The 131,058-nt window shown below is 42.9% G+C and overlaps 2 protein-coding genes across 4 annotated transcripts; one reads left to right on the top strand and one right to left on the bottom strand.

Annotated features, from left to right (window-relative positions):
* Positions 1 to 21,326: 21,326 nt before the first annotated feature.
* On the bottom strand, positions 21,327 to 81,461 carry KLHDC10 (kelch domain containing 10). 2 transcript variants are annotated; one of them, XM_047095212.1, is made up of 10 exons: positions 81,204 to 81,461; positions 52,025 to 52,111; positions 36,202 to 36,423; positions 34,092 to 34,246; positions 32,770 to 32,918; positions 30,991 to 31,075; positions 29,861 to 29,927; positions 29,282 to 29,329; positions 27,086 to 27,225; positions 21,327 to 26,449 (listed from the first exon to the last, which is right to left on the bottom strand). In XM_047095212.1, the coding sequence occupies exons 1-10, from the start codon at positions 81,373 to 81,375 to the stop codon at positions 26,240 to 26,242; spliced, it is 1,335 nt and encodes a 444-aa protein (XP_046951168.1). In that variant the 5' UTR covers positions 81,376 to 81,461; the 3' UTR covers positions 21,327 to 26,239. The 2 variants fall into 2 exon arrangements, with proteins under 2 accessions (XP_046951168.1, XP_046951169.1); XM_047095213.1 differs by lacking the exon at positions 52,025 to 52,111.
* Positions 81,462 to 94,909: 13,448 nt separating this feature from the next.
* On the top strand, positions 94,910 to 114,377 carry ZC3HC1 (zinc finger C3HC-type containing 1). Of its 2 annotated transcripts, none has more exons than XM_047096704.1 (10): positions 94,910 to 95,067; positions 96,570 to 96,681; positions 100,652 to 100,667; positions 101,342 to 101,425; positions 106,974 to 107,101; positions 108,490 to 108,644; positions 109,679 to 109,922; positions 110,736 to 110,948; positions 111,616 to 111,822; positions 113,948 to 114,377. In XM_047096704.1, exons 1-10 carry the CDS (start codon positions 94,922 to 94,924, stop codon positions 114,014 to 114,016), a joined length of 1,374 nt encoding a protein of 457 aa, XP_046952660.1. In that variant the 5' UTR covers positions 94,910 to 94,921; the 3' UTR covers positions 114,017 to 114,377. The 2 variants fall into 2 exon arrangements, with proteins under 2 accessions (XP_046952660.1, XP_046952659.1); XM_047096703.1 differs by having other exon boundaries at positions 100,652 to 100,802.
* The last annotated feature ends 16,681 nt before the right edge of the window (positions 114,378 to 131,058 follow it).

The following is a 131,058-nucleotide window of genomic DNA, read 5'->3' as shown; positions in this document are numbered from 1 at the left end:
TTTCCTTCTGTGTTAGGCCTGAGGAGAAGGAAGCAGCCCCGGGACCGGACAGCAACAGGGGGGCTGCCCGAGCGAGGTGTGAGGAAAATGCCACAACCGGGTCCCTGCACCCCAAAGGTCTTCCTCAGTGAGCTGGGTGAGGCCCTGCGCCTTAGCATGCTGTTCCAAATGCCACAGCGTCCACGGGAAGGGGCGCGGGGTGCACCCATCCCTCGGTGACTCCGGTCCCGGCCGCCTCCAGACCGTGGGTAGTGGCCGAAGGCAAAAACGCGTGACTATGAGCAACAGGGGGCTGGGCTCTCTGGCGGGAAAGCTGCTGAGAAGGATCTGGGGGGGCCTTGTCTGCACACTTAAAATGAGAGGGGTTTGCACAACGAGCACCTGTGCTTCCTGGTCCCTGGTGACCAGGTTGCCACATCTCGGTGGGTGTGCCAGTGGCTTTCTGCTGAGTCTAGAGGTTGTTAGGTGTTGCTTCTGAGCCACATCTTTCATTCGAGCCCTGGAAGGTCATCCAGGATTCCATTTCCACACTGACTGAGCTGTACTCACCTCGGGGACAGGTCGTGGGTTCCACAGGCAGGGTTAGGAAGAGGAGTCGGTACAGCAGAATGGGGCTGCAGAGCAAGCAGGACCCCGTCCACCCAGGGATATTTCACCACAATGTCCCCTGCAGGCAGTCCCCAGCTGCGGCCGTGGGTGCCGTAATGACAGTTCAGAGCCTGGAGCCTGCTTTGGATTCTGTGTCTCCCTCTCTGCCCCTCTCCCGCTCCATCTCTCTTTCAAAAATAAATAATAAACATTAAAAAAAATTTTTAATAAAATAAAGCTATAGTTACATCCTTTCATGTCCCCAAAGCAAAATGAATACTCCAAAACCAGTCTGGCTGGAAGAGCCACTGGCCTGAATGGGCTGAGGCTTGGGAGGACTGAGCTCTTTTCCCTAACTGGGGCAGGGTGATCACCGTTTACGCTGATTCTGACTCAGAGATCACCGAGAAGCTACAAGCTAAAATAACGGATGACAGTGCTTTTAGGTAGGGAAAAAACTGGCTTTGCAAAGTCCCCAAACAGACTATTAGCATAAACGTAAGAAATGGCCCCTTTGGCATTGTGAAGCCACTATCTCGGACCAGGAGACCTTCATGGCCTTGACACGCCCTTGCCCCACCCCAACTGCTCTTGCCCAGCCGGATCTGCCCCCTGCTCCCTCCTTCCTCCCCCCACCCCAGATCTGGCCCTCCCCCAGCATAGACAGTGCTACCTTTGTACCTTGAAGGCTGGGCTTTCTGGTCTACCAAGAAAACCCCGTCTCCTTCCTTTCCCATTTCTAAACTAGAAGGAAAAAATAACAACCCTGAATCAGACTCTGCTTTCATGAACTGCATCCCATAGGGGGAAAGGCAGAAGGTGGTGATCTGCTCCGTTGGGGGCAAGACTTGTTTTCTCAGGCAGCGGCCGGGCACGATTCTTCCTCAGACACACGGTGTGGAGACTGGAACCGGGCAGCTCTGTGATAGTTTTGGCCCAGACTACAGGCATCAGCGTCCTGAGCTCCAGCCCACAGAAAGGCCCCTTGTGCTCCTAATGGGGAGGGTCATCATCCACTGGACAGCCTGCGGGGCAGAGCAGTCCGGCTAACTCGTGAAAGTAAGACTTGGCAGAAGAAAGATCGAAAGCCATCAGCCCCCAAACCTGGTAGTTTGAAAAGGTGTTAACGTGGCATCCGTCTCAAGTTAGTTAACCACTCTTAAAAGTAAATTCAGTAAGGGGCGCCTGGGTGGCTCAGTCGGTTGAGCGTTCGGCTCAGGTCATGATGTCGCGGTTTGTGGGTTCGAGCCCCACGTCGGGCTCTGTGCTGACAGTTCAGAGCCTGGAGCCTGCTTCGGATTCTGTGTCTCCTTCTCTCTCTGCCCCTCCCCCACTTGTGCTCTGTCTCTCAAAAATAAATAAATGTAAAAAAATTTTTTTTGAAAAAAAAAAAAGTAAATTCGGTACGATGTTCTGCTTCCAGTTCAAGGTCCTGCATGAGTTCTTTAAAGTCTTTTTTAGGCCATCTTGAAAATTCCTGGAGCTAACTACCTTAAAGTTGTGGTTAGACTGTACTTAGGACTCGGAGCTAACGTCCACATCCCAGAATTATGGATTCTCTTAAATGAGACACAACGTATTTTCTATGCAGCCAGAGAAATGATCTTTCATTGAAACTACTCTATCTCTGAGTCAGTTGCTACTTTTTCCCACCTCAAGACTCTTGTTTCCCCGCACAGACGCCTTCCCCTCTCACCTACCCGCAGTAGTTTTCTGCTGGTGACGGATCTGCAGCTCTCACTGGCTTGCCCTTCTGACCCTGTCCCGGCAGGTCAACAATGGGGCAGTGCTAGAACAGATACCAAGGAAAACCAGAGGCCCTGCAGACAGTGGAACTCCTGTAAATGTTGGAGCTTCCGTTAGACTCTGGCTTCCTTCAGGTCCTTGAGGGCAGGTGCATGTGAGATACTCAGGAACTATTTGTTGGATTAACAAGCGGATTGAGTAGAAATTCACTTGAAAAGCAATCCTTTTCTTGTTCTGGACTGGAATTTTCAATGTGCTTTCCATGCTGAAGACCGTAGAGAGCTCTCTGGCTGGTGAGCAGAAGGGCGGCAGAGAGGAAAAAAAGCTAGGGATTGGCAGTTGGCTCTAAACTTATAGAGAGGAAGGTCAGAGGACCCACTCTACGTTTCCATGCATCCTTCTTCATTGGGCTCTGGAAATTAATCCAATAGTAAGGAGTACGTATACGCCTGGGAGTGGGTGGGGCCATCTAGATGCACATCTGCCAGCAGTTTCTCAGTTGGGTGCAAAATTGGTAGCATCCTGCAAGCTGACACAGCCGGAGCTGTGTTAGGATAGATGCGAGGTGGGAGAGCTGGGAACCCCGTGATCCGGTCCCGGGATACCATCATCCCGTTCCCTGGCACACTGCAGAGTTTTCTCCAAGTATGTGTCTCATTGGACCAGAAGATGTATTTCCTGAGCTGCTTCTCTGGAACATGCTTTCTCTGAGGATAGCCTCCGTCTGTTCCACAGTTAGAGTCTGTGCCCCCCGGCCACACCAGGATCGGCCACACTCCTCCACTGCTGGTGGCCCTGGAAATTAGTACAGCCTTTTCGGAACATAGCACGGGGCTACACGTATATCTCCGTCACTCCTGCTGCATAACAAACTATTCCCCCAAAGCATCATTCGGTATCACTTTTCCCCGGGGAGCTGGAAGACTGACTCGTCTTTAAGGCTCGTTCATTCACATGGCTCGTGGTCGATGCTGGCTATTGGCCGGGGACCTAACTGGGAATGTGGGCGGAATGCCCACACGGCTCCCACGTGTGGCCTGAGCCACCTCTTAATTCCAAGAGCAAGTATCTTGAGAAAGGAGGGGGGAGATGGGGACAGAAGCCTATTACTTTTTATAACCTAGACTCGAAAGTTGCACGTTTCTTCCACTGCATCCCGTTGATCGAGGCGGCTACAAAGAACAGACCATTTTCAAAGGGAGGGAGCCTAGACTCCACCTCTCAATGGAGAGAGTGTGTGGGTGGGGTCATATGTTGATGTGGCCGTTTTTGAAAAATACGATCTACCACAAAGTGCAATGCCCACCTCCTGCAATATTAATACTCTTTGGCTCATCGATCCCAGGACAATGTATCCTAGGAAAATATTCAACAGGAAAAAAATAAGTTATGCCTAAAGATATTCATTGTGAGCATTTGCTCATTGATTTATCCATCCCCCCAGTAAATATTGTTTAAATTCTTTTGCTAGGTGCTAGGAATACGGAGGAGACTTAATATACCCGTTTTCCCCTCACATGGTTTCTAGTCTATAATAGCTAAAAACAAAATCCATCCAAATGTCTAGTGATAGAACGGTTTAATCAATTATTGTACCTCAATTCTGTGAGATCTATCCTTGAATGAGATACTTACAGACTTAGTTTGACCTCTTTCTAAAATTCCTACAACTCTAACAAGACTATGTAAAAAGATGGGGGAAATGTCGGGTAGAAGTGAAAGCAAATCAAAGTTGTACGTCTACTGTGGTTACAATTATGTAAAAATATGCATGTGGATCGCCAACTACAACAGAATATCCAAATGTGAACTCACTTGTTGAAACGGGAACGTGGATGATTGTTTTTCCATTTTCAATTCCCTCTCAATGGTATGTCGCTTTTACAATAAAAAAAAAAAAAAAAAGTCCAGAAAGGGGGGTGGGGTGGGGGAAAGTGGTGCAAAACAGAATTTTACAGGTCAAAGGAAGAGAAGGCTCTGCTGAGTGAGAAGGTGAGGTGGGACAGGTGGCAAATGAGCTTCAGCAGGAGGAGGAAGCAGCAGCGATCCAGCCATGAAGACAGGAGCGGGGGAGCTGACTTTGGAAAACTGCAAAGCATCCCACCGGAGCCGTGTTTACCGGAGCCTGGGAAGTTGGGGCTCGAAGGAAAGGTTCACCTAAGGCTGCAGAGTTGACCGTAGAGACTCCGCCACTTTTTGAGCAGAGATTGAAGTCAAAGGTGTGCCCGAGGAAGATGCCCCTGCCCGCTGTCCCGAGGATGACAGAAGCAGGCAGGGAGGCCTGGGAGGAGGCTGCTGCCGAAGGCCAGGCGGGGCAGGAAAGCTCGGAGAGCGTTTGTGAAAGCAGAAACGGTCACAACGTGGTACCTTGGTAGACACAGCCCCCGAGACTTCGGTCTGCGTGGTTATGACGATTGCAGAGCTATTCGCGGAAATTGGAGGAAGAAGAACCGGTTGGCAGAAGAGAGATTTTCAACACGCTGAGTTCGAGCTGTTAACTGGGACATCCACACGGAATGACAACAGATAGCTGGAAACATAAAGTCTGAATCTTAGGGAAGAGATCCCCTTTTTGGCAAAATAGTCTGAACCTCCCACTCGGCCTAGAAGGCTCTTCCCCCAGCTGTGTGTAACATCTGCTTCCTGTCTTCAGGAAGAGCTCTGCTCAAATGCCACCTCCTTGGACGCTTTCTTGCCACCCTAAAATGGCACTGCTGTCACCATCTCCCTTACCCCGCTCAGCTCTTCTTCGTTGCACATACGTGAGACTTTACTTACCCCCACCAGCGCCCCCCTTTAGAGATGGGACGCCTGCGTCATCGTCCTGTGTTAAGAACTGCACGTTGGGGCGCCTGGGTGGCTCAGTCAGTTAAGCGTCCGACTTCGGCTCAGTTCATGATCTCACGGTTGGTGAGTTCGAGCCCCGCGTCAGGCTCTGTGCGGACAGCTCGGAGCCTGGAGCCTGTTTCAGATTCTGTGTCTCCATCTCTCTCTGCCCCCCTCCCCCACTCACCCTCTGTCTCTCTCTCTCTCCTTCAAAAATAAATAAACATTAAAAAAAAAAAAACTGCACGTTAATGGGCAACGGGACGCCGATTCGCTCTTACGTGAATTTCCATTATGAAATGATAATAACAAATGGCATATATTCTTCTGACTCCCAAGCTCAGTCTAAAGATTGAAAACTCCTCTGCTCAAAAATACAACTTAGAAGAAAGGACACCCACCAACTGGTTTTTAAGAACGTCTCCTGCATAGCGGCAGGTACTTCCAGGCATATCCCATTGGCCAGCCCTTAATCACAGGGACACATCAAGCTGCAGGGGAATCTGAGGAAAGTAGGTTTTGTCTGCCATGATCATGGCCACGGCCAGCTAATAATCCTAGCACTACAGACGAAGGGGAGGGGTTGGATGTTGGACAGCAGCAGCAGTCACTGAGGAGATGTCTATACAAACCCACAGAGCCTTGGCTGTGCCTGCCTCCAAGGGCTGTGAACACGCTACAGAGTCCATTGTCCCCTGGAACGGTGTAACTCACCAAGGGTTTCCTAACCCTCTCCCTGGTCCCCAGGCACTGAAGATAAGGAAATGTTCAACATTTCTGTGTTCCAGATGCCAAGATCTGTAGAGCAAAACATTGCAGGGACATCTACAATGCTTCTGCTTAACATTCTAAGTATTTTTAGCCAGCACCAGCTACATAATTTGTGGGACCCAGTGCAAAATTAAAATTGGGGAGGCGGGGGGACACGCCTGAGTGGATCAGTTGGCCTGACTCTTGATTTTGGCGTGGGTCATGATCTCAAGGTTCACAGGTTCAAGCCCCGCGATGGGCTCTGCGCTGACATCGTGGAGCCTGCTTGGGATTCTCTCTCTCTGCCCCTCCCCTGCCCAAGTGCTCTCTGTCTCTGTCTCTCTCAAAATAAATTAAAAAAAAAAAGAAAATGTGGGGTCTCTTGTTAAAAATTACCAAGAATTTCAAGACAGCCACAACAGAGCATTAAAGCAATCACAAGGCCCTTCTAAGTGTGGGGTCCTGGGTGGCTGTCCAGGTGGCAGTCCCGTGACACCAGTTCTGTGTTTAGCCTAAAAAGAAAGGATGTGTGTATCTTTTTTAAGTTTGCTTATGTTGAAAGAGAGTGTGTGAGTGGGGAGGGAGAGAGAATCCCAAGCAGAGGCTGCACTGTCGGCAAAGAGCCCGATGTGGGGCTCAATCCCATGAACCGTGAGATCGTGACCTGAGGCGAAATCAAGAGTCAGATCAACTGACTGAGCCCCCCGGGCGCCCCAAGGAGCTCTTTAGATTGTGTGAAACACCACATGCAAGCAGTGTTGGCTTTGGGGGCCGCTTCAGTTTTGGGGTGAGATGTTTTTCCTTGTCATAGCTTAGAAAGCCTGGAAGTGGCCTTGGGGATCAAGCAGCTGGACCGCCTCATTGTACAGAAGACCCAGAAGCCCAAAGAGGGCCTGCCCCTGCCCAGGGTCCTGCTTGGGCCACTCTAGAAGTCCGGCCTTCAGACTCCGCGGTGCCGCAGGAGGTAGTCGTTTGTCCCCATCAGGCCGGCTCTGTGGTGCCAGGCCACAAGGCATCGTTGACACTCCTGGGACCTCCCAGCGCCTACTTGGGCTAGATTCTTCCTCCAGCCTGTATGGTCAAAGCAGACAAAACCAGGAGGCTCTCCGTCCTTGGTTCCTTGTAGGGGATGTGCCACGAGTCCTCGGGAGCTGAATGGTGGCTTGAAGAGCTTGGCCAGTGCGCTCTGATACTTACTTCTTCTCCACAGATGCCTCCAGGCTGGGCATCCGCGGCCTTGGTGCGGAGGTGGGCAGAGAGGTAAGGGCGGGACGCGGCGCACCTGCCAGGTAGGTGCTGAGGGCTCGCCCCGAGGGCACTGGCCGGGGTGGAGGCCAGGCACGCCCTCCTGGTGGAAGCGGGAGCGGGAGGCCGCGGGCCCGGGGAGGATCGGCCGGGTGGGAGTCGCGCTGAGCCGGGGCAGGCGCAAGGGCAGATGAATGTGTCACGGGGAGCGGGGCGGGCGGGGTGTCAGATGGGCACGCTTGTCTCCGGGGGAAAGAAGGTTGTGCGAGACGCGAGGCGGAGGAGAGGGGAGCGATTAGCGAGCGGGCGTGAGTCACGCATCCAGTCCCCGGGCAGCGGCGCGCGCCGCGGGCTCCCCTGGGTGCGGACTCGGTGCCAGGCGGCGCAGCTGGCGCCGGGAAAGGTGCCAGCTTTCCTGCGGGGGCCTCGCGGGGCGGGGGCCGGAGCCGGGGATCTGATGGCCACCTGCTCCTGGCGTGAATCCAGAGGGCGCTGGTATCTGTGCCTGCGGGGCCCTGCCGGTCCCGGCGCCGCCACCACCCCCATCCCCCCGCCCCCCGCACGTCGCGCCCCCCACCCCCCGCGGCGGGAGGACAAAGCGGGGCCGCCCGACCGTCGCACGCGGCGGGCCCCGCACCGCAGGAGGGAAGGGCGGCCTGCCTGTGTCGGCGGAGGCCCTCCCGGCCAGGACAGATGCTGTCCCTGCCTCCCTGCCAGGCCGGGACGCCCAGGCCGGTGCCCACCAGCTTCCCTGTGCGTGCGGGGCCGAGGGCCAAAGAAATCAAGTGGTTTTCATCCCCGCCGTAGGCCGCAGGGCTGCCAGTGGCTCAGGCCTTCATCCTGAAGGCACCTGGGTCCCCACTGTGGCCCGAGTTTCTAGAAGGCTCTGTTCAGAGTCGACCGCTTCTCCCTCCCCGACGTGGGCCCTGAGAGGGGTGGCCGTGGGTACGAGGGAGCCTGCCTCAGAAAAGGCGCTAGGAAGGGAGGCCTGGGTGGCTCAGTCAGTTAAGCTTCCGGCTTCCGGCTTCCCCTCAGGTCATGATGTGGCCGTCGGTGAGTTCGAGCCCCGCGTCGGGCTCTGTGCTGACAGCTCAGAGCCTGGAGCCTGCTTCAGATTCTGTGTCTCCCTCTCCCTCAAAAATAAATAAACATTAAGCAAGAAAGGGCACTAGGAAGCCCCCCTTCTCCAGGAAGCTGCAGCAGCCCCAGCTGCAGGCCTGGAAGGAGCTTCTGTTCCTAACCTCTGCCCTCTAACTAGGCTGCTGCCCGGAGAGGGAGGCAGGGAAACAACGGCCTCTCCTCCTGAAGGCCCCTGTGGCTATTCAGGCACCAGCTCCACTGGCTTCTCTCTGTATCCACGGGGTTCCTCGGGGGTGTCACAGGCCGGATGCTGGCCTTCCCGAAACTGTACCTGTGGCTGCTGAGGAGGAGGGGGTCTCTTACACCCGCGTGGTCACTTGCGTTGGCTCCTCTCCTGAGAAGCTCCTCTGCCCTGGTTGGGGAGAAGGGTGGGGGGCACTGACGCGTGTCCGGAAAGCTGAAGGTCGCTGCCCTGCTTGGCCAGACCTAAGAGAGGGAAGGGCCAGGCCGGTCTCGCCCTGGCCTCTGTCGCCACTGCCTGGCCGCCACACAAGGCCTCAGAAGAAGGGATCTGGCTACAAGACTTCGGTGTCATTTCCCCGCCTTCAACATCAGTCAGCAAATTTATTGAACTCTTAATATGCTCAGGGCCTCGCCGCTCTCACCTGCGGCTGATCGCTGCCCTTCCCTGTATCCATCTTCTCTGCAAAAATGAGATCGATACATCTCAGCTGAGACGTAAGAGGTTCTCCCACGGCAGAGCTGGTAAAGGAACAATAGCCACAGGCCTTCACCTTCCCGCGCAGCCCGACCAGCGTGAGGCAATGACTGAGGAGTGCACAGGAATCCCCCACCTGGAGGGAGCGCGGTGTGGGCAGGCTTCCTTCACACCCGCTGAGGCGCGAGGACGTGTGAAGGTTGGCCCATCTTCACACTTGGCAGCAGATGCCTCCCTGGGTCACAGTCATCCCCTGCATGCGCGTGTTTTTGAACTTAAAAATTTTTTAATTTTACTTTTTAAAAGTTTATTTATGGATTTTGAGAGAGTGGGAGGGGCAGAGAGAGAGGGAGAGAGAGCATCCCGAACAGGCCCCGCGCTGTCAGCACAGAGCCCGATGCGGGGCTCGAACTCACAAACCGTGAGATCGTAACCTGAGCCAAAACCAGGAGCCAGACGCTTAACCAACTGAGCCGCCCGGGTGCCCCGAGTGGTATCGAACTTTTCACGTCACCTCTGATTTGCCCCCTCTGCCTCAGCGTTTGAAACCTCATGGTTTATGTACCATAAATACGTATGCACAGCCGCTGGGGTGGTTTAGCCCTCGGGCCATTTTGTCGGTATATTTGTGTTTCCTGACCTTTTTAGAATACCCTTGAGAAACAGAACACAGTTCCTGTTTCTTTTGTTTCCTTTTTGCTCACCAGGGTCTACCGTGGGGTTCTGTACACAGCCGGTGCTGAACTGCTTGCTAAATAAAATGGTGACAGCTTAGAGAGGGTCCAGAGAGACTCTTAAGAGGCCCGTGGCGGTTACTGGAGATGTGGTGTGGCCCTCTCTGCAAGGCCCTGTCTCCTCAGCACCCACACCTGGCTGAGGTGACCTGCCTGGGCCGCCTGCCCTCCCTCACCCCCTTCACGACATGAATGTGAGGGTGGGCCAGCTCCTGGCAGACCCAGAGCTGAGCTGGGTGCAGCTGAGGCAGCCCAGCCGGTGGCCATCTTGCATCCGCGTGGTTGAGAGCTAGGTTGGATGGGCTCAGGCCCTTCCATCCCCACAGAACGGGGAGCACTGCTGTTGGGCTGCTCAAAGCTTATCCAGAGGACGCCAGACCTGAGTCTGCACCTTAGCTCCCAGGCAGCAGGATCGAGGGGAGGGAGCAGCACATCCTCAGAGCCCCCACCATACTCATAGGCCAAGCGACCCCCAACCCCCCATGGAGCAAGAGTTTTTGGGGGCTTTAAGGGTCCAAAGTCTTGGCAGGCTTCTTAGTCTCCCCACCTCCCAAGCTGAGTCAAATTTTAATTGAAGCCTGTGAAGCACAAAGTCCTACAGAAACCATTAGGAGAGTCTTCTGGAAAATAGAGACTGACAAGAATCCCTGCAGGGAAGAGGATGAAAGAAATCACAGCTCACCAAGCCCTCTGGGCAACCAGTCCCAGGGCACCCAGCAGACGGCTTCTCCATCTCTGTCGCGCCCAAGTCCTCTCCCAACCCTGGTCTCATTAAAAGGAAACCAAAAGAGCTATATTATTTGGCTTCCATCTGGTCTCTTGAGATTCAAGGACTTTAATCAGTAAAATGTTAAAGAATAAAATAACTCTACAATAACAAGAAAGCCGCCAGCTGGCCCTTCCAGTGACCTTGCCAGAGTGCCTGGGAAATGGATCACACCATCTGGGCTTGACTTCCCTCCTGGGGAAGAGTGAGCAATTATGCCATTTTAGGATCCAAGTTTACAAAAAATTTATTTCCCCAAATAAGAAAATCTGTGCCCCCCAAACAGCTTGTATCTAATATATCATCTGCTTCCTGCATCCCACTGCCCCCACCCCAAACCAGCCCTCCTCTCTTCCCTATTCCAGGCCCACAATTCCAACATGGCATCTTCGGGAAGGGTTGACAGTTCAAGGCACCACAGAGGGCTCCCTGTGAAGAAACGTGGAACAGCCTAAGAGCAGGAAATAAATCACACTGGTTGAAAAGATAAGAAAATTGGTTGAATTCCTCCTCCAGGTCCAAGTGTAGGACTTACCAGACCTCTTCCTGGGGCTATCTTGCTCTCATGGGGAGAACCTAAACTCAAATCTATGAAGGAAAGACAGAGTGGGCAAGGTGCCCAGCAGGTGACAGTTGAGAGAGAAGAGTGCTGGTGGTTCAGGCTGGGTCTCCCTTTTTCAAGGAGCCACTGAGAGGGAGCTTCAGGGTGTAGACCTGGGAGGCAGCCCTTAAATTCCCACATAGCGTCCTCTGGCAATGGCCGACTAGCCCTTACCCCATCTGGTGTGTCCCTGGGAAAAAGAGGCAAAGGGGAGCGGGGAAGGACTCCACCACAGTAGGCAGGGTTGAACCTGGAGCCCGGGGCTCAGGCTCTGTGCTCTGAAGTGCCGTGAGGAAGGGGCTCAGGCTCTTCCTCCCCAAGAGGGACAAGGAAGAGGAAGCAGTCTGAGGTAAACCTCCCCATCGAAGGATATATTTTCAGCCTTGAGCCACTTGGCTGGCTCCCCCTCTCACCCCACTCCCCTCCTCAGACTCCTTTTCCACAGCCTGTGGAAGCCCATAGAAGCTTCTTTCATAGCCGTGGAAGCTTTGCCCGGTTCAAAGGGTTAGGCACCACAAGCAGGCCCCGGGGGTCATTGTCATGTTGGTCTTCAGTCCCCTTTCTGAAAGAACTGGCCATCATCCTCCCAGGAGCAGCCCAGACCGCAAAGGTTGGTGTGGCCCGAGTGCAGTGGGAAGAAGCTACCTCCCTGAAGGGTGACCTCTGAAGTCGGACCCCAGAGAGACACCCTCGTAAGGTCGACGAGGGGCTTTCGGGGTGAACAGGGCCAGTGAGTGGCACCTGGGTGGGGGTGGGGGGATCCTGAGTCTGGGACCAGAGCTTCTTCCAGGCTGTTACGTGTGGTGTCAGTTGCTCAGGAAGTATCTAACCATGGAGCTGTGGATATTCTGGCACTTTCCAGGTCACCCTGAGTTTCTTCTTATGTCTCATCTTCACAACTTTTGAGGGCAGGTTTTCTCATTTAAAAAAAATTTTTTAATGTTTATTTTTGAGAGAGAGAGAGAGAGAGACAGAGAGACAGAGTGTGAGCGGGGGAGGGACAGAGAGAGAGGGAGGCACAGAATCGGAAGCAGGCTCCAGGCTCCGAGCTGTCAGCACAGAGCCCGATGCTGGGCTCGAACTTACAAACCGTGAGATCATGACCTGAGCTGAAGCCCGGTGCTTAACCGACTGGGCCACCCAGGCGCCCTAGATTTCCTCATTTGAGAAAGGAGGAAGGCAAGGCCCAGAAGATCACATTCTAAGTAGAATCACTGAGACCCAAAGCCACGTACTGTTTAAAGCTCATGTAACTAAAGTGCCCCGGCCAGTGCCCCGGTCCAGGCGCACCCGCGGCATCAGGGCCCCCCCGGGCCTGCCGGCTTGTTCTCTTCAGGGCAGGCTCTCCTCCAACAGAGGCCGCTGGCCCCCACGGCTTTAGGCTCGCAGCCTATCTGGTCAGCAACCCCAAGAGAAAGGCCCCGAGTCTCTAATTCTTTAAGAGAAAGTATTGAGAATACTCTTATACGTACTACCTGGATTTGTCATATCTTTATATTCTGTCCTGAGCTGGTGTTTTAAAAATGATCTTTTAAAAAAGAAAATACAGGGGCGCCTGGGTGGCGCAGTCGGTTAAGCGTCCGACTTCAGCCAGGTCACGATCTCGCGGTCCGTGTGTTCGAGCCCCGCGTCGGGCTCTGGGCTGACGGCTCAGAGCCTGGAGCCTGTTTCCGATTCTGTGTCTCCCTCTCTCTCACCCTCCCCCGTTCATGCTCTGTCTCTCTCTGTCTCAAAAATGAATAAACGTTAAAAAAAATTAAAAAAAAAATTAAAATAAGAAAATACAGGAAAGGGACCAATCGTGGTACCTTCAGACAATGGACTATTATTCAGCACTAAAAAGAAGTGAGCTCTCAAACCATCAAAAGACATGGAAGAAACCTGAATGCATATCATTAAGTGAAAGAAGCCAAGCTGATTCCAACTATGTGACGCTCCGGAAAAGGCAAAACTACAGAGACAGTAAAAAAGATCAGGTGTTGCCAGGGGTTGGCGGGGGCGGATAGGTGGAACATTTTTAGGGCGGTGAGAACACCGTGTATGAGACCGTACGATGGTGGATACGTGTCATTACTCATCATCAGTCCAAACCCACAGAATGGGCCCCACCGAGAGTGGACCCCGAGGTAAACCACGGACTCTGGGTGATAACCACGTGTCCATGTGGGTTCATCAGTCGCCACCAAGGTACAGCTCTGATGCTGGATGTTGTTGGAGGGGAAGGCCGGGGTGGGGGAGGGGAGGCACATGGGAAAATCTCTGGACCTTCGCGGTTTTGCTATGAACCTAAAACTGCTAAAAAAAAAAAAAAAAAAAAAGATGAAGTCTCTTAAAAACACACAGAAATACAATTATTAAGAACGATGACACCCAAGTCTCCACGATGCCCCCCCACCCCCACCCCCCGAGCTAGTTTCCCAATTCAGCCTCAGCAAAGTACCACAAACTGAGACGCTTCAACCACGGGGAACGTACTCGCACACAGTGGTGGAGGCTCGAAGTCCAAGGTCAAGGCGTCCGCAGTACCGGTTCCTTCTGGGGCTGGCCGGGGTGGGGGGCGGGGAGGGGGGGGTCCATTCCCTGCTTCTCCCCCAGCTCTGGTGGTTGGCTGGCAATCTCTGGTCTTACAGACGCATCACCCCATTCTCCGTCTTCGTGCTCGCGTGCTGTCCTCCCTACACGTGTGTCTGTTCTCAGATACCCTCTTGTTATAGGGACACCAGTCACACTGGATGGGGACCCGTCCTAATGACCTCATTTTAACTCGATTACCTCTGAAAAGACCCCGTCTCTGAATATGATCACATTCTGAGATACCAGGAGGTTAGGACTCCAACCTATGTTTTAGGAGGTGGTGGTGGGGGGGACCCGTTAACACCCACTGAAGACACAGCCTTGCCCTGACCTGTGGCGGCCGACTGAGCGCCACATGGCTATGTCGCTGTTCTGACTGCGTGTGTCCCTGGCGGTATTCCGGCTCGGAATTCTCACGGGTGATTTCACAAGCAGGCTGCAACTCACACCTGGCTCTCCCCATCTAGAGCAGCCTGTCAACGCACGGCGGGGTTAGACACATTTTCCAGGTGTCACGGGACGATGCAACACGTGGCGGGGTGGCCTTCCCTCGGCAGGTGCAGCCAAGCCTCAGCCCGGCACATCCAAAAGGTCTCCCGGAGACTTGGGCGCTCCCAGCGCTCTTCTTCTCTTACGACGTCTCTGAGCCGCAGAACCCATATGCCAGACATTCCGCGGAGGCAATTCCGAGGCGAAGTGTCTCAAGATCTGTCGCCCAAAACACACTTACTGTCTGACACAGCCATTTCTATTCCTCTTAGAGTCCCTTTTTGCATTGCTGACTCCCGAGAAAGCTAATTAATTATTGGAGACACCACTATTAAATTGACACGGTGATTAATCTGATAATCCCTTTTATGAAATTACCTCTGAAATGCTAACTTTTCATCTTTTGAAACTCACTGTGTAAATTACTCTGAAGATTACATTGTACCGGCTTTTGGCTCCGTAAATCTTAACGGCAGTTTTTTGCCAAAAGCAATAAAAGCTGTCCCGAATTTTATCAGGTCAATCAGGAAAGAGGCAGGCAGGCAGGAAATTGAAGGTGACACACTGCAAGTGGGGGGTTTGCCTGACGGATTGTTAGAACCTGCTGTTGCCAGTTGGCTACAGGAGACTTTGCGCCGAGGAGAGGCACAGGGGTAGCCTCCTGAGGCAGAGGGACAGGAGCCCCTGGTCGCAGGTGTCGAGGCTCCTTGACACAAGAGCCAGTGTGGTTCTAAGCGGTGGTCCCTTCCCCCCTTCTCTGCACCACCGTACCTACGTCCCCTCCCAATGCACCTCCTGCAGTGGTGGAGACCTCTTGGTGCGTGACAGAGACAATGCCTGCCCTCCTGGCACTTCCATTCTAACAGAGGCAGTCAGACAATAAACAAGATAAATGACAAGTGACAGGGTGTGAAGGGGATAAGGGAGATCTAGCGGGGGTGGAAATACACAATTTTTAAAATATTTTTTTTAATGTTTTATTTATTTTTGAGAGCGAGAGACACAGGGTGAGCAGGGGAGAGGCAGAGAGAGAGAGGGAGACACAGAATCTGAAGCAGGCTCCAGGCTCTGAACTGTCAGCACAGAGCCCGACGCGGGACTCGAACCCATGAACTGCGAGATCATGACCTGAGCTGAAGTTGGACGTTTAAGTGACTGAGCCACTCAGGAGCCCCTGGAAACATACAATTTAAACCAAGGGTCAGGGAAGACCGTGTTGCCTTGTTTACCTCACCCTGGCCCTGCCTCGTTGAGATGACATTTGAATAAAGAACTGAAGGCGAGAGATTGGCCATGTGGATGCTGGAGAAAGAGCTTTCCAGGGCACAGCCAGTGCCATGGACCTGGCATGGAAACCTGACTGGTCAAGGAACAGCAAAGGGGAGCTGGAATAGAATGAGCAAAGGGGCAGCGGCAGGAGTTAAGGTCAGAAATTTGGAATCCATGAGCCATGGAAAGAGCTGAGTAAACCTGGCACTTTGGGGTGTTTTGCAAGGGAAAAGCAAGTCTGTCGATCCTGTTCTCTGCAGGTGTTCCCTCCCAGCCCTGGGTCCTGTCCTGAAGGCGTCTTCCAGGCAGACCACAGCGTCTAAGGGCCCACTCAAGGAGAAGGGTGTGGACTGCACGACGTGCAGGTGAGCACTTCCCAGGCCTGTAGTCCCGCTGCCAGGGTTCTCGATGCATCTGCCCCGGGAAACTGAGGCACCTCCCTCCAGCTTCCCACAAAGCATCCACGTTCTTTCTGCTTTGCGGGGGGGCAGGAAGCTTACTGCCTCCCACCTCCTTCTGTCCCAGGTTTTCTCCCATTTCTGCCTACAAAGGTGAGAGCCGAACAGTGAACCCCCCCACCCCCACCCCGCCCCCGCCCCCGCCCCCAGCCAGGAAGGCCCATGCCTGAGGTGGAGCCAGTTTCTGACGAATCTCTTATGAAGCCTGGAAACCAGAAGAGGTTTCTGATGCCCTCAGCGTGCAGGAGTTGTGGTCAGCAGCTGGAGTGACGTGGCGACAAATGGAAAGCACCTGTCCCCTGGAGGGGGGAGGGTGGGCACCTCCAGCTCACTCTGCAGCAGGAGAACGGTGGGTTTCTCTGTTTCAGACAAAACCTATCTATGGCCTTGAGGCTCTGGATCCAGCCTCTGTGGCTGCCCTCCGGCTGAGCTGCCCCACGGAAGGACTTTTCTGGAAAGGGACAGCCAGGTGCACACTTGGGGAGGCTCTGAGATCTCCGCCATCCCTGTTTTCTGCCCCCTAGGTGTGGGGATGGAGCCACTGACCGACAGCTGTCACAACAGCATGTGTGGTTGCTTTTTTGGTGTGTCCCTGGCCCTCCCCGCTCATCTGCCACTGCACGGATGGTGCCTGACTCCTCTCCCCCGCTCCTCCCTCCATCCAGGCCCACACCGCGTTCCAGAACAATCCCCCACCGTGCGTCTGTGGAAGGGGCCGGTCTCCCCGTTGCTTTTCCAGTGAGCCTTTTCTTCCCCTGAAGCACATCCAAGAGCGCCGCACCGACTGCCCTCTGGGTTGCCATGGAAACGGAGCATTCTTCCCACTTCCCTCTTCTGTTTACCTTGGTCAGGGACTGCGGCAAAAACCAGCCAGTCGCTGAAGGGGAGGGCGGGCGGCTGGGGGAGAGGGAGGGAGGAGGGGAAGGCAGCCGCTCTAAACCAGATCATTCCGGTTCGGAGCGGTTCCCCGCTCTACCCCCGAGAGGCTCTCCAGCTAGGCGTGGGCCGCGGACGGCGGCTCCGCGCCCTGAGATTAGTGGAGAGGGGTCTGGAGGCTACTCCGCACCCCCCGCCCCGGGCTCCACGTCCGCCTGCGCTCTGCCTGCCCGGGCTTCCTCCCCGCCGGTGCGGGGTGTTGGCGGAGCCTTTGTCGTGCCGCCCGGGCTCGCCGGCCTCTGCTCGGCGGTGGTCGGTCGGTCACGACACCAGGGCGCCCGGCGGAAGGTGGGGGAGCGATGGGAGCCGACGTCCAGCCCCGCTCTGTGACCTGGCCCAAAGCACCCTCACCCTGCCCGCACCGCTGCCGTGGCCTCCCAACCGAGGGCCCCGCTTCCTCTGGCACCCTCCCTCGGCAGCGGGGGGGATCGGTTCGTCCTCTCTCTGCCTTCCAGCTTCCAGTTGATCTTAGAATGAAAACCAGACGCTTTGCCCGGCTCTTCCATCATCTGCCCAGCCTGCCTCTCCTTGCTTCCCTGGCCTCCCCTCCCGGGTTCCCGTCCTCCCGCTGCGCGGCTTCTTCCCCTTCCAGAAGACGCCAGGGGCCGGGTTTTTGTCTTTGGAATGCTCTGGCCCCTTGATGTAGTGGCATTCTCCCTCATGTGCTTTCTGGCTCCTGGCGCGCAGTCATTGCATCCTCGGGGAGGCTCTCCCTAACTTGTCCGTGTCCGGCCGCTCGTGCTTCTTCACAGCAGCTGTCTCCCCGCTCCCCGCCTCCCATGGAAGCTCCCTGAAGGCAGGCGTGCTCCCCGCCGCCTGGCCCGGCCGGCTCCCGGCCCCGCGCGGGCGCGTACTAGGTGCTCAGTTAGTGAGCGGTCCGAGCGGGCGCCGACCCCGGCCTGAGCACCGCGCGCTCCCGCCTTCGGGCCGGGGGTCGGGCGCCCCCTCCCGGCCGAGCTCCGCCGGCTGCCGCTGCCCGCCAGGGGGAGGCAGAGAAGCCCCGGGACGCGAGGTCGCGGGCCCGAGGCCGGCGCGCCGCAGGGGGAGAAACCGGCTGCGGGCCTCGCTCGCGCGGGGGAGGCGGCGGCGGCCGCCGGGCCGCCCTCGCCGCCAGCCCAGGGCTCCAGGGCCCCGGAGGGCGACCGTTCTGGGGCGGGGGATTGCAGGCAAGGCCACCCCTTCTCCGGGCTTTGCGGATCTGGGTAACTCTGTCTGCAGGCACGTCACTGCGCTTGGCTTGCCACCAAGTGGGGGTCATCCCTCCAGGCTTAACATTCCAGTACCGCTTTGGCGGGGAGAAACGAAGCAGGGAAAGGCGCGTCTGGCGCTTGAAGGAGGCACAGGCTGGGTGGGCTCCGAGGTGGTGAGGTTGGCGGTGGGGGGAGCAGGGCTGGAGTTCCAGTCCTGGACGCCGCCGGTGCACCCCTAGGCACATGTCACTCCCCGCAACGGCCGAGTTACCGTTCTTACGGATCACCTCTCTGTGGGTGGCAAGTGGGCCTCTTCCTTTGGGGGGGGGGGCAAGGGCAGATGCCAGCATCCTGAGCCACGATCTGATCTTGGCTGTTGCAGTGCACGCTCTCTACCTTTTCCTCCAGGGTGAGGCTCAGGGAGTAAATGAGACCCCAGATGCCCGGCGGAGGCCGGAGCAAGTAAGTTCGCTCACTTCAAGTGGAGGAGCTCTTGTAGACATCCTTGGCGGTCGCAGGGAGAGCCACCTCGGCTCCAGCAGCCGGGCAGCTTTCGGTGGAAGGTGCAAGAGGGACGAACTGACCGGTGTGGTCTAAGGTGACGCGGACTGAGTAACAGCGGCTTTCTCTTTGCACAGCTGCCATGGGCACAGCCACCCTACAGCTCCAGGCCGGGTGCGGGCTCCTGAAATAGCAAGTGGCCGGAGCTCCCAGCTGTCTCTGTCCTTCTCTCCTTCGCAGCCCTGGGCTGGGCTGGGCTGGGCTGGGCTGGTCACTGCCCGGTCTGCCTGAGCTGAGCTCCGCGCCTTCCTTCCTAGGAGAGCTGCGGAGGCCCTCCTGTTAGGCGGACCATTGGAAAGGAACTCAGACACACTCGTGTGTTTGAGGATTTGAGAAAAGTGTCTCCCTCTTCCACCGGAGACTTCGAGGCCAGACCCCAAGGCCTGTGCAGGATGGGTGGGTTTGCCGGGTCTGCTTTGTGTATCGCTCAGAAGCCTTCCACCTCCCCTCCTCTCACCGTGGAGTGGATGACAGAAAAAGCCTCTAAAATAATGTATTATCTTGCTTGATTTTATGAAGGGACAGGATGGTGAGGAATGGTCTTTGGGCAACAATTAAATCTTGAGACTTTTTTTTTTTTTTTTTCTTTCCCTCTCCTGGATTTTTTTTTCTCCTACCGGCTTCCAAGATTGGCTTTTAAATCGAAGATTTCCAAATACCAGTCAGGCTACCTCTTAATCAATCAAGAACTTAAAAATACTAATACTCCAGCCCTGCCCTTTGAACCACCCAATTTTTTACAGCCTGATTTGGTCAGAACGGACCCAGATTCACAGTATCCTGAAAAAGGGCTAAATCGAAAGAGTCATGAAGGGTTCTGGTTTATAAAGGAGAGAAAAGGGGGAAAAAAAACGAACAAAAACCGTGAACATACTTGAAAAAGCCAGCAGTCCCTGCTGTGGCCCTCTACATCTCCCGGGCCACCTCACCACTGTTAGCTCTCTTGGCTGTTTTTGTTTGTGTTTTCTGATACCTTCCTTTATGCCTCTAGTCAATATGCTTTCCTGGTTAGTGCTTAATTTGAGACATTCTGTATATTACCTTCCTGCCATGGAACATGAGGATTTAGCTCTCACCTATGTCACCCCACTTCCCTTGTCTCGTCCTCTTTCTTTATTGGTTAATTTTGTAACTTTTAGCAAATACTTCGTCTTCATTTCCTGTACCATCAACTATAGAGAGCGAGAATGGTAAATACCCCAGGCATGCTTCAAAGCACCTCACACATTATTGCAGCCACACAGTAACAAGGACTGAGCCGAGAGCCAAGAGCTAACCAAGCCTTGGTTCTCCAGCTCTCCAGGCCATCTCCTTCCAGCACTGTACTGAGGTAGCCGCTAGCTACGCGTAACAGCTTATACTTACAGAAATGAAAATTAAATGGAATGAAAATTGTAGTTCTTCGGTCACACTAACCACATCTGAAGTGCTGAATAGCCAGTGGCTACCACATACTGGACAGCGCAAATATAGAACATTTCCATCACCGCAGGAAACCATTGGTTTTGCGCTGGTCTGGAAGCTGGGCCTTTTATCTGAAGGTAAGTATGGAAACTGGATGGTTTTGCCAGTGTCGTCTCCCATCAAGCAATTACTACCAAAGATTAACTGCAAGAGAATTGTGGTCCTACTGTTCAGTTATAAGAGCTTCGTAACAGCATTTTGACAAACTAGAATCTTACACGTGTAATTGGAAGAACAAAACCACCCAAACCAACTAAGCCACTGAAACCTCTTCCCACCCAAGCTAAGACGGGGCTTAACTAAGAACCGAATTAGGTACCAACAAGAGTTCATTTCAAAGCTCTGGCTGGTCTAAAGTCTAAAAGGCACAGGGTCCATTTCTTGCCCCTGATGGGCCTCAGGGGAGTATACTTCAGAAGACGTAGGAGAAATAAAGCAAAGGAAACGAGAATGCTCTGTGTAATGAATGTGCTCTGTGGATTAACTGTAACGTGGGCTGGGAAGCCCTATAAATTAGGGGGTAGAAATTGTTATGTTTTCCTCTGGTCGATTTATGGCAGAATATCGAAGATTACTTGTCCCAGGAAGGCATATTTGATCCAACAGTTTGTCGATGGAAACACTGAAAACTAAGAGGCATATGTGCGATTCTGGACGAGAGACCTTAAAAGTGACCAGACTTGGGAGTGTCCACACCTACACCGGACTTCAGAGCCTGAAGAAAAGCACTGCTGGGAGAGGGATCCTAGCAGAAGGTGAAGCGATACAAAGCAGAGGTTTTGGAGAAAGAAGCATCTGGAAGACCGAGGCAAGAACCAGGAACTGTGGTTTCATCCCCAAAGGACCCCCTGGGAAGGGCTCAGCTCCTCCTGGGGTTTTTTCCTTGACTCAGAGACAGTTGTGACTCTGTATGTAAAGATTCACATCTTCCCTCTGAATTCCCTGTAGCTCCTCCAACTCTTCAGAAAAGCCTTGAGACATCCGTACAGACTTGGCTAGTGGGAGTTTGGGGGAATACACAGAACGGGACAGGAAAAGGGAGTGTGGTCTGCCCCACAGTCACTCGCTCCCTTGCTGGTGTCCTGAGGGGAAGAGCGTTCTGTTGAGGGGACGGTTGTAGGTCCAGGAGTCCCAGATGGTGAGCAGAGAGAGGGACCCACAGCAGGCGGCGGTGGAAGGCAGATGACTCACAGATATTAATTACAGAGAAAAGTGCACCCTGGTGGGTGGGAAAGGGGTGGCGGAGGCGGGCAGACTGATGCTTACGTCACAGAGGTGAGCTCGCATACACGCAAATCACCGTCCCACAATCAAGGTAGCCTTGAGCCAAATAGATTTGGATAAGATTTATTGATCAGATTGTTTTAGAAAACCAACAGCAAAACACTGACAAGGTACATAAATACAGATTGGACATTTTAGGGTAAATTCACTATTTTCCCTACGTGCTCGTAGGAGACCAAATAAGGTGGAAAAGCTGTCCTGATCATATGGCATGCACACCAGACTGCAAAAGGACTTCCACACTATTTAACAGGACTGTGGCAAATAGCTTTACAGTAAGGCAAGCATCGTGTGTGGCCTAAGCACACCCTGTACAAAGAGCCAAGCCCAGGCCTGCCCTCAGAGACTGCGTGAGGGGTTCCCCTTTCTTGCCTAGGTTCTTCCAGTCAAATCCTCATCGGCAGGTGCCTTTACAGGGAAATGCCTGGCGCTGTCCCTGCTCAGACTCTGTGTACAAGGAAGCGGCTTCAGAGAAAGTCAGTGTGTTTCTGATGCCTCCTTTGTATTCTAAATGTGCAACTAGTAAAACAGCAATCACTACAGCTCGGTGAGACTGCCTCGGACTCACCCTGCGCACTGACTAAGCAGGGCCTTTCAAAAACTTCTATAAAGTGAAAAAAAATAAAATCATGAAAATTACAACTAAAAAGATGGTACCACTTTTGAAGCACAACTCAGAACTTCTTTTTGTAACACCAGGTAAGAGAAGAGGTCGCTTCCCACCAAACCCAGTGACCTCAGAAGGGAAGCAGCATCACTGGGCACGACCCGCGGCGGCACACACGGGAGGTACAGAGCTCTACGAAGCCGGCCTCAGGCCCTGCCAACGCCCCTAGAGTCCCGAGGAATTTGGGGAACCAAAGCACTTTAAGCTAACAGTGACCAGTTTTTGGAGCTCGCGATCACGGGACCGTAAGCCCTCATCCGTCCTGGAGCTCAACGCCAGAACAATGAAGGATAAGGAAAACGGCTTCTTGTGCTACATCAGAGTGCTGGCAGGTAGACGATTTATAGTAACGGTGCCACCTGCTAAACATCTGTAAGACCACATAAAAACAAACTGGTTTTACAAAATTAAGACCAACACAGACTTACAGGGTAATTCAACCTTTTCCCACACGCCAAGCTATATGGCTGGAAAAGGAATTCCCAAAGGAAAAAATAAGGCTCCTGCAAGAACAGAGGAAAAGCAAGTATTTGTCAAGAGCCAAAGAAATGTGTTCAAATGATGGGATTCCCTCTGCATCACACACAGCAGCTTTTTCTTCCTCTAGGTGCTAAGAGTTCTTTGGTGGTTACAGGAGAGACAGCCTAGAACTCAGGGCAGGAAAACCGTGCCGAAGCAGAGGAGTGAAGAGTTAACATCTCAACTCAGGATTACCACCCGTGGGTCCTAATTTCAGCATTCAACAGCTGTCATCAAATTGACAATTACAGCTAATAGGGCTGCCTATATGCTTGCTGGTTTCTAGCCCTCCGTGACTCTTCGTTTTCATTTCTAACTACTTATTAGCCCTACTCCACTGAGAAGGAGGTGCTTGTGGGAAAGGGGTAAGGAGGAGGAAGAATATAAATGGATCAATTGTTTGATAGAAAAGTTGAAACACTGATTATCTATGAGTTTCAATTATCTGTGCTTTACTCTTGCTACTCTGGGTAACCAAAGGTCACTGTTAATAAACCTTTTGCTTAGAAATGTTAATGTTTATCATCATATGTTTAAATCTAGCTATGTGATGGACATGAATAATTTAGAGCAAATTTTTACACCATGTCACGAGGGCCCTGAAAAGAGATTCTGCCAGTGGAAAGGATTTCAGTTTGGCCCCTGAAGAACAGTGAAAATTTCATTCTATTCTATATTGGTTAATAAGATTTTCCAGAATGTGGAAAATATTTTATTAAATGAAGAAAGCCTCATTTTCTTCGTTTAATAAAGTCTTATATTCACAGATAAATTAGTATGTACATGGGAAAGCTGACAGTATTAAATATTAGATTTTAATTCTCCATTTAGAAATTCCTTACAGGTAGACTTCCTTTTCTCGTGGGCAAGAAATGTAGTAAGATATGCAAACATGAGATAGTACAAAAGATGACTGGGGGAAAGTCTCAACTCTAACAAACCCAAGGAATAAGAAGTCTTTAAGAACTGGAGTAAGAAAACAAGGACTTGAAAATCCAGATCGACCAAGAGTTGGCTTACGCTAGCTGGTCACATCTCAAATTCTTGGTATAAGTCGACTCTAAAGGAATGAGCTGGCTTTCCCCAAGGCGGATTCAAAAAAAAGAAAAAAAAAAAAAGTAGTCTACCTGCTTTATAGTTACACCCTATATATAATCTGTATATATCCATATGTGTTTCTATATATTGCACTTAAATTTACAGGACTGCAGTAAGATGGCAGGGAGTACCTCAAAGAGGCAGAGAAGCAGCAGGCATAAACTTTCCTAAACCAAGTAACAGTGTCAGGAATTCAGGGTGCTGGTTATAGGGATACTAAATGGTCGGGGACCCCCTATATAAAATTCTGCTCATCTATATTTAAGTCATCATACACACAGTCTCATTTGGCATCCAGAACATGTGCATATGTGTGGTTCTATAGCACTCAGAGCTGGTCATACTACATCGCTTTCACTAGTGTTATATGAAAAGAAGACACTTTAGACCAAGGGTATGTACTTTTATAAAAATGTCACACACAAGGTCTTGGATGTCAGGCCTCCAAAGTCTACCTCAAAGAAGACCGCCCTCAGAAGGCTTAAATCCTTTTTGCTAGCAAGTGTGGACTGAACTAGACTCTCTTTCTAGCTCTCCAGTGTAGCAAAGCTAGAGACCTGCTTATTTCCCAAGGAGCACGGAAGGGTAAGCACAGAGGCTGAGCACTGAGGCTTTGGTCCCTACGTAAATCCACGACAAACACCCTTTCGCCACCCCAGACCGCACAGCTTATTTAACTGGATATAGTCCACCGAACGTCCAGAGACCAGGCTGGAGTCGTGCGGTAAAGCTTTGTTTTGAACTCATGGGGCTGTTCAACCTGACTGGCTCCGGAGAGAGCTCCTCACTGGAGTAAGCTTAGCCGTGGGCGGTAAGAGGTTGAATGCCAAACAGACTTGGTCGTGGCAAGATGGGGGTGGGACCTCTAGAGGAGTTGCTCCTTGTCCTGCCTCTGCCCCACACCCATCATTCCCCCAAAAGGACCCAAACTCACAGGTGAGTGGTGTCATAAGACCTTGCAGAATTTGGGCTCCATGAACTCAACCCAACATGGACGGGATGTTCTAATAAGGCATGGAAGTTAAGAGTCCAAGTCTAGAGACCACAGTTTTCTCTTCCCCAGAACTCAACACTGGAGGGTGACTTTTTAGCCATAACTCAAAGGTGATTTTAAACCCACACATGAGCTAAAGAGATCCCTTCTGGGATGAAGGAAAAAAGAAGAGTAACTTTAAAAGCTAAGTGAAAAAGAGGCACTTAAAGGAAAAATGTGTCCCAAATCTCCCGTCTGAGTCTCCTGTTGTGAGGTGACCAACGGGATGATCAGCACTGTGCCTTCTTGTATGCCTTCCGCACCTTTCGTACACCTGAGGACTTCCAAATGTTCACGTCTCAGTGACTTGCTCAACTACTCTAGCAGCCTGATGGCAAAGAAGTGAAAATTCAGGTCACTCCTTTTTTTAGAGTTAAAATACAAAACAAACCAGAACTAAAATGTCACACCAAAAAGCTAATGATCTTCAGCTTCATTCCTTCCTCATGCTAGTTTTGAAAACAATAGTTCTTTGGGAAGGATGGCCTGTGGCTTTTCCCCCAAGACCTTTTATCCAATAACTAGACAATTACTCACAGCACCATGCACATTAAAGCAGACAAAAAAGAGGCAATAAGCTAAGGGAAAAATCAAGGGCCAGTTGGCTTTCTAGAGATAAAACCCACTGCCTGAGAAAATGGCAGGTGCATGGCCCAGTGTTCAAGTTCTGAAAAGGAAACGGCCAATATGATGGTCAAAGCTCACAGCCTGGAGCTGAAGCTCTCCCCGCCTTGCTCTTTTCTGGCCTCTCACAAGCTTACTTTTACGCCCCATGGCATTTATGCCACATATTTAGGGTCTACAAGTCCCCCCACGAAGAAGTCAGAGATACTTGAAACCAGTTATAAGCACAAGGGAATTTCAAAACTGCCCAGAACAAAGAACTTTGACCACCATCAATTCCTTGATTTGAAACGTTCTTGGTGCCATAATTTCTAAGAGCAACAATAAACAGCACAACTACAACACACACACACACAAGCCTTTTGACAGCCAAATCTAACCATTGCTGGCACCAGAAGAATGTGGAAAGAAATCACTGATCAAGAGTTGCTGAGCCGCCTGACTTTCCTCCAAAGTCAAAGGATGGGTTTGGGTATCGATGCAGCAAGATGTCAACCGGTGCTGCCATCAGATCCAGCCACGCAATTAGAGGCGTCTTGGAAAACAGTAAGGTTGACGTCTAGGTTGGCATGTAACCTGCACAATTCTCAAGGTCAGCCTTCTTGTTGTTGTTGTTGCTGGATTTACATTTTTTAAAATTTTATTTGTTTTTGTCAATGATGCTGCTTTAATTTGTGGAGCACTGGCTGACATGGTCATAGTTTCAGAGATCCTTTAAAAAATTCTTTACCTGATCATGATTCATAACATTGTTAAGGTACTTTCAGACTTTCCCTCAAGTCCATCCAGGAAGAGGGAGTATGTGAGTATGTGTGTGTGCTGAGGCAGGAGGGAGAGAAGCAAAGAAAGAAGCACGAGGGAAAGTGAGATTGCCATAAACTTAAAACCAATTTACAGAAAGGCATCTGATGTATTTTCTGAATAAGGCCTTGATCAGGGTAACCAATTCTACACTGCCCATAAATAAAGGAGTCTCTTTAAATTAACATTTCCAGTATCAATGAACAGTCCAGAAATCCTCATTTCAAGCGCTCGATGAGTCCCTGTGTGAGTCCAAGGTGCAGAAGCTGTGTGCGGGAGAGGTTTGCTAGGTTGGGGAAGGCTGCAAGCAGCTTCTCCCATGCCAGTTCCAGCAGGCTCGGCACCACCAGCCAGATCTTAAACAGTGACCCAGTCCGTTTGTTTTCATGGATGTTCACCACTCCTCCATGAATGTACATGCAACCAGCCTATGAACAGACGGCAGTCAAAAGAGGACAAATTCAAATGGGAGAGAAGCAGGTAACTTAGGCTGAAGAGTCAGCGACAAAATGCACAGTAGGCCAAATGGAGACGGGGCAAAACAAAAAGAATTTCTCACTGATCCCAACATAGTGCAGAGATCAAGAGGCGTTTAAATAATAAATGAGTTTACTAGGGGAAAACTGTAGCTTTTTTCTTTTTTTTTTTTTTTTACTTCAACGAACATTAAAGTGACATTATATTAAGTATTCATTGTGCCAAACACTAGGAACACAAAGATGAAAATAAAGGTCTTTGCCTTGAGAAACTGGTGGGATCTTTAAGAACAAGGCATCGGGGGGATAGAGCTATCCTGCCCTCCCAGAAAACACCTTTTATGTCACTGCAGGGGCCTAAATGCCACGCACAGCATTTCTTTTATATTTCTGCTGCTCTTTTAAACTGTGTATGATGGTTTTCCTCCCCTCTTCTCAGAAGAAGGGCTGGCTTTGTCTTGAAGAAAGTTTTAGAAACACCTTCTTTATCCAAGGTTGGTAATATCAGAACCTTTTTTTCTCGCTAATATCACTGTAAAGATTTATCATCTGCAACTATGTAAGGAAGATATGAAAACAAAGACTTACTGGTGTAACAGCTGCACAGTGAAAATAAACTGGCTCTGGCATGGTAGCTGGGAGCTTCACCCATTGAAAAGTCTGCAGATTCAGCTTCCAGATGTCTCCCAGGATCACTTCTCCATTATAGCCCCCACAAATAAACACATCTATCAAGAAGAGAGAGGCCCATGATCACACCAAAGAAAAGAGCCACAGCCACAGCGTGTTTTGTAGATCACCTGGCAGGCTGACAGGGGACAAGTTCAGAGGATTCCCCCCTACTACAGACGGCTCTAGCCGGGTGGTCCTCCCCTGCTGCTGCTTGTCCCTTGCTAAAGTATGGATACTATGCTGGGATCTTTGCCACTAAGACTAAGGATGCAGCAAGCCTCTAAGCAGGCCTCATGTCTGGGCCCTCAAATTCAAATACCTGTAGGCACAGGAAGTGAATGAATGAGAAGGTCCAGGGAAAATAAACAACCAGGAGATCCAGGGAAACAAATAAGAAGAGCGCACATGCCCTGCACCAGCTGACTGATACCATGTAGAGTGTAAGGTCAGCAACTGCCAGATCTGTTTTTATGAGAGAAGCTGGAAATCTGGATTTTTTTTTTAAGTAAAACACTTCGATTCTAATCCAAAAAAATTTCATACACACGTGAGCCAGACAAAACATAACTGCCGGTCACCAGTTTACAAATTGTTCTTTTAAATAATGCTCTAGAAAGGATGGACACTATCTGCCCATAGAGACAAATGTCTTCTATGTAGACATTTAACCTGAGGAGAAACATTCACTGCAATGCTCAATTTGGGGGCAGAAAAAGTAGTTCTTACAAATTTTCTTTAGTCAAAAGAGGATAGTTTGAAGCCCCATTGCATCTAAACAGTTTTTTAAGTTCTTTAAACCTTCTCCAAAATCAAAGGTGTTTCTTTTTTTTTCTTTTTTTTTTTTTTTTTTTTTTTTTTACCGTTGTCATTGCTTTGTTTTTGTAAAATTAGACAGTTATAACTGGACGACTTGTAACAAAGTCTACATAAACATTCATACTAAATGCCCCAAACTAAGGCTGAACTCCACTAGTATACTGCCTGGCCTCAACGAATCAAATGAATAGATGTCTTAATTCAGGTCTAGATCAGGGTTAAGCCAATACTTCATTAAACTACAAAATACACTGGAAACTTTTTGGCCTAAGATCCAAGAAAAGTTCAGCTCCAAAGCAAGGTACAGCTTTGCTTCTTCCAGAGGCAAAGCTGAACAACGCCACTATCCATAAATCCTACCGAGAAAGCAGGAGCCTAATAAAATGTACCTCTGTGAGATGGCAGCATAATCCTAGTGAAATCCAAACAAAACTGCCGAAAGGATACAGGCTATCAAATTCATTTACACACACCTTCCTCCCAGGAAAAATGGAAGGGGGTATACCAAACGATCAAATAAGTTGTAAATTAAAAGACAGGAGGGTTGTCCAAAGAGAAGTCATTCATCACACTCGGATGAAGTAGCCTCAGCTGCTTTCTGAAGCCACACAATGCCTCTGTTGTAATACGGCCAAAGAATGAGCCAAGAGTCCTATTTGGCATCTGACAGAACACAGAATAAACTTTAGAAAATACCACTCTGAAGGACTTATTGTAATTTTAATACTTTGTCCACCAAGGTGTCCATTTTATATGTCAAGATTATTAGTGTTACCCACCACGGCCACAGACATTGGTTGGGGTGAGGTGCTGAAAGGTCAGGTGGTGTAATAAAAGCTTATTTATCACCAATTTTTGAGTTCTCTGGTAACTGAGGGAACCCAAACACCCCACTAGGTTACTGGATGAAAACTGCTGAGAGAACCATAATTTTATGGGTTTCCCTTTAAGTTTACACTATAAGAAATAGACTCTTCTCAAAGTTATGCCCCCTTTAAGGAGCTATTATTAAGAAATAAAGCCACCTGGGTGGCTCAGTCAGTTGAGCATATTGAATCTGGCTGGGGTCACGATCTCACGGTTCATGAGATTGAGCCCCACATCGGGCTCTGTGCTGACAGCATGGAGCTTGCTTGGGATTCTTCTCTCTCTCTCTCATCATTTCTCTCTGCCCCTCCCCCACTCACGCACTCTCACTCACCCTCTCAAAATAAATAAATAAACATAAAAAAAAGAAGACATTCTTGGCATATATGATTACAAAAATGAAACTAGAATGTTCTTTAGAATACTTACCATTTTTTATTTGAACGCAACTGTGACATCTTCGGGCTGCAGGAAAACCTGCCAAACACATGAACACAAATATCCCATTATCCACAGAAAGAATAGAATAACGGTGATGGGCCACGGTGAAAGACATCCTATGAGTAACTTACTTAAAACAATCCCTTTGTTGCATTAAGCAACCATTGATTAGTCCTTCCAACCCTTCCTTTTTTTCACATTAAATTAAAGCCATCGGAGTCCCATTATAACTACAATGCTCAGGTGCCAGGGCAACAAAACGGGGTTACTAATGGCCTTCCCAAGCCCTTATGCCCACAAAAAACAGGTGGACCTTGATTCAAAGTGCCTACTTCCTAACCCACCCACATTTCCCTATTTCCACAGAACTCAACAATCCCCATTAAAAGTCTCTGCACAATTGCGGAGGAAGCATAATTGGGCTAAGGAATAAAATAAGTTATAATACTAGTACAACAGATATTATACTTGTCATATAACTCAAAAAAAGCACTTTTTCTCTTCTAAAATAAGTAAAAATATAAAGCATAGTTATTAAAGAAAAATGAATCAATAATTTAAATTTACCTATTTTTTCGTGGGGTTTTGTGGCAATTTCCTCCCATGCATTCGTTTCAAGGTTGTATGCATGGATCTTGGGGAGAAAAAGAGAAGATACACACACATAAATAACTTTAGCTTATTTTTTTAGAGAAAGAGTGCGTAAGCGGAGGAGAGGGGCAAAGGGAGAGAGAGAGAATCTTGAGAAGGCTCTGTGCTAAGTGCAGAGCCTGAGGTGGGGCTCGTTCCCACAACCCTGGGATCATGACCTGAGCTGAAATGAAGAGTCAGACACTTAACTGACTGAGCCACCCAGGCACCCCTGAAAACTGAATTTTTAACAACAACCTGTATAAACATGTATTCTTGGTTGAAAAGTCTTCGTTTCTTTTGCTTTTCTCTGATTTTCCCTAATACTAATATTAAGGCAAAAAACATTAAATGAAGCAGTTGAAAACTAGCAGATATAGGACTCCAATTTTTTAAAATCACAGAAAAAAAACGAAGTAAGAAAGTTGGAATTCTACAACTACCACATTTTTCGCAATGAACATGTGTATCATTTTTTTATACCAGAAAAAAGCAACTGTTCATAAGAAAATATGAGAATGCAGTTTTGACAAAACTTGAAAAAGATCAATAAGGCTCCAAAGCAGACCAGGAGCTCTGTAGCCTAATCTAGATTTTCCCTGGGAGATGTGCATTTAGAAATGTCATAGGAATGGATGAATAAAAACCTTCAGAGTACAGCTTTCTAAAGTGAGTGACGCAGAGCCCTAAAAATACTGTTCTTTTTAGACATCTCACTGATGATGAGAGACATTCTGTGGGACATTCTGAGCAACGTGGCTCCAGTTCTCATCGGTTTCTCCATTTAAGCTACTGTGTCCTCCTTTTGGTCTCTTTCCTCATCCAGTTTGTGCCAGGATTCATTTTCATGTGTTTTTAGTGTGTGATCACTACAACTGTCAACTGGAAAGTGTAACAGAGGCATAGTTCAGCCTTCTGTTACGAAGAGCAGGTAACACACAACAGGTGTTAATGAAGAACCTGTCCAGAAATCTAAATATCTACAGTCACAGAATTATCTTGCTTGGTATGAAACATGCCTCTTCCTATCCTTCTCTCTCTCTCATTATTATTATTTTTAAATATACCTTGTTTAAGGAATAAGCTGTCCAGGAAGTACCACCTCCCAAGATGTAAATCCTCTGCCCATCATGTGCAATTTCATGTCTGTATCTGAAAATACACAATAAAATCCATTTATAATAAAGTGAAAAATTATCTACCTAAGATTTAGCTACAGGATATTTTTATTGGATAATTATTCACAGTAATAAGTTATTAGAAATAACCTAAGTGGTCAACAAGAGTGAATTGATTCAACAAATTATAGAATATATATAAAATGGATTGGTATGCATCCAATAAGAAAGTAGGTGTAGAGGATGGTTAATATATTGGAAACTTCTTTTCGTGTCATTAACTAAAAAAAAAAATGCTCTCATGTAAGAGCAGATAGGCTATAACCTCATTAAAAATTTATAGTTACACAAATACGCACAGAAAATGACTACAGAGATACATCCAAAATGTTAACCCTGGTTATCCCTAGATTTAGGTTTTGTTTTTTTATTTTCTTCATTTTGCTTATCTGTATTTTCCAGATTTTCTAAAAAGTGATCTGTCTACATTTCATTAGAAACCCTAGACTATGTGCTTTTAAATGAAGATACTTATTTAATAGATACAAAGATATCAGAAAAATTATGCTACTCAAAACTGTGAATATAATGTGAAACACCTACCAGAACTTTCATCCAAGCAGTCTAGCTAGAAGCTGAAACAATTTATAATATGTCCATAAAATGATTCAAGAAGGCAACCATGTGAAAATGCTTTGAAAACTTAATCTATTTCCTCCTTTCCCTGAAGGCCCTGGTGCTGATAAAATAAATTACATCAAAATTATTCCAGCAGCGGTCCACCTCCCAAGTCCTCACACGGTAGTTCTACAATCATCAGCCCACTGACATACTGCAAAAAAGATAAAGTCTTCCTTAGCACCTCTATGCTATTTTGTTTAAAGGAAACAAAGAGTTAACTGCATTCATCTGAACAGAGTGAATAAAAAAATGTTTACTGTCTTTGCATTTAATGTGTATTTTTTTAAGTTTATTCATGTAAGTAATCACTACACCCAACATGGGGCTTGTACGCACAGCCCTAAGACCAAGACTTGTGTGCTCTTCTGAGCCAGCCACGTGCCCCCACTGTCTTTACTTTTAAACAGGAGGGGAAGAAATTAAGTTTTTCATAGAGCTCACTGCTAAAAGGCAACTCCTATCAGGAAACAAAAGTGAAAGGCCTACACCTGTTCCTAGAAGGCAACTAGGAGCACCATGTGATGTCTGCGTGCTTAACAGGGCACTTAAAATCAGTGGCCTCCCTCCCTCCTTTCCATCCATCCATCCGATCAATATTCATTGAGTACTACTATGGGAACTGATGCCACGGGCACTGCGCCTTCTTCTGGGTATACAGCTGTGAGCAAATGAGCCAAAGACTCCTAATATGCAAGTTAAGAAGGGAAATCAAAAAAGTAACTAGAAAGTAATTGTTTTGTCTGTAACATGATATTTAATTACAATTGCTACCATTGGTTTCTTCTCCAAAGTGTTACTATCTTCTTAGTGCAGAAAAACTGAGGTATAAAAGAAAATAACATGAGGAAAAAATCTATAGTTAATGGAGAAATAGCACTCCTTAACCAGAAGACCTTTCTTTAATGCTGAACTGGCATCTACCAGCCAGTTAGCTATTTTAACCAGGCTGTAAGAATTTTCTTTAAACCATATTACCAATATTCTGAATAAAGTCAAATCTTAGCAAGAATGAATAAATACGCTTTAATCCTCTTGCCAGAACCTTACCTCTCTTCTGGCAGATCACAGGATAGGTTGTTTGGTTTCAGTTGTGTCCACTCTCTGGTATTGAGATCTAATTTGTGCAGATCTGTGCTATAAATATAGCCAGTTGTCCCTCCAAAAACATAAAGGGAGCCATTGATGATCGCCATGGCCTGGAAAACAAGGAAACGTGAACACCACTGACTCATGAACACTTTGGTAAAGAATGTAAACTTACTAAATACCCCCAAATCAGACTTTATGAAATTCTTTTGTACTTTTTAACCTTCTAGAATATCAGACGTTTAAAGGATTAAAGATTTTAGAGAACCCAGAGATTACTTTTAGAAAGGTAGAGCTTTGCTCAACTGGAAAGCAGTCCTACCTAGAAAGGCAAGAGGACTGGATGTTCCTTACGGGTCTTAGCCAACCCAAGAATGTATACATCGGGGGCATTAGCATTTCCATGCAAAGCTGCTTCTCTTTCTAAGCAGTATGAAGAAAACTGCTCTAAGAAGAACAAGCAGATATGAAAATAAGCCACCAGAACTCCTTAAGTAAAATGTCTAGAGTTAGCAGTCATAAAACTTCACATTTTCCACCAGCTTCTTCTTTAGCATAAGCTCAGCTTTTGTTATGATCATGTCATCAGAGTTTAAATGCCTCCTGTGGCGGGATAGAGTTATCTAGTGTGTGCCTCTACACATAGCTCAGAAGGAAGGTATTTACCAGTACGAAAGCTGGCCAGCTGAACAAGAAGCCAAAGCTTAGCTGTTTTAAGCTTAGTCCATTACTTTCAAAGGGTCTCTGATGCTGGTAGGTCACACCCTATCTTTTTGGATATAACTTTTCAAACCTATGATTTGAAGCACGGCAATGTAACTAGAAACTCATCTCCACATAATCTGTGTTTTAGCTCAGATCAGTCTTATAAAAGTCTTGTACCAAAGTGTGGAGATCACCTCCTCTACTACTTAGGTTAGAAAGCTCTCCACAGAATCGCATTGTTCTAAAGGTGGCAGCGTGCAGACCATACGTAGAGCCCAATCTCTCACTGGAGGTGGGGGTGGGGATGTGGTGGGTCCTGACACTGAAAAATACTTCTGTATAGATCTAGATCACGATGCCCAATTGGACTAGAAACAAAGAGTGAGGGAAAAAAAGGAAGAGAGAAGGCGAGCAACCAGATTTATAAATTACAACTTCGTATCAGAACTGAAAATCAAATATTAACCCCAGTGAATTTATTCTCTGTTAAAAACATGGAAATAATTATTCTGACATTGTCCCCCAAACTAGAAAAATCTGCAGAAATACATCCACCGTGACTGGCCACAGATTGGTACCTGTCCATATATACGACTGGGTTTCTTCCCACGACAGCTAAGTAAAGCCCATCTCTTATACTTCACGTTACACACGTGGACATCATTGCCGTTGCTCTCGCCAAAAGGGATGCCTGTACCTCCGAATACCAACAGGTTGTTTCCATGCAGCACAACTGGGGAAGGAGAAGCACAAATTCCATTTACGTACTGGCTACCTGTAATATGTTCCCATAAACCCAGAATCACTGAGAAACTGGGGGGAAAAAAAAAAGCCTGCTTTAATGCTCTCGGAAGATAGCCCAAATCACTGACATCTAACTACTAAAAAGTACTGCAGAAAAAGGTTTAATTCACACTCTATGGACTGTGTCATGTAGCCAGCTCATTGTTAGGTGTGTGACATGTATTCAATGTGTATTTGTGGAGTTCATGAAATACTGTGGATAATAATACTAAATGACATGAACCACTGCCGCTCAAGGCGGTTCAAGTACGCAGCAAGGGGGAGGAACATGAAGTATTATCTTTGTCTTAGCAAAGGCCCAGCAGGGCTCTGGATGAAGGGATAAAATGATCATTCTGTTTTTGCCAGGGGAATGAATGATCTCTACATTTTAAATTATGGTTTCTGTCACCTTAATCCTCCACCAGATAAAAAGAAACACCAATATCCTGCTGGTAACTTTGGTGTTCTTCTCTAGATCTCTTCTGTTCTGCCACCACACACACACACACACACACACACACACACACACACACACACACACATTCTTTCTCTCTGATGACAAATGCTCCCAAAATAGTGCTACTGTATTATTTCAATGGCATTTCTTTTCTAAAATCAATTATTCAGTTAATATAGAATAAGAATCAGCATGGGCTCTGAAGCCAGCTAGAGCTAGGTTTCAATTCTCATGTGACCTCAGGAAAGTTATTTAATCTCCAAATTAATCCTCACAACAGCCCTATGAGGTGGGAACTAATCTTATCTTCTCCATTTTTATAGCTGATGAAACAAGTGGAGAGTGGTTTAACCTCGTTGAACGTTTCCCAAAAAGAATCTTGCCAAGCTAGGATTCAATTCCAGGCAATCTAACTCCAGAGCCTGCACTCTTAGCCATTTCCTTAGGGCATCTCTGTAGCCTCAGTTTCTCTTTTTTTTTCCCTTCCAAATTTTGATTTAAATTCTAGTTAGTTAACATATAGTGTAATACTGGTTTTGGAATAGGATTTAGTGATTCATTACTCACATATAACACCCAGTGCTCATCTCAACAAGTGCCCTCCTTAGTACCCATCACCCATCTAGTCCACCCCCCCACTCACCTCCCTCCATCAACCCTGTTTGTTTTCTATCATTCGGAGTCTCTTGTGATTTGCTTCCCTCTTTTCTCCGCTTCCCATACGTTCATCTGTTTTGCTTCCTAAATTCTACATGAGTGAAATCATATGGTATCTTTCTCTGACTTATTTCATTTAGTATAATATACTCTAGCTCCATCCATGTCATTGCAAATGACAAGATTTCATTCTTTTTGATGGCTGAGTGATATTCCATTGTGTGTGTGTGTGTGTGTGTGTGTGTGTGTGTGTGTACCACATCTTGTTTACCCATTTATCAGTTGATGGACATACTTGGGCTCTTTCCACTCAGTTTCTCATTTGTACAATGGCAGTAATTCTAGTTTGTGCATTATACAGACGTCGTTAGGTAAACAGATACTACACGGGAAGTACTTTGTTCAGAAGCTATCATTGCCATTGTAAGCCCCATCTGTTGATCTTCTACTACATTGTGCTTCGCATACATACATATATATGAAACTTTATACTGAACCCACTGAGATATCACTAATCCCAGTTTACAGGTAAGGAACTTGACGCTAAAACTCATCAAGCAAGCAAATGGTACACAGCTAGATTTAAACTCAGGACTATCCAACTGCCAAGTGATTCTGAATCACCATGCTATATTATTACCATAGTGAAAAGTCTACCCATTAACAGGGTTTAATCATATTACAGTATTATTATGAATTATGAACAAAAAACACACGGCACTAAACCTGTTCTCACAGACATTGCTTAATTATGAAAGAGTCAAAAGTTCAGGACGGCTTGCACTCACGTGACATAGATGCCAATTCCCGGGGCATGTAGCCATCTGTGCCCATCTGGTGCCATACTCCTGTAGCAAAATGATACCTCCAAAGCTCCCTGAAGAGAGGATAGTCTTCATTATCTGGCCCTCCAGATTCATCGTAATCTGGGTTATAACCTCCAAACACATAGAGGTTGGTATTATCTGCCACACAACGATGTCCACTTCGTGCTGGTGGAGGTCTGTGGCCTAGGAAAGAAGAGGACAGTCTTCCACAGATGGCCAAGCAGATTAAAAACACAAACAAAATTTGGTCATAATCATTTTAGCTTTAAAAGGGGATGGGGAAGATTTATAACGTGGATTTACTTTTTATTTGCTTAGGTTATTTTATACATTCGCACATACTACTTAAGATAATTTTAAGGAGCTAGTCTCCATTTCTATTTCATACAACTACTTTCAGATTTTGGAAACTGTAAAAAAATTTTTTTCCAAGGGAGGAAAAATAGCATTATAAACTCAAGAAAATGGCTGACAACTTGAAATTTGCAAGAGAAGGAGGAGGGGTTTAATAATCCAAAAGCTAACAGGACAAATTTTCTTATTTCCTTAGAGGAGAACAAAAACACAGGCCAACTAAATTAAACTGAAAATATTAGAGAACTACATAAATATAATCACAAATGTGAATGAGTCATGTATAAATAAAAATACACACACATAAAACCTATGATTTGTCCACAGTATATAATTACACACTTAAAAAGAAAACTGGCTTTCAAAGAGTTATAGCAAAATTTAGAATTTAAATCCCACTCCAGACATTATGGCAGTCAACAAAAAATATCCTTATACTTATCTCAAAGAGCATCTCTCACCCTATTGAGAGCTTCACTAAGGAAAGCTATTTCTACAATTGATATTTGAAAGCTTTCTGAAGCTTTCTGTAATTTCTGAAATTATATCACCTAGTTCACTAAAAACGACTTCAAGATTATTTTAGAGTAAAAAAAAACTAAAATTTTATATTGTTTCTATTATCCTTACAATTGTTTATACCAGTCTACACAAACCCTTACATAGCTATAGAACCAAAGATGCTTAAATAACATATTGGATAGAATAAGAAGCTACTATAGTTGTCTGTTACCTTAAAGACTTATCTAATTTCTTATATTAGGAATAGGTACTAATACAATGTTAATTAATATTTAGGACGATGCTGGGCACCTAACAAACTTCTGTAATATAAATAAACATTTATTATCAACCTAACATAAGCCTTATACATATATATTCTTGATCAAAATCCCACTTCCTAAGGTATAGTTTTCAATAAGAACTGAAAAGAAATTGCACAGATCTAAGAGAAACTAAAAAACTAATGAACCATGAATCACCGAATCACTCAACTCCGACCTGTTAGTCCTGCTTGAGAATCTTTGACGGTTCCTTCCTGTTCAAGTACGGAGTGTTCAACTAGTGATTTAGGGCCTCTGATGACCTAACTTTGTCCTGATCTCTCACACTCCTGCCTGTTTAAGTTTGTCTCGCTGCTTGGAAAGGCGAGTACTTCCCTTAGACCTTGGCCTGGCCTCCTACCCTTCAATGCCTACTTGTGGAAATGCCTCCAAGTCCAGCCCTTACAGCTTTCTCACCAATAAAACCCTAGGGCCCTTACAGTTCAGCACCCTACAATTCAAATGATAGGATATGCACTTTCTATAAGATTATGTAAACACATGAATATATTAGGCAATCTAGAATCAGTTAGAAAATTGACTCATGAGCCGTGATTTACCTCAAGTGAATAACTCAATTTCTCTTTCTAGGAATCTTGAAATACAGAAAGTGTGGTGTGGAAGAAAGAGCAAAGGCTCCCACAAATATCCAGATTTGAATCCAGGTTTTTTTCTAACTGCTACCTTGAGCAAGTCACTGACCCTCACTGAGTCTCAGCTTCCTCATCTGCATAAGGGGATATTATTCTTGTACCTCACAGATTTTTCATACTGCTATTAAAATGTTTATTAATAAAGTTTTATTTTAATGTTTATTTATTTTTGAGAGAGAGAGACAGAACGCGCCCGAGCAGGGGAGGGGCAGAGAGAGAGGGAGACACAGAAACTGAAGCAGGCTCCAGGCTCCGAGCTGTCAGCACAGAGCTTGACGTGGGGCTCGAACTCATGAACTGTGAAATCATGACCTGAAGTCAGGCACAACTGACTGAGCCATCCCAGCGCCCCTAAAATGTTTATTGGTTTATATATGAATCTTCAACGTACCTGCAAGCTATTTGAAGAGAGAGAAATGTACTTGTATTCATCTTTCTAGCACCAAGCCTAAGGCACACAGAAAACACTAAACAAAAACTTACAAATTTAATTCTTCTCTACTCATTTTGTTAATGTTTTTCTCCTCCAAATAGGTTATAAGCTCCTCAATGGGAAAGGTCATGTATAACAATTATTCTGTACTACCTCTAACACCTAAAACAGCTGGAGATATTTAAGGCACTAGAAGTTTCACTGATTTTAAGTCAGAGTAAACAATGACAGGGACGCTCAAAACAGTACAGCTCTCAGTGGACTTTGATATAATTATACTTAAGAGATATACGATTTGGGGGGCAGGAGTTGGGTTATACAACGGTCTTCTCAAAATATAAATGTTTCTAAAAATTAGTGACACAAATTTAGGGGCACCTGGGTGGCTCAGTCGCCCGAAGTCCGACTTCGGCTCAGATCGTGATCTCACAGTTCATGAGTTCAAGCCCCACACTGGGCTCACAGCTGTCGGCACAGAGCCAGCCTCAGGTCCTCTGTTCCCTTCTGTCTCTGCCCCTCCCCTGCTTGTTCTCTCTGTCTCAAAAATAAATAGTATTTATTAAAAATAAATATTTATTGAAAATATGTATATTTTTAAAATGTATAAATAAATAAAAATTAGTGAGGCAAATTTAAAGAAAAAACAGAATTGCTGTGGTCAGCAGATGGGAACTCTAAGAATCTCTATAACGTCACTCACTTTATTACCTACAGTCAACAGACAATTTTTTAAAACTGCTTTTGGACAGAAAGGACATACAGTCTATTCTAGGATTTTGTCTAAATGGCTGTACAGCAGATACTCCATTATAAGTTTATTGACAACTATTTTTGTGACAACTATAACTCAAATGTATTAAAGGTTGAGGAGTTAGTGAAAAGACAGTTTTAGATTTATCCACTCGTTCATTAAGCCAAAAATCTTATCAGATACTTGCTATGTACCAGGTACTGTGTAAGATGCTGGGGATACAGTGATAGAGAATGGAGATACCATAACCATTTCTGTCCTTTAGAGCTTGTAAAGGCTAGTCCTACACTGTCCAATGCAGTAGCCACTAGTCATATATTAATGTTGAGCATTAATTAAATCAATCAATTAATTAATCAACATTAATGTTGAAATGAGGATGGTCCAAACTGAGATATGTTCTAAATGTAAAATGCCCACTGGATTTCAAAGACTTAATATCCAAAAATGAATGTAAAATTACAAATTTTCGTATTGAATACATGTTGAAAAATTTTTTATATCCTGAGTTAAATAAAAGTATTATTAAAATTAATGTTACCTGCCTTTTACATTTTTATTTGTTTTTTGCTTTGAAATTTAGAAACAAATTTTATTTAAGATCTGAAATACAATTCCTAAAATATCAACTTCTCCAGAAAACCGTGGCTACACAATAATGCATTGCCTCTATCATGTTAGAAAGTGCATTAGACTCAAATACAAAAACCATGAAACAAACCACCATCCTTCAACAATTTGAGCAGAGAGAGAATGCCTAAGGAACAACATAGGTGGACTTGCAGAGGATGGGCTGTTTTACTTCAAGCACCATTAAAAAAAAAAAAAAAAAAGAGCGCAAATGGCCTTTTACAGTTTTAATGTGGCTACTAGAAATTTTTAAATGTTGTGGTTCACGTAACATTTCTATTGAACAGGGTTGGTCTAACTCAATTGCTGGCTTTTGTAAGTAATTTCATTATCTATGCAAATTAAACTGCTGGGTAAAGAGCATCTGATCAATTTTTGATAAATATTAAACATCCTGTCAAGAGGTCTGATAGCCGGGAGTGAAGAGGTTACTGTTCTTTCTCTTTGGTCAGTAACTAGAGATTTCTTTGTACATATTTATAGCCCAAGAGTGACTAACATATCAGAAAGTCAAATTTTATTTTGAATAAATCATGGGAGTTTGTCAGGGATAATGTCATGGAGACTAAGCATTGATTTTCATTATGTGGGATACAGCATAGGCTCATCAACTTGACCGAAATAAAATCAGGTTTTAGATTGTTAAATAGTTCTCTGAATCCTCCCCCAAATTCTCCACGTGTAAATCCCACCTTCCTAAAAATGACTTGCTACTATTAAAATCACCCAGGGAACTAGGTTACCTGATTCAGGAACTTCCACTAGAAAATGTAAAAAACTCCAATGTGAACTTGTATGCAGAGGTGAACTTCTAATATCCAGAAGGCAACCTCCAGCTAAGGCAGTGTGCACCTACTACGTCCGAGCCATCTTCTCTTCTGTGTGCTCACCCTGTCACAACAACTTGCTGTTTACCCCAGGGAGTAAGCAGGAGCTTATGGTAACCAGGGAAATGGGCTTTAGTTTCCAGCCTAAAGGAAGGAAGAAGCTAGCTGTCCCCCATCAGGGGATAGATGTTTAGGTTGCTGCTGTTTTCACCATTACAATATTGTAACAAAGCTTCCGTTATGTATATTGAGATGCAAATGTCCGAGTATTTCTGGGTCAAAGGAATATACGCTTTGACCTGTTACAGATGCAATGTTGTCACAGAGCCATACTGCTCTCCAAAAAGACTGGAACAATTTACACTCCAGCAATGCTTTCTGGAAGTGCCTATTCATGCTGTCTTCAAGCTCTTTCATTTGTGCCCATCAGAATGGTGCAAATTGGTGTCAGGTAATTTGTATTTCCCTGATTTTTACTAGTTCACATGTTTATCAGCCCGTTTTATTTATTCTTTGGGGAACTGCCTGATCACATCCCTTGCCTACTTTTCCATCTACTGAGTTTTCTTCTCACAGGTTTATAGAGATTATTATATTTCTTTCTTCCAGCCTGCTACTTGTCTCAATTTTGTTTATGGTATCTTTTAACAGATGGAAGTTTTCGTCTGAATCTTTCAGTCTTTTCTTCTAAGGTTTCTTTGCAAAAAGAAAAAGAAACAAGGCTGCTCTGTATCTCATTTATTTCTAAATCATTATAAAATTATAAAAAATTCCCCACTTACTTCTAGTAATTTTACAGTTTTGACTTTTTATATTCAGAACCTGAATACATCCAGAACTTATTTTTGTGTATTATAGGAGGTAGGGCTCTAACTGTTCCTCTCAAATGGATAGGCTGTTGCCCCCAAACCATTTATGGAAAGCCACCTCTTCTATACTGAATCGAAATATCACCTTTATCAGACACGAAATTGACATGTTCTAGAGTAGAATCAGGAAAATCCCAATTATCCAGGTCTAATCACAAATTTAGACACAAAATCTATTACTCTTTAAGAATGCACACAATCAACACAAAGCAAAACCACAAAATCTTAATGGCAAAAGCTTGCAAATAAAATAGCATATTAACATTTATTGCTTAATAAGTCTATTACTTACAAGATGTAGCCACCTCTAAATGTTCTATCAAATATGTGTGGGGAGGCCATTAAAAAAATAAGAACTTTCACCGCTAAAAGTATTAGCTGGTTATAAATATCAAATAGCTAAAGGATAAATTGTTTAACTGGTCACTTTTTTCCAAATATGAAGCTTTCCATTACCTCTGCCGGAGAAGACAGGTCTTCTGTTGTACACCTGGAAACCTGACAGGAAATCCAAGGAAGACTGAGCCAGCTAGCTCCCGCCCCTGACCAGCAACCAGACCTTTTTACTACTCCCAGAGTCCAAGCTGCTCAGGCAAAAGCAACCCATTCATATCAGCATGCAATATTACTTAGTTGTGTAAGCATTTCCTACCAAAGAGACTCTATGCCCTATACGAGATGTGTATGTAAATATTTGGCTTCTCAGGGCAGAGTAATCTTTAGCGTCTAAGATGGCAGCAATAAAATAAATTCGCTTTGACAGGTTCTGGTGTTATCGTGAGTTAGTTTCAAGTGCTGAGCACAGCATACTTGAGACAGCAGTCACACTGTTCTAGGGATCAGTGGCCATGGGCTTCTGGGATCTGTTCAGTTCCACTGTCTATTCCTATACCATTATCACACTGTCTTAATTATGTTAGCTTTGAAGTATCCAATCGACATCTAGTAGGACAAATTCCCCTTTGTGTTACTTTTTCATAAACCTCTTGGCTGTTTTTCTCCATTACTCATGTAATGAATTTTGAAATCAGTTTGTTAAAAACCTGTAAGAAGTTCTTTGGTATAAGACACCATCTTATACAGATGATCAAAGTTAACGGGGTCATAATGGGACAAATCAACACCATGTGCAATGAGATGAGCACAGCATTACTTCCGAGTATTCCTACCAAAAATGCATTAAGCTGAATGTAAGGGACACTGCACAATATAACTAGTGTTTACTGTTCAAAAATATCAACACCAAGGCTGAAGATGAGAACTGAACGCAACACGTGATCTGGGACTTTCTTTTACTAAAAAGGATATCATCGGAATAATTGGCAAAATCTGAAAATAAGGTCTGTAAATTAGATACTAGTGTTAATTTTATCCATTACTTATAGTTTCCTATTTTGTGTACGAGTCTGCAGTCAAAGAGACTACTTGTTTTTTAGGAAAAGACACTTAAGTATTTAGGGGCAAAGGGGCATGATGTCTGTAGCTTACTCTCAAAAACGGTTCAAACAAACAATATGCATGTATATGTATACATGTGTTATACATATAGAAAGGGGGGGAATGGGTGAGGAGAGGAGAGAGAGAAGAGAGGGAATAGGATAAAGCAAATGTGATCAAATATTAACATTTGGAGAATCTGGGCAAAAGGGATAGAATTTTTTACCATTCTTGTAGCTTCTCTGTTGAATCTGAAATTATGTCATGAAGGAACATAATCTCTAGCCTTTTATCCTCATTTTTTTTGATAGTCATCAGTAGTTTCATTGTTTTTATTTCTCAGTACTTTACAAATTTCCATATAATTGTGACTAGATATCTCTTTGATTTTCTAATTCGTTGCTGTTAATATATAGGAAAGCAATTTATCTTTGCAAGTTTAAATTTTATCCAGCCAACTGTCTGAACTCTAGTATTAGTTGTCATTAATTATCTTGAATTTTACAGTAGACAATGATATACATGTTATTAATGACAACTTTCTGCTTTCTTTCCAATACATATACCTTTTATTTTTTTCCTTGTCTTCTATTGTATTGGCTGAAACCTCCAGAATAAGGTTGAAGAGTGGAGATGATAGTAAGCATTTTTGTCTTATTTTTACTTTTTTTTTTTTTTCAGTATATGAAGTTTATTGTCAAATTGGTTTTCATGATTTTTACTTTAATGAAGATATTGGTAATGTTTCACCATTATATATATTTGCTGTTGGTTTCTTTTTTAACAATTTTTTTGAGAGAGCATGAGTGGGAGAGGAGCAGAGAGAGAGGGAGACAGAGGATCCAAAGTGGGCTCTGCACTGGCAGCAGAGAGCCTGATGTGGGGCTCGAACTTGCGAACTGCAAGATGATGACCTGAGCTGAACGAAGTCTGATGCTTAACTGACTGAGTGGGCCACCCAAGGTGCCCCTACAATTAACTGGGTTCTTATAGATAGCCTATCAATAAAATAAATTTTCCTTTTTTCTTGGATGCCTGCAAATGTTCCCTGCCAGGAATGGGTATGATTTTTTTAAATAAAATTTTTACTGAAATGTAACATAGAGAAAATTGCATAGGAGAGTACAGCTTGATGCATTTAACATTTAACAAAATGAACACACTGAGAATCAAAGTTTATAAAATGCTTTTTTTGATATCAAGAAAAGCTTGTTTTCCCACTTTTCTGATTTTATTGAAATAGTTAAGCTTTCTTATTTTCCTTTCCTTTTTTCCTAGGGAGATCTTCATCCTATAACCTCTAATAATTTTTAAAACCCATAAACTTTTGTTTTTCTAACAATATTAAGAATAAACCACATATGGAAAGGAAGTTGGCTATTAACAGCATTTACTTCTGTAGAGGGGAATAAAGTGGAGAATAAAGATATAAAGTAGGACCTTTGCTTTTTTAATTTAATCTCTTTCACTGTGAAATATAACACATGTACAGAACACATAAAACTATAAATGTGTAGCTTAACAAATTATCAAAAAGGCAATATGTCATCATCACCCAGGTCAAACTACTGAATACTGGCAGCGCTGAGACACCCCTTACCTGCTTCTTTTGGTCACAACTCCAACCATCCCACCTCCTTCACTTCTAGAGGAAATATATTTCCTGATTTTTATGGCAACTATTAAACTTGCTTTCTTTTAAAGGCTTTATCATACCTAAGTTTGCATTCCTAAACAGTATTGTTTATTTTGGCCTAAATTTGAATTGTATTTAAAAAAAAATTTTTTTTTAATGTTATTTTTGAGACAGAGAGTGAGGAGGGGAGGGGCAGAGAGAGAGGGAGACACAGAATGCGAAGCAGGCTCCAGGCTCCGAGCTGTCAGCACAGAGCCTGATGTGGGGCTCAAACCCACAGACCGTGAGATCATGACCTGAGCCGAGGTCGGACGCCTGACTGAGCCACCCAGGTGCCCCTGAATTGTATTTTAATAGAATGATATATAGTATGTATTCTTTCTGGGCTCTTTCTTTCATAACTAAGTTTCTGAGATTCATGCATGTTGTTGGGGTGAATTAGTCTGTTCATCTCCATTGCCAAATAGTATTACTTTGTGTGAATATATACCATGACTTATTCACTCTATGTTGTGTGAATGGAAATTTGGGTTGTTTCAAATTAGTGGTTCTTAATGCTGCTATAAACATTTTTGTACAAGTTTTCAGGTGCACAGGGGTCAATGTTTGTAGGCCATAAATCTAGAAATGTAATTTCTGAGTCATAGTGTAAATCTTTACCTTTACTAGATAAGGCCTAACTGTTTACAAACTAGTTGGTATTGTCAGTCTTTTTAATTTAGCAATTCCTAAAGGTTTGTAGACCTCTTTTCATCATGGTTTTAATATGCATTTGTCGGGGCGCCTGGGTGGCGCAGTCGGTTAAGCGTCCGACTTCAGCCAGGTCACGATCTCGCGGTCCGGGAGTTCGAGCCCCGCGTCGGGCTCTGGGCTGATGGCTCAGAGCCTGGAGCCTGTTTCCGATTCTGTGTCTCCCTCTCTCTCTGCCCCTCCCCCGTTCATGCTCTGTCTCTCTCTGTCCCAAAAATAAAATAAAAACGTTGAAAAAAAAATTTTTTTAAAAATATGCATTTGTCTCTGCGGTGCCTAGGTGGCTCAGTGGATCAAGCATCTTGACCTCGGCTCAGGTGATGATCTCGCAGTCTATAAGTTCAAGCCCCGCGTCAGGCTCTGTGCTGACAGCTCTGAGCCTGGAGCCTGCTTTGGATTCTGTGTCTCCCTCTCTCTATGCCCCTCCCCGCTTACACTCTCTTTCTCAAAACTAAACATTGAAAAAATATGCATTTGTCTCATTACCTTTTTTTATTTATTGACCAACTGGATTTTTCTTTGGGAAATGCCTGCTCAAGCTTTTAATACATTCTTCTATTGAGATGTCTATTTTCTTCTTACTAATCTGTTAAGTTTGTTATATATGCTTGAGATAAGGACGTTCACTTTTCACCCTCCTATGTACTTCCGTATTATTTGAGTTTTAATAAACCCATATTACACCTGTAAATTCTAAAACAAAAAATCAGATGATCTTAGGCAGTTTCACTTTCTCCTTACCCCCAATTTGTTTAAATCACCTGAAATGTCACAGAATGTTATTTATAGGTATATCTATCTATCTATCTATCCACACACACACACATAAATATGCACACATACACATATTTATATTATCTTGTGTTTTTAGTTACAGAATGTTGTATATATAACATATATACACACACATACATACACATACACGCATTTATATTATACTTCTACATTTTTATAAATCTTTTCTTAAAAATCAAACTAGGCTTCATAGCCCCTTTATCTGGACACAACTTTAAGTTTTACTGGTTTCTTTGCACACTGTTGCTTTCTATATCCAAATCTCCCTCTTTCTTGGATTTGTTTTCATTTTACTGGGAGTATCTCTTCAAAGTAATTTTCCAAAAAGGGTGTGTATGATAAACTTTCAGAATTCACATTTATTTTGACCCCCACATAAACATTAGTGAGGCTGGGTGCAGAGTTCTGTTCAAAATAATTTTCTCTTAGAACACTGAAGCTACTTCTCTTCAAGCAAATCATGTTGCAGGTGAGAAATCCAACACTAGTCTTTCTATGTAAACTATTTTCTGTCTCCGGAATCATAAGGAGTTCACCCATGTACAGATAGAAGCTTTTGTTTGTGTTCTTCCTGCTTGTTCCTTGGTGGCCTCTTCATAGCCTCTTCATTTTAGGGAAATATTCTCCATTTCTTTATTTTCTCCCTTCCATTGTCTGATCTTTCCTTCTGTAACTCTACAAAATGAATATTGACCACTTAGATTTGTCCTGACAGTATGAGTTTCTCTCATGTATTTTCTCTTTTGGTCTTCTTGTCTTATGGTCTCTACATTTCCTCTTTCATTTTTGTAAAAATTGGTCTTAAGACTATTATTGACCACTCCAATTGCATTTTTATTTCAGCAATCGAGACTTCAACACAGAGGTGCCTGAGTGGCTCAGTCAAGTAAGTGGCCAACTCTCGATTTCAGCTCAGGTCATGATCTCATGGTTCGTGAGATCGAGCCTCGTGCCAGGCTCTGTGCTGACAGAGAGTAGAGCCTGCTTGGGATTTTCTTTCTCCCTCTTTCTGCCCCATGCTTGCATGTGCTTGCTCTCTCTCTCTCTCTCAAAATAAATAAATATAAACATTTTTTAAAAAGACTTCAACACAGAACTAATTCTTTAATCATTCCTTTTTCTCACGGCAGTTGGTTTTTAATTTATGGGCCCAATTCACTCTTGATTCTGAGGAAACCTCCTATGATCAGAACTTCCTAAAGTTCCATTCCGCTTCCTCATTATCTCTGTTTTTCCCACGTCAGCTATTTGTTCATCTTAGTCATCCTCTTTCAAGTTTAGTCTCCTGCAAATGTCTGATGGGCCTGGATCACCTATTTGTATTAGTAAGTGAAGAACTACATGGGTTAGTAACTGTAAGAGGCATGGGTTTCCTCAACAGTTGTATTACTCTGTCTCCAAGACTCCAAATGAGAGGTCTCTTTGACTGTGGGTCTCTGCAGGTAAGTGGTACAGTGGAGGTACACTGACAGACAGGTTTCCCTTTCGAAAGAAGCTGAGAAAAGGTAAGCAGTTTTGCCTTACGATTGCCAGAATAAGGCCGTATTTTGACGGTAGGGTCCTTTAATGTACGTCAATCCCAGATTGAGTTCCCTTTCTTTTCCTGCTCCTGTTCCACCCTCCTCACCCATCTATTGTGGAGGCACACTACCTAAAGCTCTGCTTTGTGCTCCCACTCTCTCTCCAGTCCAAGTCCATGGGAACAGGGCCTGCTCAACCATCCCCAAAGCAAATCCCCTAACTCCACCTGAAGAGCTGTTCTCGTAGCTTTATCCTAGGAACTAAAGCTGCTGTCAGAGCTCTGTCTATAGAGAGACGGAAGAAGGGAAGTAACTGTTTTGGAGGAAGTCCCTTAATTATTTGCCTTGATGTTCCATTTTTCCTAAACCTGCTCCCTACTGCCACACTTGCAGACTCTAGGCTTGGAGTTTCAGTAAAGAGGCCCTATGGAGAATTCTCTGACTTCAGCATGCAGCCGGAGCACCTATTTTGAGTTCCATGTTACTGTTTTGGTTTCTCAATCAATAAAATTCCAACTGCTTTCTATTACGTTGAAATTCCTTAGACTTTCTGGTATCATCAAATAATAATGAAAGCAGCTAACATTAATTCAACACTGGCTAAATATAAAAACTCCAAGTACTTTGCACACATGACCTCTCTCGGTCCTCACAATAACTCTAGAAGGTAGGCACTGCTATCATCATCCTTATTTTACAGATGAGGAAATTGAGGACAAAAAAAAAAAAAGAGTAAGGAACTTGGCCAAAGGCACACAGTTGGTAAATGGTAGAGCCTGGATTCAGACATAGATAATTTGGATTCAAAGCCTTTCTTTTCTACAATCACGATTTATTAGTTTTCTTATGTCTGTTTTGTCTTTTGCAATGATATCTAAGAAGTATGGAAAGATAAATGGGTATGTTTAGGCCATCATTTTGTAATGGAAACCCATTGTTTTTATTACACCAATATTGTTTTCACACCACACTTTTAATTGGTAGAAATATCTTTCAGAGAAAATGCAGGTTCTAGAGAAGGAATCCAGTGACAGAAAACGAGCCCCTTGAAACTGTTAAATCAGAATCAACAGAGGTAATGCATAGGATTCCCAAAATGAAAGACTTAAAAGTGGCAACTTCAAAAGCATAGATTTTTTTAAATCTAAGAAAACGATAAACAACAGCATTTTTGTGTTCTCAACAACTCTAGTTTACTGCCACATCACCAGAGAGAAGTTGAGAACATACGAAAATTTTAGTCCCATCCTATTTATTCCCTGACAGTGGCCTTAGTAATTCAATTCAACTGAAATACATAGGATACGCCTACCACTTGCACTGTGCTACAAACTGGAGACAGAGAACTGTCAGGCACTGTCCCACCATCCCTGCCCTTGCAGAGCTTACAGTCTAACGGCAGGCACGGACAAGGAAACTGATGACTGTAATTCAGTGTGATAAGTGCTATGACACAGGCAGGTACACCGAGGGTGCCATCAGGGCAGAGACAGGCCTTCCCCGGAACTTCCCTGGAAATAACTCTTAACCTGAGGGCTCAAGGATACATTATTATTGGTTTGGGGAGATTAAACTGAATGTATCATCCTCTCTTCAAATCTGCCCCACTCTCCACCCATTTAACATGGGTAAAGAGCACAAAGGTCCACACAGAGGTCCGCACAAAGGTCCTCCTCTTCAATATTAGTCGAATCAAGTGTCATCAAATTCTACTTCCTTATATTTCAAATCAACTCCCTACTCTCTACTCCTAGTACAACTACCTTCACTGCAGTCTCCATCGTTTCTCACCCCAATAACTGTAATAACCTTGTAATTAATCTTTCAATTAAATATCTTCACTGGTTAAAAACACAAAATGATTCTGAAAACTTCCCTTGGGTTGTACCCCACTTGATCTGGACCTTCTCCAGCTTCTTCTCTCCTTACTCCTTCCCCCTATGCTGAACCCCCTACAGTTCTCTGGAGACTATGCTCTGTTTTGCCTAACTGCCTTTCCTTAAGCTATGTGGTCCCCATGATTTGAGATGTTCTCCCTTGCTAACCCTCCCTTGCTAACTAACACCTACTCAGCGTTTAAGTACATCTCTTCTGAAAAGTCATCCTGATGGCCACTCCTCTGTCTGTGCTCCCCACAAGCTGAGTCAGGAGCCTCTTCTGTGCAATCCCATACCATGCTACCTCACCAGGACACTTATCACAAAGAATTACACTCAAATTATTTTCTGTAATTGTTTATCTGATTCTCTGTTATTTAGATACTGAGCTGATACACTGCCTGCTACACAGGAGGCAATCAAGAAATACTAAAAGAATGAAAGAATGAACGAACGAACGGAGAGAGTTAAGTCTGTGAAAGCTGATGAGAGAACCAAAGGAGATAATGGAGAGAAGGACAGAACGCTGGAGAAATGCCCACCTGTAGTGGGTAGGAAGAAAGAAGCTAGTGAAGGAAACAGAATGAACAATCAAAGAGAAGAAGAAAACATCTAGGATTGCACAGGAAAGTAACCCAAAAGAAGAGAAATATTTAAGAAGGTGCAGGTGGTCAACAGCATCAAACACTACAAACAGGTCAAAGAAAGCGAGAACTAAGACAAGACCACTGATTTAGAGGCAGTCACTGGTGACTGATGATGGTGATTGATGCTGGTTTTACTCCCACCTCCCTCTCAGCACAGGCAGAGGCCATCTTCCTAGGCCATTCATTGTTGGAGGCAATTTAGGGCTTACAAAAGAACCAAAGATATGCAACTTACCTGTACTAATCTCTTTTTTCCATGACTGAAGAATTGAAAAACAAAATATTCAAAAGGAAATAAAATCTCACCATCCAGATATAATGTTGGTTCAGTTTCCTTTTTTTTTTTATGTTTATATTTGTACAAAATTGTATTATATTAAATTCTATATCCTAATTAAACAATTTCTTAATTGTACTTAAATTTAGTCAGCCCGAGTTAGCCTTCTCATTGTAAATCAATAAATTGGCATTTTAATTTATAAATAGAAAAAAGAAAAAAATGTTATAGAATTAGATGTGCCACTTGTTTGGCCACATATGCAAAAATGGTTTTGTCATATAATATTAGAATTATCTCTTAGTCTGTATCAATAAAATCATTATTCATTCTAAAAGGGAGCATAACACCCTAAGTATCTTATTTTGACCATTAAGTCTAGATTTCATTCTTTCCATGCTGTGGAACATGGCTGCTAAAAATAGATTAGGTACTAGATATAGAAAGATCTATAGCAGCTGCAGGATTTTTTTTTTTTTTTGTAATAATCTTCAGTCAAAATTAAATATACTGGCTTATAAATAATTTAGTAAAGTCTAAATCATCACATTAAGTATGCTTGTCTGACAATTTGCTATACCTAGAAAAACAGTGTGAACCAGTTTTCAACCCTCTTCTGAGATTCTTTTTCAGTATGGAGTATGTTCTGGTAGAAAAAATAAGAACTAGAAGGAATGCAACACTTCTAAAAGTAAGAATTACTAGGTCAAAGGATGTCAACATTTTTAAGGTTTTTTATATCATATAGCCAAACTGAATCCAGATAGGCTGCGTTAACTTTACACTTCCCTCCATATATGAGCTTCACGTCCCCATACTTTGCCAACACTGGGCATTCTTATTTTTAGCCTTTAGCCAACCTCATACGTGAAAATGAGATCTTATTATTTTAATTATCATGTTTATGTAACAATAGTGAAAATAAGTATTTGTTCATATTTACTGATGCTTTCTTTTTCTGAATTGATTATTCATGTTCTTTTATCTATTTTTCTAGTGGGCATTTGCTTTTAAACTATTGATTTATAAGAGCTCTTTATATATTCATGGTAGTAACCATTTGTTACAAATATTTCCCCCTTTTAATTTATCTTGTTATTTATGGTTTTTGACATAGAGGTTTTTAATTTTTATACTGTCACATCAGTTAATCTTTATTTATTCCTCAGATGATATTTAGAAAGTTCTTTCCCACGCCCATATTTTATAGATTATTCACTCAAAGTTCTCTCTCATATGGCTACAGTGGAATAATACTGATATCAGTTAGATGATTTATTTCTACCATCTAGTACACATTAAGTGTTTCTAACTCCCTAAAACTTACAATTCCAACTCCAACAGTGGTCAATATGAGACACAGGTTTAAAATTAAGTTCTAGACTTTTCTTACTCCAATTTTAGCTGTTTAGACAATTTTTAAAAACCAGAGTTTTGACTTTAGAAAATTCAAAGTTCCCTTTAACCCATATGAAGCACAGATCTCTTGCTAGTTATCACCCACCTCTCAAAAACCTGTTAGGGATCCTTATGATGGGACAGGACTGAATGAAGCGCCTCCTAACTGGGTCCCATCGTATTTTCTTCTTACCTGTTACCACAATCATCAGCAATAAGTCAGACACATACAACACATGGCAAATAATACATAGTTACTGTAGTTATAAAGACAGAAAAACAGGAAACAAAACAATACTTGAATACAGAAAGAAGTGATGTAAAGTAGCATTTAACCCTGTTTTGGAAGTCAAAACAAAATTAAATTAATACACAAGCAGTGATGAAGGTATTCAACTCACCCCCAAAGAATGCAAACAATATGTGCACCATTTTTCAGAATTCTGGTTCAACAGAACATGCATTCAATAATCACCAATGCCATCTTGTGGCAAAAATTCACCAGTAGCTTTACAAACAAATTAGAAATTATGACATTTTAAAAAATCAGTGAATGTCAAAAAAGGAGCACTGACTAAAATTAACTCGGCATAATGCAGGCTCCTGTTCTCTTCCGGGTTTGGTATTCTTTTATTGGTTATGTGGTTAAGAGGATAAAGCAATGGGCACCATTCTTTGAATATGAAATAAGCAGATCTTGCTATAATTAAAATGTCATGGTGACAACCAAATAAAGCAAACATTTAATATCTTGGCACTTCCACTGGGAGAGAGAAAAAAGGAAATTCATCTGCCTTCCAAGGAAGCAAACCAGTTCCATATTAACCCCAATTAAAGCTTGTTTTCTTGTAATATAGTAGAGAAATACAAAGCATTATTGAACTGTTAAAGGAATAATTTTGTCTCTTTCCAAAGTTTTGATAGCTCCCAAAGATGGCTTTTATTGACAATACAAAAAGTTAACATTTGTATAGAGTTTAAAGTTTATAAAGAGCTTCCACGCATGTTACCTCATTTGATCCTCACAACAATCCTGTACGGCTTCAACAGTTATTTCATGAAGCATCTGCTATGCCTTGAGCCCTCGGCCAGGCTCTAGCGTAGTGCAAGGATATGTCCCCTACCCTCAACAGCTCTTGGTCTTATGAGGAAGGCAGATGTCTAAACAAACAATTACATTACAGTGAAGTAACTGCCATAACAGTGGCCGTAAAGACATTTTGAGAAAGATGTTATCATCTTAATTTTACAAGCCAGGTAGCAAAGCGACTTAATGCCTCACCCAGGATCCAAGCTCAGCCTGACTTTAAAACCTGCCTTCTTTCCACTACACCACACTTCCCTGTCTCATATTCATTAGAAAGCGTATAGGTTTTGGGTTTGGCGGTTGCAAATATACTTAGATGTTCGTCAGCAAGGTACTGGTACACAAATCCTGTGCGATGAAAAGGCACTACTGGTGCGTGCGTTACGCCCTTCATACTGTGGAGGAGACAGACTCCTTGGCAAGGGGAAGAATTCTTTGTTTTGCAAAAGGGGTTATCTTTTAACTGTCTAAGTCTTTTAAATCAGCAATGCCCAGATCTTGGTCTACAGACCACTGCTAGGCTAAGGTGAAGATTCACCAGTCCAAAACAAAATGAGAAAAAAGCGGACAAGGTAGTGATTTTTTTTTTTTAAAGGAAAATGTTCCATTTAAGTAAATGGCCTGTCCTTTTTTCAGAGATTAGAAAGTTTTTTTGATCAAATATGCTTCATTTTATGAGATGAAGGTTAGAGGAAATGGTTAGTTGGTTTTGGTTGAATTATTCTTTCTTAGAAAAACAGAAAATGTTCAAGTCTATGTGTATCCCCAAAATATACATATACATATATATACATATATATATGTATGTATGTGTATATACATATATATATGTATATATATATATTTTTAGTTACAAATTTATGACATCCAAAAGTCTGGAGAATCACAGGTTAAATCAATACAATTTTTGTTGATGACTCATAAGTCCAACATTATAAACCACACTGTCAAAGGATACATAAGATGTATAAGAAACTTCCCTTGCCCTCAAGAAGCTTATATTCTAATTAGGGAGACAAGACAGACACATAAAACAATTAGATAGCAATACAAGACAGAATATAACAAGTGATTAGCTTAAAATTTGACATTTTTATGTATCAAAAGTGTTAAAATGTACATACCCTTTGACCCAGCTATTCCACTTCTAGGAATTTATTCCTAAAGAAACAATCACAGATGCATGGAAAGATGTATGGACAAAGATACTCACTATGATACTATTCATAATGGCAAAAAATTAGAAACACTTTCAATGTCCAATGATAGGGGGATGGTTAAGTAAGTATGCTAAATAAACATACTTAAATATGTTCATATTTCACACACCACTAAAAAGTATATACAAGAATATTTACTAACATGGGAAAACATTCACAATATATTGCAAACAAAAAAATGCAAGTACAAAATAGTACTAGAGTCTGATACCATATTAGTAAAGAAAAAAGTGCTTGTATAGATTCACGAAAAATACAGGAAGGATGTACATCAAATTTTAATTGTGGTTAACTTTGGGTGGTTATTATGAATGATTTTTGGATTTTTCTCCTTAATGCTGGTCTTTATTTTCCAAGCTTTCCCATTGAGTAGGCATTACTTTTGGACTGGAAGAAAAATAATACCATATTACTTTAATTTATTTATGCTATGTTAAAAAAAAAATACTGTAAAGAAACATACCAAAGCATTAACAGTGGTTATGATTAGGGTTGAGGGTTATCATCTCTTTTATATTATCCAAATTTCTAGGACATATTTTATAATGGAAAAACACAAGCAAATTTAGAATGACACTGAGGGAATAACATTGAAAATGACTGAATCAAAGTTATAATAAAAAATGCTTTTGATGTTTTCTCAGAGCTCTGCCAAACATCTTTGGCCTCACTCAGCCGCCAACATGAAGTCTGTCATAGGCATAAGCTAATGTTGAGGTTATTCACACAAGGTAGGCACTGACTTCAGAACCCACGTTTTCTTCCTTCACCCAAAGATCAGAAAAAGAGAGAAACCAGCAATAGAGCAAATATATGCCGTTCCAAATTCATATAGATATGTTCCTGGTCTGTAGTTTTGCTCGTTAAAGCTTTCATTTGTGTAAATTCAAACTGCCAATCTTCATTCGTGATTGCTTCTACTCTTCAAAACAAAAACAAAAAGGATAATTTCTTCAATGATTTCATCAATATTTTATTTTTGCTGATTTTTGTTGTTTTTTTAAAATAATCTCTTCACCCAACATGGAGCTCAAACTCACCACCCCAAGATCAAGAGTCACATGCTCTACCGACTGAGCTAGCCAGGCACCCCTATTTTTTGCTTTTAAATGTTTTCTTTTTATTAAATTTATTTCATTATAAAAATGACATAGTCATTGACCGAAATAGGCTATTAGGCCAAACACATTCTCCTTTCTCCAAAGCCCAGCAAATAACACAAAAGCCATTTTAAATTATTTTTAATTTTTAAATTTTTTACAAATCCATAATCAAAAGAAAGCAAGAAATGTCTTCAGTGGACTAACACAGGAATCACTGCAACGTGGGAAACATAGTCCGATACACCCAGAGGAGAGGGCTACTGCAAGTGGTCAGAGCAGACCTCACAGTAAATGAAGCCCAGAGGTGGAAAACAGCAGGAAGAACTGACACAATTTACAGAATTTACAGGTTGGGGGCCAGCACAGAAGTTACAAAGCAGATCAGCCTCTCCCGCTCATTTACCTCTTTGGGTCAACCATTACAGAACAGAGGTATTTGCTCCAGAGGGAAACGGTGGCATCAAAGGAGAGGTGTCCCTCCCCTCCCCGGGTAGGAACAATGACTATAAACACCGGATCAGAGAGACAGGACAGAGCCTTGGGTGGATACTAACTCCCAGGTCGAAGAGGGGACGCTCACACTAAAGAAGACCCTGGCAATGGTGGCTCCATCCTACTTCACATTTCATCTCTCCCCACAACCATTAAAGACCTGCTGCAGTAACAGATGTAATATTCACAGGAAGGCTAACTAGGACTCTCAAATAAAGACGAATAAGCAAAAACCCAAGACTCAGACATGAAAAAGACTCAGGCATGAATGTGACAAACAGAGGAACTCAGACTAAAGAAAGAGAGTTAACAAGTTAAATAGAGTAAGACCTTACATCAAGTATAATTAATATCCTCAGAGATATGCAAAGTAATAATACATTTATTAAAAAAAAATCAATTGGAACTCTCAGAAATTAAATTTTGATCACCAAACTAAAAAACCTAGGAACTGAAAAGACACAGTTAAACAGCAAACTAAATTAGTACAATGAAAGATGGGGCCAAGAAATTCACCAGAATACAGTATAGAAGGAAAAAGAAGTAGAAAGTATTTTCAAAAGTTAAGATATAAAAGAGAACTGAGCAATCGCTACCAAAATTCCAACTGCCCTTTTTCCAGAAATGGACAAGCTAACTGTAAACTTCATATTGAAATGTAAGAAACCCAGAAAACCAAAGCAATCTTGAGAAAGAACTAAATTAGAAGACTCACACTTCCTGACTTCAAAACTTACTACAAAAATACCGTATTGGGGTGCCTGGGTGGCGCAGTCGGTTAAGCGTCCGACTTCAGCCAGGTCACGATCTCGCGGTCCGGGAGTTCGAGCCCCGCGTCGGGCTCTGGGCTGATGGCTCAGAGCCTGGAGCCTGTTTCCGACTCTGTGTCTCCCTCTCTCTCTGCCCCTCCCCCGTTCGTGCTCTGTCTCTCTCTGTCTCAAAAATAAATAAACGCTGAAAAAAAAAATTTAAAAATACCGTATTCAAAACAACTTAGTACTAGCATAGGATGGACATAGAGATCAATGGAATAGAATTGAAAGTCCACAAGTAAACCTGTACATCTATGGTCAACTGACTTTTGACGAAGGTGACAAGACCACTCAATGGGGAAGAACAGTCTTTTCAACAGATGGTCCAGAATTCTATACTCAAACTCTCAATTGTGAGAGTGAAATTAAGACATTTTTTAATGTACTAGGAAACAAAAATTTTGCTTCTTTCAGACTTCTGGCAAAAGAATTACTCAAAGATATATACTTGGGGCACCTGGGCAGCTCAGTTGGTTAAGTGTCCGACTCTTGATTTCGGTTCAAGGTCATGATCTCATGCTCCATGAGACTGAGCCCTGTGTTGGGCTTAGCATGTAGTACAAAGCCTACTTGGGATCCTCCCTCTCTCAAATAAATAAACTTAAAACTTTACTTGGAGCTAAAAAAAATTAATCCAAAAACAACAAACAAGGTACAAGAAAAGAGTAAGGGGAGAAACCAGTAATATCTGGAAGTTAAGTGCTGATTGGGAAAAGAACAAAACACAAAAGTTTACTAACATTCAAAACTCTAATCTTAGATGATATTGACAGGAATCACTGTGAGGGTAAGAAGAGGGTTGAGAGAAGGGAAAGCAGAAGAATAAAGTCTTTGCCTTGTTTAGAAGAAAGATGCAGAAAGTGATTAACACAGATATTGATAGAAAAACACAAATTTAGGTATTGCGCAAAAAAATTAGTAGGAGTACTAGATGGCTTCACTCCGAACATTTAAGGAAGATATATAACACCCATCTTACACAAATGCTGTCAGAGAATAGAGAAACTCACTTAGGAGACTAATAGAACCTTGATATCAAAATCTGATAAAAACATTAAAAGTAATTACAGGTCAAAATCCCTTATAAACAGGCTCAAAAATTCCAAACAAAATATTACCAAATAAAATCAAAGCTATATAAAAGGATAATACATCATGATCAAGTAAAATTTCTTCCAAGAATGTAAGACTGATTTAACATTAAAAAATCAGTATAATTCGCTATATTAACAAAATAAGGAGAAAAACCACAACATCATTTCAATCAGTGCAAAAAAACCTTTGGATAAAATACCAAACTGCAAAAAAAAAGAAACTTAAGCTCACACAAAAACCTGTACACAAATGTTCATAGTAGCTTCATCAATAATAGCCAAAACCTGGAAACAACCTTCCAATGAATGAGTAATTTAACTGTGGTACATCCATACCATGGCATAAGGCTCAGTATTAATGAACTACTGATATGTGTAACAACTTAGATGGCTCCCAAGGGAATTGTGCTGAATGAAAAAAGCCAATGCCAAAAGTCAATGCCAAAAAGTCAATGCCAAAACTGTAGGACTCCATTTATGTAACGTTCTTAAAGTGACAAAATTACAGAGATGGAGAACAGATTAGTGGTTGTCAGGGGCTTACCAGGGGAGATGGCTGTGACTATACAAGGGTAACATGAGGAGTCACTGTGATGGATCTGTTCTATATCTTGACTAGGTGGTCACACAAATCTACACATGTGATAAAACCGCCTAGAACTCAATACAAACACACACACAAATGAATGCATGCAAAACTAATGAAATCAAAGTAAGGTCAAACAAGCAGTATCAACGCTGACTTCCTGGTTGTGTTATTACACAATAGTAACAAAATGTTATCATTTGGGGAAACTAAATGAAGGGTGTATGGAGCATTCCATATTCTTTCTTACAGTTGCATGTAAATCTACAATGTCTCAAAGGAAAAAGTATTAAAAACATGACAAAAACTGATTACGTTGATATGGGGCAGACTGCATTCAAAATGCTATGTCTGAAACAATTATAAATATTTTAATAAACCAAACTATTTAACATGATCTAAGAATTCTGATTTAGGTGGCTATGCCATGTGGCATGATCCTATTGCTTTATACAATTCAGTGTCTATAAAGAATTTCAGAAGAGAAGCAAATTAATACTGTATTCAGAATCACTGCACAGTTGTGTAGGTTGCACACTGCACAAGAGCTCCAGGCCAAGTGGCTAAGTGAGGCTAAAATCCAGCCAACACTCTACTCCCCAGTGTACTAACAGGACTATGCTTACCTGGAAAAGACATTATTTATTTATTTATTTATTTGTTTATTTTTTTTTTTTTTTAAATTTTTTTTCAACGTTTTTATTTATTTTTGGGACAGAGAGAGACAGAGCATGAACGGGGGAGGGGCAGAGAGAGAGGGAGACACAGAATCGGAAACAGGCTCCAGGCTCCGAGCCATCAGCCCAGAGCCTGACGCGGGGCTCGAACTCCCGGACCGCGAGATCGTGACCTGGCTGAAGTCGGACGCTTAACCGACTGCGCCACCCAGGCGCCCCTGTTTATTATTTTTAAGATACTTATTTTGAGAGAGAGAAAGTGCATGAGTGGAGGAGAGGGAGAGAGGGAGGGAGAGATGGAGAGAGGGGGAGGGGGGAGAGAGAGAGAGAGAGAGAGAGAGAGAGAGAGAGAGAGAGAGAGAATTCAAGCAAGCTCCATGCTCAGCCTAGAGGCCGATGCGGGGCTCAATCCCATGATCCTGGGATCATGACCCGAGTCAAAATCAAGACTCACAACTAAATAAGCCACCCAGGTACCCCTATTTTTTTTAAGTATACACTCAACGTGGGACTTGAACTCACAACCCCAAGATCAAGACTCACATGCTCAACTGACTAAGCCAGCCAGGCACCCCTGGAAGAGGCATTTTTAAGTAATTTGCGTAACAGCACACTTTGGGCTGGCAGTGACCACTTTTTTAAGTAAATGATTTTCTTTTACACTTAGAATTAACATTTATCCAGTGTCTACTCTACTCCTAGCAGTTAAATACACTCATTTGCAAGTTTCTGTCTTTTGCCTCTCAAAGCAAGAAGATCTGAACCCATAATCTTAATTCTGTCGTGTCAGTTGAATACAGAGTATTCTTTTGGAGGCTTTGGATCGGTCTCAAATCCTTTTGGAAACAAACAGGTATGTAAATCAACACAAACTAAAATATAAATTGGAGTGCTATATTGTACTGTGTTATGGCTTAGTCATGGCAGCATTTTACATATACATGTCTGTGTGTGTGTGTATCAAAACAACTGAATTCCCTTTAATAACAATACTGTTCCAGAACTCATTTAATCCTCACCACATCTGTATGAGACAGATACTATTATGATTCCCAACTTACAGTGGAGGAAACCAAGACAGAGAAATTAAGCAATTTTTCCCAAGGTCACTTAGCTAGGCAAATGAAAAATCTGGGATTCAAACCCATGCAGTTTAGATCCAAATCACTCTTAACGACTCTATAATAATGCTCTTAGTCACAATTCAGTTCAGCACCTAAGAAATGTGTCTAATAGAGGCATTTGCTAAATACTTGTTGAACAAACGAATGAACAAATGAAAGAACATTAAGGCAAGGACTCTCAACTAAAGGTACATTCTCCCAACCCCTCCAAAGAAGTTGTTCTCCTCTCCCAAGAGTCTGGTGTTACCCGCACCTCCCCCCCCATATACCATCATATTGCCACCCTTATTAAAATAAAAGCCATAGCAAGTCATTGTAATGAATGAAATAACTGTAGTGTTTCTCATCCCTTAGGCTTTTAGGAAACAAGAAGCATGCACTCTGGTTCAAGGGCCTTCAAGCTAGGGGTAAGCAGCTATTGACTACTTACTCGCTTCTACTGTCCTTCCCTAATACATACACAGGAAATGTATCTTTAGGGAGTTACAATATTGAGGCAAAAGCAGCTGTATACCCCCCAGCTACCAGATATGTTATATCATCTGTCTTCAACTACACCATTTACTTATTTACCTACTTATAAAAAACATTCTATTTTCAGATAGATCTCTGTTTATAAGCTAACTCAGGTACTTTTGACACTAAGAGAGGGATAAATGGTAAATGAATGAAAATTGCTGGTTCTTGCCATCTCTGTTGCTTGTCATTGCTGTTTATTAAAACATGTTCATTTCCCCTGCTGTGCTGCATTTTTCTGTTTTCTTTCACATTAGTCTCTTGTCTCTTCTGACTTTACTCCTCTGACATTTGTTGCAAAAAGTAGGCCTATCATGCACAGACTTCTAGAAAAGTGAAGTAATCATAGCACACTGAAAGACATCTTCAAATCTTAGGATGCTTTTTGTCATTCGGTTTACATTATTAGTTATTCAAGTATTACTTTACTGGAGAAAAGAAAAAAGCCTCGCTGGTTGAGTTTTGTCTTTGGGAAAGGGAGGCAGGCACAGGAGGAGTTGTACTAGGCTCAAACTATTCTAAAAGGTAGATGGAATATTTGAAACTAGTGCTCCTAAGTGAATCCTCAGCTATACTGTCCTTCCTACGGAATAGCAAGAATAAAATAGGCTAAAATCTTTACAGATTAAAAATTAATAAAAAAGTATAACTCATAAACCTGTGTTAGATTAAAATATTAAGTCCAACAAAAAAAATCTTGGGAACACTCCTGATTTAAAATAGCACTACCACATTCTTAATGTTTATGAATGGCTGCCAAGGTTTTCAAATAAATTTTTAAATAAAAACCTTACTCCTTTGGATCAGCTTAATCTTTTGATAGAAAGAATTCACTATAAATATACCATAAACTATATATAAACTAAATGGTCTCTAAAGCTCTAAAAATTCTACAATTCTCAATGGAGTCGGAAATGCTCTAAGCATCTCAGAAATTACCTAGCGCGATAGTTCCTGAGATGCTAGACTAGCCGGCTCATTGCAAACTTACTAAAAATAATAAAAATAAAAACAAAACCAAAAAGCAGATTACCAGGTCTACCCCGGTAGGTCTGGCATATTAATTTTGGTGGGGAATCAGGTTCTATTGAGGCTAATAAAAATTACTGGCTCCCTTCCCAGAAAAATGCACATATACAATTTTACATATGATATAATCCCCTGAAGACCCATCCCCTGAAGACAGACTCATGAACTGATGGCCCCCAGGTTAAAAAGTAAAACAGAATTCAGACCCAGAATGTTATCAATGTTTTCCAAAGGGTGGTTAAATGGAAGAAAGAACAGATTCATTCTATAATCTATAAGAAGATACAACTGGGAGAAAGTCATAGAATTTGTAGCTGCACTTAAGGCAAGTCTTTGTAATAATTAGAGCCAACACATAATTTGACAGCTTTCTCCACAATGTAATAGGCAGTCCATTAGTCTAGGAGGTCAAAATAAGGAGACATCTTTAAAATAGAGATTTAGGAATACCTGGCTGGCTCAGTTAGTAGAGCATGTGACTCTTGATCTTGGGGTCATGAGTTCAAGCCCCACATTGTGCACAGAGCTTACATAAAAAACAACAACAACAACAACAATATTAAAATAGAGATTTTATAAAAAGATTAGAACTATTGTGGAATGGATTCTCACATTGTGTAGAAGCTAGGGCAAGATAATTAATTTCTAAGGTATTTTTCAATTTTAACATTTTATGGCTCTAAAGAGTTTTAGAAGAGAGGACAAAGGAAAAAGATAAAAAGTTAATTTTAAAACTTTTTTTTTACTACTTATAAAATATTTTCTGTGTTTAAGATTTAAAAAAATAAACAAGAGCCTAAATGTCCATCAACTGACGAATGGATAAAGAAACTGTGGTTTATATACACAATGGAATACTATGTGGCAATGAGAAAGAATGAAATATGGCCCTTTGTAGCAACGTGGATGGATCTGGAGAGTGTTATGCTAAGTGAAATAAGTCATGCAGAGAAAGACAGATACCATATGCTTTCACCCTTATGTGGTTCCTGAGAAACTTAACAGAAGTCTATGGGGGAGGGGAAGAAAAAAAAAAAGAGGTTAGAGTGGAAGAAAGCCAAAGCATAAGAGACTCTTATAAACTGAGAACAAACTGAGGGTTGATGGGGGGTGGGAGGGACAGGTAAGTGGGTGATGGGTATTGAGGAGGGCACCTGTTGGGATGTTGTATGGAAACCAATTTGATAACAAATTTCATATTAAAAATAAATAAATAAATAAATAAATAAATAAATAAATAAAAATAAAACTGCCTGCATTCGTATTCTATGAGTATCTGTGTTAATGTGGCCATCCTGAAATGTAAAACATAGCCAGAGAGTCTGCTTTCCTTCTTTTCTTTTCTTTTTAGAGATGGAGGGGGTGTGAGAGAGAGAGAGAGAGAGAGAGAGAGAGAGAGAGAGAGAGAGAATCCCAAGCAGGTTCCACGCTCAGCTCAGAGCCCAATGCGGGGCTCAATCCCACAACCCTGGGATCATGAGCCAATATCAAGAGTTGGACGCTCAACCAACTGAGTCACCCAGGAACCCCAAGAGTCTGTTTTTCTTAATTTAATATTATCTCCTTTTTTATCTCCAGCAAAACTTTGTTTAAAAAAAAAAAAAAGAGGGCCACCTGGGTGGCTCAGTCAGCTAAGCATCCGATTCTTGGTTTCAGCCCAGGTCATGACCTCTGGACTCTGTGAGTTTGGGGACTGCATCGGGCTCTGCACTGGCAGCATGGAGGCTGGCTGGGATTCTCTCTCTCTCTCCCTCTCTCTCTACCTCTCCCTCTACTCACACCGTCTCTGTCTCTCTCAAAATAAATATACACTTAAAAAAATAGTTTAAAAAAATGAGTATGGTATACACCCTACTACCCTAGAAAATAACTTAGCCAGTTTCTTTACTAACAACTATGTATGTGAAACCTAATATACTGAAATAAAAGTGTATAGTAATAACCTACTCAGGAGTCAAACTACATGATTTGGTCTTTTCATATTCCTGGATTTCCTGCACTCTGATGAGTATCCAAAGAATAAACTTTCTCCCCAAAAACATCCTTGAGGGAGAAATAGAAACACTATGTACTCAGTGAGTGTAGATATGAGAGACTGAGTAGGAAAAACAGATCTTTTAATCAATACATTTTGACAGTGCCTGATGAGCTAAAGTTTTGCAAACTCCCTCCTTTAAGAGGCACCAAAGGCAGTTAGCTCTTCAGAGACACAGAACACTTCCTATTTCTGCAAGTAAAACTGAGGAATCAAACAGAAGGAAATTCGCAAATTCTATTAAATGATTGTATCCAGAAATGTCATTTAATACTTTGCTACTCATTCTGTTCCTTGATTAAAATTAGAAAAGTAATCAATTTTGAAGTGAAGACACAATTATTTTTTGTTGTTTATTTTCGAGAGAGCGAGAGACAGAGTAGGGGAGAGCAGAGAGAGAGGGGGACAAGAGGATCTGAAGCAGGCTCTGTGCTGACAGCACACAGCCTGATGCGGGCTAGAACTCACAAACCGTAAGATCATGACCAGAGCCAAAGTTGAACACTTAACCGACTGAACCACCCAGGCACCCTAGGACACGACTGTTCTTTATGATTTCACTTTCCCTTCTCTCAAGTCACCATTTTCTGTTGGCAAATGCAATGTCTTCAAAGAAAATATCTAGACTTGACCAAAAGCAATAAAAGTTGTGTTGGACCAAACCTGGCAAAAAAGCCACAAAACAGTCACCAAATAACAAGTTTTTAATGTTTGCTATCTTATACAAAACTGTTTGTAGAAGTTCAATATTTAAAATGAAGCTATTTTGAAAAATTGGTGACAATCCTGTCATATAACAAGCAGAAAGCCAATAAGAACTTAAAAGCAAAACTAAAAAATATCAGATTGAATACTGCTAAAGCAGACATGACTTCTAGTAAGATACTTGCTTGAAGCATCATATTAAAAAAGAAGAGCTATTCTAAAAAATAAAATAATAGCTATTCCTTCCTTAAAAATAAAAATTTCAAAAGATATATTTCACAAGAACATTTGCATTGTAGTACTTTTCCCATAAATGCATAGTGAAGTTTTGTACTTAAAATTATAACTGAGCAGAAAAAAATTCGATGTAGCTTTAAAAAGTTATTTTTCTTCCGAAATGGTTTCCTCAATGTTTAGTTTAGTATATGCATGTGCATTTAATGCTAAATATGTTACCTCTTTCTAAAGTACCCAGTTTGGAACGCACATTAGAAATTCTGTATTCTGGGGTGCCTGGCTGGCTCAGTTGGTAGAGCATGCAACTCTTGATCTTGAGATTGTAAGTTCGAGCCCCATGATGGCTGTAGAGATTACTTAAAAATAAAATCTTTAAAAAAAAAAAAGGTGCACCTGGGTGGCTCAGTTGGTGAAGCGTCCAACTTCAGCTCAGGTCATTCGTGGTTTTGAGCCCTGTGTGGGGCTCTGTGCTGACAGCTCAGAGCCTGGAGCCTGCTTTGAGATTCTGTGTCTCCCCCTCTCTCTCTGCACCTCCCCCTCTTGGACTCACTCACTCTGTCTCTCTCAAAACTAAATAAACATTAAAAAATTTTTTTTTATCTTAAACAAAAAAGAAAAAGAAATTCCATGTTCTTGCATGAGGTTTGCAAGTTTGTATTTTGAGGAATTTGTTTTATGTGACACCAAGATGTTTGTGGTTAGCAGTTTTTGATCAATTACACATCTGATTCAAATTAACTGAGTTGAGAGTTTGTTGATAAAACCATATGGTAGGAGCTACTGTGGGTAAAAAGGGAAATAACTCAAAGAAAAAGCACTATTCAACTCCAAAGACTATTTATTCCTTTTTTTTTTTTTTTTTTTTGGTAAGTGAGGGAGAACGTGCACACGTGAGCCAGATAACGGGGAAGGGGTAGAGGGAGAGGGAAAGAGAGAACCTTAAGCAGGTTCCATGCCTAGTGCAGAGCTTGACCCAGTACAGAGCCCGATCTCATGACCTGAGCCGAATCAAGAGTCAGATGCGTAACCGACTAAGCCAACCAGACACCCCTAATTTCACTGTCTAATCTTATAGACAAATCAATGATATCTTAGAGAAAGCTTGAAGTAAATTCACTGACCGTACAGCAAATATAATAAGAACATGATATCAGGTTGGATTCTAAATGTAGCAGGAAGCAACTGAAGGATTTTGATCTGGGAAGCACATCCTAAAAACCATAGTTTTGCTTTAGGAAGATTAATCCTGTTTCAGTCTATAGAATAGAATACGAGAAGAAGACAGGAAATGACAGAAACATTAATTAGTATAATCCAGTTATAAGGCAGTGAAGGCCTGAATTACATTAGTAAGAGAAAGAAGTGGGAAGGACGGGCAGCAGAGAATACAGCACAGAGTTAAGAGCATGGACTGTAGAACCACATTGATTGTTCCAAATTCTGGCTCTGTCTCTAGTTAGCTAATGGCCTTAGACAAGAAATACTGGGTCTCAGCTTCCTTCTCTGTGAAAAGGGAACAATAACAGTACCTACTCCTCACTGGGTTATGTTTATAAAAGTTCCTAGTGTTATTATTATGAGGATTAAACCTAAACACTCCCAGACAAAATGGATGGGAAAGTTGAGTAAAATAAAGGGATAAATAGAAGCATGAGTTTTTAGTCCCATAACTTGAAGAAAACTTTAAAAACAGACATCATATGGGTAAGTTGGTAGTATTTATCACTATGCATTGCAGGAATGTTTTCTCTCTCTTTAAATTTTTTTAAATATTTATTTTTGAGAGACAGAGCATGAGTGGCGGAGGGGCAGAGAGAGAGGGAGACACAGAATCCAAAGCAGGCTCCAGGCTCCGAGCTGTCAGCACAGAGCCCGATGCAGGGCTTGAACTCATGAACCGTGAAACCACAATCTGAGCCAAAGTCACTCAACCAACCAAGCCATCCAGGCGCCCCAGCAATATTTTCAAATTGTAGATGAGGAACAGTTTAAATAAGTATCTATTGCATGAATGGTAAATTACTGTACATCCATATAACACAATACTTTCAGCCATGAAGAAGAATCAGATCAATCAGATCAATCAAAATCTAAATAGTAATATAGAACTACCCCCAAAATATATTTTTAGTTAAAAAAAAGGATAGGTTCATAAAGAATACTTTATATTGTACTCTAATTGCTTAAAAATGAAGATACAATGTATCTATATGCATACATATGCAAATTCTATTTCTGGAAAGGTACACCAGAAACTCTTAACAGATGATTCCTCTGGAGACAGTCTAGAGAACTAGGGATCTAGGGCAGAAGGGAAATTTTGTCTCCTTTGTATACTATTTGATTTTACCATATTTATGTAGTGTTTAGTTATAAAATTTATGAAAAGATATTAGGGGATAGGCTAGGATGAGTCCAATAACAGGAAATCATATTTACATATTTTAGCCTGAGCATAACTTTTATTCATTCTACAAGTTTGCTCAGTATAGATAACTGGTAATCTGGTCTAATGATCTTAGGGTTCAAAACCACTAAAAAACTGCTTTTAAAAAGGTCTTAAAAATAGTTCAGGATAAATAAACGTTGAAAAAAAAAAAAAAATAGTTCAGGAAGGAAAAACAAAGTGAACCTTAAAAAGTATAGAGGCTATTAAAAATTAGGCTGTGCTTCAAAATTCTAAATTTATATCTCGGTTTGTGATATGAACTGTGTTATAAACAGTTCATAGGTCCATAGGCCCGCCCACCAAAGCCTACCATACCGACGGTGGTAACTAGAGCACCGTAGTATTAGAGTCCACCATTTTAGAGCCTTGAACAAGATGACCTCTCCCTCCTTCTTGAAAGGCTTTCTTCTCTTGGCTTCTGTGAAATCAAGTAGTCCTAGTTTTCCTCTTATTTTACTGACCTTCTTTGCTTGCTTCTCCTTTCCTTCCCACCTTCAAGTTAGTCGTCTGTCCTTATTTCTATTTAATCTTCCTTGGTGATCTCATCCAGCCCAGCAGCTTTAAAATACCATCTATATGCTAATAATTCCAAAATTTATATATTGACCCTCTACCTCTCCCTTAAGTTTGATTTATATATGAAAATTGCCTACCCCATATTCTCCACGTGGAGGTCATACAGGCATCACATGCTTAACATAGCCAAAACAAAATTCTTGACTTACCCCCACAATCCTGCTCCTTCCCGTCTGTTCCATCTCATTTAATGACACCATCATCCATCCAGTTGCTCAAGACAGAAACATATGATTCCTCTCTTCATACCTCACAGTAAATCCTGTTAATGCTATTTTCAAGGGGCACCTGGTGACTCGGTAGGTTAAGCATCTGACTCTCGATTTTGGCTCAGGTCATGATTTCATGGTTCGTGAGATCAAGCCCTGAGTCGGGCTCTGCACTGAAAGCACGGAGCCTGCTTAGGATTCTTTCTCTCCCTCCTCTACCCTTCCCCTGCTTACACACACACACACACACACACACACACACACACACACACGTGTGGTCTCTCTCACAAAATTAATAAACTTTAAAAAAATGCTACTTTCAAAATACATCTCATATTCAATCACTTCTCACCACCTATACCACTATACCCTAGTCCAAGCCACCATATTCCTTTGAGGAGACAACTACAAGTCTTCTAAATGGCTTTTATGCTTCACTTTAGCCAATTCCCACACTCCATTCTCCATCCAGCAGTTAGAGGGAGTTTTAAAAAATATAAATTGCTGGGGCACCTGGGTGGCTCAGTCAGTTGAGCCTCCAACTTCGGCTCAAAGTCACGATCTCACGGTTCGTGAGTTTGAGCCCCGTGTCGGGCTCTGTGCTGACAGCGCAGAGTCTGGAGCCTGCTTCGCATTCGGTGTCTCCCTCTCTCTCTGTCCCTCCCCTGCTCATGTTCTATCTCCATCTCTGAAAAATAAACTTAAAAAAAATTTTTTAGATGTAAACTGCTGACTGACTTATTTTGCTTAGCATACTATTCTCTAGCTCCACGTTGTTTCCAATGGCAAAATTTCATTCTTTTTTATGACTGAGTAATATTCCAGTGTGTGTGTGTGTGTGTGTGTGTGTGTGTACACATATACATACCACAGCTTTATCCATTCATCAGTCAACAGACACTTGGACTGTTAAGTCAGTCAGAGAAAGACAAATACCATATGATTTCACTCATATGTGGCATTTAAGAAACAAAACAAACGAGCAAAGGGGAAAAAAGAGAGGGAGAGACAAACCAAGAACAGATTCTTAACTATAGAGAACAACCTGATGGTTACCAGAATGGAGGTAGGTGGGGGGATGGGTTAAATAAGTGATGAGGTTTAAGGAGCACACTTGTAATGAGCATCAGGTATTATATGGAAGCGGTGAATCACTATATTGTATACCTGAAACTAATATTATACTGTATGTTAACTGGAATTTAAATAAAAAACATTAAAAAAATGTAAATCACATCTTATCAATCCCTTGCTTAAAACTGTCCAATAGCTTCCCTTCCCTTTTAGAATAAGGAAAGGTCACAAATTCAGTTTTAGACATGCAGAACTTGAAGGATATAAGGCATGTAAGTGAAGACGTGAAGACAGTAAGTATATGGCCCTCAAGAGAGATTTGGGCAGAGGTTAGAAAGTGGCCTTACTTATTGGCATATGGATAGAAATTGAAAACCATGGATTTGGAAGAGAATACTTAAAATTAAGTTTGAAAAAAAAAAAGGGTGGAGGCATAGGATCATGACTTGAGAACTCACATTAAGGCCTGGTCGAAAAGGAAGAGTTGACAAAATTAAGACTGGGTATGAGAGGCCAGACTCATAATAAGAGCAGATCCGACACCTAGAAAGTGACGGAAAAGGATGTTTTAAAATGAAGAGAGATCCAATAAAATGGAGATTGAAAAACATTCGTTTGATTTGATAACACATTAGTCATTCTGTGACTTTAACAAGACCTACTTCAAAGACGTGATGGGGAGGTATGGCGATTAAGACAGCAACTCTAGTCAATGCTTTCACAAACTTGGCTATCAAAGGAGAAGGAGAGGGGCACCTGAGTGGCTCCGTGGGTTAAGTGTCTGACTCTTGATTTTGGCTCAAGTCATCATCTCACAGCTCATGGGTTCGAGACCCACATTGGGTTCTGGGCTCATAGCACAGAGCCTGCTTGAGATTCTCTCTCCCCCTCTCTCTCTCTGCCCCTCTCCTGCTCACACTCTCTGTTTCTCTCTAAATAAATAAATAAACTTAAAAACAAAAAAGGAAAAGGAGAGATTAGAAGACATAAAACTTAAAGCTGTAACGCTATAGGAATGATTTGATGGAGAGAAAAAGGTTGAAGACACAGGACATAATGTACATTTTCTGGAAAGGCAGGAGGGGACAGAATCAAGGCACAGATGGAAGAGTGGTACAACTGTTTATGATAATGTTCAACATAAAAGTGTTACTCGGAAAAAAAGAATATTTAGAAAAGCCATACAAAACTTGTATGTGCTAAATACCTCAGTAAAGAAAATCTATTTTAGACTATGTAACGTAAAATAACTCTCTTGCATCAATACCTGCAGACATTGAAAATTACCAACTCATTCAATAAACATTTACTAAAAGCATAGTAATGAGCTGGACACTGTTCTAATCTCTGCAGAATACGGTAAAGAGTAAGACATTACTTTTGCCTTTAAGGAACCCATAGTCAGCAAGCAGGTAAGTTGAGAATTGCAATTCAGTATACATCAGTACTGTGATACACACTTTGTATATATATACAAAGGAAGGTGGTGACACAAAGAAGGGGCACAATAGCATGGGCTTTGAAGTCCAACAGACTGGTCTGAATCTGAACTCTGACATTTATTAGCTATATACCTTTGGGCAAGTTATGTAGCTTCTCTCTAAGCCTCAGTTCCTCATCAGAGAAGAAGATGCAAAAGTTATTTTCCTCACAAGGTTATGAGGATTAAATAAGTTAATGGTTATAAAACACCTTGAACAGGGCCAGACACATAGTACCTACTCATTACAAATAACCTATTTGTATTAAAAAAGAGATTTAAAAAAAGAGAGAGAATTTTAAAAAGTTGTATAAGGTACACTTGAATGGGTCTTAGAGGACAATTAGGAGAATGGCACTCTAGAAAGAAGAAATAAAATGTACTGTAGTATTACAGTAAATTACACATTTTTTAAAATCTCTCTCTCCAACCTACCCTTTGCCAAGAATTTAAGGCAACTAACTACAAATACTTCTATACAGCTGAAATATAAAATCAAAGACATCAATGGTGAGGTTAGAGAGATAGAAAGGGACAAACTGAAGAGTTAGGGTAAGGAGGAGAAATTGAGAAGACTGTGACCAATTGGGTAAGAGGTGAGCAAAAGGAAGGAATCTACTGTGATTCCCAGGTTTCTGGCTTGGGTCACTAAATGGATGAATTAGCCATGAAACTAGTTAGGATAAGGAGCAAAGAAGAAAGAACAGGTTTGGCAGGAAAGATGATGAAATTATTTTTGGACACTGAATTTAAGGTACTCGTCAGTAACTTGGGTGGTAATGTCTAGTAGCCACAGGCAAACAGTCCAACAGGAAAGTAGGTCTGGGTTGGAGACAGATTTAGGCATTGTCAGGAAATTAATAACATCACCCAGGGAGAATACAAGAGTAGGAAGGGAAAACAAATAAACAGACAGATATATTCTTGGCTACTAATATTAAGGGGCAGATAAAGGAAAACTAATGAGAAGTTCAAGAGCTAAAAGGATAACTAAGAGCTCTTCAGGAATAGAGACTTTGTCTAATTATGGGTTCCTAGGCTCTAGCACAGGAGGTAGTCAAAATAAAAATCTAGAGAAGTTGGGTAGGATGAAGACTAAGAGGTATCCAATGGGTTGAACAATTAGGAAGTTATTACCTTAACAAGAGCACTTGAGTGGAATGAAGGAGGCAGAAGCAAGACTGCAATAGATTGAAGAGAAAAAAAAGAAATTAAAATAAATAACAGAGTCTATTCTTTTTGAAAGCCTGGCTATAACTGAGAGAAATAAAACAGGACATGGGGTGCCTGGTGGCTCAGTCAGTTAAGCATCTGACTTTGGCGCAGGTCACGATCTCGCAGTTTGTGAGTTCGAGCCCTGCATCGGGCTCTGTGCTGACAACTTGGGAGCCTGGAGCCTGCTTCAGATTCTGTGTCTCCCTCTCTCTCCACCCCTCCCCTATGCATGTGTTTTCTCTGTCTCTGTCTCTCTCTCTCTCAAAAAATAAGCACTAAAAATTTTTTTTTAAAAATAAAAGAAATAAAATAGGACATCAGCTAGAAGAAAACCTAAAAGTTATTCATATAATAAATTGAGAAACAGACTCTTCCTAATAATAGAAAATATAAATGAGTGTTTATGAGTAAAATATTTAAACATACGACAGCTTTTGGGTTATTTTTTTGTTGTTTTTCTTTTTAAGTTTATTTTTTTATTTTGAGAGACAGTGCATACATGCAGGGGAGGGGCACAGAGAGAGGGAGAGAGAGAATTCTAAGCAGGCTCCATGCTGTCAGCACAGAGCCCAGCACAGGGCTTGACCCTGTGAATTGCGAGATCATGACCTGAGTCGAAACCAAGAGATGGACACTCAACCAACAGGACCACTGAGGCGCCCCTAAATACACAACAGTTTTAACAGAATCCAAGTTGCTGCTAGTGATATGTAATTACTTACATAGTATTAAAGAAAAAACAATTCACTGATAACTAAAAGGAAAGCAAAATATCAAAATGTTGATATAGTGGTTTTTAAGCGGAATTACTATGGATGATTTTCAAGTTCTCACTCAATACTTACCAAATTTTAATAATGAGCTTCTATTCCTTTTATAATTGTGGTAGTAAGAAGTGGAAGACAATAAACCATACTGAACCAAAATTAATGATGTTTCAAAGGCAGAAAAAATTTAAGAGATTCTAACTCAAAGAAGATAGACCATAGAAGAGATGAAATATAAGCAGGTTGAAAGCAGGAAAGAAATGGAAGGAAAAAATAAAACCGACACAGAAATGAAATCTTCATTGAATACAACACAAAGGAGTACAAACACTGCTGAAAACATAGTAAAGGACACGGACAAGAGGACTGAGAAAGGCAAGCAAGATATAAGTGAACTCTGAAAACCATAAAACATTGTTGAAAGAATTAAAGAAGGTCTAAATAAATTAAAAACATCCCATGTTCGAGATTGGAAGACTTAATGTTATTAATATGGTAATACTCCTCAAACTGATATGCAGATTCAACACAAATCTCTGTAAGAATCTCAGTTGAGTTCATATAAACTGACAAGCTGATTCCCCAATTTACATGGGATTGCAAGGTACCTAGAATAGTCAAAACAATCTTGGAAAAGAATAAAGTAAGAGGACTCATACTTTCTGATTTCAAAACTTGCTACAGAGCAAAAGCATGGGAGGCAGTGAGGTAACAGCACATGGACAGACATATAGATCAATAGAATAGAATCAAGTGTCCAGAAATAAACCTGAATGTTTATGGTCAACTGATTTTTGACAGAAATGCCAAGGCTATTCCATGGGCAAAGAGCAGCCTTTCCAACAAATGGTGCTGGGACAACAGGGCAGCCAACTGAGACAATCTCTACCCTACGCCAAACATGAAAACTTACGCAAAAAGAATCAAACATAAATGTAAAAGGGAAGCTATATAAAACTCTTAGAAAAAACACAGGGATAAGTTTTCATGACCTTGGATTTGGCAAGAGTTTTAGATATTGATAAACTGGACTTCATTAAAATTTATTTATTTAGTTTTGGACTTCACCAAAATTTAAAACTTTTGCACTTCAAATAACACAATTAAAAAAGTGAAAAGGCAGGGGCAACCTAGGTAGCTCTGTGAGTTGAGCATCAACTCTTGATTTAGGCTCAGGTCGTGATCTCAGAGTCATGGGATCAAGCTCCTGTGGGGCTCCATGATGAGTGTGAAGCTTGCTTTGGATTCTCCCTCTCTCCCTTTGCCCCACTCCCCTGTTCACATGTGTGCACTCTTTCTTTCTCTCTAAAAATAAATTTTTAAAAATTTGGTGGGGAGCGCCTGGGTGGGTTAGTCGGTTAAGCGTCCAGCTCTTGATTTTGGCTTAGGTCATGATCTCGCAGTTGGGTTCAAGCCCCATATCAGGCTCTGTGCTGATAGTGCACAGCCTACTTGGGATTCTGTCTCCCTCCCTCTCCACCTCTCCTCACTCTTTCTCTCTCAAAATAAATAAATACACTTAAAAAAAATAAAAATAAATAAGTACAAATAAAAAGTCAGATAACAACAAGTGTTGATGAGAGCATGTGGACGCAATTGGAACCCTCATACACTACTAGTAGGAATGTAAAATTCCAGCCACTTTGGAAAAGTTTGGCAGTTAATCAAAATATTAAACATAGAGCACAGAGCTACTATATGACCTAACAATTTCACTCCTAGGTATATACCCAGGAGAAATGAAAACATATGTTCATTCAGAAATCTCTACACAATTTATAGCAGTCTTATTCTTAACAGCCAAAAAGTAGAAATAGCCTAAATGCTCATGAGTGGATAAATGGATAGCCAAAATGTGGTTTATCCATACAATGGAATATTATTTATCCATAAAAAGGAATGGAGTACTGATATCCACCACTTTAACATGGATGAACTTTGAAAAAATTATGCAAAGTAAAAAAAGGCAGTCACAAAAGACCACATATTATATGATTCCATTCATATGAGACAGTCTACAATAGGGAAATCTATAGAGACAAAAGGTAGAGTAGCGGTTGCTTAGGGTGGGGGTGGGGTGGGGAATGGAAGCAAGAGGATAAGGGAGGTGCAGCTAAAAAATATGAGGTTTCTTCTTGAGGTGATGAAAACGTCCTAAAATCAACTGTGATAATAACAGCACATATCTGGCTATATTAAAAAACCCTGGTATTTAAATGGTGAATTGTTTGTTTGACATGTGAAGTATATCTCAAGCTACTGAAAACAGAAATGGAAATGTTAAGAAAGAGTTTAAAAGGATTAACTAGGGAGTTGGGGGCTAAAAAAATAATAATAATAAAGGGATTAACTACTCTTGTACTAAAGAAAATAAATAAAAAATGGAATTGATGGAATTGCAAGATATTTAGAAAATAACTACAACAGGAAGCCTATAACCTACAGAACACAACTAAAGCAGTATTTAGAAGCATTCTTATGATTTAAACACTTAGAATGAAAAGAGCATTAAGCATCCAACATAAAAAGACAGAAATACAACCACAAAATAAAACCTAAGAAAAGCTAAAGGAAGGATTTAAAACAATGAAAGAAAAAAGTAATAAATAAGAAAATAGTAGAACTAACTTAAATAAATCCAAGAGCTGGTTCTAAAATCCAAGAACCAAGAAAAAAACACAGGAAATTTTTTTTTAATTTTTAAAAAAAATTTTTTTTCAACGTTTATTTATTTTTGGGACAGAGAGAGACAGAGCATGAATGGGGGAGGGGCAGAGAGAGAGGGAGACACAGAATCGGAAACAGGCTCCAGGCTCTGAGCCATCAGCCCAGAGCCTGATGCGGGGCTCGAACTCCCGGACCGTGAGATCGTGACCTGGCTGAAGTCGGACGCTTAACCGACTGCGCCACCCAGGCGCCCCAGGAAATTTTTTTTTTAAATCATAAAAGAGTATCTGTTCAACTTCACACAAAATAATTTTAAAAACTTAGATGAAATGGGTTATTTTCTAGGATAATAAAATTATCAGAGCTCCCCCTAAAAGATGTATATTGTAAGCAGCCAAATTATCATAAAAGTAGACATTATTTGTCAAATAGTTTTCCTTCCCCTCAAATACTCAAGGTCCAAAGATTTCACAGGCAATTGAATCAAACCTTTAACTTCAATGCCATTTAGCCAGAGATAGAAAGAAAACAAATTTAAAAGCACAAAAAAACAAAACTTTGAAATAACTTTTATGAAAGTGGCATAATCCAACAAAGATAAACCAAAAACTACGGAGCAATTTAGCTTATGAGGAGTGATACAAAATTTCTAAATAAAGTTTAGCAAATAGAACCCAACAGCACATTTAAAATAGTAATACATTGTGACAAAGTGAATTGATTCAGGAATGCAAGGATGGTCCAGTAGTACAATTCACCACAAAAGTAGATCAAAGGATAAGAATTATGTAATTTTCAAAGAAGCTATAGATGAACGCTTTAGATGAAATTTACTTCTGTATTAAAAAATCTTAATAAAATGGTGACAGTGGACTACTTTAACATGATTAAATACGTACACTTCAATCTGAAGTCAGATCACATTCCAACAGGAAAGCACCAAAAACACCCAATGAATTTAGGAATAAGACAAAGATCCACTCTCTTACTGTTTCATATATTTTGGAAAGTACTTGCCAAAATAATGTGACAAAAGGAAGAAATAAGTATAAACACTGGAAAGAGGCAGATAAAATTATCTTTATTTGGTAATGATATGTTATTTAACCCCACAACTCTAAAAAGACAACTGGGAAACTAGCTAGTATTAGAATTCTAAAAGTGGCTAGATACAAAATTAACACTCAGAAATTAACAGCATTCCCACATTCAAACAAGATAAAAGATATAATAAAACTATAAACTCCATTTACAATAGCAACAAAAAAGATAAAATACCAAGGGCTAAACATAAGAAATGTGAAAGGTCTTAATGAAAAAATTTTTAAATGTTATTGAGAGATGCAAAAGAAGACTTGAACAAGAAATGAATATATTCCCTGCTCTTGAACAGAAGAATGAACCGCAAAAAGACATCAAATATCTCTAAATCAATCTATAATGTTCTATCAATAAAAATATCAACAGCATGGGGGAGAGGAGCTATACAAGCAAGACTATCCAGGAAAACCCTGGCAAGTAGAGTAAGAACAGACTATAATCAAAGAATGGGGTCATTAAGGTATAAATAGGTGAACTGATCAATGAAACAGGATAAAAGCCCAGTAAGAACCTCAAATTGTATGTAGGAATCAAGTACACCTATAGACAGTATTTTAATACTGCAATAACTTGTAGCCACCTAGAAAAAAGTCGGATTCTTACCTTAACACTTTACATAATTTATATTTTATATAGATAAGTACATTTAACTTAAAGTAAAATTATAAAAGTACCTAGAAAAAACAAGAATTTTCATTTTAATCAGAAATAATAGTTAAATAGGAAAGGCCTTTCTTATGATGCAAAATCTAAAATCCAAAAAAGAATGATAATTACAACTACAAAAGAATTTTAATTTCTGCTGAAAAACTGTACCATAAACAAGGTCAAAAGCCAAATGATGAGCTATGAAAAATACCTTCAACACATAGCAAAGACAACTAATTTCCTTAAAACACAGACTTCCTATAAACAATATTAAACATCTTGATAGAAAATGAACAAAAAATATAACCAGATGAATAAAAACTATAAGCAGATGTTATAAATAAAGTTAACAAATATGGTTCTTATACCTATTGAAAAGATGAAGAAAAATACACCTATTAAATTGGCAATTTTAGAAAGTTTGATAACCCACTCTATTATCAAGGGTCTGGGATGCAAGCACTCCAACACCAACAGTGAAACATAAACTGGTACAATCTTTATGGAAGGCAATTTCACAATATCTATGAAAATCTAAATAGTACATATCCTTTGACCCAGCAATCGCACTTCTAGGAATTTATTCTAAAGACAGACTCACTCATGTGCAAAAATATATAGACAGATATTCATCATATCATCATTTATATTAGCAAGACTGTAAACATTTTAAATGCCCATCCAAACAAAGAAATGCTACCATTTCTTTCCACATGCACGTGCACACACACACACACACACGCACGTACACTCAAAATTTATCATTGCTTGCTTCTAGGGAAAGAAGCCAATTAGCTGGGGTCAAAGGTAGAAGGAAAACTTGCCTTTTATCATATGCTCTTTTGTACCATTTGGATTTTATATCAGCAACATATATCACATTTCACATTTTTAAGTTATCAGTACTGTTTTTGCCCAGCTTTACCAGTTGTTACATATTTCCTTCTCCTTGTCAGTTTTTCAGTTCTTTCATTAGCAGCAATGTCTAACTGTCATCGCAGGTAATACATTTAATCAAACTGACACCGTGAAATCACAATAGTAACTTGCACTCTATCATCTCCATTATCTGGGTGCCCCTGAGCTCTACCTCTGCATACCTATTCTACAAAAATGTTCCCTGTTCTTTCTTTACTATGTGTATAGAGATTATGAATTAGAAATCCAGGACCAACAAGCTATGAATGTCTTGGCCTATGGGACAAACACAAAATCACGACTGCATTTTAGGAGACAGCAAAAAGGCAAGAAGCTGCTCAAACAAGGTTTCACAAAATTATCATTTGTGCTGTCACCATGAATGCAGAGTGTGGTCTACTTTTAAGTGTAAGAACTTGATTTTATCCATTTGTCCAGAGTCAATGGGGCTGTAGAGGATTGAACCACACTAATCAATCAAATTCACAAGAAGCTAATTGCTTACATATAATGCCAATGCATCCATCTAGAATTTAAGTACATGTACATATGTACAGACGTATATACACAATTAGTGTGTGTGCATATACGAAGAGTGTCAAATCATGCAAATCAAGGAATCACCCATAAATAAGTATGCCCAAGGAGAACCACATGGCACTATAAGTGTGTATAGAGAGAAGAGAATAAATCAGAAGGTCAAAGAAGGCATCCCTGAAAACACAGTGTGATCGACTTAAGTTCTAATGGAAGAGAAGCTAAAAAACAAAAACAAAAACCCCTAAAAGCCAAAAAACAGAAGTGGAGTTAGAGAGTTCTTGGATGATGGGCTAGCATGTGAAATGGCCTCGTGGCAGAAAGAGCATGATATGTCTAAGGTAGCAGAAAACGATCTAAGAGCAAGACCGTATGATGTAAAATTAACTCAAGAGTTACACAATGCAGTGCCTTTTAGGTCATGTTAAGGATTTCTGCCTTACACTAAAAGCAATGAAAAGCTAGCGAAGGGTTGTAAGCAGAGATGAGAATAGATTTGCGCTTGCAAAAGATGAGTGTGCTATAGGTATTGCAGGGCAAGAGGAGAAGCAGGAAGACTGCTTAGAAAACTGCAGGAGACCTAAGTGAGGGATGATGGCAGCATGAGCTGGAGTTATAGAGCAGAAATAAAATAAATGGAACTTGGTGATTAATTATACCTGAAATACAAGGGAGAAGAAAATTTAAGGAGGATGCCCAAGTTTCAGGTTGTGTAACTGCGTGGATAAAGATGCTACCACTGAAGGAGAGAGCAAGAACACTCCAGGAAGACCAGAGTGTTTTGTTTGGTTTCATCAGGGACTAGATGGAGGGTCTGCGTGCAAAAAGTAAGAAAGGGTTCTGGGTGCTTAGTATCTGGCAGTCTTGGTAGAGCCGGACAAAAAATGGAAAATGGGATTAGATGTCAATGGAGAGAGAAAGTTAGCTACAAAAACTTAAAAAAAAAGAATCCTTTTTTAACCTCCAGGGTCAGCCATAAAACAGGCCTAGATATTTCTATGCCTCACCAGCACCTAAAATCTTCTTAAACACCTCAATATACAACCTTTCAATGAGTGTGGGGGGAGGGGACAGTCAAAATGCAATGTTGGGGAAAATAATTAATTGGTGTAAAAGAATTTGAAATATATTGAGATGGCAGATGTTCCCAATTCTGATAGTAAAGAAATGACAGAAGCTGCCTACTTGGGGAAGGAAGAATGAAGCACCAACCAAAAGGAAAAGAAAGAGAGAAGAGGCTGATCATCCCATTGCATGAATTCTCACAGTTTAAATTTTTCACGTTTTATCTTTCCCTCTGGACAAATGGCTGTTCTTGGCCTTGTGTGCTAAGGAAACGCAGAAATAGCTCCACACCTAAGCCCCACATCAGAAAGCATGGCTTCCACTGCCATCTGGTGGTGGCAGTGAGGAAGTGCACCAACTAGGTTCTTGGAGCCTGGGAATGCCTATATGAAGTCCATGGTATAATTAATCTGAGATCAAAGACCTAAAGATCGCAGTGGTAGAGGGAAAACCGGTAATAGTCTTTGGTAAGAGATTTATCTTCTAATCTGTCAATACACAAAAATAGAAGTTTTTGCTGTTAATTTGAGGTAGGTAAAAGGATTTCTCCTTTTTTCTTTTTCATGTTAAAGATCACATATATAGCAGTTCTAGAATACCCAGTCTGATACTATCACCTCAAACTCAACTCCTAGTATATTATATATTTGACTATTTACAACTGCTTCAATGTTAATTTTAATGGCACATATAAATGGTTAATGTGCATTTCTAACACACATCAATAACCTCATCACCAGCAAGCAACTGTCTCATTGAACGTGCAAAATTCCCTTTGTTGTCTACAAATTAATCAAATAATTTTTGACTACTTAGAACCACAGGCATGGTACTAAAATGAATTCAAAAACCATCATGTTCTCAAAACTCACCGGCTAAGCAAATATATCACTGATAGAATCAACATTATTCACAAACAATATGGTGAATGATTAACACATCATTCCTGATCGTTCTCTTCAAGGTAAAAAAAATACGCTTGCCCAATATAATATTTGACATTCTGTGCAATATTTACTTCCCTATCTTCCCTCTACTACACTTCACTTACAAATGTACCTCTTTAAAATTGTCTGCACACACACATCGATCTGATTTGTTTTTTAAAGCATCTGAACTCCAGGATAGGAAATTGTAGGCCAAAACGTAAAATAATCACATTGGATACATTTTTCCAATTCTCAATCAGCTGCTTTTATCATAATTTTGTCACCAAGTATATTCTTGATCTTCATTTTTCTCCCCTTAAAATCTAGACCACGTTATCGATTCTGTCTCTGGACATTGCAAAATATTAATAATTTAACTAGTTTTTCCTAATTCTCTTGGTTCTGTTCCCCATCCACATCCCAACACCCTCTACCCCCCTCCCCGCGCCTTTCCTCCTCCTTTCTAGTCTCAGAATGCCTAACTCTTAAACACTCGAGGTGGTTTTTACAAAAACACTCTTTGGAATGTTCTTCCCTCTTCTCTCAACTTAGCACCCTTTAAAAAATAATGTCCCACAGCTAGGCGCCAATATCCTCCTTCTACAGGATCAAACTGCGGAAGAGGATGAGACTGGGAACAGAGTAACCGAAACATTTGGGAATGTCAATGAAACATCGGCCTCTCCTTTGAAAAGAAAACACAACTCTCAGCACAGAGCTTTCAACAAAGCAAAAATGCTTCTTTTCGTTGTGTTCCTGCTCCGTCCCTGACCTCAAAGACACCTTTCCTTTTCTCTAAGCCCCAGTTCCTCTGCTATGCGTGGGGCCTGCCTTTGCTCCTCCCAAGGAAAAGAAAGCCAGGGAGAAAAGAAAAGGTAGCAGTCGCCTTCCCTTCGCGCCCGCAAGCTGGCAGGACCCTGTCCCACGACTCACCTGGCAGGTGCGGCCGCCCGGAGAGTTGCACGAATCTGTTGAGCTGGCCAGTCCCCCGACCCCCGCTGCCCCCACTGCCCCCGCCGGCCCCGCTACCTCCGCCGCCGCCGCCACTGCCTGCGGCGCCTCCTCCCCGCCGGCGGTTCCTGTCCCAGCCCTGGGCGGCCGACATGACCCGCTAACGATTGCGGCAGCCGGGTCCCGGCAGCCCCTGGCCCGGCGGCACTAGCGGAGCCTCCTTGCTGGGCTCCTCAAGAGACCCGGGAGACTGGGGTAGGGGGAGCGCCCTGTCCTCACCAGCGACCAATGACTGGCTTACTTGGTGACAGGCAGCCAATGGCCAGTCGCCTTCTTGGCAGGTGGAGGGAGGCGGGGAGAGACGTGGTAACCATAGCTATGGCTAAAAAAAAAAAAAAAAAAAAAGTGGAGAGAGAGAAAGGCAGAAGCAGCCACTCAACACACGCATCAACCGCGCTAAGCAAGCCCGCGTCGCGAGTCCTGCGGGATCAGGAGGGCCAATCGAAGGCCGAGCAAGAGAGGCCACGCCTGCAGAAAGAGTCCCGGCGATAGTCGGTCCTCCAGCGGCGGTTAGGGTTCAGGAACTCTTCCCATAAGTACTCAAATCAGAACTAGGCTGTGAACATAATACACATGTTTGGGGGCAATACAGTGTTTCACCGGCTGTGCAGACTGAGACCCCTTTCCCTGTTAACACACACAAAGGGCTCTGTTGGAGGAGGAAAAAAACAGAGGCGGAGTCATAGCTTAAATATAAAAGTGAGGTAGTCTGGGTTTCATTTGTCTTGTCTTTGAATTGAGTGGCTGAGCTCCTCAATTAAACACCAGCCACCTACCAAGCAATCAATTTTAAACTTGGTTAATAAACATAAAAAAGTGTTGAAGCTAACCAGTAATCCTGGAAATACAAATTAAGACTCCAATGAGAAACCATTTCTGGTTTATTAGGTTAGTAAAGATTTTAAAAATAACACCTATCAGAAGAGTACCAGGAAAAAGGTAATTTCATGGATGACTGATGGCTATGAAAATGTTTTTGTCCAATCAAACCCTTTTTTGCTAGTAGAAAATCTGAATCACCTGAAAGAAACACAGAAATAGGTACGGAAGATGAAGATTGAGGAAAACTGCAGATGTACAGTTCAGAAATTCTTATTGTTAAATAATTGTCAAATTATTACTGTCAAATTATTGTTCCAAAATTAAACAGAAAACTTGGCTATGAACTTACGGGGGGGGGGCAATGCAAAGTGGGAAAATACAGATTATTAAAGATGTTTATGAATGATAAGGGAAAAGCATATATGCTCTTCAGAGAAAACAACTTTTCAAGGTTCTTAGGTACGGTGGCTTTTCTTTTTTTTCTGTAAACCTTTACATAGGAGAACCTTATGTGATGCAAGGAAAAAAGAAAAAATCTGCTGTAGCTGAGGCTGCATACGTATGCTTTTGGTCAAATCTCATGTCACCAGTGGTCCTGCCTCCTTATTTTCCTACTTTTAGTCCCTCAAAGCAGGTGTTTTACCTTGTAAGCACTATAAGGCACTGCTTATGAAAATGTTTGAGACTTGAAAAAAAAATTTATGGCTCTAAAATATGAAAGTCAAAATTAATAAATGTTAATTTTTCTAAAGAAATTGTACCATTGAGTAAACCAAATAGTAGATGAAGGAAATTTTCTTTTTATAGGAGTACTCCCTAAATAAAGAACAATACAATATCACCATTTTTCAACCCTTAATACATTCAGAGATCAACCTATTGAATATTACCCACTGCTAGCATCACAAAATTAAAGATGAGATATATATGCCTCTAGAACATAAACATAAGTATGAAGTAGTCTTGTAGAAAAATTGAACTTGAATCTCATCAGATATCTATATCAATTTATAGGAAATACCGAGGACAGAGGAATATAAAAAAAAAAATACTACAGAGACACAAACAGCAAAATCCAGACTATGGAAATTCTACAGAATAATCAAATTTTTCAACAAATAAATTACAAAGGAAAATGAGAGATTTGGAAGGAAAAATCTATATAAGAGACCAGTGATAGTGGTATAATTGTGAATATACTAAGAATCACTGAATAGTAATGGTTGCACAACTTTGTTATTATATTAAAAATCACTGCATTGTGCACTTGAAAGGGTAAATTTTATGGTGGATTTTATGTGGATTATATCTGAATTAAAAATTTTAAATAATATGGGAAGGGAGGAATGGATGTGGAGCTAGATGAAACACATTAACCATAAGCTGAAGCTGGGTGGTGAAGAAGGACATACGAACTGTTCATTATACTGTTGTGCCTACCTTTGTATATGTTAGAAATTCTTCATAATAAAAAGGAAAAAAAAGGTTTACAAAAATAAGATTATATTAACGAATCAACTGAAAACTATCTCATGTAGTTATTATATATTATGTAGTATATATAATACACATATAATTTGTATGTAATATATATGATAATCAGTTTTAATTCCAGAAACAAAATGAAACTTTTGTTCTTAACTAAATTTAAAATATTAAATTATTATTTTTTTAATGCTTATTTATTTTTGAGAGAGAGAGCACATGGGGGGGGGGCCAGAAAGAGAGGAAGACAGAGGATCCGAAGTGGGCCCTGTGCCAACAACAGAGGGCCCAATATGGGGCTCAAACTCTCACACCCTGAGATGGTGACCTGAGCCAAAGTCGGACATTCAACCAACTGAGCCACCCAGGTGCCCCAAAATTATTATTTTGAAAACCTTCTAAAAATTAGGTTGCCATCAAAACTTTTTAATGTGGAATATAGGTACACTTTGATGGGCATTGACATGATTTGGACAGGGGCCTTCAAAGTAAGTGCACGCAGAGGCACATGGCTGGCTCAGTCAGTACTCATGCGACTCTCGATCTTTGGGCCATGAGTTTGAACCTCATGTTAAATGTAGAGATTACTTAAAAAGTTAATAAAGTAAGTGCATGCAGACAATATGTACCTGCTAACATAACATAATATGAAGTACATGATACCACCTACAAAGTCATCATATCAAAAATATTCACTTGAATCTATTCAAGATTTAACCTCTAACATCCAGTTTACAGAAACTTTCAGGGTACAAAGGAACAAGTTAAATAACATGTGAAACAACTAAATCCAAGGAGACAATCTTCACTATATCTAGCCTGGTTTCATCAATAAGTCAATGTAATGAAAAACAAAATGAAATAACACAAAAACAAAATGGGAAGGTGGTGACCCCTAACAGAATAATAGAGGTAGGCAATGACAATCAATGGCTGCTAGCATAACAAAAAGGAACAAGCAGACATTACATGTGTGCTAACGAAAGTATAATCATTGATGGTGAACTATACTTTTTAAAAAAAATTTTTTTAACATTTATTTATTATTGAGAGAGAGCATGAGCATGAGCACTGGAGGGGCAGAGAGAGGGGGAGACACAGAATCTGAAGCAGGCTCCAGGCTCTGAGCTGTCAGCACAGAGCCTGACGTGAGGCATGAACCTATGAGCCATGAGGTCATGGCCTGAGCTCAAGTCGGATGCTCAACCGACTGAACCACCCAGTGGCCCCTATGATGAACTATTCTTGCCAAAAAACTGAATCTGAATAAAGTCAAACGTGTAACTCTATCCGTTTACAGGATATAAAAAACAGTACATGTGAAAGTACATGGAAAAGTATGTTTTATATAAATGTAAGGTCATATTCTCATGTTAGCAATCAATCAATGTATAGCAATCCTTTAAAAACGTTTACTTCTTGGATTGTTGGTTAGTTTGTCATAGATTAAACATGACCCAGAATCCTATAAATTCCTTGGTGAATAGTCAAAGGTGACTAACTGCTTGTCATCAGCCCAGATCAAATCAGCATTGATACTGAGAAGCCCAAACTAATGAGTCTGTAGTTTACTTAATTACAAACATTATAACCATCTACTCATAAACATTACACACATAAGCATCACACATACAGATGTCGTCAAAACGCAAAGTATAAATTGTAGCTAAGGTTAGGTCTGGCTGCCCAGAGAAAAGAAGGAAGGCTCACATTTATTGATCACCTGTTGTGAACTAGGCACTTTTATGTATATTATGTTTTTTAATAGGCAGATTACCTACCATAGCATTTTTGAAACATTAAGTCATGAAATCAATTCAATGGAACATGACCAGTATTTCCTAAAAAAAAGAATGAAACTGTAAGAGTGCAAGAAAAAAAAGGGGTGGGGGGACAAAGTGGTTCAGGAAGGTCTTGAAACACCTTGCCTCTAGGTATTCAAGTTGGAAGGGCCTCTTCTGAAGGGTTATAGAAACCTTAAGCTCCCCTCTCACAATGTTTAGGCAGGCATTTGATCAACAAAAGGGTAAGCAACCAATGTGTTTACCAAAGTTTTAGGTTCTCAGAAGCCCAGTAACTTCAGCCCTGTCTAAAAAACTTATATGGAAATTTTGAATGCAACTCTTTGCCCTTATCCCACCCCCACTTAAAACACACACACACACACACACACACACACACACACACACACACAAATATCCCACTGTTTCAAAGCTTCCATGTTTCTTTGTGTAGCTTTAAACATAAAAGCCTGAGTTTGCCTTTGATATGTGGAAAAAAGACCTTGGACTTTGCAAAGGTAAAACCAAGATTTCATTTTGGATAGGGAAGGTATTAAACAGTTCTGCTTAAGATGACACCAGAAAGACAAATCTCATTAAGGAGCTTAGGCTGAATCCTAATGGAGTGAGGAGTCATTGAAGTCTTTAAGAAAAGAGGTGACATGATCAGATTAGTTTTCAAAGATCACTCCAGGGAACTGGGTTGAGGATTTATATGGGAGGCTATCCATTGCCGTGGGTGAACCTGCCTATAGGCAGCACCCTCAGCGAAAAGACCTCTGCTCCCAAATATCTTCTCCTGGCCACACTAAGGATCTATCATGTTGGGGCACCAGGGTGGCTCAGTCCATTAAGCATCCAACTCTGGATTTTGGCTCAGGTCATGATCTCACGGTTCATGGAACCGGGGCCTTGCCCCAAGTGGGGCTCTGCACTGACAGTGCGGAGACTGCTTGGGATTTTCTCTCTCCCTCTCTCTCTGCCCTTCCCTTGCTTGTGCTCTCTCTCAAAATAAATAAACTTTAAAAAAAAATCTATTCTCACATGCATATTTTTGAGCAGTATCACAAAAGATTGGAATACTTGTTTAGGCTATGACTTAAATGCAATATTGCTCTAGCACTAAGCCATGTAGTCTTATAATCATCAATTATAAAGACAATGCTCTCGCACCTGGCTACCTCAGTAAACTCTTGATCTTGGGGTCGTGAGTTCAAGTTCTACATTGAAACCTGTACATTAAAAAGTACAAATAGGAGTGCCTGGGAGGCTCAGTCAGTTAAACATCAGCTCAGGTCATGATCTCACATTTGTGAGTTCAAGCTCCACATCAGGCTCTCTGCTGTCAGCACAGAGCCTGCTTTGTATCCTCTGTCTCCCTCCCTCCCTCTCCCTCTCTCCCTCACCCTCTCTCTCTCTCTCTCAAAAGTAAACAAACATTAAAAAAAAACACACACATTTGGAGCGCCTGGATGGTTCAGTGGGTTAAGCATCGGACTCCTGATTTCAGCTCAGGTCGTGATCTCATGGTTCATGGGTTCGAGCCTCACATTGGGCTTTGCGCTTGATAGCACATGGAGCCTGCTTAGAATTCTCTCTCTCCCTCTCTCTGCCTCCACCACTCATTCATGCACTTTCTCTCTCCCTCTCAAAATAAATAAACTAAAAAAAAAAAAAAGTAAAAATAAATAAACCTAAAAAAATAACACTCTTGTAGCAGTGCTTTATAACTGAAAGACTGAAACAGAATTAAACTAGTTTATTGTCTTTTGATAAATTTACTTTTACACTTGACATCAGAAAAATGACATAATGAGATGCAGTAACATATTACTTTAGCTGTTGCAGGCTAATGAGAAGAAGACAAGGACTGCCATATAACATGAAAAAATACACTCATGGCATATTTGAAGGTTGCATGCCATCACAGAAAGCAATCCAAAAGCGAGTTTCACAGTGCTCCTAATGTTCCAAGTCCAATAAGAAATGTAAGTTTCTACAGAAAACTGAATAATGGTCAATTGTTTTTAAAGTTATGTGATAGAGTCATTTGGATATTTACTTATTTACTTCAGTAATCTAATAGAAAGTTCTGGGCTAAAACCAGACTTTTTTTTTAAGCTATTTATTTATTTAAATAATCTCTATACCTACGTGGGACTCAAACTCATGACCCTGAGATCAAGAGTGGCACATTCTTCCGAATGAGCCAGCCCAGTGCCCCTGGACAATTTTTTCAACATCTGAAATATTGAACTTGAAGTCCAGATAGGATTTACTGTTACCAATTCCAGTAATAATTGTTTTACATATTCATTTGATTCAGATTTAAGTGACACTAACTTAACTGCAAAGGAACAAGATAATTTTATGAAGATATTAAGTGACATCTCATTAAATTGACTTCAGGAGAATGCTCTCTGGCAAAGATTTGTCAAGTATTAAGTCTCATCCCAAACAAATAAACAAAACCTTGAAACTATTAATATCATTTTGTATTTTTGGTGTGGTAAGCTTATATGAACAGGCACTCCCTGCATATGTTAATACTATTGAAACTAAATCACACACAAGATTAAATAAAGAGCCTAAACCAGGCCATATTTTTCTACTTTTCTCCAACATTGGTGATTATAGTTCAGCAAACATCATTCAGTAATGTGAACTGTTTTGAATATATGGTTATTTAATTTAGAAGTTGATTCTGATTTTGTTTTTAAAGCACTATAAGCATATATAAGAAGCTTATAAATAATGTATGCATTGAACTTCTGATAAAAATAACACGTCAACATTGAGGAGAAGGTTTTCTTCTGTGTAAAACAGGATGAATAAAATCAAAAGGTAGAATGAACATTAATCATTTCAAGAAATACTGTTCTACCAAATGCTCCTTCTTGCTTAAGATAGATTTAATTGAGTTTGTCACGCGAAACCAATATAATCCTAATTAATATACTACCTCTAGAGTTGTAAGAAACAGGTGTAAACCATACAGTATAATACAAATGTGAGGGATTTCCTACGTAAGGTAGATTCTTTTTTTTTTTTTTAAGTTTATTTATTTCGAGAGAGACAGCCCACGTGGGGGACACAGAGAGAGGGATAGAGAGAGAATGCCAAGCAGGCTTTGCACTGTCAGTGCAGAGCCTGATGCAGAGCTTGAACCCACGAAACTGTAAGATCATGACCTGAGCCGAAACCAAGAGCTGGATGCTTAACCGACTGAGTCACCCAGGCACCCTACACAAAGTAGATTCTTAAAAAATGCTTTTTAATTAGTCAGCTGGGAGAGGTGAAATAAGATAAAAATACATAAAGTTGTAATAGTCCCAAGATTGGTCCAATAGCCACATGGAAAATGATTTTCAGTCTTTATATCAAACTCTGATTTGTAAAATAATGAATACATCCTTACTGCATAAACTGTAAATTGAAAATATAGAAAAAGTGAAACTCTCCCATTCACTTGCTACCCAATCCTACTCTCCACCCCCAAAAGACCGTTAATGGTTTGATGTCTATTCTTCCAGATCTTTTTCTTTTTTTAAAGTTTATTTTTATTTATTTTGAGAGACAGAGAGAGAGAGAGAGCATAAGCAGGAAAGGGGAGAAGAGAGAGAGAATCCCAAGCAGGAGCCCAACATGGGGCTTGATCTCACAACTGTGATATCATGACCCGAGCTGAAATCAAGACTTGAATGTTTGGGGTGCCTGATTGGTTAAGTGTCCAACTCTTTTTTTTTTTTAATGTTTATTTATTTTTGAGAGAGAGGGGGGGGGGAGACACAGAATTTGAAGCAGATTCCAGGATCTGAACTGTCAGCACAGAGCCCGATGTGGGAATTGAACTCGTGAACTGCCAGATCATGACCTAAGCCAAAGCCGGACACTTAAGGGACTGAGCCACCCAGGCACCCCAAGCATCCAACTCTTGATCTCGGCTCAGGTCATGATCTCATGGTTTGTGAGTTCGAGCCCAACATGGGGCTCTGAGCTGACAGCATGGACCTGCTTGGGATTCTCTGTTCCCCCACTCCCCACTCTCTCTCCCAAAAATAAATAAACGTTAAAAAAAAAAGAGTCCGATGCTTAACTGAGCCACCCAGATGCCCCTCCAGATCTTTTACACACACATGCAGGTATTCTATTTTAGTTTGTTACACAGATGGGATTACACGGTGTATTCTGCAGGCAGTTTGTGTTCTTCTATACAATATGTCTTGGGCACATTCTTACTAGTTTTTAACAGGATTTCGTTATTCTTTTTTAACCTGCAGACATTCTTCTGTCCTTTGGTGGAAACAGTAAGGGTGAAGATCTCTTAGTCCCAAAACAGCACGTTGTCTTTTAGGATGTAAATTTACAAACACAGCAAAAAGCAAATGAAAAGATGTAAAGAAATCCAAGGACACTCCAAATAAATTCAAGCAAAGTTGGAATTGCTTTCAGCACTTGAATAATCTTTCACACCGAAAAACAAACAAAGGAATAGGATGTGGGAGGGAAGATTCCTCTAAATGGGAAAGATAATTTGTCAAGGTCTGGGTGGATCTGATACCTTTGTCCATGCTGCATGGTAGGCTGAAAAACTCCACTGACTTTCATTTCCCCTGAGAGATTTCTCAAGACTATGTTCTTGTTTCTCCATGCAAATTTCACTGCTTAAATCAAGGATTCTGAAACTCTTTTAGCCTGGTAAGGCCTATGGATATTTTTTTCAGAATAATCTTTTTAATGCATAAAATAAAATGTATAAAATTACCAAGGAGACTAATTATACTAAAAGATAGCTATCAAAATATTAAAAGAATTAATTTTTTGATATAGTAAATCATATGCCTCTTATACTAACACATGAAATAACAAAGTTGAGTGGGAGTCTCCATAACTACTATATTTAAAACGGTATAAACAATATTTTAAGGTACTTGCAGTAACTCTAGTGGTATATGACAATATCTGGATTTCTATGGGTGACAAAGTGACAGTACAATTAATACTACTATGGTTTGAACAGCTGATGGGAATTAAGGACGCATTTATTGTGATGAGCACAGGGTATTTTATGGAAGTGTGGAATGACTATATTTTACACCTGAAAATAATATTACACTGTATGTTAACAAACTGGAATTTAAATAAAATTTTAAAAGAAGAAAAGAAAAAAATACGACTGTAGTTTATTGCCTACATTTCTATTGACAGAAATGTTAAATTTCAGTTAGGGGATTGTGAAAATCATGGAACTTTTTCCCCTATTAGTTTCCTTGGTGTATTGGCTTGCTTGGGCTGCCATTACAACATCCCACTTAGTAGGTGGCTTAAACAATGGAAATGTATTTTCCCGCAATTCTGGAGGCTAGAGGTCTGAGACCAAGGTGTCAGCAGGACTGGTTCCTTCTGGAGGTTCTGGGGGAGAATCTGTTTCATGTCCCTTTCCTAGTTTCTGGTGGTTTCTGGCAATCCTTGGGATTCCTTGGCTTGTAGCTACATCACTCCCATCTTGTGACATGATGCATTCCCTGTGCATCTCTGTGTCCAAATTTCCCTCTTTCTATAAGGACACCAGTCATATTGGATTAGGGCCCACTCAAATCCAGTGTGACCTCGTCTTAACTTAATTTCATTTACAAAGACCTCATTTCCAAATAAGGTCATATTCATAGGTTCTAGGGAGACATAACTTTTGGTGGGGGGGGGGGACACTATTCAACCCAGTATACTATCCAAGTTCACATTCCCTGGTTTAAGTGGAATCAGTACGAAGTCTGAAAGAGAGAAATGATGAAAAATGCTAATGGTTATTGTGTTGAAGAGTGAAATTATGGATTGTTTTCTCCTTATCTCTAATTTTAGAAAGTTCTAGAATATGACTTTATTACTTTCAGAGTAAAAAATAAAGAAATTATGACATGTTATTGATTTTAATCATTAGCAACTTTTTAGATAATAAAAGTTCTTTGAATTTGGCCTTAGATAATTTTATTGGCATAAAGGCAAAGGGACCTGGATGGGTAAAAGGCTCCTGCTTTTATATATCTGTGAGGTTATAGATTAGCCAGAAAAGTTTCTCTCGAGGAAAAATGTACAGTCATGTTTAATTCTTTTAGTATAAAAAGAACATGTACAACGTCTCATAGACTTAAGGAATCCTTGGATAAATACAAACTATAAATACCATATAATGAAGAAATTAAAAAACACTAGTAAACATCTCTCATTAAAAAGAGGTATGGACCCTATATTTGTGGCCAATTTTAGGCAAGGGTGCCAAGTACATTTAACGCAGAAATAACAGTCTTAACAAATGGTGCTCGAACCACTAGATTTCCACACACTAAAGAATCAAGCTGGACCTCTTTCCTCAGACCATATATAAAAATAAATCTAAAATGAATCAATGCCCCGAACATAAGTGCTAGAACCATAAAAGTATTAGAAGAAAAACATAGAGGTGAATCTTCATGATCTTGGATTTGGCAAGGGATTCTTAGATATGACACCAAAAGCATAAGTAACAAAAGATAAAACAGAAAAATTGGATCTCAACAAAATTTAAAACTTACACATCAAGGGACATTATCCAGAAAGTGAAAGACAACCTACAGAGTAGGAGAACATATCGGCAAAGCATGTATCTGAGAAGAGTTTAATGTCACGAATACATAAAGAATTCCTAAAACTCAACAAAAAGACAACCCAGTTGAAAAATGGGCAAAGGGTCTGAATAGACACTTCTCCAAATAAGAACAGTCAATAACCACATGAAAAGATACTTGGGGCACCCGAGTGGCTCAGTCGGTTAAGCGTCCCGACTTCAGCTCAGGTCATGATCTCACGGGGTTCGTGAGTTCGAGCCCCGCGTCAGGCTCTGTGTTGACAGCTAGAAGCCTGGAGCCTGCCTTGGATTCTGTGTCTCCCTCTCTCTCTCTGTGACCCCCCCCCACCCCGCCTTCCTGATTTTCGCTCTGTCTCTCTCCCTCTCTCTAAAATAAATAAACATTAAAAAAATTTTTTAAAAGATGCTCACCACTACGGTTAAGGAAATGCAAATCAAGAGCACAAAAGATGGCACGTCACATTATCTAGGTTAGCTAACATAAAAAAGATAGACAATAAGTGTTGACAGGAATGTGCAGAGATTAGAACCCTCATACACCGCTAATGGGATTGTCAAATGGTACAGCCACCTTGGAAAAGTTTAAGAGTTTCCAAAATGTTAGAGTTACCAGCTGACTCAAAGTTTACTCCTTGATATATACCCTAGAGAAATGAAAACCTATGTCCACACAAAAACTGGTACACAAATATCTACAACAGCATTATTCGTAACGGTTAAAAAATGTAAACAACGCAAACGTCCATCAACGGGGAATGGAAAAACAAAATAAGGCATCCATCCGTACAATGGAATATTATCCAGTCATTAAAAAAAACGAGGTACTAATACAAGCTGCAGCATGAATGAACCTTGAAGACATTATACGAAAAGCTACCTATCGGGGCACCTGCCTGACTCATTCGGTGGAGCGTGCAACTCTTGATCTAGGCATTGTAGGTTTGAGGCCCACGTTGGGTGTAGAGATCACTTAAAAATAAAATCTCTGAAATACATATTGTATGACTCCATTTATATGAAATGCCCAGCGAAAGCAAATCCATAATGACCAAAAAAAAAAAAAAAAAAAAGATTAGTGGTTACCTGGGGCTGGGGGAAGGGAGGAATAGGGAATAACTGCTAATGAGTATGAGGATCCTTCACAGAGTGATGAAATGTTCTGGAATTAGATGGTGGTGATGGTTGCACAGCTCTGTGAGTATACTAAAAACCATGTTATGTTATGTAAGTTACATATCAATAAAAAGTAGCCCATAAGAAATAAAAAATGTTTGATAAATGTATACCCACTTAAAAACTTAGTCATGTTTTATAGAAATTAAATTTTCACTGAAAACGTCAATCTTGCTGTTGGACACATCTTTGTACTTTATGAAAGAATTGTAGTTAGCAAACATAGTATATTTGACTCATTCTTAAGAGGTCCAACACGGCATAAAAAGCTTACTTACATAAATTTTTTGTATATTCTCACATTTAAAAAACCACACACACACACAGGGGTGCCTGGCTGGCTCAGTCGGAAGAGCATGCGACTCTTGATCTGGGGGTTGTGAGTTCAAGCCCCATGTTGGGTATCGAGATTACTAAAATATAAATAAATAAACAACACCCCACACATACAATAAAGACAGTCTGACAGCTGGAGCTATCAGCAGAACTGTCGGCTTCCCTGGGATAAACAAAGTGGATAAACTGACCCTGAGAGTGAGATTAGCATGCCATAGGGTTTGGGAGAGGGCATTTGGGATCAACACCACGGAAAGGAGGGGAAGGAAGCAGGATAGGGCAGGGAAGAAGCTGGACTACCATGAAGTCTCAAGGTTGGCCCCAGGGGACCCTACAGGAAACTCCAAAGTTGGATGGCCCTTTAGCATTGTCCTGAGTTGGGACAAGGATGCTGGGCCTTTTATATCCCCTTCTTGATTAGTCCCTGGATGCAGGATTCCCTGGGGAAGGCAAATGGCTCTTTTCATTCAAGTAACTCCTCAAGGAACTGACAGCTGAGGGAAGGGCTTCCTGCTGGTGGTACTCCCAGGAGCTATGAGATTTAGATCTTTATTCCTAAAGGGGGCCCTCGGTGGTGCAACACTGCCTCCACGACCCTATGCTAAAGGTGGTCCCACTTTCATCTCGGCCTATTGCTCAGTCACAAGTCTTTTTTGCCAGTTGATCGGATGAGACAAACTCCTTCCAATCGGATCTCTTTCCCCCAATCACATCTATTTTAGCTCCAGCACCTGATTGTCCCGGGACAATTTACAGACTAAATTGGGTCCCTAGTACTTAGTACGTCTTCGGAGCATTTCTAATCATAATCTCAAAACTACAGGAAAACGTATTTGTTGAATGTCTAACTTCACTAACACCTGTCTCCTTTGTTCGCTGTCATTGACAACGCCTAGGACGGCGTCAGTAGGGCATACTCAATAAATACTTGTTAGACAAAGGAGGGAGGGTATTCAGTGCCAATGCCACAGACGCTCGTTCTCTCTCTCTCTCTCTCTTAGAAACCCACTGTAACTCGGTTTCTAAGAAAAGTTCGAAATGCTTTACTCTCAAGAAACGGTCGCCATTTCTTCCCTTGTAAAAACACGTAACTCAGGAAGGCCCTATCAGTTAATTAATTTAAGACTCAACCTGGCCCCCCATCCCTGTCGAATTTGCAGAAACACCGCTCCAAACACCCCACATCATAAGCCTCAACCTAGGCTTAAACACTAGGAGCTCCCAAGGCGGTTTACCTCGTTCTGTAATGAGGGTTTACCTCGCTCTAAGATGGCCACGAAGGGGTGGGCCCCGCGGTCAGATTCTGCGAGTTGCGTGGGCAAACGCGCCGGACCGCGCCTCCAGAGGAGGGTCTTAACCGCGCAGAACGGAAGTTCCTGAGCCTTCAAGCCCGCGGGGAAGCAAGTCGGCAACGGACCAAGATGGCGGCGCCCAGTGAGGGGCAGGCGTTTGCCGCGGGGGTTGAAAAGAATTGGGGTGCGGTTATTCGCTCCCCAGAAGGGACGCCCCAAAAAGTCAGACAGCTGATAGATGAGGGGATTGCTCCAGAAGAAGGAGGCGCCGAAGCGTGAGTTCACGAGTCCACCCTGGGTCGCGCCGGCGGATTGGAGAGGGTTTGGGGAACGCGGGCCCGGGGCGGGGGGTGGGGGGAATCCTCTGGGTCGGCACTTTTGTCTGTAGGGTTGGCAACGTCCCGGGATCTGAAAGAGACCGGGTTTACTACGTTTACTCGGTTTTAGTCTCGGGATGTACTGCTTTCAGCACCACGGGCGGCATTTTGCTATAAAACGGGTTGGGGGCGGAAGGGAAAAAAAAAAAGGACTGCTAACTGAATATGCACCTGCCATCTGTTAGTGGGGTTTCTTAATCTTTATTGAGCCTTAGACACCTTTGGCAGCCTGGCAAAGCTTATGAATCCCTTCTCAGAATATTTTTAAATGCATAAAATAAAGTGCATAGCAACATAAAGGGGACCAATTACTTTAGAATGCGGTTATCAAGATAGTAAAAAAAAGTGCAGTAACATGCTTCATTACTGGAAAGTTAAGTAATCTCTAGTAATAAGTCTATTATTTACCATAATTTTGAAGTAATCATGGGCATAAGTGATATTTCACAACATGTTCAACAACCGTAATGTGACAAAATGCCTGATTTCCACTGGTGACAAATTCATAAGTACTGCTGATGCTACTATGTTTTGTGAGGGGTTTTTTAGTACCTTCATTCGTATTTGAAGGAAGTGCTGAATTTCAGCTAGAGGTTAATAAAATAAACGTCGCTTTTTTCTCATCCAAGTTTATGGATCCTCTGAATTTCTTTCAAGAACCGCACCTCCCTGAGGCTGGCTCTCTGAGAAAGATTCCTAGAATGAGTTTATATCTTTCGAGTTATAATAGCTGCTGTCATCCTGTTTTTATTAAGATGACTTTTGTCCTCAAGGATTCCTCCCTCTACCCCTTCCAGGTGCTGTTGAAATGCCTTTCATTAAAAATAGATAATTGTATTGTTGGGTTTTTTCCTCCCTGAATTTTTTTCATGAAATTGCCCAAAGATCTTTATTTTGATTTGAATTCTGAAACTCTGTTTTGGGAGAGTGGGTATCAATGGTCGACTCAGGTAGAAACCTATCAAAATTATTTTTCTCTGTGTTTAAAGGAATTCGATTTGTAAGGTGGCTCAAATTTATAATGCATAGAAGCTTTGAGTCTCATTTTGTGTTTACTAAAGTTGTGTGAAATACTGTTGGAGAACAGTAAGTGAGCTAGAAGTTCTCCGGTATAGGATTAGTGGAGCACCGTGGAGGTAGAAATTACTTGAAACTTAGATATGAACGAACGGTAAAGAAATTTGAATGCCAGACTGACGAATTTGGATTCTATTTAATAATTATTGTGAAGCTAATTAATAATTTTAAGCAGAGGAATGACATTACTGAAATGATTTTTGGAAAGGTTAAAATCCAGCGTGGCGTGATTGATGCTGTGATGTGCCGAGAAGCGAGATGCAAAATGTTTAGGGAAAGTGATGCTGTGAAAGATTTCTGAGAGTTCTGCCACTTTATTTTAGGAAGGACACATCTGCCACATTCCAGTCAGTTAATGGGTCACCCCAAGCGGAACAGCCGCCATTGGAATCTACAAGCAAAGAAGCCTTCTTTAGCAGGGTGGAAACATTTTCTATATCCTTCTTTATTAGTTCATGTGAGTTGCACTTTCCGCTCCTGGAACGAGGAATAACAGCACTTATTTTGATATTGTAAATTTAAGAATTAAACTTGGTAAGATATTTTGTAGGAAAATTAGCATCATAAAATGTTATTCCTCAAAGGGATATTTGAGATGATCTGGCCTTTGCTTTTTGTTGTTTCGTTAACTAATTATTTTGAGAGAGAGAGAGAGAGAAAGAACCCCAAGCAGACTCTGCACTGTCAGTGCAGAGCCCAGTATGGGGCTCCAACTCTCGAACCTCGAGATTATGACCTGAGCCAAAATCAAGAGTCAAATGCTCAACCAACTTAGCCACCCAGGTGCCTCTGACCTTTTCTTTTTGCAGAAGAAAACACTAAGAGCTTGAGAGGAAAAGGAATAGTAACTAACATTTGTATGTGGTGTGTTTTCATGTATATTATCACATTCAGTCTTCACCTTAAACCCGTGAAAATAGGTATCATTATTATACTCATTTACAGAAGAGGAAATGGTTTCAGGTAGGTTATGTGACTTGCCTTTGGTCAGCCTGCTAGCTAATGGCAGAGCCAGGATTATAGCATGAGGCTATGTATACTACACTTCCTGTCTCTTTCTGGATTTTCCCCTATATTATTAGTTATCTGTTGTATAGCAAATTACACTAAAACTTAGTGGCTGAAAACAACAAACATGGGGCGTGCCTGGGTGGCTCAGTAGGTTAAGCATCCGACTTCAGGTTAGGTCATGATCTCATGATTCATGAGTTTGAGGCCCCCCCCATTGGGCTCCCTGCTGTCAGCACAGAGCCAGCTTTGGATCCTCTGCCTCCCTCTCTCTCTGCCACTTTCCCGCTCACTCACCCTCTCTCAAAAATAAATAAACATTAAAAAAAACACATTTTTTGTCACAATTTCTGTGGGTCAGGAATCTGGGCATGGCTTACTTGGGTCCTGTGGTTCAGGGTTCCTTACAGGCTGCAGTCATCTCCAGGCTCCGCTAAGAAAAGATGCATTTCCAAGCTCACCCACGAGCTACTGGATTGAGGGCTTCAGCTCTATAGTGGCTCTCGGGTAGAGACCTCCCTGTGTACCTTGCAGCATGGGCCTATTGACAGGGACAGTTCACAAAACGTGGCAGCTGGCTTCCGTCAGAGTGTGCAAGTGAAAGAGAGCAAGACAGAAGCTAAACTCTTTCTGTAACCTAATCTCATAGGTGACATCCCATCACTTGTGCCCTTTTCTATTCACTAGAGTGATTTTTTAAAAATATAAAACGATTATAGACTTGCAGAAAGGTTGCACAGGTTACAAAGAACTTCCTTTCTAAGCTACCTTTAAGTAAGTTGCCAAAGTGATACCTCATTACCCCCAGATATTTCCTACACACCAGGACTTTTTTCCTACATAACTGCAACGCAGCCATCAAAATCAGGAAATTTCACATAATAAATTACTGCCATCCAACCCTCAGACCCCACTCATTTCATCAGTTGTCGTAGTAATATTCTTTTTTTTTTCTTTTTAAGTTTAAATATTTTGAGAGAGAGAGAAAGAAAGTGAGCAGGGGAAAGGCAGAGAGAGAGAGAGAGGGAGAGAGAGTCCCAAGCAGGCTCTGTGCTTTGCTGTCAGCACAGAGCCCAATGTGGGGCTCAAACTCACGAACTGTGAGATCATGACCTGAGCCAGAATCAAGAGTCGGATGCTCAACTAATTAAGCTACCCAAGTACCCCCTAATAATATTCTTTATAGCGAAAGGATCCAGTTGAGATTCTTGTTTTTCCTTGAATTTCATGATCGTGATACTTTTGAAGATTACAGGCCAGTAGTTTTGTAGAGAGTACCTCAATTCACATCCATCTGATGTTTCCTTATAGTTAGATTCAAGTAGCTTAGGAATATCACAGAATGGTGCTGTGTTCTCACTGTATCCTGTCAGGTGGCACATGAATTTGATTTATCCCTTTCCTGGTGATAATCACTTTGATCACTTGATTAGGGAGCGTCTGCCCATCTTTGCCCGTCTTTTCCATTGTAACACTTCTTCTTTTGTAATTAAAAAGTGTGGCGGGGGCGGGGGGGTGGGTACCTCTGAGGCTCAGGTCATGATCTCGCAGTTCGTATGTTCAAGCCCCGAGTTGGGCCCTGTGCTGACAGCTCGGATCCTAGAGCATGATTCAGATTCTGTTTCCCTCTCTTTCTGCCGCTACCCTGCTCTAGCTCTTTCTCTCTCTCTCTCTAGCTCTCAAAAATAAACAAACATTAAAAAAAAGTGTTTTGTGCAGAGGTGCTTTGAAAATATGCAAATATCCCATTCCTCGTCAAACTTTATGTAATTTATTTGTAGCAGCATGGGCTGCTTTTTCAGCAGATTTTAATCTGTTACTATCATATGTTTTGATATTACAGTTATCCCTGATTTGGTGAGTGGGGGCCCTGTAGAGATTCTCTTTACACTCCACTTGACTCCCAACACCTCAAGGTGCAGCCCCTCTTTACCCAACTTGGGTTCTGACACCCTGTGCTGAACTGCCTCCCTCACCTCCTGGCTGTTCTCCTTGCTCACCACCTGATGGCTCTCGGACTAAATTTCTCAGGAAGAGGAAGGTATTTTAATCATCTACTGCCGTACCTTGGACTAATTCCTCATTTTCTGCAAAGGAACCTTGTCCTTTGTTCTTTTTTGTTTTCATTGGATATAAATTGACCACCGCTTTGGGTATGATAATCATTTCTTTCACTTAGCCAGTTAAGTAATTCTGTTACTTTTATTTTAGGTGATGCCAACTCCTTTAACATCTGTATCTAAATTCTGTTTTCTAGGCTTCAGTCCTTCTTTTGCTATTAGAATGTTTTCAAATTCCTGTATCCCTTATAAAAATATAGAACTTTCCTGCATCTTCTTTCATGTGTTGTGTGTGTGTTGGTGTGTGTGTGTGTGTGTGCTCTGTAAAATAGAGCTCTTTAGGTAAAATGTTGAGTATTGAGTTTTAAAGATCAATAAATGTTTTAGGACATTTTCCCAAACTCATACTTCTAGATGCTCTGGGTACTCTCAGCCTGTTTAACACACATAGACTACATGCACACATTAGTTCATAATAATCAAATTTTGGGCAGGGGAAATAATGAAGAATATTATTATTATTATTAATTTTACTGACTATTCTTTAGAACGTAAAAGCAAACATGGTACAATAAAAGAGCATAGATGAGTGGCAGAAAATATTTTTGCTTGTTTGACTTTTACCATCCTTATTGCTGAGGCATATCCCTGTACTTTTACAAGTGTTTTTAAATCTCTAGTATTTCACAATAAGTGAAAGGGAATGGCTTCTGTATTCCACCCCACAACCATTAATAACGTCAACATTTTATTTATTTATTTATTTTTAATTTTTTTTTTTAATGTTTATTTATTTTTGAGACAGGGAGAGACAGAGCATGAACAGGGGAGGGGCATAGAGAGGGAGACACAGAATCTGAAGCAGGCTCCAGGCTGTGAGCTGTCAGCTCAGAGCCCGACGTGAGGCATGAATCCATGAGCCATGAGGTCATGACCTGAGCTGAAGTCAGAGGCTTAACCAACTGAGCCACCCAGGCGCCCTGCCTGTGCTTTAAAAATAGTTTTTCAGGGTGTCTGCATGGTTCAGTCGGTTGAGCATCCAACTCTTGATTTTGGCTCAGATCATGATCCCAGGTTTTGGAATCGAGCCCCATGTCAGCCTCTGTACTGAGCATGGAGCCTGCTTGGGATATTTCTCTCTCTCTCTCTCTCTCTCTCTCTCTCTCAAAATAATAAAAAATAAAAAAGTAAAAATTAGTTTTCCAAACTTTCCTTACTTGCTTTTCCTCTTAATCTAACGTATTTATTCCTATATATGTAAAGAATGAGTTAAAGTTTTCATTTCTGACTTCCTCATCTTAATATACTTGCAGCATTGTTTTTCTTAACATGAATACTCTCTGAAATGGGCAGGTAAGCCCTCTGAGCTGTCTCCACTTGTCTGTGCAAAGTACGGCTGGGTCACAGTTGAATGTGATATGCTCAAGTGTTCCAGCTGTCAGGCTTTTCTCTGTGCCAGTTTACAACCAGCTTTTGATTTTGACAGATGTAAGTATAAAGTACAAATTACATTTTCCTCCATTTTCAAAGATATATTAGACTGGTTTTCTAAGAAGACCAGTCACTTGTGTTTGATCAAAGAATGTGTACTGTTACATATAGCAAGGCGAATCTGTGATTGTCTTTGTCCTAATTATTAGCTTCAGTTACTACTGTTTTTTAAAACTAAGCTACTTTAGAGTGAACCTGACTTTCTGTATTCTGGGAAACTAACAGCAGAGTATATTTACTTTATGGTTTCAAAATTTATACTTAGGCAAAGAGACAAGGCACGTCTATGAAGCCTCGTGCTTTAGAACGCCCTGCCTTATAAGATACATAATACTGTTACTGACCTTAGGATCTTGATTTAGAACTTGTTTTCTGAAAAATATTAAGATGATGCAGTTGCTAGTATTTTCATATCTTCTAAAATTATCTTAGTCATTTTTATTTTTAATTCTATCCGCACTCGTAAAGGTTCTTAGTCATTAGGTTTTGAATCCATATAGTGTTTTCTGAGGCACTGCTGCCTGTATGGGTTTCAGATAAGGACCGATGTGCTGAGCTGAAGAAAGCCTTGTGCACCGCCCATGAGAAGTTCTGTTTCTGGCCAGACAGCCCCTCCCCAGGTACTTATTTCCAAGATTTCCCATTGACCATCCCTTCTTGGTTGTTGCATTTCTAATATTGTCTGTTTCTTTGTGAAAATCTAGTCTTTGAAGTTTCATTTTTTTCCTTTCTATTTGGGCTTTTAAAGAAGAATTTACATTCATTTACTTGTTAAGTTATTACTTAACTTTATTAAGGGCATTTGACAGCTTAGCCATGCATACATTATCCCATTTAATTCTCACAGGGGCCCTGGGAGGTAGATTACCAACACAGTTTTTTAAGTGAGGAAACAGAATCAGAGATCTTTGGGTGGAGGGAGGGAGGGAGAGAGAGAGAGAGAGAGAGAGAGAGAGAGAGAGAATTAAAAAAAAAAAAAAAGAGGCTCAATGTAGAGCCTGACACGGGGCTCGATCCCACGAACCTGGGATCATGACCCAAGCTGAAATCAAGAGTCAGTCACTCAACTAACTGAGCCACCCCGGCACCCAGAATCAGAAATCTTAAAACCAACTGGTGAGGAGGCAAAACTGTGGTTTTATCTGCTTTCAAACTCTCTGCTTTGCCCCCCATAGCAAGCAGTCCCATGTTCTCCCCAGGCTTCCTTTGGTGCACTAACTGTGGCAGTTAAATGGAGTTGGGGTTCAGTTCCTAAAACCAACTCACGGGAAGCCAAATGAGAGTGATTACAAATGTATAATTTGTCCCAGTGAAGTGACACAATATAAACAACAGCATTGAAGCCAAAGACCGCCTCTATAAGGGCCTTGGCAAGGCGCCCTCTCTTGAATCCGGTGAATTTGTGATTGTCTTCACTTGAGTTACTGACTTTAATCATTACTTTTTTAAAAAACTAAGCTACTTTAGAGTGAATCTGACTATGTATTCTGGGAAACTAACAGCAGGATATGCTTACTTTATGGTTCCAAAATTTATACTTAGGCAAAGAGACAGGAATTTTATGAAGCCTCATACTCTAGAATGCCCTGCCTTATAAAATACATGATAGCTCCTTTGTTACTGGTCTTAGGATCTTGTTTTAGAACTTGTTTTGTGAAAAATATTAAGGTGATGCAGTTGCTAATTTCATATTTTTTTAATTCAATTTTTTTTAACGTTTATTTATTTTTGAGGCAGAGGCAGAGCACAAGCAAGGTGGGGGGGACAGAGAAAGAGAGGGAGGCACAGAATCTGAAGTAGGCTCTAGACTCTGAGCTCTTAGCTCAGAGCCTGACACAGGGGATCAACTCACAAACCGGGGATCATGACCTGAGCCGAAGTCAGATGCTCAACCTACTCAGCCACCCAGGCATCCCAATATTTTCATGTCTTTTAAAGTTCTTTCAGTTCTTTTTCTTTTTAATTGTATCTATACTCTTTTTTTTTTTTTTTAAAGTAGGTTCCGTGCCCAATGTGGGGCTTGAACTCATGACCCTGTGATCAAGAGCCGTGTGTTCTACCAACTGAGCCAGCCAGGTGCCCCAATAGTGTCTTGGACTCTTAAAGACTCTTAAGTGTTGTATGCACAAAATGCTTCAGAATGAGGGAGCCCAAAATGTAGTCACAAGTGGGAGTTTTAAATATTTTACTGGTCACATGGGCATATTCCTGCTGAGTGAGTAACTTCTACAGCAGAGCCTTCTGGAGGGCTCACCAAGACCAGGTGCAAAACTTAATGCTTGACCAGACATTAGTGCCAAAAAGTAGGTATACTTTTTATTATTTCAGTAGGACAACTCAGGCTAATTCCAGGGTCACTGACACCTGGGAATATTCCATGAATAACCACTAAGAAGAAAAAAAAAATAGATTGAAAATGTTCATAGAGTGCCATCTACTGATAGATGAACAGGTGCTAGAAAGGGACTATTAGGAAATGATTTTTTAAAAATTTTTTAGGTTTTTATTTATTTTGAGAGAGCGAGTGAGCAGGGGAGGGGCAGGGAGAATCCCAAGCAGGCTCCGCTCCTGATGCAGGGCTTGAACCCACAGACTGTGAGACTGTGACCTGAGCCAAAAGGAAGAGTAAGATGCTTAACTGACTGAGCCACCCAGGTGCCCCGAGAAATAACAGGTTTTTTTTTTAAACTTTTTTTTTTTTTAAAAAACATTGATTTATTGTTGAGAGACAAAGACAGATAGAGCATGAGCAGGGGAGGGGCAGAGAGAGAGGGAGACACAGAATCCGAAGCAGGCTTCAGACTCTGAGCTGTCAGCACAGAGCCCGACGTGGGGTTTGAACCCATGAACCGGGAGATCGTGACCTGAGCCGAAGTCGGACGCTCAACCAGCTGAGCCACCCAGGCACCCCAAGAAAGAACATTTAAAAAAAATTTTTTTTTAACGTTTATTTATTACTGAGAGATGGAGAGACACAGAGCATGAGCAGGGGAGGAGTAGAGAGAGGGGGAGACACAGAATCCGAAGTAGGCTCCAGGCTCTGAGCTGTCAGCACAGAGCCCGATGCAGGGCTCGAACTCACAAACTGCGAGATCATGACCTGAGCCGCAGTCGGTCGCTTAACCAACTGACCACTCAGGTGACCCAAGAAATAACATTGTAAAGTGAAGGTCATGGTAACAGAAGTTTCTGCTGTTGGCCCAGCTATTTCTCTGGATAGTACAACCACATTCGCTCCTTGAGGATGTGAATCGTCTCTCCGTGTGCCCTGTCCAGGTTTCTAGGATCCGCCCAGGACCCTGCTGGTGGTTCCTGCCTCTTGGTACTACACACAGTCAGCTTTCTTGGTCCTATTCATAACTTCAGGTGCCACCTACTTGCATACCTCTAACTCCTATCCAGACCTCTCTTTTGAGCTTGACTCATTTCCAGCTGCCTTCTAAACATTTCCATGTAATATCTGCTGCAGACCTGGAATTCAACATATACAAAACTGAATGCTTCATTTTATACCTAGAACTTGCTTCTCATCTTCTATGTTCTCCATCTTGGTAAATGGTACTGACACCCCCCCCCCCCCACACCAGTTGTCTTAGCCAGAAACCTGGAAGTCACCTTAGATGCTCTTCCCTGTTGTCACCACCTGGTCCTATCCATCCTACCTCCCAAATCTGAAATGTGACCTTTCAGTTATATCGTCCCTTGGTTTGGTTCTTTCACATTCAAGAGACTTTAGTGTGAAGAAAGGAACACCGACAACTATCTGTACTTTTAGTGCTTTTATTTATTAAGCATATCTAATAAATACAGTTTTGTAGGTAATTTTTTTCTAACATGTACCAGTATTTACAAACAAAACTAAATCCCTTTAAACATTTCAAATTATAACAATTATAATTACTAATTTACTAGACTGATTATTTTGAACATATCAAACACTGAAGTAGACCAAATACTCACATGTTAGTTATAAAACATATTTTAATTCCTGTTAAAACATTTACATGATGGGTTTAATTTCTTCTGTTTGCTCTTTTGCCTTCATCAATTTTTACTAGTATTTTCTTAGAATTGTAGGGATCAGACCAAACCCTGAATTGGAAGGTGATCAGAAGGACATTGGGATCTGTTTTTTTCTCCTAAGTTTTGTCAAACCTGAGCCACTGGTCATCAGAACATGTTTTATTTTTATTGTTAAACCTCACTTGATTTTGTGAAGTCCATACCTTTTTTGTTGATCTTAGTTTTTTATAATCAGACATTCCTTGTAAAATGATACATCTTTTTAAATTGATGGCATATATTTTTGACATATTTGGTTACTGGCAACAGGTTTAAATAGTTTGATAATATTTAATAATATTAGAGACCAAAATCTGGTTGTTAATGATACAATAAATGGCGGACAAAAGTGCTATTGTTAACTACTTTTGTATCTCTCTCTTTTTAAGTTTTTATTTATTATTTATTTTGACAGAGGGTTGGGGGGGAGAGAGAAAATCCCACGCAGGCTCTGCACTGTCAGCACACAGCCCGACGTGGAGCTTGAACTCACGAACCGTGAAATCACGATCTGAGCCAAAATCAAGAGTCAGACGCTCAACCAACTGAGCCACCCAGGTGCCCCTGTACCTCTTAGTAATAAAACTGGAAAAGAGGGGCGCCTGGGTGGCGCAGTCGGTTAAGCGTCCGACTTCAGCCAGGTCACGATCTCGCGGTCCGGGAGTTCGAGCCCCGCGTCAGGCTCTGGGCTGATGGCTCGGAGCCTGGAGCCTGTTTCCGATTCTGTGTCTCCCTCTCTCTCTGCCCCTCCCCCGTTCATGCTCTGTCTCTCTCTGTCCCAAAAATAAATAAAAAGCGTTGAAAAAAAATTAAAAAAAAAAAAAAACTGGAAAAGAGATTTTTTCTTCCTTTTTTTTTTTTTTTTTTTAATGTTTATTTTTGAGAGAGAGAGGTTACCCAGGGGAGAAGCAGAGAGAGAGGGAGACAGAGGATCCAAAGCAGGTTCTGTACTGCCAGCACAAAGCCTGATGCGGGGCTCGAACTCACAAACTGAGATCATGACCTGAGCCAAAGTTGGACGCTTAACTGACTGAGCCACCTGCGTGCCCTTTTCTTTTCTTTTTTCTGTTTCTGTTTATTTATTTTTTTGAGAGAGCAGGAGCACGCATATATGTGGGCAAGCGGGGCAGGGGCAGAGGGCGAGTGAGAGAATCTTAAGCAGGCTCCGTGCCCAGCTCAGAGTCTGACCCAGCACAGAGCCCCACATGGAGCTCGATCTCACAGCTGTGAGATCATTGACCTGAGCCAGAATCAAGATTTGGACCCTTAACTGAGTGAGCCACCCAGAACCCCCCCCCCATTTTTTAAACAGCCTTATTGAGGAATAATTGACATAAAATGTGCATATTTAGGTGTACGGTTTGGTAAGTTGTGACATCCTTGTGGGCTTGTGAAACCATCACTGCTAGATTTCTATTTAACATCAGGAGTTGATATCATTATCCCAGTTTAACACTATATATTACTGTGCCCTGTTTTTCTTACAGTATGAAGTGTCATTGATTATTAAGAGTTTTATAACATTGATGCTCCTTCTCTCCATCTTTATGCCACCAGTATCTTGCAGGGATTATTACCTTAGGTCACTTTAATGTCTGCTAAGCTTTTTTTTTTTTTGCATCCCAGCTGGCCCTTTATGATCTCTACTCTAAACTACTGCATATTATCTATAATATCTCTTCCTCCTTTAAAAAAATCTTTTCAGTAATTTCTCTTCACATACATTAGTAAAATCGTGGTCTAGTTACTCTCTACACTTCAACCCCGTCTCCTACTACTTTCCCCACAGACGCACTGGGTTCCAGTCCCGTGAAACTCTTTAGAAACTCCGCACCTGTCCCATCCTTTGGGCCTTTGCTTTTGCACACTGTTGTTGGTCTCAAATTCAGCTTAGACCTGACTGCTTCTGAGAAACCCTTCTGGAGAAATCTACTTTTTTACACATATTCACAAAAACATCACAGCTCTGTCAAAAAAAGCCAATAATTCTTAATATCTTCAAGTGCTTGATCAGTTTTATCAGTACCTGTCCCCTGTCGTTCCATACACGTCTTTGACTTTTTACCATTTACACCAATATGATCTTCCAGTTTACCTTGTCCGCAGATCGATTTGGGATGTTGCCGTTGGATGAGCCTGCTGTTCTTGTTAGCGAATTCCTAGATCGTTTTCAAAGCCTTTGTCACTTGGACCTTCAGCTTCCTTCCCTGAGGCCAGAGGACTTGAAAACTATGGTGAGTTTTCCTTAGCGAGCCTACAGCGGTCTTCAGTTGTCACTAGCACTTGTACGTGAAGCATTTCCTTAAATGACCAGAGGATTCAGATTGCTGTGAAGAGAGCTAGTTGTTTGCCCCTCAACTGGACTTTTTCAGTCTCTGCTAGAAGGGCAGCTATTGACAGTTAAGTAAATGGTTCCCTCAAAACTTCTAGATATTCTTTAAATGGCATACATTCAATTTTATCTTGAGTTGTTACTTAAACTATTTAACAGAAGATACTGAAATGTGACTTCATATGGTTTATTGCTTATCATTTCCCAAAGAAAATACTCCAGGAGAAGTTATAAACTCCCTTCTCCCCTGTGAGTAGAAATTAGAAATGCTCTGCCCTATCTTTAGTGTCCCTATCTAGTGTCCTGTTTCATCACCCTACACACACTCTGGAGACAAGCTTTACTATAGGAAATAGTAGCTATTATTTTGCTTCTTCAAGTTGCGAGGCCATTTGGATTTTAACTGAAGTGTTACCCTCTGTGCCTATTATAAATGTCCCTTGTCCCTAGCCAAGGCAGCTTTTTTGTTCACCTTGTCAGTTCTTTATTATTCTTAGTACAAAAATAAAGACCTTGGTAAGTTCTCATTTTGTCAAGAAGTAAATTTAGTGTCAGGTCAAGATATAAATAGTAATCTGTTTTTCCTATTTTGGTTTGAAGTGTACAGGTTTGAGAGAAAATCCGCAATTGGTAAATATCTTTTTTTGCGAGAGAGAGTGCACGTGCAGAGGAAGGGCAGAGAGAGAGGGAGAAAGAGAATCCCAAGGAGGCTTCTCACTGTCAGCGCAGAACCCAATCTCCCCAATGGTCAGATCATGATCTGAGCTGAAATCAAGAGTCAGGTGCTTAAAGGACTGAGCCACCAAGGCACTCTTGTAAATTGATTTTTTTTAAGTTAATTTATTTATTTTGAGAGAGCGAGGTGGAGGAGGGGCTGAAAGGAGAGAGAGAATCCCAAGCAGGCTCCTCACGTCAGCTTGGAGCCCAATAGGGAACACAGTCCCATGAATCGTGAAATCATGATCTGAGCCAAAATCAAGACTTGGGCGCCCAACTGACCGAGCTACCCATGTGCCCCTGCAATTGGTAAATTGAAAACAAATTAGTACTAAGAAAAGATTTAGTAGTTCTAGGAAAACTGCTACCTTTCTCAGTCAGTAGATTCAGAGCAATTCAGAAAGGTTTGTAATACCTTAGCCCTGTCCTGGAAGTAAGCCTTCCGTAATGAAGAGAATTGTCTTCGTGTTTGGCACTTCTTTCATGATTTTTGCGTTGTACCATCTAAGTACATCATTATATGTCATTTTTGTGGTTGGACGTTTAATTTAAGGAACCTTGGTTCCTTTATAGTGCTTGACAGAAGACAAGATCAGTCTTCTCCTGCACCTGCTTGAAGACGAACTTGATCACCGAACGGATGAGAGAAAAGCTGTAAGCAAATTAGGCTCAGACATCCAAGTCCACGTCACTGCCTGCGTCCTCTCTCTGTGCGGCTGGGCATGCAGGTCAGTCGGTGAATTTGCAGGGTGACATGAACTTTGACATCGTCATACACTGGTTTACATCAGTCACTGATAGTATTTGTAGATCACATGGTGTTTTCCTGTCAGAAAAGCAGACAAAGAAAACCTAAGAGGGTGGTGAGGGGATGATAAGAATCAGTAACAGTTCCAGAATTAGAACGCGGGAATTCTTGGACACACCTGAACTTTGGTTTTTTTCTTTTTTTTCTTTTTTTTTTTTTTACTATCACTTCCCAGCTGGGAATTTGTGCTCCTGTAAGCAGTGAAGCTCCTTTCTGTTTATAGAAAGGAAGAAAAATCAGTTGAGTTTTTACCAAAGGAAACGTCAGCCAGAGTCCTCTGAGCCTCCATGTTGGTATTTCTCTTCCAGCTGCTCAATTTAGCATAGACTCCCTCTGAGATAGAAAACTGTTGGAACTGGGACACCTGGCTGGCTCAGTCGGTAGAGCATTCAACTCTTGATCTCAGGATTATGAGTTCTAGCCTTGTTAGGTATAGAGATAACTTAAAAATAAAATATTAAAAAACCAAAAAACTGTTTGAACCAATCTTGATTTACCTTAACTACGCATTCTTTGATAGATCAAGGGATATTTTTTATTTAAGGTTTGTTTGTTTATTTTAAAGTTTATTTAAGTTATCTCTACACCCATTGTGGGGCTTGAACTCAAGACCCTGAGATCAAAAATTACATGCTCTTCCGACTGAACCAGCCAGGTGCCCCGGAGATATTTTCATTTAAAAGGAACAGAAGAAATTTATAAAATAACCTTTAATGTAGTCTTGCCTTCGAGATGACACCAAGACCATTAGATCTTTCTGTAGGAACTTTGTGAGCGACCCTGGAGTTGGGGTCCTGAGATCAGAGGACAGGGGCCTCGAGATGCCATGATTCCCAATCCACTGGACTGTTCCAGAGACTTATTTGATGAGATAAAGCATTCTCACAAATGATTACACTTAGTCCCTTGGAAGTGTTACCTTTTGAGAAAACTCTCTTTTCTGTTCCTACCTAGTTCTTCTCTGGAACCCATGCAGCTCTCCTTGATAAGCTGTTCACAGTGTACGAGGAAGGTGGGGCTCTGGGGCTTCCAGCAGATGGAGTCTTCCATGACTGAACTGGATGCATCGTTTGGCCTGACCAGCTCCCCCATCCAAGGCCCTGAGGGGCGGGCAGAGCGCTTCCCTCTGGTGCCTGAATCTCCTCGGAGGATGATGACTCGGAGTCAGGATGCCACATTTTCCCCTGGCTCCGAGCAGGTATAGACTTACTTGGCTTGTTGGGGTGGCCTTTTTAAAAGCGGCATTCTCGGGGGCGCCTCGGTGGCTCAGTCCAACTTGAGCGTCTGACTTCGGCTCAGGTCATGATCTCAGGATTCATGAGTTCGAGCCCCGCATCAGGCTCTGTGCTGACAGCTCAGAGCCTGGAGCCTGCTTCCGATTCTGTGTCTCCCTCTCTCTCTGCCCCTCCCCTGCTCGTGCTCTGTCCTTCAAAAATAAAAAACATTTAAAATAATAAAGCAAGTAAGCAAGCGTTCTTGGGGTGCCTGGATGTCTCAGTTGGTTAAGCTTCCGACTCTTGATTTTGGCTCAGGTCATGTTCTCAGTGGTTCTTGAGACCAAGCCCCACGTCAAGCTCTGTTCTGACAGCGAGGAACCTGCTTGGGATTCTCTCCTCCTCTTTCTCTGCCTCTCCCCCTGCTCATGCATGCTTTCTCTCTCACACTTTCTCAAAATAAATACATGAACATTAAAAAAAAAAAAAGCGTTCGTGCCAAAAGTGTTGTGGTGGAAAAGCTGGAGATTAACTTAGGTGGGGAAGCTTTAGTTCTGACCACAGTGATCAAAATACCGCGTGTTTTTATTCACCAGTTGCAACACAGAAGCTAAATTCATGATTTTGTATAAAAATCGATTATTTTTTGAAGAGTTTAGATATGTCGACAGTTCAGAAAGTAAATTCTCACAGTTTAAACTGTGAAGTATTTGTTTGCACCTGCTTCTAGAAATACGTCTTCTGACCATAGTCATTTCCATCATTGGTGTACTTCTCCTCCCTCTTCTTTCCTTCAGGCTGAAAGGAGCCCAGGCCCTGTCGTCTCCCGAACTCGGAGCTGGGACTCTTCTAGTCCCGTTGACCGTCCTGAGCCAGAGGCTGCTAGCCCCACCACCAGAACTCGTCCTGTGACCCGAAGTATGGGAACAGGAGACGGCACTGGCCTGGAAGTGCCGTCTAGCCCTCTCCGGAGAGCCAAACGGGCTCGCCTCTGCTCTTCTAGCAGCTCGGTGAGTCCACCTGCGTGTAGAGGTCATGGAGCGCAGACAGCACGCCAGACCCTCACCGCGTAGTACAGAGAAGCAGGTGTGGTCCTGTGGCTGTGAGAAGACAATGTGAGTAAGTTTCAAGATGGGATAGTTGGGTGACCAAAAGGAAAAAACTTGAAGAGGTTTGTCATTTCAGTTCTTTGGAATGGATTCTGCAGAGGTAGTAACTATTTCACGCACATGGGGCTGGCAGGGGGATGGGAGGACATACCCGATCAGGTGCTGTTGATTTAACACAAAGGGAATGAAAGAATTTGGAAAGAGAGTGGGCACTACATAGGCAGTGTTCAAATTTGTTTTTTAAAGTGTATTTATTTTGAGAGAGAGCATGAGCTGGGGAGGGACAGAGAGTGAGGGGAGACAGGATCCCAAGCAGGCTTTGCACTGACAGCAGCAAGCCTGATGCGGGGCTTGAACTCGTGAACCGTGAGATCGAGACCTGAGCCAAAGTCAGATGCTTAACCAGCTGAGCCACCCAGGTGCCCCGACATAGGCAGTGTTTAAAGGAGACATCAAATTGGAAATGCGGGCAGTTGTGAGATTCTGAACTGGACAAGTCACAGCAGTGCCTCTCTGGATTGACATGGCCTCTGCCCTTCATCAGCACTGTTTCTTTTCCTCCTCTCAGGACACATCTTCCCGAAGCTTCTTTGATCCCACCTCTCAGCACAGAGACTGGTGCCCTTGGGTGAATGTCACATTTGGCCAGGATACCAGGGAGGATGGCAGAACTGAGGCAGATGCCAGTGCCGCGGCAGAGCCAGGCTGGAAGGCCGTGCTGAACATCCTCTTGGCCCACAAGCAGTCCAGCCAGCCAGCTGACACAGACTCCATGGTGAGATAAGCCGTTGCCTCTGTGTGTGCAGCACTCGCTGTTTATGGGATGAGGAACAGGGGCTGGTCCTATAATTAGCACCCTGCCTGCCCTCAGCTCTCATAAGTCAGGTTAGACTGGGGCCGGGTTCGTCCTGGAGAACAGGCGTGGAACTGATTCAGTCTTCCTGCATTAGCATTTGGCATTCCATCAAATTCTGGTAAATTCTTTGTCTTCTCAACTAAAGTGATTCAAAGTAGAAAAGGAATACAGAACCAGAACTAGATGATGAGGCAGCTGTTCCGGCCTCATGTTGCACAACAGCTGCTTTTTCTATCAGTTGCTGTCACTTGCGTTTGGAGCCTGGCCAGTTAGCTCAGCCGTCTGAGTACTGTGCCCTGACCCCAAGATTGCGATTTCATTCCTCACGGTGGGCACGTTACTTGGCTCTGTTCCACAGCCCCAGACTTGTGCCCTGAGCCTCAGCAAGCCACGGCAGTAGTGACTGCTGCTACCTGCACATGTGGGTAAATGCAAATCCATCGTGACAGCTGAGAAGACTGGTCACGTGTTTACTGTGTGTAAAGGATGGAAGTGATAGGAGGGTAAGCATTAAGGAATCACGGAAACTGGGTTCGCTTTCCTTTGCTGGCTCATTGCCAAATTTGCCTCTTAGCACGGTGTAAATAGAATAATTTCTGATTTCCGTAACCTCCAAGGACAAAGTAAAATAATACTTGCCGGTACATGTTTAAAAGAAGTGGTCCCAGGTTCGTGGCTCAACAGGATCATGGGATTCTACTGGGGACAACGATAGCGAGCCCGAGAATGTACATCTGTACCCTTTAAATACACAAATGAAGGCTTTCCAGGTTTTTCTGCAGGAAGAAAATCTACGTTTTTCTAATTTAAAACCTTTGAAAATACATAAAGCTATCTGAAGACAAATGTCTGCATGTAAATTCTTCTGCCTACATCTTCATGAAATAGTGTACTGGAAGTTTTTATTGACTCCCCTCTGTCACTGTCTTACTAACAAGAAATCCCACAGGGTTTTTACGGGGTTTTTTGTTTTTGTAGTGGGAAAAGTTGGCCTCATAATTGACCCTGGTTTCCAGGACTTTTAAGATCCTTTTTGGTGGTTTGTCTTTTAACCTTCCCACAGCTGCTGTGACTGGGAAGTTCAGAGCTTAATGAGGCTACACAAAGGATCCTCATGTTAGAAAAAAGCTTATGTTGTTTTTCAACTTAAGTTCCTTTTAACGTTGTCACCGTATTAACTAAATTCCCCTTGGTCATTAGTAAGAGCTCAAACTCCCCCCACCCTCACCTCCCACCCCGGGACTTTTATTTTATTGAAACATTCATCCACAAAGAGGATGAGAAAACAGTGAAAATGTCATCTGATGTCAGAAACTGGAGATAACTTTATGGATTATCTGCTAGATTATTATTTATGTTCTCATTGAGACCCTGTGCTCTTTATTGTGCCTCTCAAAGGCTGAGAGATCAGCGTGTTCTGATTCACTGAGAACTTTTATCTTTTAGTGAATTGTTTTGTCTCCCTGTAACACCATTTCTCAGAATCTCAGATCACTTCATAGGCATGATCAAGTGGCGGTGAGAGTCTTCCTATTATTAGCTCTGCTGGCTAAAAATGAAGCTGAGAAGGCCAGGGTCATAGTTTAAGCTCTAAAGAGTCATTTATTTTACTCCTTGGCCTTGAATTATACTGTTAACCCCAGTGAAGCATCACACGAATGTGAATCTTTGTTCACAAGAAATAACGAACTAGGGCCAATTCGGAAACCGGTGGATATGTGCACTGCACTAATGGTGGGTCAGGAGTGTCAGCCTCACAAAGATGAGGACAGATGAAGATACTTGGAGGGAGGACATGAGCCATGTGTTAGAGGCTCAGAGTATGTTAGCAGTCTTGTGACAGAACGCAGATTTTTAGTCTGGTTTTAGGTGTGTGTTATGTATACAATATAAAGTAATACGAAATATAAAATGGGTTTTATTCAATTCTAGATGTACCTAGATCCCTGTGGGAGGAATTTATAGACGAAGCCTTAACGCCGTTACCCGTCTTTCATCTCTATAAAAGAATTTAATCTCTAACAATGAGCTTTTCTACCTATAGAGTCTCTCTGAGAAATCAAGGAAGGTATTCCGAATATTCCGGCAGTGGGAATCCTTATGCTCATCCTGAAGATATTCCAGCCCTTCCTGGAGAGAAGCGGAATGAGTGACTTGGAGAAGCAAGAGTCTGAATTCCCTTTTGGGCGGCGGATTTCTCCATCCCGGTTTAACCACAAGGATCCCCCATCTTTGTAAAAGGCAGCGTCACTGTCTGCGTCTGCCTGAGGGGAAGCCTGTTTCCGTGCCGGGATTGGACAGGTGAAGTACGCCAAGCCTGGCTCTGTTAAGGGAGTGCGGGGTTGTTAAACTAGATGGAGGACCGAGCACTTGAGCTCTTCTGGTGTCTGTCAGTACGGGCTGGTGTTGTGAAGACTCTTGTGTCCCAGGAATGTGACAGAATGTGTTAATAAAATGCTTATTAGGATTCTTACTGCCGGCGAGTTGTGTTCCTCCTTGCCTCTGGGCTGTTATAAACAAGGCAGACACTGAGCACACGTCAGTGGAGCAGTAGGCAGAATCAAAATTTTCGTTTTCAGATTGGCCGCAAAGCCTGAAATTTGCTTGTGATTCTCATCAAAGAGGTATTTCTTTCTTTTTTTTTTTTAATTTTTTATTTTTTTTTAATTTTTTAAATTTTTTTAACACTTGATTTATTTTTGAGACAGGGAGAGACAGAGCATGAACAGGGGAGGGTCAGAGAGAGGGAGACACAGAATCTGAAACAGGCTCCAGGCTCTGAGCTGGCAGCACAGAGCCCGACGCGGGGCTCGAACTCACAGACCGTGAAATCATGACCTGAGCCGAAGTCAGCCGCTTAACCGACTGAGCCACCCAGGCGCCCCTCAAAGAGGTATTTCTGAACCAGAGAGTGTTCGTTATGTCACCGGGAGATCTCCTGATGTGTTACAGTGAATGGTAGGCTGTTCGTGTTCTGTGTTCACTTTGACAACAATAGGCAAGGTGAGGGAGGAAGGTCCTTCAGGAGAGACACCCTCTCCACATGCCTTCCGGTACATGGCTCCCCCCGAGAGGGACTCCCCCAGGCTCCTTCACTGCTGCTGGTGAGCATCAGTCTCTGTGGTGAAGATTGACCCTGACCTGCCCCGTCTAAATAAGACTGCCCCCTGATAAAGGGACCATGAAAGCTGATAAAGGGACATTTATCTGAAATGTCATATTTTCTTTGAGTAACTGTAGTTTGTTTTATGGCTCACTTTTTTAAAAAAATTTTTTTAACGTTTATTTTTGAGAGATAGAGAGTGAGCAGGGGAGGGGCAGAATGAGGAGGAGACACAGAATCCGAAGCAGGCTCCAGGCTCTGAGCTGTCAGCACAGAGCCCCACGTGGGGCTTGAACCCACGAACTGCGAGATCATGACGTGAGCCGAAGTCAGACACTTGACCAATTAGGACTCACTTTTATACTCCAGTATCTTAAAGAAAATAAGACATCATAATATTCTGCCCCTGCTAAAACTTTGGTTTCTGTCTCTAAATACATTTTTTCTATTTTCTTTACCCAACGAAAATTAACAATCTCTTATCATCTAATACCCAGTCCATATGCAAAATGCCTGGGTATTCCGAATGTTTTTACATTTGATTTGTCTAAACCAGGATCCAATTCAAGATCATGGGTTACATAAATCTCTTTAGTTTGAAGGAGAGTCCCTTTTTTTTTTTTTTTTTTATATATGAAATTTATTGTCAAATTGGTTTCCATACAACACCCAGTGCTCATCCCAAAAGGTGCCCTCCGAGAGTCCCTTTTTTTAATGCATGTCAGATTTTCTAATTTGTCATTTTTCAATCCTAATTTTTAAAAGGGTAAATAGTGTTGATATCTCTTCTGAATGAAGCCCCTGTCAGTGGCTGAGGCCAGGAGAGGCTGCTTCCAGGTTATTCTGTAGGGGTGCTCTTTTGCCTTCAGCGTGAGCGTGCTTTGTCAGGCCCCGTGGTCTCCTTAGAGGGGCACACTGCCGGGCAGCTCTCTAATGTTCATGGACATGAGCCTTTGGGCCCAGGGGGTAAGCCCTTTGCTGACTGGTGACTAAGTGAGTTTGAAGTCTGCTCTCTGGAAGCTCCTGTCATCTAGGTCACCACTTTAGGAGTGGTGTAGAATCATTAACACAAGGTCTTCAAAAGGACTGCAACCCTAATTCCAGGTTATAATAATGTGGGTAAATTTTTAAAAGTCTTTCCACTGCATTTTTTTTTTTTTTTTTTAGAGAGAGAGTGCACACACTTGTGATCTAGAGAGTGATAGAGGGAGAGAGAGATTTTTTTTTTTAATCTTTCTAAGTTTATTTTGAGAGAGAGAGTGCACACAGCAGGGAAGGAGCAGAGAGAGAGAGGGAGAGAGAGAATCCCAAGCACTGTCAGCACAAGCCCTATGTGGGGCTTGAACTCTTGAACCATGAGATCATGACCTGAGCCAAGAGCATCCAGAGGTGGATGCTCAGCTGACTGAGCCATCCATGTGCCCTTCCACTGCAGTTTTTAATTTATACCTCCCTCCAGGGAAAATAGTCACATTTCTTTAAAAAAGACAAAGCTCCACAAGTTTTGTTTATGAGTGTGTGTTTAAAGTATAAATGGAAGCAGTTTGGGGTGGGCTTTGTGCAATTCAAGAAACATTGTCTCGGGGCACCTGGGTGGCGCAGTCGGTTAAGCGTCCGACTTCGGCCAGGTCACGATCTCGCGGTCCGTGAGTTCGAGCCCCGCGTCAGGCTCTGGGCTGATGGCTCGGAGCCTGGAGCCTGTTTCCGATTCTGTGTCTCCCTCTCTCTCTGCCCCTCCCCCGTTCATGCTCTGTCTCTCTCTGTCCCAAAAATAAATAAACGTTGAAAAAAAAAATTAAAAAAAAAAAAACATTGTCTCTTCCGTGTGCAAGGCCCTGTACAAGCCCTTGGGTAATGCAAAGGTCCTTCACCCTCAAGGAGTCTGTCTCCCAGGCTGAAAGTCACGTTTGTATACACCTGTTGCACAAGACAGAGTGCTCAATACTCTGGAAGAATTAGTATAACCAAAGAAGCGAGGGCCGCCTGGCTGGCTCTGTTGGTAGAGCATGCGACCCTTTGCTCTCAGGGTTGTGAGTTCAAGCCCCACATTGGGCATAGAGGCTGTTTAAGAAAAATAACAATCAACTCTCACGTATGGAATTGGAGAGAATTTTCAGGAAGGTATAGATTTGAGCTGGACCTGGAGATGAGTGGGAGATGTAGGCTCTGTGAGAACTGGGACCTTGTCCCTCTTTTTTTTTTTTTTTTTTTAAATCTACCCCCACACATGGGGCTCAAACTCCTGACCCCAAGATCAAGAGTCCTATGCTCTATCAGCCAAGCCAGCCAGGCGCCCCCTTGTCTGTCTTTTTTATAATGTCAGCACTTGAAACTGCCTGGCTCACGATAGACACTTAATGAAATAAGGACATTTGAGGCTAAAGGAATGTTATGAGCAAATGAGCAGAATTTCACGTGTTCCTGAAAGAGCAGGTGTTCTGCTGTGGCTAGACCTTTGCACTGAGGGATAGAAGAGAGAGGAAAAGAAAATAAAAGTTGGGCCAGATAGGAATCTTGTATGTTCTGCTGAGGAGCGTGGTCTTGATTCTGTTGGAAAACGGAAAACTCATTGAAGAGTTTTTGAGCGGGGAAGTGACATTAGTGCTTAGGAAGATAATTCTGGTGTGTGTGGATAGCACGCATCAGGGGAGACAGGAAGGCTCTAAGGGAGGTACGATGGCAAGGACAGAGGGTGGCTTGAGAATAATGTCAGGACAACTTCAACATGAACAGTCTGGGCATGAAGAAAAAGGAGCAATCGGGTGACCTCGAGGTCTCTGGCCAGCCATTCAAGATCAAGAATCCAGGTGGGGAGGGAAGAAAATAGTTGTATTGTTTAACATTTTGGGGTTAGTGTCTGTCTAGAAATGATGTTCCAGAGGACCGGAGAAGAGGATCCAGTATGTTGAAGTCAAGGCTCATTGTTTCAAATGTCTGCCATCTAGAGAGCTGTGTGGAGGTGAAGCCATCCACCTTATCGTCAGCCTGTGTCACCGCGTACCTGAGGCTTGAGGCTACCGGTTTCAAGTTTCTGGTACATACTCCCCTAGGCTGTACTGAGTATACTTTCAAATGGTAATGGGTGTTCCCAGAGGGCGTGATGATTGACTTAAAAGAATTTTTTTTTAAACGTTTACTTATTTTTGGGAGAGAAACAGAATGCGAGTGGGTTAGGGGCAGAGAGGGAGAGACAAAGAATCCGAAGCAGGCTCCAGGCGCCAAGCCATCAGCACAGAGCCCGATGCGGGGCTCAAACCCACGAGCCGTGAGATCATGATCCGAGCCGAAGTCGGACTCTCAACCCACTGAGCCACCCAGGCGCCCCATGATGATTAATTTTATGTGTCAGCTTAACTGGGCTGAGGGATGCCCAGATAGCAGGCAAAACATTATTGCTGGACGTATCTGTGAGGATGTTTCGGGGAGAGATTAGCTTTTGACTTGGTGAAGGAGTAAAGATCGCCCTCACCAGTGCGCGTGGGGATCATCCAATCCATTGAGGGCTTGAACAGAACAAATACAGAGGAAGGGTGAATGCTTTTTTCCCTTGAGCTGTGACATTTCATCTTCTATTCTTGGACCTCGGACCTCCTGGTTCTTGGGCCTTCAGGCTTGGATTGGAACCGTACCACCAGCTTGCCTCCAGCTTGCGTGAGACAGAGGAGGGGACTCCTCAGCCTCTGTCATTGTGTGGGCCAGTTCCCATAATAAATCTCTTCGTATGTGTCTATATATATTCTGCCTGTTCTGTTTTCCTAGGGAACCCTGACAGATAAAGATGGCATTGAGTTCATGAATTTCTTCCTAAAGCTGCTGGTCTCTTCCACACATTAGGACATCACTTCAGCCCTGGGCTATTACTTGTTCTTCTTGTGAGATCTTCCTATAACCTTTTCTGGCATGGCCTCTCTAGAAACCCACTTTTCCTGATTTAATTTAAGTTTTTTTTAACGTTTATTCATTTTTGAGAGAGACAGAGCATGGCAGGGTGGGGGGTGCAGAGAGCAAGGGAGGTGGACACAGAATCCGAAGCAGGCTCCAGGCTCCGAGCTGTCAGCACAGAGCCTGATGGGGGGCTCAAACTCACGAACCGTGAGACCATGACCTGAGCTGAAGTCAGACGCTTAATTGACTGAGCCATCCAGGTGCCCCTTTTTTAATTTTTGTAAAGTTTATTTTGAGAGAGAGACAGCGAGAGCAGGGGAGGGACAGAGAGAGAGAGAGAATCCCAAGAAGGCTCCACACGGCCAGTACAGAGCCCAACTCAGGTCTCGAACCGACAAACCACAAGATCACGAGCTGAGCATAAATCCCGAGTCCAGACGCTTAACCAACTGAGCCACCCAGCCCACCCCCACCATGATTTGATTTTTTTATCTGAAAATACAATTTTTCGGGGCACCTGGCTGGCTCAGTCGGTAGAGCATGCAACTTGACCTTGGGGTTGTAAGTTTGAGCCCCATGTTGGGTGTACGGATTACTTAAAATCTTGGAAATACAGTTTTCTTTCGGCAGGCCCTTTTAAAAGAGATAATTGCCTAAGGACACGTGGGGGGCTCAGTCGGTTAAGCGTCCAAACTCCTGATAACAGCTCAGCTTGTGATCTCGCAGTCGTGAGGTTGGTGGAGTCTGCTCAGCTCGGAGCCTGCTTGGGATTCTCTCTCCCCCTCTCTGCCCCTCTCCTGCTTGCATGTGCGTGCTCTCTCTCAAGATAAATGAAAGTTGTTGTGTTTTTTTTTTAATTTTTTTTTTCTTTCAACGTTTTTATTTATTTTTGGGACAGAGAGAGACAGAGCATGAACGGGGGAGGGGCAGAGAGAGAGGGAGACACAGAATCGGAAACAGGCTCCAGGCTCCGAGCCATCAGCCCAGAGCCCGACGCGGGGCTCGAACTCACGGACCGCGAGATCGTGACCTGGCTGAAGTTGGACGCTCAACCGACTGCGCCACCCAGGCGCCCCTAGGCACTTATCTTTAAAAAAAAACACAACAGGGGCGCCTGGGTGGCGCAGTCGGTTGAGCGTCCGACTTCAGCCAGGTCACGATCTCGCGGTCCGTGAGTTCGAGCCCCGCGTCGGGCTCTGGGCTGATGGCTCGGAGCCTGGAGCCTGTTTCTGATTCTGTGTCTCCCTCTCTCTCTGCCCCTCCCCCGTTCATGCTCTGTCTCTCTCTGTCCCAAAAATAAATAAATGTTGAAAAAAAAAATTAAAAAAAAAAAAAAGATAAGTGCCTAAAATTTCATTTTTGCTACTTTACCATCCTCCAAGGTGGCATTATAAGCCATCATTGTAGGGAATTTTCCTACTTTCGTTAGCCACACTAGGCAGCTTATGGGGATGCTGTGGAATCTCTGTGTTCATCATCTGCCAGCAAACGGAACTTCCAATGCCTTCCTATCTACTTCGCAGGTGAGAACCTTCTTTTGCAGTCTTGGTCCCAGCATCAGGGTGGGTGGCCGTATCTTGGAGACCCCCTGCTATTCTGGGTCATTTAGACGCCCTCATTTGGGCAGTCCTCCCTGCCTTCGGCTTCTCCTTTTACTGTTTTGGTCCACCAAGGTCTCAAGGATTCTATGTTTAAAAAAAATTTTTTTTAATGTTTTTATTTATTTTGGAGACAGAGACAAAGCATGAGCAGGGGAGGGGCGGAGAGAAAGGGAGACACAGAATCTGAAGCAGGCCCCAGGCTCAGAGCTGTCAGCACAGAGCCCAACGTGGGACTCAACCCGCAGACCGTGAGATTATGACCTGAGCCACGCAGGTGCCCCTCAAGGATTCTGTTTTAGCAAAGGTTGCACTTCCCATCCAAGTAGCTTTGGGAAAGATTGAAGTTCAATGACATTTAACAATAAGTGCTGTCGTACAGCTAGAATGTGGCAGAGTTGCAGTTAAATCCGTGTTTCCCACCCTTCTGATCTTTCCATGGTCATACAGCTGGGACTAACTTCCAGCGTGGTGACTCTGTGATCCTCCTTTCCTGAGCACAGAGTTGAGATCTGCCCCTCACAGCTGAAAGGACTATCTTGCAACTGCCCGTGGGACACTGGCATCCAGAGGTGAGTCCGGCTCTTTTTAAATTTTAGCCAACTTTAATCGATTTAGTGGGTGCAACATGCCGTTTGGGGGCTTTCCTCATTCGTCAAGCCCTTAGACCAGTCGTGGCTCCCTCGGAGCCAGCCTTTAAATCCCTTCCCACCCTATTCCACCCTAGCAACAAAAACAGCTGCATGTACAGCTTGACCAGCAGCAAAAGTACAAACACTTCCTCCTCAGTTTTCCTTGCTATTTTTAGTTTTATTCCTACCCTGGGTTTTCTTTGGCTTTATGTAGCGGTCATCTGGGTCAGCTGACCCATGCCTTCCGAAGTAGATGCCACGTCTCTAATTAGAGACCACTCATTCCATCTGCCTCCCATTCTCTCTTCTCTCTCATGGCTGTGGCTCAAGTGTTGCTGGTGGTCACTGTTGTTCTTTCCTTGGTGCCTCTCTGGTCTGTTGTGGAACTGAAGCCAATTAGGAAGACCAGGAAAGGGGAAGCCAAGTTTGTATGGAGGTCTGTGGGGAGGAGCAGTAGGCCGTGGAGACTTGGCGGTTTATTCAGATTATCCAAAGATTCAGACCACTTTAGTAATACGCTTTTCAGCTTTCTGACTTCACTTCTGTCATCTGCCTATCACTATCGCAGTAGGTAGGGGTGTGGGGGGGGTGGGGTGGGGGGAATGGGCCTGTTGCCCACAGTAGGTGAGGAACAGCCATCGAGAGGATGGGGGTAGGAACATAAAATGTCTGACCAGGAAGGAGGTTTACCTCCAGGACCCCACCGTTATCATGAGGAAACCAAGGTCCCAGAGATAAGAAGATCATTGTTTAGCTTCCGTGCCCATTTCCTAGCGAGTCTTGTCCAGCCTAACTAGGACCAAAGGAGAAGGAAACACACATGTGAGTGCCTGGGTGGCAGGGTGGGTTTCGAGCCATTTCGAGAGGCAGAGACTGCAGCCGGAGCCCGCCTCTCTCGTGCGACCTGAGCCAGAGAAGAACATTCTGGAACAGGAGAACCCCTGAAAATTGAATTTACTACTGCTACAGATAGCTGTCATTCCCTGTAAGGGCTATTGGTACCCACCTTTCTAAACACCACATGTTTACCTCACTGAAGCCTCAGAACAAGCTTATGAGGAAGTCACATTACTATCTCTACTTTACGAGTGAGGAAATTAAAGCAGAAGTTCATTGCTTTCCTAACACTCTGCTATCTGCCTCCTAACCAAGAATATAGTTCAAAAGAGAAAAAGTGATCTACCGGAAGATGTTCAGCACATGCTTACTTATCATAAAAAGTTGAATGTAACTTAACCATCTGACGGTTGAAGAGTGATTAACTCCACAGAGTGCAAATCGGTGGAACACACTTCGAACTCTTAAAATGATCATTGTAATAAATCCGTCACGGGGCAGAAAGTTGTTTGTGACATGTGTGGAAAACGGTGCAAGGGCATGTACCTCCGCTGTGGTTTACATGGCCACGACTAGAAGAAAACTTGAGAGAATAAAAAGCTCATGTATTAAAATGGGACGTGTGACGTTCTTTGGATTTTTTTTTTTTTAATGGTTACCCTACCGCTTGTGTGGCTAATTTAAAAATTGTCTCCTTAACTCTTAAAAACTGAGAACAAACTGAGGGTTGATGGGGGGTGGGAGGGAGGGGAGGGTGGGTGATGGGTATTGAAGAGGGCATCTTTTGGGATGAGCGCTGGGTGTTGTGTGGAAACCAATTTGACAATAAATTTCATATATTTAAAAAAAAAAATGGTCTCCTTAGTCTTTGTAATTCTACAATCAGTAGTCCGTGGCCTAGCAAAGGTTTCTGGTCACTTTATGTTCTCTCCACCCCCAGCTATCTAAGTTTTCATATTTGTTGTTTTTCCTGTTCTGTTTTGTATGCCTATGATAGAAGGTAGGTGAGAAACAAAAGAAGTAATAGCAGTAAGTGGGAGTGTTCAGACAGAATAATAATAAAGCTTTATCTTGAAAGTTGGCCAAGTAATGTATTACCTCATTCTGGTAAATATTTTATATGCAAACAAATATGCAAAACCCATTCTTTGTAGCTTACCGGCTCATAGTGGTATCGCTTTTCACAGTTTATAGACTGGGCAGGAGGGTGACCTGTCGTAAATCCTACAGTCAAGGATATAGAGGGAGCTGTGCCCTCCTTCCCTCCCTTCCTTCCGTTCACCTTCAAGCCACCTTCGCTCCGCTGTGGAGTCTAGCCCGTCCTTTTGTGAGCGGACTCTCTTCATAGCTGTTAACAAAGAAATGGCCACACACCCATTCACTGCCCATTCACATGCCTGTTCACGGGCCATGCCCGTTCACTGCGGCATTATTCACAGTTGCCAAGAGTTGGAAGCAAACTGAATGTCCATGGACAAATGAATAAAGAAAATGGGGTATATGTACAATGGAGTATTATTCAGCCATTTAAATTTTTTTTTTTTTTCAAAGTTTATTTATTTTTGGGACAGAGAGAGACAGAGCATGAACGGGGGAGGGGCAGAGAGAGAGGGAGACACAGAATCGGAAACAGGCTCCAGGCTCTGAGCCATCAGCCCAGAGCCCGACGCGGGGCTCGAACTCCCGGACCGCGAGATCGTGACCTGGCTGAAGTCGGACGCTTAACCGACTGCGCCACCCAGGCGCCCCTATTCAGCCATTTAAAGAGGAGGAATCCTGTCCTACGCTACAACATGGATCAACCTTGAGGACATTATGCCGAAGGAAAGAAGCCGGGACAAAAACTGTGTGATTCCACTGTGATCTAAAGGAGTCAGACTCAGAAACAGAAAGTAGAACGTGGTAACCAGGTGCCGGGAGAAGGGGGAAGTTCAGTGGGTATAGAGTTTCAGTTGTGCAAGATGAAGAAGTTCTAGAGATCTGAGCACGGCAGTATGCATGTAGTCAACACTACTCTAAAAAATGGTTAAGATGGTATGTTTTATGTTATGTGTGCTTTTTTGGTGGTTGTTGTTGCCACATTAACGAAGAAAAGAAATGGCCGCTTCTACAGAAGCAAACCACCACTTGAACACTGTCCTTTTAACCCTTACCACCTAGGTTTGGGCCACATTGCCCATCATCCCGTTTCTTTCTATTGACATGCCTTTTACATCTTTGCCCTGAGACCTTCCGGCTGTGCCGTGGTCTTGGTCTTCCATGGATTTCAGTTACTCCTCTAATAAGGGAAGAAAGTGGACGTGATAGATTCTTTTGTAGATTCGAGGAAATTGTATGTCAAGTGAAAAGCGACTTAGCAGATGTTAAGTGACTAGAAGATCTCCCCTCCTTAACCATCATGCCGCGTCCCGGAAGAGCTGAGGTCTGAGCTGAGGTCCCCGTAGCCTCCTTGCGAATCAAGATCAGATGTGTGGCCTCGGTGCTGAGCGGTGGTGCAGCAGTACCTGCCAGGGGCCGCTAGATGGCCCCCATGCTCCGCATCTGACTTCCTTGCAGGCTTTCTGAATTCTAGCAGGAACAGAGACCGGACAAACCTTGTCTCCCCGCTTTGTATGAACGACTAACAGATCGCCAGTGGCAGACATTACTGCTCTTATTTTCTCAAGTGGCTTATTTTCATTTTCAGCATCAGTCTCCCATTGTCCTTGCTTTGCTACCGGTCTTCTCTCTTAACCAAACTGATGTTCCTTACAGGCTGAAGCTGCCTTGTTTCTACCATAGGCTTGTACTAGGATGGAAAAAGAGATGGACTGAAAACACAAGACAGTGAGTAGGGAGACAGAGAAATAGAATGGATGTTTATTGAGGAGCCAGAGAAGGAAAAAAAAAAAAAAACTTAGGGTTAGGACCCTGTGTCCGGGATTAGAGGCGAGAGAGAGGAGCACGGTTGAGAAGCAGATTGGAATAGGAATTCAGCTGTAAGAGGAAACCCAGGGGACGATCAGCCACTGGCAGGGACATCAGCACACATGCGGTAGCCCTCCTGAGGGGTCATCTCCTGCCAGTCTCAGCACCAGCACTCGGAGCTGGGTCACCTCGGGGTCAACCCACAAAGCTAGGCAAGCCACTAGTGACGCTTTGAAGACATGCTCATAGGGGCATGGGCCAGAATGGTGTCTCATCATGACCGCAGTGTGGCCCGGACCTAGCAGATGACCCTTTTCTTGTGAGGATTCCAAAGCCTGTGACTAATGGTAATTAACCATGACTCACTGTAACACTGAGCACAAAGAGGTCATTGTCTCCACTGAGTCCAGTGGGGGAAACTGAGGTATGGAGTGGGGAAGCAGCTTTGCTCCATTAGTCAGGGGCACCAGGCCGCGAGTTTATCACTGCCCTGCTGAAATGCCCTCGAGGCTGTCCTTGATAGTCAGGAGTAAACACTTCCCGTGGGCTGTTCAGAGGAGAAGAGCAGGACCTTTCCCCAGTGCTGTTCCATGTGGACCAGAGCCATAGAACTAGCAACTCCCATTGGAAAGACCCTTTGGCTCGATGACCCCTCCACTACCTCTGCTTCTACAGGGAGGAGTCTGGAGGCCAGGGTGACAGCTAAGATCACACCATGGGTGTTGTGAGTGGGCCAGGCCTTGCATCCTGAGGTGCTGTGTGCTGCTCCCTGTACACCCTGATGACAGCAGGAGAGAGGCAGGATTGTGCGAGTTACAAGCATGGGCTCGGGCTCGGTAGCCTGGGTTCAGATTCTGGATTCGTTGCTTACCACCTGTGTGCATCCGAGCCAGCTCCTCTGTGCCCCAGTTTCTCCATCTATAAAATGAGGCTAATGCAAGTAGCTAGATCGTCGGGATGTTTTGAGAAGCGAAGTAGATAAATGTAAAAAAAAAAAAAATGATAACAACAAAAACGTGTAGCAGGGGCACCTGGGTGGCTCCGTCGGTTGAGCGTCTGCCTTCGTCTCAGGTCATGATCTCACGGTCCGTGAGTTCGAGCCCCGCGTCGGGCTCTAGGCTGACAGCTCAGAGCCTGGAGCCTGCTTCGGATTCTGTGTCTCCCCCTCTCTGTGCCCCTCTCCCCTTCACGTTCTGTCTCTCTCTGTCTCTGAAAAATGGATAAACCTTTAAAAAATGTTTAAAAATACATAGCTAATTTTTTGTGGTATTATTTAAACAAGGCAGGTATGGGAATCCTTAGCTGGACATCTGGCCACTCAGCTCCCCTACTGGGTCCAGCCCAGTTGTCTCGCTGGCCATTTCTCCACTTTGCCTGGCCTTCTGGGTCTCCTGAGAGAAGGGAGCAGTGAAAGAATAGACGTTGGGCTCAGGAGAAAGAGACATCCCGGAATTTCTTCCCCTTTCTCTTACTCCGAGGTAGGCTCTCTTAGCCCAGCAGCCTTCGTGACATCATCAGACAATGCAGGTGCTGCTGGCTCAGCTCCCAGCCCAGCTCTAGAAGCATCAGAAGGCATCTTGGGCAACAAGACACAGACCAAGATAACCACATTCCTGCCCATCTCCTCGGGCCTTGGCTCCGGGCCCGGCAAGCCCACCCTCTGAACGAGGTGGGATAATGATGACAAGGAAGCTAATTACAGTCGTCACCCTGCTGGGTTGAGAATACTGGCTTGTTTGTCTAGCACAACTTAACCTGAGTCATCCAGCCCGTAGCCTATAGCCACCTGGGCCTGGACCTGGGCCGGCAGGCTGCCTGGAGTCTGGAACACCTTCTGCATGCTCAACCTGGCGAGTGCCAGCGCTTCCTGCCTGTTCTCCCCTCCCGAAAGCAAGCGGAGACCGTTTAGCTCCGGAGACACAGCTCCAGACACAGCTCCGGCCAGGGCTCATTCTGGGGTGAGCGGAACCAGAGCGGGGGCCTCACAGCCAGCCTTCGGAAGGTCACCTCCATGGATCAGAGATGAAACCGGGCGTTAGAGAACGGCCAGGGCGCCAGCTGCCTCGCGGCTTCCATACCACCCGCCAGCCTCACCGTTGAGCTGCTCCCTGTCCCCCATTCAGGGGTCCACCCAGGGTTTTTCCCAGTGCGGAGACTGATGCGGGGCTCGATCCCACAGCCCTGAGATCATGACCCGAGCCAACATCGAGGGCCGGACCCTCAGCCAACTGAGCCACCCAGGCACCCCTCGCAAAAAACATTTTAAAATTAGACCTAGAAAGTACTCTCACAGAAAGTATAAACGAAATAAGAATGAGAATCCCCTACTCCCTTTCTGACTCACTGAGTAAGGGAAACTAGAAGGATGTGACAGAGGAGAAAGGTGGGCCCCTTCTCTGGGACTGGAGGAAGTTTACAGCCTTGAGGTGATTTCCACCGTCAGGACCATCTGTGGCACGGCTGCTAAAAAGAACCCAACAAGGCCAAGTGGGGACACTGTAGGTGGGACAGGAGACACAGGAAGCAGTGTTGTAAGGCAGCAATCCCAGAAGCCGAGGGATGTGGCTCTCTCCTCCAAGAAAAGAGCTAGAAAGCCCCATAAAAGCAAGCTCAGGCCAAGAGGCCAGCTTCCCCCGGGGGCTGGAGGACCTGATTAGCGGGGTTGCCTCGGGCCCTGCCCCCCCACAGCTGTGGCTGTTGCTTGTATCCGGCTCTCCCTGCAGCTCCCCAAGTAATTGGGGGGCTCAGCAGTAGTGCCCCCCGCTGTGCAATCTGCTCCCCGTGAAAGCCTCAGCATTCCTGGTGCCACCCATGGCCCTTCACACTTTGTGGTTGGGCAGGAAGTGAGACTGATGACAGACTATCCCTGGAGGGGAGGGAGAGGCAAGGCAGGAGGGTGGAGGGAGACCTAATTCTTCCTTGCTCCCTAGAACGTGACCTCAGCGTCCTCACACCTGGCTTTCCGGTCGACCTGCCGACTGAGGGTGACTCCCGGCCCTGACCTTTACGACGGCCTTATAAAGGCTCCTGGTAGGCAGCGAGCAGCCATCGGCTTCCCCTCACGGAGGCCAGCCAGGCGTGGGCCCGGTGTTCTTCCTCCACTAAACAAGGCCTCATGGCTCCACTCCCTCGGGACGGGCCCTGGGCCCTGTGATGCCAGGAGACTCTCCATCACCACATATCCTGGGACGTGCGGTCCCAGAGCCGGACCGAGTTCGTGAAAATATGACCGTTTGGAACTGCCCTAGAGGACAAGGGACACACCATCTCTGTGCCCGGCGCACTTCATGCAGGCGGTACGGTGGTGCAGGGGGCAACTGGGCTGGAACGGGGAGCCTGGTGGTCCCAGTGCCCCAGCACTGCCTGTCGCCCTGATGACCTTGGGCAAGCCAGTCTCCATTTCAGTCTGTCTGTCCAATGGGGTAGTAGTAACTATCTAACTTGTTTAGAACTCACTGATGAGGCCAAGGAGCCTCCGGGAAGTTGGAAAGTGTCTGTCTATCTGTCTCTCTCTCTCTCACACACACATGCGCGCACACTCACAAACACACACACACCACGTGAGCTGCGATGAGTTGGGACTTGATTTGGGGAGGAGAGGCGCTACCACAAGAGTGGGGGTGATGTGCAGACAGCGGCTGGTATCTGAGTCAAGAACGGGGAAAGATCAGACGGGAGAGACGGCAGTGAGAAGTCAAGGAGCGAGGACCCAGAGACGTCAAGCTGAGAAGCTTTGGGGCCGTGGTGAGGAAGAGGACTGTCAGGTGATGCCCCAGGCAGAGGGACGTTGTTTCCCTCGGCAGCCGCCGAAGTTTCCCCTCCGGAGCTAAATGCAGGCCTGCGGTCAGTGCCCAGCCTGTCCACTGACGGACGGGACATCTGGACGCCAGGCTGTGCCCCGTCTCTGGACACTGCCCGCTAAGCCAACAGCAAACAGCAGAGGCCTACAGACTGTCGGGCGTGAATGCCAGAGATGACATTAGTTTTGCAGAACGGGTCACCCCATCATGGGTTTGGGTCCATCCTAGGCAAGTAAGACAATCCTTAGAGAATTCTGATTTTTTTAAAAAAAGATTTTCTTTTGGGGCGCCTGGGTGGCTCAGTCGGTTGAGCGGCTGACTTCGCCTCAGGTCATGATCTCACGGTCCGTGAGTTCGAGCCCCGCGTCGGGCTCTGTGCTGACAGCTCGGAGCCTGGAGCCTGTTTCGGATTCTGTGTCTCCCTCTCTCTCTGACCCTCCCCCGTTCATGCTCTGTCTCTCTCTGTCTCAAAGATAAATAAACGTTAAAAAAAAAAAATTAAAAAAAAAAAAGATTTTCTTTTTAAGTAATCTCTACACCCCGCGTGGGGCCGGAATCCAAAACCCCGAGATCAAGAGACGCACGCCCCACCGGCTGAGCCAGCCAGGTGCCCCAAGAATTCTGATTTTTACCCCCTTGACCGCCCGAGGGGAAATTAGTGCCACCCAAGGTCCCCAGCTCTCTCAGGGAGTCCCCAAAGGGTGCCTCACGAGCATCCACAAGCCAGTCTGTCACCGGGCATCTTATACCGGGCTTCAGCTCCCACCGGCTGACCACAGAGCCTCTCGAGGGAGCCCAGGCCCCCATGCTTCCGGGTGCCCCAAGAAGGTGGACTGCCTGTCTATGTGGGGACAATACCCCTCTCCTCGATTTAGTGGCAAGCATTGTCAGCGCACCCCAAAGCTTCAGTGCACGGTCCAAGTCTCCCAAAGCCATTTGTGAATGGTTTGGTTAAGCTTCTGGCCCTTGTCTTCAAACCATATGGGACCTGAAGCAAGACAGAGGAGGCCAGGAAGGAGACAGACACAACCTCTCCTCCCCTCCACAGTCCTCTGCCCTTTGCCTTTAGCACCCTAAGGCCAGTTTAGCTTCGGAGTCAGGATACCTCCGTCTCCATTTCAGAAAAAGCTGTTCCTCTCCATTTCCGTATCTACAAGATTGATTTTAGTGCTTTTTCCTGAAACAAAGGAACCGGGTGCCCTTGAGGCATACTGATGCCTTATACAGGAGCAGCTTTCCAATGAGAAGCTGATTGTGATTGTTCCCTTGGGCTCTGAAAATCTTCGGCCTGAGTTTCAGCAGGGCACAACGGTTACATAAAAGGATGTGAGGAATGAAGAGAGGACGGAGGCAACTGAGCTCTGAAAAAACCTGAGGTCGTGTGTAAGATGATCTCTCAGGACTTCTCAGCTACTTCATCTGCTGCCCCCTTCGTGGATCTTCCTCATTCCTGTATCCCCCGTGCCCGGCCCGGCGCCTGACCCAGAGAGAGTGCTCAGGAAATATTTGCTGCGTAAATGAACAAATCGATGTCCAGAGCTGGCGCGGGAGTTCGGAGTCAAAACTCACTGTCTTGCAGACTGTGCAGCATGAAGACGAGGGGTTCCATTCTGGTCCCTTGAAGAACCTACTTTGACAGGGGTCGGGAAGACATGCTTTGCCCTCCTCTTGGGAAGAGAGCAGACCGGGGTAAGAAGTGGATGGGGAAGTTAGCCAAGGGCTAGAAAGGGGAGATTTGGGACGATGTTAAGGCTGAGAAACGAAGAGCAGGAGAGTGTCCCAGCAGGTGTGTGGCCTGCGTGTGACAGCAATAGGAAGGTTGTAACCTAAGACACACCTCTGTCGCTCCTCTCCAGCTCACTTGACATTCTCAGCAAGGGGGAGGTACATGAGAGAGCTTCTGTGTCAGCCCTTGGGTTTAGTTTTTATTAAAATGAGGGTGGGGCGCCTGGGTGGCTCAGTCGGTTAAGCATCCAACTTTGGCTCAGGCCATGATCTCACGGGGTTCGTGGGTTCGAGCCCCGCGTCAGGCTCTGTGCTGACGGCTCAGAGCCTGGAGCCTGCTTCGGATTCTGTGTCTCCCTCCCCTCAGTTCCTCCCCTGCTCACACTCTGTCTCTCTCTCAAACTAAATAAAGATTTAAAAAAAATTTTTTTTAAATAAGGGTAACCTCCCAGCACTGGTCGGTAAGGGCTCTATAGCCTCCTATCTACTGAGGGTGTATATTTACCCTGAGGGCAGAGATAAGCGTGCAGCCCTTACCAGCTCCAGGGCTGGGATTTCATAGGGTGGATAACAGGATCTGCATGGTCTGGACCTTGCTTGCCCGTCCTTCAACAAAGAATGACAAGCTGGGTTTGGGGGTAAGCATATAGAAAGGAAAAGAGTGAGAA

This window comes from Lynx rufus, unplaced genomic scaffold (genome assembly GCF_022079265.1).
Source record: "Lynx rufus isolate CCGP_SWC_20201006 ecotype Redwood Valley unplaced genomic scaffold, mLynRuf1.p SCAF_4, whole genome shotgun sequence".
NCBI classification, from domain to species: Eukaryota; Metazoa; Chordata; class Mammalia; order Carnivora; family Felidae; genus Lynx; species Lynx rufus.
This window is presented reverse-complemented; position numbering and strand designations above follow the sequence as displayed.

Bases quoted from the DNA above. Each gene is read 5' to 3' on its own strand.
- ZC3HC1 (XM_047096703.1), top strand. From the start codon at position 94,922: ATGGCGGCGCCCAGTGAGGGGCAGGCGTTTGCCGCGGGGGTTGAAAAG. The intron at 96,682-100,651 runs ATATCCTTCTTT...TAACATGAATAC, and splicing joins GCAGGGTGGAAACATTTTCT to TCTCTGAAATGGGCAGGTAA. The intron at 107,102-108,489 runs GTGAGTTTTCCT...GTTCCTTTATAG, and splicing joins CAGAGGACTTGAAAACTATG to TGCTTGACAGAAGACAAGAT.
- KLHDC10 (XM_047095212.1), bottom strand. From the start codon at position 81,375: ATGTCGGCCGCCCAGGGCTGGGACAGGAACCGCCGGCGGGGAGGAGGC. The intron at 29,928-30,990 runs GTATATTTAAAA...TTTCTCCCCAAG, and splicing joins CAGCTTATTCCTTAAACAAG to ATCCATGCATACAACCTTGA. The intron at 27,226-29,281 runs GTAAGTATTCTA...TCTTCTTGATAG, and splicing joins TTGCGTTCAAATAAAAAATG to ATGTGTTTATTTGTGGGGGC.